This window comes from Sorghum bicolor, chromosome 4 (assembly GCF_000003195.3).
Source record: "Sorghum bicolor cultivar BTx623 chromosome 4, Sorghum_bicolor_NCBIv3, whole genome shotgun sequence".
NCBI lineage: Eukaryota > Viridiplantae > Streptophyta > Magnoliopsida > Poales > Poaceae > Sorghum > Sorghum bicolor.
Window position 1 is genome coordinate 55,358,174 of NC_012873.2, and position 139,737 is coordinate 55,497,910.

The 139,737-nt window shown below is 46.7% G+C and overlaps 15 protein-coding genes and 1 long non-coding RNA gene across 20 annotated transcripts; 5 read left to right on the forward strand and 11 right to left on the reverse strand.

Moving 5' to 3' along the window:
* Positions 23,376-57,134, forward strand: LOC8056473. 2 transcript variants are annotated; one of them, XM_021459732.1, is made up of 6 exons: positions 23,376-24,701; positions 25,316-25,450; positions 54,351-54,474; positions 54,604-54,683; positions 56,428-56,546; positions 56,630-57,134. In XM_021459732.1, exons 1-2 carry the CDS (start codon positions 24,214-24,216, stop codon positions 25,401-25,403), a joined length of 576 nt encoding a protein of 191 aa, XP_021315407.1. In that variant the 5' UTR covers positions 23,376-24,213; the 3' UTR covers positions 25,404-25,450; positions 54,351-54,474; positions 54,604-54,683; positions 56,428-56,546; positions 56,630-57,134. The 2 variants fall into 2 exon arrangements, with proteins under 2 accessions (XP_021315407.1, XP_021315408.1); XM_021459733.1 differs by lacking the exons at positions 54,351-54,474; positions 54,604-54,683.
* Positions 57,582-62,072, reverse strand: LOC8070604. Its single transcript, XM_002454070.2, has 5 exons — positions 61,255-62,072; positions 60,753-60,996; positions 58,412-58,517; positions 58,242-58,313; positions 57,582-58,138 (listed from the first exon to the last, which is right to left on the reverse strand). Exons 1-5 carry the CDS (start codon positions 61,651-61,653, stop codon positions 57,937-57,939), a joined length of 1,023 nt encoding a protein of 340 aa, XP_002454115.2. The 5' UTR covers positions 61,654-62,072; the 3' UTR covers positions 57,582-57,936.
* On the reverse strand, positions 67,038-67,927 carry LOC8056474. Its single transcript, XM_002454071.2, has one exon. The coding sequence runs from the start codon at positions 67,795-67,797 to the stop codon at positions 67,195-67,197; it is 603 nt and encodes a 200-aa protein (XP_002454116.1). The 5' UTR covers positions 67,798-67,927; the 3' UTR covers positions 67,038-67,194.
* On the reverse strand, positions 69,068-73,233 carry LOC8056475 (isocitrate dehydrogenase [NAD] regulatory subunit 1, mitochondrial). The gene is made up of 4 exons (XM_002454072.2): positions 72,530-73,233; positions 70,304-70,543; positions 69,862-69,940; positions 69,068-69,597 (listed from the first exon to the last, which is right to left on the reverse strand). Exons 1-4 carry the CDS (start codon positions 73,061-73,063, stop codon positions 69,323-69,325), a joined length of 1,128 nt encoding a protein of 375 aa, XP_002454117.1. The 5' UTR covers positions 73,064-73,233; the 3' UTR covers positions 69,068-69,322.
* Positions 82,443-84,168, forward strand: LOC8056476 (elongation factor Tu, chloroplastic). Its single transcript, XM_002452345.2, has one exon. The coding sequence runs from the start codon at positions 82,545-82,547 to the stop codon at positions 83,943-83,945; it is 1,401 nt and encodes a 466-aa protein (XP_002452390.1). The 5' UTR covers positions 82,443-82,544; the 3' UTR covers positions 83,946-84,168.
* Positions 89,045-93,633, forward strand: LOC8070605 (eukaryotic translation initiation factor 4B1). Its single transcript, XM_002452346.2, has 3 exons — positions 89,045-90,364; positions 92,532-92,912; positions 93,264-93,633. The coding sequence occupies exons 1-3, from the start codon at positions 89,196-89,198 to the stop codon at positions 93,286-93,288; spliced, it is 1,575 nt and encodes a 524-aa protein (XP_002452391.1). The 5' UTR covers positions 89,045-89,195; the 3' UTR covers positions 93,289-93,633.
* LOC8070606 (high-affinity nitrate transporter-activating protein 2.1) lies at positions 94,434-96,292 on the reverse strand. The gene is made up of 2 exons (XM_002454073.2): positions 95,950-96,292; positions 94,434-95,184 (listed from the first exon to the last, which is right to left on the reverse strand). Exons 1-2 carry the CDS (start codon positions 96,113-96,115, stop codon positions 94,715-94,717), a joined length of 636 nt encoding a protein of 211 aa, XP_002454118.1. The 5' UTR covers positions 96,116-96,292; the 3' UTR covers positions 94,434-94,714.
* LOC110434630 (serine/threonine-protein kinase AFC2) lies at positions 103,392-106,777 on the reverse strand. 3 transcript variants are annotated; one of them, XM_021459088.1, is made up of 12 exons: positions 106,474-106,763; positions 105,729-105,909; positions 105,616-105,642; positions 105,350-105,503; positions 105,217-105,265; positions 105,006-105,120; positions 104,746-104,837; positions 104,465-104,621; positions 104,317-104,381; positions 104,148-104,245; positions 103,963-104,065; positions 103,392-103,890 (listed from the first exon to the last, which is right to left on the reverse strand). In XM_021459088.1, exons 1-12 carry the CDS (start codon positions 106,621-106,623, stop codon positions 103,741-103,743), a joined length of 1,341 nt encoding a protein of 446 aa, XP_021314763.1. In that variant the 5' UTR covers positions 106,624-106,763; the 3' UTR covers positions 103,392-103,740. The 3 variants fall into 3 exon arrangements, with proteins under 3 accessions (XP_021314763.1, XP_021314764.1, XP_021314765.1); XM_021459089.1 differs by lacking the exons at positions 105,006-105,120; positions 105,217-105,265 and having other exon boundaries at positions 103,420-103,890; positions 106,474-106,777; XM_021459090.1 differs by lacking the exons at positions 105,006-105,120; positions 105,217-105,265; positions 105,616-105,642; positions 105,729-105,909; positions 106,474-106,763 and having other exon boundaries at positions 103,420-103,890; positions 105,350-105,510.
* LOC8056477 (rhodanese-like domain-containing protein 11, chloroplastic) lies at positions 107,981-111,269 on the reverse strand. 2 transcript variants are annotated; one of them, XM_002454074.2, is made up of 10 exons: positions 111,091-111,266; positions 110,897-111,016; positions 110,547-110,654; positions 110,321-110,417; positions 110,132-110,171; positions 109,973-110,047; positions 109,157-109,244; positions 108,991-109,058; positions 108,473-108,545; positions 107,981-108,380 (listed from the first exon to the last, which is right to left on the reverse strand). In XM_002454074.2, exons 1-10 carry the CDS (start codon positions 111,205-111,207, stop codon positions 108,297-108,299), a joined length of 870 nt encoding a protein of 289 aa, XP_002454119.1. In that variant the 5' UTR covers positions 111,208-111,266; the 3' UTR covers positions 107,981-108,296. The 2 variants fall into 2 exon arrangements, with proteins under 2 accessions (XP_002454119.1, XP_021315517.1); XM_021459842.1 differs by lacking the exon at positions 107,981-108,380 and having other exon boundaries at positions 108,488-108,628; positions 111,091-111,269.
* LOC8056478 (F-box/LRR-repeat protein 4) lies at positions 111,385-113,309 on the forward strand. Its single transcript, XM_021459840.1, has one exon. It carries the CDS (start codon positions 111,608-111,610, stop codon positions 113,060-113,062), a length of 1,455 nt encoding a protein of 484 aa, XP_021315515.1. The 5' UTR covers positions 111,385-111,607; the 3' UTR covers positions 113,063-113,309.
* LOC110434444 lies at positions 114,027-115,984 on the reverse strand. Its single transcript, XR_002451941.1, has 3 exons — positions 114,827-115,984; positions 114,557-114,722; positions 114,027-114,482 (listed from the first exon to the last, which is right to left on the reverse strand). It is a non-coding gene; the product is annotated as an uncharacterized LOC110434444 (long non-coding RNA).
* On the reverse strand, positions 118,060-121,683 carry LOC110434824. Its single transcript, XM_021459561.1, has 4 exons — positions 121,371-121,683; positions 119,736-120,094; positions 119,310-119,508; positions 118,060-118,680 (listed from the first exon to the last, which is right to left on the reverse strand). The coding sequence occupies exons 1-4, from the start codon at positions 121,681-121,683 to the stop codon at positions 118,595-118,597; spliced, it is 957 nt and encodes a 318-aa protein (XP_021315236.1). The 3' UTR covers positions 118,060-118,594.
* LOC8070607 lies at positions 121,682-123,890 on the forward strand. Its single transcript, XM_002452348.2, has 3 exons — positions 121,682-121,855; positions 121,958-122,205; positions 122,318-123,890. The coding sequence occupies exons 1-3, from the start codon at positions 121,682-121,684 to the stop codon at positions 123,366-123,368; spliced, it is 1,473 nt and encodes a 490-aa protein (XP_002452393.2). The 3' UTR covers positions 123,369-123,890.
* LOC8070608 (probable inactive purple acid phosphatase 2) lies at positions 124,106-127,273 on the reverse strand. Its single transcript, XM_002454075.2, has 2 exons — positions 126,520-127,273; positions 124,106-125,505 (listed from the first exon to the last, which is right to left on the reverse strand). The coding sequence occupies exons 1-2, from the start codon at positions 127,216-127,218 to the stop codon at positions 124,252-124,254; spliced, it is 1,953 nt and encodes a 650-aa protein (XP_002454120.1). The 5' UTR covers positions 127,219-127,273; the 3' UTR covers positions 124,106-124,251.
* LOC8056479 (cytochrome P450 86B1) lies at positions 129,418-131,185 on the reverse strand. The gene has a single exon (XM_021459562.1). The coding sequence runs from the start codon at positions 131,137-131,139 to the stop codon at positions 129,418-129,420; it is 1,722 nt and encodes a 573-aa protein (XP_021315237.1). The 5' UTR covers positions 131,140-131,185.
* Positions 134,007-137,146, reverse strand: LOC8056480 (vacuolar protein sorting-associated protein 20 homolog 2). Its single transcript, XM_002454077.2, has 6 exons — positions 136,881-137,146; positions 135,969-136,121; positions 135,658-135,810; positions 134,989-135,072; positions 134,366-134,522; positions 134,007-134,271 (listed from the first exon to the last, which is right to left on the reverse strand). Exons 1-6 carry the CDS (start codon positions 136,980-136,982, stop codon positions 134,246-134,248), a joined length of 675 nt encoding a protein of 224 aa, XP_002454122.1. The 5' UTR covers positions 136,983-137,146; the 3' UTR covers positions 134,007-134,245.

A 139,737-nucleotide genomic window follows, 5' to 3' on the forward strand; every position in this document is an offset into this window, starting at 1 on the left:
AAATAAACATAAAAAATTACCAAATACGTAGAGTCTTTTGCTAAAAAAACCTATTAAAAAAATTTTGAGCCTAAGAGGGGGGCTGCAGGCACCCCAGCCCCCCTCGTGCGTCCGCCAATGGGCGAACCCCCAGTGATCGACCCAGACTTTGCTCCGTTCGTTTGTCTAAAAAAATATAATTAAAAATGTTATTTATTAATTTATTATGAGAGTACTACTAGTTATCAGAAAACGTCGATTTAAAAGACAAGCGAACAGAGCCGTTGGAAACCGCGAGGCAAGTTCAGTACAGGGTACAGCCATATGGGAGCCACTAAACAAAGCGCGTCTTCCAAATCGCCGGGATTAGCATCAGTCATCAGGTTTGAAAGCGGCGCCTTTTGTCAGCTAAACACGCACGGAGGACGGAGGACACAGGGTGATCGCCGATTCGCCAGCGAAATCATCCTGTTTTCTGCGACAAACAAGAAATCTTTAAAAGACGAAATTTGCACCATTGAATTTGGCCTCTCATCGTGCCACGTCTCCAGCTCCTTAACCTGCCACGCGTCCTTCAAAACTTCGAGTACTCACGATCGTATAGTCCTGTACCATTCCAGAGAGTTCATCCTCATACTGCGAATTAGCTTCTCCTGCTGTCATTAAATATATATATAATGATTATTTATATACGAGACGAATCTTTTAAACCTAATAATAAGATAATAATTATCAATTACAAACGAAGTGCTAAAGTAGTATTTTGCAAAAATTTTCACCAACTAAACAGCCTTGAGGCCTTGTTTAGTTATACTCAAAATCTAAAAACTTTTTCAAGATTTCCCATCACAGCATATGCATAGAGCATTAAATATAGATTAAAAAATAATTAATTATATAATTTATTTGTAATTTATTAGACGAATCTTTTAAGCTTAATTAATCTATGGTTAGATAATAATTACCAAATATAAACAAAAGTGCTACGATACCCACCTCCAAAAAGTTTTTGAATATAAACACTGCCTGAGTTTGCGGCCGCCATCTCCTCATCATTGTGGGCACCAATTGTATGGAAAATGGTGGAGAGGCGGTTGCTCTTCTGAGAATACGCTCTATTTTGTAGTTTAAACTTCCAATAGCCATATGAGTCCTCGAGTACAAACTAGGTAAATGACGGTGAATCGTCTGCCACAGGCTCATTTCGATCTTACAATATGAATCGTGCTTCCGGCTCACTCTAATTAGCAACGGAAAGTGTGCTCACAAGTAGCAAAAATGGTGGCTTCAGATTCACCATAACAAACAAGTCAACAATCTAACCGGTCCAGGGAGGCACGTCTTAGAACGTAGGAGATGTGCATTGGGCACATGCTAGAGCCGTCGAGCCTGACACCCATGTCCCAGTTTTGCTCTCTCAATATTTCCGGATCATAGCTTAGGCCTTGTTTAGTTCACCCTGAAAACCAGAAAGTTTTCAAAATTCTCCGTCACATCGAATCTTGTGGCACATGTATGAAACATTAAATATAGACGAAAACAAAAACTAATTGCACAGTTTAGCTGTAAATCACGAGACGAATCTTTTGATCTTAGTCTATGATTGGATAATATTTATCACAAACAAACGAAAGTGCTACAGTTCTAAAAAGTTTTCACTTTTCGAAACTAAACAAGGCCTTAGTGAATGACATCTATGTCAATTTTGTACGGATGGACCATAGACTCTTCAGTCCTCACCATTGGCTTCTCCGAGCTTCCACGCTACAAGTCGAATCAGTCAATCACATTCACCCTATACAATTATGCTTTATATGGTGATGAACAATGAATTGGTAATGGAGTATCACAATTTAGTAAAAAAAAAAACTGTCTACCTTATCAACGAAAAAAGATTCCATACATCAAACTGGAAAATATACCTATTAGACTGATACAGATAAATGATGAGATCAGGCGAGCTAAGTAATGTACCTATCTTTAACCATTATATATTTTTGTTCTTCCTTGAATTGATTCTCCAGATAGATTGTATATTATATACATTTCAGATAACATTCATGAGCTTTTGAATTTGACATATGTTTCTTATCCATTGGATGCATAAGCTGCCTCTGATCTTTATCTATAATTTTTCTCTAGCAAAACAGAGTATATGATCTCCATTATACCGCCTACTTTTTATTGTTAATAGAACCAATTAATACTACATAGTTGGACCATAAAACTGGCTTGATGACCAGATCCACGTCTTTATCTACAGTTTTTCTCTAGCAAAACAGAGTATATGATCTCCATTATACCGGCTGCTTACTTTTTATTGTTGATAGAACCAATTAATACTACATAGTTGGACCATAAAACTGGCTTGATGACCAGATCCACGGTGAGCGCGGCTTTTGATGACCAGATCCACGGTGAGGGCCGCGCTTAGTTTCTAGTCCTACTCGGTTTCATTTGCTTCCAGCCGAAGGCATGCAGAGGCACGGCAAGCGCGGGGATGGGATCGGATCACTTCTGGGGCTGACTTCTTTGACCACCACAGTCTACTACTAGTCCAGTGATGGCTGTAGAAAACGAAATCAAACAGTACTGCGACCTGGTCTGGCCTGGCCTGCTGTGCCATTCATTGAAGCAGCAGCCTGAATTGTGGCCGATAGATACTGCTAACGAGAACGAGATCTAGGCCTTGTTTAGGCCTAGATCACTCAAAAAACTTAAAGCTTTTCAAGATTTTTCGTCACATCAAATCTTGCGGCATATACATAGAGCATTAAATATAAATAAAAATGAAAACTAATTACACAGTTTGTCTGTAAATCGCGAGACGAATCTTTTAAACCTAGTTACTCCATGATGAGACAATGTTTGTCAAATAAAAACGAAAGTGCTACAGTGTCATTTTCCCAATTTTTTTTGAACTAAACGAGGCCTTAGTTTACCCAAAAAAACAAAAACTTTTTAAGATTCTCTATCACATTGAATCTTACGGCACATGCATGAAACACTAAATATAGACGAAAATAAAAACTAATTACACGGTTTACTTATAAATCACGAGATAAATCTATTGAGTCTAGTTAGTTTATGATTGAACAATAATTGTTAAATAAAAACGAAAGTGCTACATTACCGAGAAAACTAAAAAATTTCGGAACTAAACAAGGCCCTAATATGTTCCTTGTAACTCTGGATAGGCTGCGCAATGGAAAAACCATATCTTGTTTGTTTCACGGGAATAATAATATAAATCAAGCTAACATCAGATCGCTTCAACATTTGTCAAATACAAACGAATCTTTACAAAAAATTTGCCAAAAAATTCAGGCTTGTCAAATACAAACGAATCTTTACGAATAAGGCCTTGTTTAGTTCCCAAAAAATTTTGCAAAATTTTTCAGATTCTCCATCACATCGAATCTTTAGACGCATGAATGAAGTATTAAATATAGATGAAAATAAAAACTAATTGCACAGTTCGGTCGAAATTGACGAGACGAATCTTTTGACCCTAGTTAGTCTATAATTAGACAATATTTGTCAAATACAAACGAAAGTGTCACTATTTATATTTTGTAAAAAAATTTGGAAGTAAACAAGACCTTGACAGTTGGCACCGAAATTTTCAAGTGCCGCAGTGAGCGACATTCGCATCCCCGCATGCCATATGGTAAGCGGGAACGAACTGCTACTACTCCGTCATCAGTCACGACAGTCAGCAAGTGCATTCCTTGTCTTTGGCCTTGTTTAGTTCCAAAAAAATTTGTAAAAAAATTTAAATTCTGTATCACATTAAATCTTGTAGCGTATACATAAAACATTAAATATAGATAAAAATAAATATAGATAAAAATAATAACTAATTGTACAGTTTATCTGTAATTTACGAGACGAATTTTTTAAGCCTAGTTAGTCCATGATTGGATAATATTTATCAAATACAAATGAAATTGCTACAATATCTATTTTGTAAAAATTTTTAAAACTAAACAAGACCTTTGAATAAAATAGAATCATGAGCGGCCTGTTCTGTAACACCACTCAGCAGTACTTTTAGCGAAAGAACATGTTTTCTGTCACAATATTTTATTATTAGTATCAACATAAGTTAAATTTCGGTAGCGTAAGGAAACCGAACTACTATTTATTTCTATAATTTTCTATTTTCATCCTAGCTATTTACTAATCATACGTAGTCAATATGGATTACTCCCTCGGTCCTCACAAGAATGTCATCTCGTTTTTAAGTTTTGCCAAATGTGACAGAATACTAATATTTATAATGAATAACAACTATCATTAGACTAATTGTAAAATGCATTTTTCATATAAATGTTGATACTATTTTTTTTATAAATCTAATCCAACTTTTAAAAAATGACTCGTAAAATAAGATGTGCATTTATTGGGTGACAAAAGGAAGTATTTATTTCGGTACATTTTCTCTGGTTAGTTTGGGATGGGACTACATAAATTTTTCTTTCACTAATTGTGTTTTACGTAGACTCTTTATTTAGGTTTCTGTATTTCCAAACTCATACAGAAATCAAATCGGTATTTCCCCTATTAATTTGTCATTCTGAGTATTTTGTTTAATCTAAGTTACTAGACCAGCAAAAAAGAACGGAACGGCGTGTATGCCCTTTTGTAGACTCTCTTGAGTCTTGAATGCGTTTTTTTTCCCAACACTCGATCTTATAATATAAAGTGGATTAAGATCAAGTTACTTGCGTTTGACACAAAATTTCCAAGCACCGGCGTGACACACGTCGTCAGCGCATCCCCACATGGGGTATGGCGGTTTGGGGAATGTACTGTTACTTTCAAAAAAATTTATAGGAATGATAGCACTTTAGTTTGTATTTGATAAAATATTGTCCAATCATGGACTAACCAGGCTCAAAAGATTCGTTCATAAATTATAGATAAACTATGTAATTAGTTATTTCTTTTATCTATATTTAATGCTCTATGTATGTGCCGTAAGGTTCGATGTGATAGAGAATATGAAAAATTTTACAAAATATTTTGAAAACTAAACAAGACCCAACATGTAAGACGATTTTTTTTTAGTTTTCAGCATTATAGCACTTTCAACCATAAACTAACTACACTTAAAAGTTCCGTCTCGTAAATTATAGATAAACTATATAATTAATTATTTTTTATTTATATTTAGTGATTTATGTATGTGCTATAAGTTTCGATGAGAATTTAAAAAATTTTGATTACCTTTTAGAAACTAACAAGACCTCAGTGAGAATTCCTTCTATTTTTTTTTTTAAAAAAAACTAGAATCATGATTTGAGATTTTGAATGAGATGGGGTCGACCGTCGTCGCCTGCAATCAAGGGCCTCCATCTCCACGGCAGCATCACATGGGTGTGTACCCTGGCCACATGGGCGTGCCGCATGCAGCCTGCGGCTCGGTTCGGTTCTCTGTGGAGTGGAAGTGGAGCACCCAGCCTTGTTTAGTTTCGAAAAAATTTCGCATTTTGCTACGGTAGCACTTTCGTTTGTTTGTGGTAAATATTGTCCAATCATAGACTAACTAGGGTAAAAAGATTCGTCTCATGATTTACAGACAAACTATGTAATTAGTTTTTATTTTCGTCTATATTTAGTGCTTCATGCATGTGCCACAAAATTCGATGTGACGGGGAATCTTGAAAACATTTTGGATTTCGGTGGGAACTAAACAAGGCCTTGGATGTGATACGGGCAGGCAGGAGACATTGATTGAGCGAGTCCGTTACACAACCCAACCCAAGCACATGGCAACCCTCTTGTATGCTTAGGCCTTATTTAGTTTCATTTTTCTTTACAAAATAAACACCGTAGAATTTTCGTTTGTATTTGATATATATTGTCTAATCATTGATTAACTAGACTTAAAAGTTCTATCTCGCAAATTATAAATAAACTGTACAATTAGTTATTTTTTATCTATATTTAATGCTCCATATATATGTCGCAAGATTTGATGTGACGGGAAATCTAAAAAATTTTATAATTTTTTTGGAACTAAGGCCTTGTTTACTTCCACCCAAAAACCCAAAATTTTTCAAGATTCTCCGTCACATCGAATCTTTGGACGTATGCATGGAGTATTAAATATAGACAAAAATAAAAACTAATTACACAGTTTGGTCGAAATTGACAAGACGAATCTTTTAAGCCTAGTTAGTCCATAGTTGGACAATAATTACCACAAACAAACGAAAGTGCTACAGTGTCGCAAAATATTTCTCATCTGGAACTAAACACGGCCTAAATAGGCCTTGTTTAGATGTGAAAACTTTTTGGATTTCGCTACTGTAGCACTTTGGTTTGTTTGTGGCAAATATTATCCAATCATGGACAAACTAGGATCAAAAAATTTGGCTCGTGATTTACAACTAAATTGTGCAATTAATTTTTGTTTTCGTCTATATCTAATGCTTCATGTATACGCGGCAAGATTCGATGTGACGGAAAATCTTGAAAATTTTTTGGTTTTTGGATGAACTAAACAAGGCCTTAGTTAACCAGAGTCTTCATCTCGTCATTGACCAGCCCATTTTGCTTCTGCCGGCCTTGGCAGGACCCATTGCCATTTGCCGGCAGGAAAAGAGACGCAATTCTGAGTTTCTGATGGTATGCGTGATTGTGCAGTTGCCCTTGCCCGTAGATAAACAGGTACAGCTAAAAATAACTGAGCTTAAGGTCTTGTTTAGATACATCCAAAAACCCAAAACTTTACAAGATTCCTTTTCACATCGAATTTTACGGCACATACATGAAGTATTAAATATAGATAAAAAGAATAACTAATTGCATAGTTTACTTGTAAATCACGAGATGGATTTTTTAAGCCTAGTTACTCCATAATTAGACAATGTTTGTCAAATAAAAACGAAAATGCTACAGTGTCAAAATCCCAAAACTTTTTGCACCTAAACAAAGCCTAAATATGACGATCGAGACCAACAACGGATAAATGGCCCTGTAAGCTGACTGCGCCTCGTACTCATCCAAAGACAATGCAAAACACCGGAGGCAGATGCACGGTTCTATAGCTGAAAAGTTGAATCGATTCTGGCTGAGACGAACGGAGTCGGACGTTGGTAGCACAGCTCTTCTCCATGTTTTTTTAGTCAAACGGTTTCAACTCTATGCACTCAGTTCGAAAAAAAAAATGTAAAGTTCTGCTTTTGTTGTCCGCGTTGGGCGCCGAAACTGCTGGAGCTGGAGCAAACCCATCTCCGACGACTCATCCACCCACCAAGACTTGTTACGTTCACGCGCGTGCTACTACTACGCAAACACAAGCCGAGCGGCGACTCGATCAACTGGGCCGGAAGCGTGTCGCCACCACTACTACCAGACAAAAAAAATCGGTCGCAGATCCAACAGCGCCTCAACTGGGCAACTGGCAATCTGAATCTGGCATGGACGAGTGAGGCGAATCATTGTGCTGGTGATAGCGCTATACCTGGACTTGGTCAGTTGTGGCTGGAGTAGCTTAGGCTTTGTTTTGTTTAGTTCATTTAGAAAACCAAAAACTTTTTAACATTCTCTATCACATTAAATCTTGTGACACATGTATGTAGTATTTGTCGAAAGACTTCAAAGCACGGAACGGCCTCGTCGACGACGGTGGTACGATGCCATGCGAGCAACTCGTACGGTGGTGGTTGCCGGGGAACTCGTACTGAAGAACCAGTGATGCAGAGACGCACAAAATTGTGCACGCACTGTTTTGTCTTCACTTTCAAAATTGAAATCGAAAATTACAAAGTACTGTACTCAATTATAGCTGAGATATGCAGCAGTGGATTAGCTGCTGTGCACGCACTGTGTATTCTTGCGCAAGGCCTGATTTTTCCCTTGTGTTCTGGCCCCAGTGGAACTCCAAAAGCCGGACGGATGTGTGGTGGTAGTAGTAGTGCACCGGTCAAGTCGTGCCGTTTTGGAGTCATCTCCTTTGCGAACCGAGTCCAAGCTGTTGGAAAAGTCAGGCGCCTTTGTTTACGGATCACCACCACCACTGACCACCCTATCGAGATCTGTCCCTTGCCACAGACAGCAGCTATTGCTGAACGCTTTCTCGTTCGTTTCCAAAGGGGACGGTTTCCTGTCGAATCACCACCTCCCTTTCAGAACTCATCAATCCGCGCCATTGCAAACATCAAGTCATCAAACGGATAGACATCCAGTGATGCAGAGACGCACAAAATGAAGGAGACCATTTTGGTTTATCACCATACATATAAATTTACAGCTGGAAAAATTTATATCACGATCAAACCAAATTTGTAAACTCTGTAAATTTAATTGTTTTAATAAAAGTCAACTAGGAGGCAACCTCTCCTGTTTCCCTTAAAAAAAAAACAATCGAGAATTGTGGATGCTGCTAGCTTAAGGAATCAAGTTTGTAGTTATCCACAAAAACACACAGAGGAACAACTTGGCGAAATCAAACAAAACAGTTCAAGTTCTTTCCCAAGACGCACAATCATTTTTGCCTTCAGGTTCTTGGGAACTACTACCATTTACGGTCGGCATCAATTTCACAAGGACCATTTTTTCCACACGCAACCACGACATTTTGGCATGCGCGTATGCTGTTTGTGTCAGTGGCAATTGCAGAGTTTGAAACGATCCGGCGTCTTTCGAATAGAGCCTAGCGGAGGCGTCATGTCCATAGAACATAAACTACAGTGCTTACTGCTTGATATTGGGAGGAGGTATCACTATCAAATGGTGCCCTCAAGAGAGGGTTGAGCATAACTGACCTAGTGACCTGTCAGATTCTTTATGGTGGATTCTATTCACACAGGTTTAAATTCTTGATTTGATATGGTTGCTCATATTTTTTAATTTTATTTCAAAATTAAACGGTATTACTTTTCAGTGATATACGACAATGGTCATGGAAATGTTTGTAGCGACGTTTACACTATACAATTTGCAAAAGGAAAACCTCAAAGAATGGTAAAAGTTTTCGCAATGGGGTTTATCCTTGTTTTGGAGATTCGGGTGGTTGTGCCTTCTTGCACTGAACTCATGTGGCAACAAGCTGCCCTAAATGTTTAGTGCAAGAAGGCACAACCACCCTACTATGACATGGTGTAAGTAAATTTGAGTTGAGAAAGAGTAAGAGAGACCAGCTGACCACCCTATATCATTGTGCAAGGAGATGGATCCAGTTTAGTTTGCGCCACTACCGTACAGCCTGTTCGCTTGACTGTCGAATCTACTAACCATTCAGCAGTATTTTTCTAAAAAAAAAACAGCCAGCAGCATCATTCCTATATACCACATGGTTTTGTTTCCTTGTTTTTGACTGATTAGCCGGAGTTCACTATGGCTTATAAAAATCAGAGCCTTATCACATAGTAGGATTCTTATCATATAGGAGTATATATCACCGTCCTATCCATCCAGATTTGGCACTTGTCGCATCCATAGCTGTTGAATAGTATCATGTACTATTATTCATGTCTAAAAAACTCCAGAAATTGCCAAGAGGGGGTCAGGGAGACCCGGAGAGGACGTGTGAAATTACAAATTTGGTTGCAAACATCCCTGTGGACTACCTTCAAAAAAATACATGAGCTTTTGAGGCCGCAACCGTACATGCCTTGTTTAATTAGACCATATCATTGACATCTAAAGATGCAAAACCATCAGCCAATATGTTCAATACAACCTTAAGCTCTTCCAAAACAGGCGTCTGGTTCTCCCAATCCTTAATGTTCAGCAGAACCTTACAGTTGTTTCAAAAATAGGTGGTTGGTTCTCTCAATTCTTAAAGGTCTTGATTCCAGTCGCGATGATTATTATCCATCATCATTCATAAGTCAGTATTACAAATGTGCATAAACTAGCTAGATAGGTGACTGTAAGCCAAAGATTTTTTAAAAAAACTGCAAGCCTCTTGTGCACTCCAAACATGATTTCAAAACTAGCCAATGAGGTTCTCTCATCTACGAAGAAACCATTGCACACCATTCAACAAAAGCACAAGGAACAACTTGGCCGCATCAAACAGAAAAATCAAGTGGCATATCTCAACTGTTCTTTTCAAGACCATTCCAACTTGTTATTATTTGTGATGTACTGTAGCATTTACTACGTCAATTGGGGAAAAGAGCCGTGGACTACACGCAATTGCGACATTTGACATGGGCATGTATGCTGCCCCATCGTCAGTGGCTAAGGAGACCCTGCATGTCAAACTCTCAAGAATTGCAAAACTTCTCTAATGAGCCTTCTTTCGTTACAGGAAAAGATAAGAGGTATATAAATGGGAGAACTGCTCATGCATGCGTGTACATCTCGTGGCCAGCAGAATTTTTTCTACTCCACATGATGCAGAGTAAAATTTAGCATGTTTTGCTGGCAACCACAACCACGTGTTGTTATTCACAGAAACACACCATTTTTTTTTTTCGAACGCCTTATGCCTTCGTGTCCTATCACCTCCCTTTCTGAATTCAATTCACCAACATCAACTGTGGGAAGATTATAGAAGAGACATACTACTTCTATCCATAAAAGCTTTAATTTCTAGAATCTGTGTTAGTCAAACTTTTTGACCAACTTTATAGAAAAGAACATCAATATCTATAACATAAAAATAAGTATCAAAAATATATTCTATAATAAATCTAATGATACCAATTTGGTACTATAAATCTTAGCGTTTTTTAAACCGATCAAAGATTAAAAAGTTTTTTTTTGACAAGTAATCAACTTTATTAACAGCACAAGGCTGATAGAACGTTTACAGAGGTGATGGTTACGGAGTTGATCGCCCTAAGAAGGGGACAATCATTTGCATGACTAGGATTGGAACAGCTGAAGTCATATTGAATCTGATTGGATGTAATTGCTTGAAAAGCCTGTCTTGCCAAAGAATCCGCCATTTGGTTTTGGGTTCTTTTAATTCTTCGCACCTGTGTATTGTAAATTGCCAGCAAATTTGCTGCGCTTTGAGAGTAAGGCTTGATTCTCCAGTCCGGCGGGTTGTAGAGATTGGATTTATTGAGAAAATGCACCAGCTGCTGATTATCAGAAAAAATGGTGTATCTCGTGCACTGGATCTGATTTAACAGATTGGTTGCTAAGGCCAATTGAGACAACTCTAGAAACTGAAGTTTTCAGGGACAAAGGGAGTACTATATCTAAAGATGCACAAACTAACTTCTTGTTTAAAATGCAGGGGAACTTTTCTTGTCTTAATATTAGCATATGGTCTCAAGTTGATTGTTACTGCCTTCGTCCCATAAGCCATAGATTTTAGATTATTTGGTCCAAATCAAACTACCTTAGATTTGTTTAAATTATAAAAGATAATGTTAGCATTTATATTTCTAAATAGATATCATGAAATTGTATTCCATAACAGATCTAATGATACTAATTTAGAACTATAGTACTACATATTTATATAAATTTGGTCAAACATGATATGAATTAAAAGCATTATATTAGAACTGTGTCCCTTTAGGACGGAGTGCGTAACATGTGGACACTTAGAGGAATCAAGTTTGTAGTTATCCACAAATAGGAGTAGAGGACAGAGGTAGCTAGTAGCATTTAGGATGTGTTTAGTTTCTAAAGGGAAAAATCTGGCGACACTGTAGTACTTTCGTTTGTTTGTGATAATTATTGTCCAACCATAGACTAACTAGGCTTAAAAGATTCGTCTCGTAAATTTCGACCAAACTGTGCAATTAGTTTTTATTTTTATCTATATTTAATACTCTATGCATGCTTCTAAAGATTCGATGTGATAGGAAATCTTAAAAAAATTTATGTTTTTGGGTGAAAGTAAACAAGGCCTTACAACAAAAATTTGAGGTGGATCATTTTCCACATGTCCCTTTAGCTGTCGCAGCCATTTTATTAATGATTATCCTTGATTTAAGAGAATTGAGCATTTAGGCTCCATCACTTGTCTTGTAAGTTGTATATTTTCTGTCAATCAATAGTATTTTTCTTTTGTAATAAATCAATGAATAATATTTTTAATTACAAGTTTTCAGATAAATGAACAGATCATGATCATGTACGGTTTAATGATTTTGGATGTAGTCTTTACATCCGTCCACTCAAACGACGAAGGGGTATGACATGTACAGGTGCTGGCGGAGCTAGGTGCAGGCCATGTTTAGTTTCATTTTTTTTGGTTTTAGGTTACTATAGCATTTTCATTTTTATTTGTCAAATCTTATGATTTATACTCAAACTGTGCAATTAGTTTTTGTTTTTGTCTATATTTAATACATCATACATATGCTACAAGATTCGATGTGACATGAAATTTTAAAAGGTTTTTGATTTTTGGAGTGAACTAAACAAGACGTTAGCTCCCTCTTGCTCCATGCAATTTCTAAACACGGTCGATGTGACCTAAAAGTGCTAGTTGACATAAGCACAACAAGAACCACACTCCGCTCAAAGTCTACACTCAGTCCTAATTTGGAAACTTCAATCTCTTCGAGATCTCGGATTTTTCCCTGGTGAGTAATCTATGGAGATATTATTTAATTATTATTATTATTTTTAGTGGAGAGTTTTCTATCCTTTGCTTCCAAAGAAGAGTCTGTTCACTTATATAAAAAGTTATAGAAGTATTGTTCACTGATTTATTATAAAAGAAAACACTATTAAATAGCTGGTAGATTCAACATATAAACTCAAGCGAACAGGACTAGATGTTTTAACCAGTAACAAGTAATAAACGCCTCCTCTCCTGTGTCCCAACTCAGCGCCAGAGTATGTTTCTAGTGCGCCACGCACGCTCTGTTACTTTGTTTATTAATATACTCTTTTCTATAAAATTTAGAAGTTATTTTGGACAAGGTTTAGGTTAAACATTATGAATATAAATCATTAACAACTTTTAAATTGTTGAGTTTGCAAATGTAAAAATTATATAAATAGATTTATCTTGAAAAATATTTTCATAAAAATATACATATATCATTTTTTCTAAATAATTTTATAAAAATAAGAGTTTAAAGTTATGTTTTAGAGATAGTGTTGCTGTCCGAAACGGCTTCTAAAAGGGAGTATGCCGGATCTTTAAAAAAGAACATACATACTCCCTCCGTCTCAAATTAAATATCGTTTTCGGTTTCCATGTCGCAAGTTTAACTCGATTTTTAGAAAAACACGTGCAATATTTATATCTCTAAATAAATTTGTTAAAAACTATATTTAAAGATCTTCTCAATGATATTAATTATCTAATATAAATATTAATATTTTTTAATATATATTTAATCAAAGTTATTTTTGTAAGAACGGCAGTTATTTTAGGACGAAGTGAGTATATTAAGTGGTGGGACAAGCTAGTGGTAGCTATAGAAGAGCACGTGTATACGCCATCAAGTGTGCCAAACCACCAATGGTGACGCGTCTGAGAACTCCAAACTTCGAACTGTTCATGCCCTGCAATGCAAACCCGATGACGATCACACACACGCACAAAGGATCATGCCTGCAACTTGAGCTATTGAATGGCTGTAAATAAGGACTCGTCGTTCATGCCCGTAAAATAGTGCCGTCTACCTTCATCTGTTCTGGTTCGCAAGCATGTAAACCCACATGCCAGCGAGCTAGCATAGGACTATGACCATGCATGATACAAATTAACTTTTAGCCAGATTTGGGAAAGACTCGTCACTTCCGGAGTCCTGTGACATAGTACTATTGTACTTATCTTCTCTGAATTCGGCTATTCACATTTAAACAAGTACAAAATTTTTCTCTTAACCTATGTCAAAACTCTAATGAGAGGTTTGGCTTGAACAATGAGTCAGTACATCATCTTTTTACTCAATTTTTTGTTCCATTTGTGGAGGGTCAATCCAATGTCACCTCATTCTGCACAATGTGATAACTATAGTACTAGTACGATGAATGATCCAACATCTTAATTATCTGATTACTTGAACCAAACATCAAAAAAGAAGAGTTTTATATATATTCACATGGAACTAACGCGGAATATACGCATGAAATCGTCCAGTTTATTAGTGCGCACGTCTGGCAATGTCAGTGGGTATAGTCTCCCACTCCCCATCAGCCATTTTCAGTGCCTTTTTTTTTTCAGATGAACCATTCTCAGTAGTGCTCTGATGTGTTCCCTCCAATAGTTAGCAGAAGCAATGGAGGTCTCCATCCGGCCATGATCATATAGCTATTACTAGCTTGGAACCCTGAACTTTTGAGTGTTTCGTCCAAGTCCGCATATACAATCGATCAAAGTGTTCGTCCTTTTCGGCTAGATGTGGATGCTCACTAATCGAAGAGCCACCTTTTCTTTGCGCCTTATTTGTTCGGTCAAAATCCAAAAAGGGCTACAATGTAGTGTAGCACTTCAGGGAGCATCATTGTTGTTCCTGTCAGTTAGTCTTGCTTGCGAAAGCAAGTTCAGTGGATCATCATCATCACTGAATGGAAACAAATCAATCTTCTTTTCATCAAATTTTAAAGAAACCAGTCTGTTTCCAACTAAATTCTTTTGCTTGAGCAGGCCCAAGCCCAACCAATGGAATGCAACCACTCCGTACGAAATTCTTCTTCGCGTTCTTGACATCCCCTCTCAAAATATAGGTATGTTTGTTCTCTCCTATGATACTCTACTCCTTCCGTTCTAAACAAATGTAATTCTAATTTGAGTTAAATCAGAATTTCCTAAAATTTAACCGAGTTATAGAAAATAGTATCAGCATTATTGTCTCATAACAGTTTTACTATAGAAACACAGCCATTTTTTATGTATTTTTTAGAGCACCTCTCCAAGTTAATCTGTGACAACTCCCTATGTGAAGTCTCAATATTTTCACACTCTAGGAAAATCGACCCAATGATGCGGAAATATACGCTTGGATATGGATCTGCCAAATTTGGATGTGGGAAAGAATAAGAAATAGCATAGGCTTTCATTAAAATATATAAGAGAGAAAGAAAGTACAAAAAAGGTTAGAATGACTTAAAAATAGTTCAAAATTCTTGATGTAAAATTGTTTCCAATATATTTTAGGATAAGATTTTAAAAATTGTTGGAGGAAACCAACAAATGTGCTTCTAAATTCTTTTAGTCACTTAAAAAATTTATTGATTTACTGATTGTTTTTCTGAAACTATTAGAGATGTACGATTAAACTTTGGATTGATTTAGAAATAAATTAGAATTGTATTTCTTTTTTGAGGGGTCGAGCAACTTTGGATTGATTTAGAAATAAATTAGAATTGTATTTCTTTTTTGAGGGGTCGAGCAAATTTTCATGGCCGCACATATGTCAAGCAAAATGATCGCATTAACGTGGGGCCGCCGAAATCAACTATCGATTCGGAGACAAAAGCATATACATATAATGCAATTAGCTTGAAACATCTTCTACGGAAAATTAGTAGCAGTGTTGCCACTTGTATGCGTCTTCTACGCTGAACAGATCAATACTTTAGGGGTTAAAAAATTTCAGCAACCTAGGGGGATGACCGTGTGGGGGTATAAACCCCTATACCCTTACGGTTAGACTTGGGCCAGGAGACTTGGCCCATTACGAGACGAGTTCAAGGCTTGATCCGACAGCTTGGAGTTTCGCGCAAGGGAACAAGACGTGGAGATCAAGCAGGATTCTAGTCGGTTAGAATAGAAATTGATATCGAACTATCTATGGCAATTGTAACCGACTAGAATTAGTTTCCAGATCTGTAACCCTGCCCTCTGAACTATATAAGGAGAGGCAGGGGACCCCCCTAGGACGTCATTATTCTCTCAACACAAATCAATACAACCAGACGCAGGACGTAGGTATTACGCCAACTCGGCGGCCGAATCTGGATAAAAAGCTTGTCCGTGTCTTGCGTCACTATCGAGTTCGTAGTTCGCGCACCGTCTACCGATAAACTACTACCGTGGGTATACCCCAAGGTAGACTGCCGACCAGCTTTCGTCGACAGTGGCGCGCCAGGTAGGGGGTGTGCGTGCAACTTCTCCGGCGAACAAGATGGTCACAATCCCAGCTTTCGCGGCCGTACCTGAAGGCCTCACGTTCACCGTCGGCCAGATCACGTGGACCACGCGCGGCGGTGGTCTCACGACCACGGTTCCGGAAGAAACTCAGATCCAATCTGGGATCACGTCGGCTCCGACCACTCGGGTAACGGCACCGAGCGCCCGATCCTCGCTCCCGCTCTACAAGAGAAAGAAGATCGACTGCTCGGACCTTCTCCAAGCACTTGATCGCGCCGATTCCAAGCTACTTGAAGCTTCCCGACTAGTAGATGGAATCTTGCGCCAACCTGATCAAGCCTCCCCAACGGATTTTTTCAAATCCCACCGGCCAACTCGTGTCGCTACACACGAACGACTGGGAACGTCTCTGACGATAACCTTAACTCCCTCAGGGCGATCCGTCAAGCACAAGGCTAACTCGGAGGAAGATTATCCCTGCGGCCTGTACAACTCGGCCTCTCTCTATTCACGGCACGTCCAATCCCTTTTCAACAAGGAGGGTTGGTTGCCAAAAAGGAACGATCGACCTGCTCGCCACTACGTGAACATGGTGACAATCCGAGAACTACGGGATGGCCAGGCCTCCAGCACAAATTCGAGCACCGGTTCCGTCCCCACCGAAGTTATAAACTCCGAAGACGAGGACTACGACCTGGATTTGCCTTCACATCCTCCGGGTTTCTCCCGTTTCCCGGTGTTCCCCCCTCGGCGAGGAGACATTGTTTTCAACGTCAGCGCCGACGAGCCGGTCGTTGATGGAGAAACGGACGAGCAGAGGCAACTCCGCGAGCAGCGTAACGCCGATCGCGCCCGACGACGCGCAGATGAGGAACGACAAATTCCGCCACATAATCTCAGCGACGCTTTTGACATGGTCGGGGACCAGCCAGTCTACAAAACGCCAAGCGCCAACGTGGCTGTCGCCATGGCTAATCTAGATCGGCTCCCTGACACCCCCGAGTGCCAAGGGGTCCGAACCAGCGTCCGAACGCACCTGATCGCCGCGATGGGACAGACAACCACTCTTCTCAAGAGAGTCCATGCCGTCTCTTATACGGAAGCCACCTCTGACCAGACTCATCGTAGCCGGACCTCACCACAGCCCAGCAGGCATCACCGCAGCCGTTCCCCCGACAACCATCGAAAAGATTCACGGCGTGACGATGGTGGTCGGGACGCTGACGGTCACCGCGAGCAGAATCGCAGACGCGGTCAAGAAGTAAACCAGCACAAGGATCTTCGATATAACATCCCTCCCAAAGATGCCCGGGACCGCATCAACAGGCGCGCCACGGAGAGAGCAGTCCACGAAAACCTGCGCCGTATCGAGTACGATGCAACGCACGGCCCCCGGGCCTGAGACAGTTCTCCTCACACCTCCGCCAGGCCGTGTGGCCCCGCAATTTCAAGCTTTAGAAACTTAAAAAATACGACGGCAAGGAAAATCCAGAGAACTGGATCACTCTCTATAAAATCGCCGTCCGATCAGCAGCGGGAGATGAGCACGTCATGGCCAACTACTTCCCAGTAGTCCTCGACCAGGCTGGTCATCAGTGGCTTTTTGGCTTGCCCGAGGACTCCTTCGACTCTTGGGAAGAGCTACGCCAGACTTTTATCGACAACTTCATCGCCACATGCGAGCAGCCTGGAAACAAGTATGACCTCGAAAGGATAAGGGACAGGAAAAACGAACCTTTGCGCGATTACATCCGACGATTCTCGGATATGCGCCTTAAGATCCCGAAGATTTCCCACGACGAGGCCATCTCTGCCTTCATCAAGGGCCTGCGTTTCCATGAAGCACTGAGGAACAAACTGTTGCGCAAAAGGCCAACAACGATGGCGGAGCTCCTCGCCACGGCTAAAAATTACGCCGATGCCGACGACGCAGAGAAACTAATCCGGGACGATGCGAGAGGTCCCGACCAGCCTCCCCGGCGAGATGACGGTCGCGGTCGTTTCGACAACAGGAACCACCGCCGCCCCGACAACCGTGATCATAGAGAAGGTTGGGATCGGCGGCGCGACAATCGCGACGATTTCAGAGGAAAGCGCCCCCGCGACCACGACCACGAAGTGAATACGGTCAAGCGTCCCAACGGGCGGCGGGACTACCAGGAAGACTACAACAAAACGTTGAAGGGACCGTGCCAACTGCATCCAAAGTCTAATCATACCATGGAAGAGTGCCGCGTCCTCAAAAACATCTATACACGGCGGGCCGCCCAAGACGACTCCGCCAAGAAAAATGGTAAGCGAGACGGGCACGACCACGAAGACGAGGACGAGGACCAAGATAGGGACCCTCGACACCAATACGTCAGCCCCACTGACGTGGTCCACTCCATCTTCGGGGGCAAGGTCTCCATCGAATCTAAGCGAGAAAGAAAGCTATTAAAGAGAGCTTGCCTCAACATAGACAGCACGGACGGACTGATCGCAGACCCGAAATTTCCCTCGTGGTCGCACAGGGAGATTTCCTTCAGCAGGAAGGATCAGTGGGCCGCTATCCCAGAGCCAGGTCGTTTCCCTCTGGTCGAAGCACCGTTTCCGGTACTTCGCTGTTTTCATCGCGCCCTGCAAGAAAGAACACATGTCGAACACAGGAACACTGCACAAAGTTGTCCCAGCAGCACACAGGACCACCTACCTTAACCTTGTCCACGAGGCGCTTAGCCGCGCGCTCCACCCTCGCGGCCTCTTCCGTCTCCGCGAGCTCCTCGTGTCCAATAAAGTGGTCCCCGCGTTGGCGCCACACGTAGACGTGTTGGCGGCCATCACGGGGACGACCCTGGACCTCCTCCACGTCGTCGTCAGAGGCCTCCTGGGGCTCCTCGTTTGCCGCACTGCCTCCAGCTGCGGTCGAGGGCATCACTGGTCCCTGGTCCAGTCCAGGGGAGCCCACGGGCGAAGAAGCCCCTGCTCGGGGCGGTGTCGGCACGCTCCCTTCTTCGGCTGGAGGAGTCGGGACTCTGCTCTCCTCCTCTGCAACAGTAGTCGGGGGAGGGGTCCCTGCTGCCTCCTCACCCCTCGGCTGAGTGTTCGCCGCGGCACTCGCCGGGGCAGATTCATCCTCGGCGCCCGCCGCCGCTGCAGGTTGCTCTGTGACCTGTGGCGCGGCGTCCTCAGCGGCGGCAACAGGAGCGGCCGTCCTCTGCTCTACGGCCTGGTCGGGGTTGACATCCGACGCCGCGCTACATAACAGAGCGATATTTTCAACAACAGCCAAAAAAAATCGCCAAAATACGTAAGTCGAACACTTACAGGTCCGATCGACGGTGGGTCGCGGTGAACCTCCTCCTTGCCCGCCCGGTCGGCACCTGTGCCCCCGTCTCCGCGACGCAAGGCGCAGGGGGGTCGCTGGCCACCCGATCAGTAGTGGTCGGCACGCTGTCTGGACGGCTATGAGGCCTTCGGACCAACGACGGTGCGGCCTCCTCCTCCTCCTCGTCGTCGGTAATCCGAACGAACCGACGGCGCTTTGGCGCTCGGCTGCTCTCTGCCGGCAGCGTCGGCGCCGGCGACGGATCCGCCGCCATTGGCCTTTTCCCCGCCACTCTATCCTCGGTGGTCGGGACGGGGCGGGCCTGGTCCTCCTCACTGCTGGTGTAACGAGTACACCGAGCAGCGTCTTCCTCCGCCGGATCTTCTTCCGCAGGATTCTCCATTCCAGGTGCCAGTGATACGTACACTGTGCACCGGTCAACATCTCCGATCTGCAAAAGTAACAAAGATAAGTCAGCAGCAGACAATATACGGATGCTAAAGCGAAATAATCAGTAACATACCTTAGGTGCTGGTCGCCCTAACTTGAAGGCTTGCACCCGATCACTACCACGGATGAAGCCTCCGTCCGCGAAGTTGAACAGCTCGTTCAACAGCTGCTGTACCTCCACCTTCTCCAAGATCTCAGGTCGCATCCTGGTCGGGTCCACACTTCCGGCATACTCGTACGCCGAGTGCACCCTCTTCTGGCAGGGCATCACCCGACGGCACACAAAGTTGCCGACCACGCCTAGCCCGTCCAGGTGCGACCAGTCGATCAGCTTCATCAGGTCTGCCACTTGACCATCGAACTCCGGGCGATCAGTCCAGCTCACCCTCTTCTCGGGGATGTACCCCACGTCGCAGAACGTGGAGCTGCCCGGTTCCTCCCTGATGTAGAACCACTTCCTGTACCATTCGGTCAAGGAAGTGTTCCATGGACAGTGCAGATAGCGGTTCTTCATCCCGTCGCGAAGGTTGAGGTATACTCCACCTGCAACCTTGGAGCCTCCAACTGCTCCCTTCTTTCTTAAACAAAAAAGATAGCGAAAGAGATCGAAGTGCGGTTCTATGCCAACATAGGTCTCGCACAAATGAATAAAAGTTGAAATAAGAAGGATTGAGTTCGGGTGCAGATTGCAAATCCTGATCTCATAATACAAAAGAAGATCCTGAAGAAAAGGATGAACAGGCACCCCAAAACCCCTCTTAAGGAAATCCTCGAACACGACGATCTCACCGGCGCGGGGGTCGGGTAGCTCTCCCCCTCCGGTGCCCTCCAGCCGCTGAGCTCTGGGCTGTGCAGTAGCCCCATATCGACGAGGTCACTGAGGGGCTTTGCGGTGCTGCGGGATTTCTTCCATTCCTTGGCCATCAGCTCGGCCCTCTTCTTCGAGTCGCTCTTCGCCATTGGAGGTGCGGAAGTGGATTCGAGTTTGGAAGGAGCAGGTGATTGAAGGAGGAAAGAGTGGAAGGCTTGAAGGCAATGGCAGGGTAAGCAGTACAGGGGGAACTGTCGAGCTCTTATAACCCACAACTTCACCCCTCCCACTTCCCGCATTCTCGGGAAGTGGGCGGGCCATACGGCGGATGCGGCGTTTCGGTTTTCAATGATTATCGACAATTAATGCGGCGGAGTTTTCGTACAAATTGATGGTTTCCTTTTCTCAAACCGCGCAAAGGGCGGCCGTACAGTTGCCAAGCGCAACTTTTCATGCATCCATCTGACATCCCGTCAGGAGGTCTCGTCACGTCAACTTTTTTCTGGATTTTTTTTTTCAAAACAAGCAGACAAAAATGGCAGTGAGTCAACAATCCGGGGACTGCACCGACCACCGAGCACTTGATGCTCGGGGACTGGTCGCCCAGTCTGTTAACTCGGAACTTCAACGACTGCACCGACCACCGAGCACTTGATGCTCGGGAACTGGTCGCCCAGTCTGTTAACTCGGAACTTCAACGACTGCACCGACCACCGAGCACTTGATGCTCGGGGACTGGTCGCCCAGTCTGTTAACTCGGAACTTTAAAGACTGCACCGACCACCGAGCACTCGATGCTCGGGGACTGGTCGTCCAGTGTAGCAACTCAGAACTTCAAGGAGCGCACTGACCAACGAGCACTTGGTGCTCGAGGACTGGTCGTCAGATTTGTTGAGACTGCTCCGACCACCGAGCACTTGATGCTCGGGGACTGGTCGCTTAGTTTATTGGTTTGGAAATCAGCAAGCTGAACTGTTCGCCGACCATTGTACACCCGGGGACTGGTTGACCAGCGTGTTGAATTACAAATTCTATGGTAAATGAGCATGAGATGCTCGGGGACTGGATAATTTCGGTTTTTTAAGACCTTGCTACAAGGTTCATACTTCGCCTTCCAGCAAGCTCGGGGACTACATCGGTACGATGCATCTAGCGATGCATCTCACATACAAAGCAGCTTTGGAGATTCTTCTTTGGACCCTGGCACCACGTGACTACGCCACCTGCTACCAGGCTCGGGGACTAAGTGGGCACACTTCACCTTGCAGTGAACTTGCTTGTCTTTTTGATGGACTGTACTTTTCGGGAAAGTAAAGTGGGCACACTTCACCAAAAAAGGAATATTTTTTCTCGAGAGCACCATGCATTCTTCGAACAGTTGGCTTCTTCGATGATGAAGTTAATTGGATGCCTTTAGATTTGTTCAAACTGTTGTCGCGACTATTTGGGCAATTTTCATAATGATTGAAGATATTAAGTTTCATTGGTCGAAGAAGCTCAAGACGGCGTGTTACTTCACAATACATGGTGCTCGGGGACTAGCTGTGGGGGTATAAACCCCTATACCCTTACGGCTAGACTTGGGCCAGGAGGCTTGGCCCATTACGAGACGAGTTCAAGGCTTGATCCGACAGCTCGGAGTTTTGCGCAAGGGAACAAGACGTGGAGATCAAGCAGGATTCTAGTCGGTTAGAATAGAAATTGATATCGAACTATCTATGGCAATTGTAACCGACTAGGATTAGTTTCCAGATCTGTAACCCTGCCCTCTGGACTATATAAGGAGAGGCAGGGGACCCCCCTAGGACGTCATTATTCTCTCAACACAAATCAATACAACCAGACGCAGGACGTAGGTATTACGCCAACTCGACGGCCGAACCTGGATAAAAAGCTTGTCCGTGTCTTGCGTCACCATCGAGTTCGTAGTTCGCGCACCGTCTACCGATAAACTACTACCGTGGGTATACCCCAAGGTAGACTGCCGACCAGCTTTCGTCGACAACCCCCTGGCTCCTAGCTCTGCAATGTTTGTCCCCTGCTTCGCTACTGCTTATTGCTCTCCTTTGCTCGATGTTAGCAGAACAAAGCCACCACAAAATGGTTGTGGTGTACTATCTACTAAGAGATGACCTAGTTTTAGTCACCATCTAGCTTTGAATGTGCAATAACAACCTTATCTTCAAGATTATCCGCCAAAAACTTTAGTGACATATCAACCATTTAGGATCCACCAAGAAGTTTGTCAGATGGATGATGCTTAGGGTACCTAACCAGGGCATGACATGTCAGCCCAAGTACGTCCCGATTTAAAAGGTTGGCCTAGTAAAGCCCATCACTAACGTGAGGGAGGCCTGCAGGCCCCCACTGCCTGCCCCGACAGTTAGAGGCTTGGCCCATTAGCGGCCATATACAGAGCGAGTTGTAGCCCGTGGCAGCCACACCCCACCCCCGCTTGCGCCAAACCCTAACTCCATTCTCCACTTCTCCATCTCCTCTCTCCTCGCTTGTGGGCTCACCATGCCGACATGTCACCATCTTGATCTCTCTCTTCCTTGAAGTGACCATGACACCTTGTTCAATTAGGCAATTTAAATTCTACTTCTAAAATTATAGCCCCTAATATCCACCTAGGCCTCGTTTACTTTCCACAATATTTTGCAAATGTTCAAGATTCTCCATCACATCGAATCTTGCGACACATAGTATGTAATTTATGATATGAATCTTTTGAACCTAGTTAGTTCATAATTGAATAATAATTATCAAATACAAACAAAAGTGCTACAATAGCATTTTTGTAAAAAATTTCAGCAACTAAACAAGGCCCTAGTCAAAACCTATGTAGTAGAGTAAACTATCTAGATGTGCAACTAAGGTTTTCCTAGATGTGTTGCTATCTCTACCAAAAAAAATACAATCTAAGTTTCAATTCTATCAGATAGCCTATCAAACTAAGCTAGAAAAATAAAGCACACAACCTAAATACATAATATAAATGTGGAAACTTAAGGATGGTAGGGCATCGAGATGTATTGATTCGGAGACAAAGGTATACGTACATGCCTGCATGATCTACGGGCAGCATCTCTTTCACTTGTTAGTCCCCAAAACGAATAATGCAATTATTCACCTACGGTTGGAACTTAGAAACATCTTCTACTGAAACTGGTAGCGACGTGGCCACTTGCTACGTGTCTTCTGTTGAACAGATCGATGAGGCTGAGGCTGAGCCACCAGTCCAACCATATCCCAACCCATTTCAGATTGGCATGTTTGCTTCATTTGCAGAGGTCAACAGCAAGATAGGCTGCTCGCAAAAAAAAAAACAGCAAGATAGGCTTTTTATTTTTATTTTTAAGCTGCATCTCGCGCCTGCAGTTGCTGCAGAAGAAGATGTGGAGCTCCAGCATTCTGTGGCCGCTGATCTTGTGGGAAAGATATGCTGTGACCCTCTGACGTGACGGTGAGTCGGTGACGCTAGCTGCTCTTGGCCTCTTGCTCTGCAGGCTGCAGAGACGCGAGGCCGGCCGATCGATACGCGGACAACCCAGAGGCCACCGTCCGTCGTTACCCGCCGAAGCAACGGCTCGAACCTAATCCGCTCTCGCTCACGGCTCACCGCCCGCCGAGCGCCACGCCGGCGCGGTAGTCGGGACGGCGCCACCGCCACGCACGCGACGCGACATGAAGAGCTCGTCGGCGGGGTCGCGCGCGTCCAGGGACGTGGACGTGGACGTGGAGCTGCTCAAGGCGGTGGCGCAGGCGTGGCACGCGCAGTCGGGAAACCCGCGGCCGTCGTCGCGGGCGGCGTCGGGGGCGGGCGCCAACGACCCCGCCGGCGGCGCTGGCGCGCGGGCCCGCGCGGGCGCGGCGCCGCACCGCCCGTCCCGGTTCAAGCTAGAGGCCATGGCGGCGGCCGCGGCACCCGCACCGGCACCGGACGCCCGCCGGGCCCGCCAGAGCTCGTGGGACTTCGCGCAGTCGCTGTGGGACCCGTACGAGCTCGTCGCCGTGTCGCGGAGGCTCGAGTCCGGCCTCGTCATCGCCGACCACGCCGCCGCCGCCGCCGCCGCGCCGCAGGATGGGGGCGACGCGCGGGGAGCGGCGGAGAAGCGGCGCAGGGAGAGCGGCCGCAGCCTGAGGAACCTGTTCCTTCGCTCCACCTCAAAGAGGTTCGGGTTCGACGAACCAAGCAGCTAGCTTTGCTCTCCGTCAGTCTAAATGGCTAAATTTCTAGCCGCAATTGTAATTTTTCATTCACACGCGCAGCAATTTAGATTTAGGCCTTGTTTAGTTCTCAAAAATTTTGCAAAATTTTTTCAGATTCCCCGTCACATCAAATCTTTAGACGTATGCATGGAGTATTAAATATAGATAAAAATAAAAACTAATTGCACAGTTTAGTCGGAATTGACGAGACGAATCTTTTGAGCCTAGTTAGTCCATGATTGGACAATATTTGTTAAATACAAACGAAATTGCTACCGTGGTCATTTTGCCAAAAATTTTAGAACTAAACAAGGCCTTAGGGATTGTGTGCAGGTTAATTTTTTCCTACTCCCACACCTAAATTTCTAGCACTTAGATAAAAAAAATGAGGGGCTTAAATAAACTTGACTCATCTCGCCATGTCCCTATCCTATTCTTCTTATTCACCTTGTTGTTGTACTCCACTTCATTTGGACGCCTCACTCTCTTATCACCAAAGGTAATCTATGAGAGCCCGTATGTCACTACACTAAATCGGCTTTGTCTCCATTATTCTCATGCTATCTCGTTCTAACAGTGCCCATCGCCTCTACCACCCAACCGATTATCCACTGTCACCTGTGGTAGAAAGAACCCCCCTCTACTTCATCACACCGCTATCTTGACCACCTCCACCACCCTAGAGCTCCTTCTAGGTTTGTTGGAGATAAAGGTATGCCTCCTCTCTTATGTACTTAAACCATAAATCTCTAACCTTAAAAGTTCATTCGGGTTGGAGAAAACGAGGCCCTACTAAATCTTCTCGTTCACCAAAAAATCTGGTGTATGTATGAGCGGGTAGGGTGGGGTTTGTGGGAGAGGAGAGTGTTTTTTTATTAGGCGTGATATAGCATTTCTACAAATTTGAGTTCATGTATAATATTGTAGTTGAAGAAAAAACATATAATAGAAACACGTACCATTTATTTCAAAACAACCCCTACTTCTTCTCAACCCCGCGTCCTCTCAAATTTATATTCCTTATAATGTTGTAGCTAAAGAAAAGCTCATATAAGAGAGAAACACGTAACATTTAATTTCTTTCAATAAAAAATGTGATCCAAGGGGGAGTGACCCACCATATTTTATTAAAAAGAAAGCGATTCTTCACGATCGCGAAAAAAAACCCGAACCCTAGCTGCGCCAGCGAGGGAATTTTTTTAATTTATCCCCATCCTGAAATTCGCTCCTACGAAAATTTGAACTCAGACCTAAGAGGTGTCGTTGGAAGGCTCTAACCGATTGAGCTAGAGTCCTTTGGCTAATTTCTTTCAATACAAAACACCTCCAGCCTAGCACCCCTCTTTGAAGCCTAATCTATCGCACAGGGGCTTACTCTTTTGCTCCACATCCAGAAGGTTCTAGGAACCAAGCAGCTAGTGTTCTCTTCTTCTCTCTCAAATCTCAATTAACTATACTACGAGATTATATAATGTGTAATCCTTTGAGTTCAAGATTTGTACTTCATGTATAGTGTTGTAGTTGAATAAATGCACAAACAAGAAATAACAATTTCTTCACTACTATAGAAATATTTAATCGTGGCGGGCAAAACAGGTTAACCGTGGCGGGCGAAGCAACCGCCACGGATGAAAGGCCACGGTTAATTGTTGCCTTAACCGTGGCGGTTGTCCAACCGCCACGGTTAATATGTTAACTGAGGCGGCCGCTGTTAGAAAACCGCTTTGGTTAATTGCTTTAACGGAGGCGGCCGTTATAAGGCAACCGCTTTCGTTAATATTTTAACCGAGACGGTTTCTTTAAAATGCCTGTCTCCTTTAATTAATTAACAGAGGCGGTTTTTGTAACTTGCCCGCCTCCTTTAAGTGTATCCAGAGTAAAAAAAAACCTCATTTCAGTTTATTTTCAAATTTGAATCCAAAATTTGTTAGGTTGAAACATATACAAAGCAAAATACATATGTATAAAGGATGACCACATTGAATCCGAAATTTACTAGTTTGAAACATATACACAGCAAAAGACATAAGGATAAGCACATATATTACATCCATATATGTTATCTTTATCATTCCACGGTCCATGCATGTCACAAACTATGTTCATATTACATCAATGTACATAATGTTCATAAAAAGCACATCTAAAATAATGTTCACTCAAAAATATCCGGCAACCTATAGTCGTTCATATCTAAGCCGCTGGTTCTCCAGTTGCGTAGCTTCTCGAACCTCTCTTCTGTCGCTAGCTCGCTTCGGATATAAAAGAACTGCCCGTCAACATGACAACATTGATCCGTGACAAACTTACAAATGTCAGCTACTGTTTGTGTGATGTTCCTTCGATCAATTGTTTCTTTTTCCCACCAACTTTGGGATTTCTGCAGCTGCCTCCAGCTATTGTTGAATTTCTCGCAAGCCCTGAGGTACTCACAAGCATAGTACCCACACAGAACTGAGCCTTCAGGTTGCTTAGCGCACTGCATGCATGCATGATGAAGGTAACACATGAGAATTATGACCGGTAGTAGTATCTCTACAAGAGAACCATCAATAGTAGTAGAACTAGAGGTGTGTCGTCACTTACTATCGCAGGATACTTTTGAAATGCTTGTATCCTTCTTTGTTCGAGTGTCGCAAGGAGTCGAATACGACAGCCTTTCCATCCTGAGGATAGATCATGAATACAATCCAATGGCCCATGACGCCCAAGCTGTACCATTGAAATAATATTCATCTCAAATTTTTAAATATAATAAGTGACAAACCTAGTAGCTATTGTAAGTATCGTTTTGACTTACCCGAACTGGTGGGCGGCAAGAATGCAGCCATTTCCCCTGATCTTCTTCATGGCTTCTAAGACATATTGTCCCTTTCTAAATTTGATCTCTCTTTGCATCAAGTTCCGAGCTAGCACTCGCTCCATCCCCTTCAGCTTCACCAGCCTAGGATCTGTGTCTGGTATATCAAAGCCAATGATGGCTCTTTGAGAAATATGCATAGGAGATAGGTAGATAATATCTTTATCTAGTTCCTTGCACACATATGATTGCATCCTGCAAACACAAGTTGTCGTACAAGCTTTTTAGCTTGATCGTAATGAATTTGCATACCTACAGCAATGTAGGGTTATAAAACTTACAGGGCAAAAAGAGTGACTTGGGCGACATCTAGATCCTTGCGTCGCAGTAGCCTACACATGTCGTGAAAGACAACAGGGCAATAAGCATCCTCATCCAAGTGGAAGTACTCCTTGGGGACCCTCACAATGAACTCCTTCATGCCTAATTTTGCCGCTTGCATATACCAAAGATGGAACCTCCGAACCGCCCATGGCTCCTCCTGAATGAGCTGGCCCAACGACAACATAAACTTGCCATTCTCAAAGTTATCCGGGCAATTTGGAGAAAGAGGCCAAATTGACGGCGGGGTTCACTCCCTATAATCGAGACAAGAAGTCTGTTAGCATTATCGAACGTCACATAATCTATTGGCTAGATTTAGTTGCCATTAGCGCATATACCTTTGGAATGTTGTTGTGTACTCATATTCTTGTGCTATTCTGAACACCGCCCATTCCATCTCTGTTAGTTCAGCGGGTTTGTCCCCCTCTTCTTCTACAACCTTCTTTGGCGCAGGTGGACATTGTCGTTTGCCTTGGCTTGGAGGCGGTGTGTCGTTGCCCGGTGCACCCCCTGAACCACCTTGTGATGGGTTGCTAGGGATGGGACACGGGGTACGTCCAGGACTACTGTCTGGTCCGCCAACATTGTTGTTACCCTCGCCACCATTGTCATCATTGTCGTCATCACTTGGGCCACCTAGGGGAGACGATGATGGTCGCGAGGGCTGAGATGCTGGTGTTGGCATTTCTAACAAAATGTCTGCCTTGTTCCAAAGCACGCGCGAGCCTATAGTTCCGCCAATCAACCTAACTCCATCTTCAGTCGGAAAGTCAAGTTCATCCTCCTCATAGTCATTGTGTGTCCACGCCACATCCACCAAGGCATAGTCGGGCGGGATAGGCTTACCATTGTACATGGCTTTAGGGTTATGCGGTTGTACCATTCCCTGTGCCACATCCTTCTTCCTCCCCGACCGACCCCAGGGCACCTGAAGCGTACAGAGTGTTTGCATCACGATCTCATCGACTGGGTTCTTTTGGAATTCTGAGGTATGCATCACCATTTGTCCTTGTACGACGGCTTCACCCTGTCGTGGTAGCACACCTGCCTGTCGGAACATCTGCGCCCTCAACTCTACCATCTTCGGGTCAGTGCTGGTGAAAGCATCTTGTATCGTCCCCATGACTATTTCTCTCATGGCCTCTTCTTTGCCTTTCTGGAATATTTCCTCCTTGTATCTCTGCCTAGTGTGGTAAGAGGCAGCGTCGGACTGCCATGATTCTACATTCTTCCAGCTCTGCCTCGAGGATACTCCCCGAACGCGACCACGGTGCTCGGGGTTTCCCAGCGCCTCGGTCAGTTCGTCGTGATCCCTGCGAGGTTGGAACTCCCCTCGTTCCTTGGCCGCCTTGATCGCGAGCAATGCCTTCTCTGCCTCCTCGGTCTGTGGCTCATTGTACTTGTTCCTTCCTTCCTTTAGCTTCTTCGGCCGACGGGCATAGAAGAAGTCACGTGCTCGCTCGTCAACTCCTTCGAACGGATTATCCAGCCTGGCCTCAGCTGCCTCCCTTTCCTCCTGTCACCACTTCGGCCTCTTAGCGGCGTACCCTGTCATGCCCACGTGGTGGTGGAGCGTATTCCACTTTGCAAGGACAGTGAACTTCTCACTCTTGGCCTTTGCTTCTTCGGTACTCATTTTTTCGACGAACTCCTCCCAGACATGATGCTTGATGAAGTTGTAGTCCTCAAAAGGTGTCTTTCCTTTCTGCACATAGTTCTTATTGAGTTTTGACCTCAAGCTGCGAAGTGCTTTGCCCGCAATCACCATAGCATGCCCCTTGCAAAGATCTTCATTAAATTGGTCCCGTGGATATTCGAACCGCTTCTTCACATCGCTCCACACTTTATCCTTGAGGTCCTCCGGGACTTTTCTCCAATCCATACAAGTGATCGGCACATGCTCTCTGACTAGACATGAGCATTGGTTGCTGAAGACACCGATCACAGTTAGTGGCTCCAAGGGCTCTCCATGTGGCCCTATCTTGGTTATGACATGCACCTTCTTGCTCACCTTGTGTCGCCCGTGTTGGCCCCTTTTTAGGCCAGACATCTTTTCACTGGCGGTGTTGGTTGAAGTGGTCGGGGTGGGAACGGAGGCATGCCCCTCCTCTGCTGCCTTTTCTTCCCCAGGGAACTCCAAAGCCATAGGAACCACTGGTAGGTGGATAGGAGAAGAACGCACATTAGTTTCCTTCTTTAAACAAGATCCCCTGACATTGTATTACTTGATTACTTACGCGGCCCTCTTCACTATGTGTTGTGGTACGTGAATTCCGTGATGAAGGCCCCGTCTTTTCTGGCGTATAGGTCGGATCCTGTTCTTCCTCCGTTCTACCTTTCTTCTCTGGCATTGGTGTTAGCACCTCCTCCTCGTACGAGGTCTGTCGTCTGATGACGACGAGCCTTCCTTATAACTCGATCCGGGGCTTGGCTCGCGCCATTCTCCAGCACGCTCGACCGACATTGAAAGCTATGACGAAGATATAGTTATAGGGACATTTCACAATTATATGAAGATGATATTATGTACATTCATCTAGAAACATATATAATGGAATCATGACTTATATATATTCATCTGAAAACAAGATTACAAAAGTATCACATCATTACAAAAGTGTGTAATGGAATCATGCTAGTATGGTACACATTAAGAAAATTACAAAAGTGTTTAAGAAAATTACAAAAGAGTTTAAGAAAATTACAAAAGAGAATAAGAATAATACAGAAATGTAGAATAGAAAAAAATCATTTACATATTTGGCTCAGATTTGTCCCTTGTAATCACATTGCTTCTAAACTGGTTGCTTGTATTTGGTATACAAGCCATCCTAGTTTAGCGGCTCACAAGTAGGGGGCCAATTTCATCATCATAGCCGCTGCCTCAGCATAAAAAGTATCACATCATTGCATATGCCACTGCCTCAGCACATTTTTAAATTTTTGAATAGTTCATCATTGCACATGCCACAAAATAAGCTCAAAATTGATGAAAGTATAGTACATCCAACTAAACCAAGGCGAGCTGCCCCATTGGTAGTAGTAGTAGTAGTAGAGTAGTAAAGTAGTAGCAGAGTAAATCCAGTGTGATAATGGTATGGCTAGGAAACAAATCTTCATAATTTGAAAATGAGTTCATTTCTCAGCACGTACCGTTATCACACCGGATCCACACCGTTTTGAGGGAGTAGTAGTAGGAGGGAGCAGTAAGAGGAGGGAATATTAATAACACTTTAGCTGTTTAGACAATTTCCTTTGAGATGATCCTTTTCTCCATACCAGTGGCACCTATGTTTCTGGATATAGAGAAAAGATCAACAAAGGGCAGGAAAAGTATAAATGTATGGAGCAACCAAAAATACTTAACCAATTTCTGGTTTTTAGTTCAAAGTCTATATTTTGTTTGGTTAAACTAAAGTTGTATTGTTTTGGTGATATACTTAACCAAAAATACTTAACCAATTTCTGGCAATGTTGAAGCTAGAGACAGTAGAGTAGTACATAAGTGTAAATTAACAATTCAATGGCATCATGGGCAGTGGCATCTGCTCAGCGTAAATTAACAAATCAATGGCATCATTGGCAGTGCAAATTATCAAAACAATTGCATCACAGGCAGCATAATAGGTAAACTCAAACAGGGGAATAACTCAAACAGGGGTTCACCGGTGTTGGCTCGAGAGACAAAGAGACGGCACAGGATCTCCTCGGAGCTCGAGAAAGAGGCGGAGACGGAGACGAAGATGGAGCCGCCGGAGACGGAGCCGGGGACGGAGACGGAGACGGAGCCGGGGACGGAGACGGAGACGGAGCCGAACACGTAGACGGCACTGGATCTCCTCAGAGCTCGAGAAAGAGGCGGAGATGGAGCCGCTGGAGATGGAGCTGGTGACGGAGCTGAGGACCGAGACGGAGATGGAGCCGGGGACGGAGAGCGCGCAACCGAATGGGGAAGAAGAGCCGGGGACAGAGAGCGCGCACCCGAATGGGGAAGAAGAGCCGGGGACGGAGAGCGCGCACCCGAAACTTTGGCGGCGCTAGGGTTAGGGCGGAGCGCGTGCAGGAAATTTTGGCAGCCCTTCGGGGTGGGAAAGCGCGCAGCCGAATGGGGAAGAAGAGCAGGCTGACCGCAGCCTTATATAGATGTATATTAACCGAGGCGGGCAGGTTAGGAGAACCGCCACGGTTAATGTTAACTGAGGCGGGCGGTTAAGGGTGCCCGCCACGGTTAATGTATTAACTGTGGCGGGCAGATTAGAGTGCCCGCCACAGTTATGATTTTCCATTTTTTGATGACACTATAAAATACTCCCTCCATCCCTTTCTTGAACTAGGAAAATACCCCACACGTTGCTGCGGGAATTTCAAATAATTTAATAAAAAATTAGACTATTTATATTTATAGTTATATGAATGAAATTATCTTAAATTAATTTTATTGAATGATTTGACACATCAATATGAACAGCTAAATGCATGTTAGTAGATAAAGAGATGACTATCATAATTACATGTGCTAGTTGGCTATAATTACAAGTTTTAGTGGATCGTTGATGTGGATAGCTTGCATGTTGAGAGAAATCTCTAGTGGGGTTTAGCTTTATAAGAGTATAAGATAAGACGAGTGGTAGTAGTAGTACTAACAATTTAGGATGGATTGATTATTTTGGTAGTAGTAGTACTAATAGTAGTAGTACGATTACATTTGGTTCCATTACATAAAAATTAGTAACACAAACAGTTATTGCTAATCGATAAGTTTGTACATTATTACAAATAAAGTAGTACGATTACATTTGGCATACATCTCATTTTGGGAGTGATCCTATGACACACTTCTTTTGACCGTCGGAGCGGAACCAAGGCTTCATGCCACTCTTGGTTAAACGGTTCTCGACTTGCTTGATCTTGCGCGGATGGTCGGTAAAGAGCGAGAACTCTGCGTAGTGGTTGTGTTCTTCGGGACTCTGGACTCCATCTGCTCCCACGATCCTCTGCTTTCCAGACACAACCACATGCCTCTTCGGGTCTTTGGGCTTTGCATAGTAGGCTACCTGCGCGACACGGTGTGCTAGTACCCACTGATCATCTTTATAGCCGACACTTTGGAGCTCCACAGTGGTTAGCCCATACTCATCCACGACAATTGCCTTTGGCTTGACCCATTGGCACCGAAAGATTGGTATCTGTAGTTCACCACCGTAGTCAAGTTCCCATATCTCTTCAATCTGCCCATAGTATGTCTTGGTCTCCCCTGTGGCCTCGTCGATGCCCTCATATCGAACACCGCTATTATGTGCTGCGCTCTTCCCGTCCTTCTGTTTTGTGTGAAACCTGTATCCATTGATATCGTATCCATGCCATGAGGTTATCTGGGAGGATGGACCGGATGCAAGCCTCGCTTCATCAGTTTCACCATAGGGAGGTATGCCCTGTTGTTGGATCCACGTTGTGAAATTCATCTTGTGTTGTCTCTGCACCCATGCCTCTGTGCGTCCGTTACAACCACGGCGAATCTCCTCTAGGTGCATCTCAACCCAAGTGTCCATGACCACTAACTGATTAAGGGTGCTGTGATGAGCCTCTTGCAACTGTTCTTCTTGTACATCTGTGCGTACTTTCCTCCCCGTGCACCCCATACCCATGGTTCTGCCTTCATGCACAGGGACGGGCAGCCCAATTGCATTTCCATCCCGAATGTATTTCATGCAGCAGTTAATGGCCTCCTCTGTTGTGTATGCCTCAATCATAGAGCCCTCCGGGTAAGCACGGTTATGGACATATCTATTCAGGGTCGACATGAACCTCTCATACGTCCACATCTCGTGCAGGTAGATGGGCCCAAGTTCCTGTATCTGATCAACCATGTGCATCATCAAGTGTGGCATAATATCGAAGAAAGATGGCGGGAAGCACATCTCGAGTTGGCAAAGTGTCTCTGCAATGAATTGTTTTAGTGCTGGCAACTCAGCTTCATTGATGACCTTTTGTGTGATAAAGTTGAAGAAGTAACCTAGGCGTGTGATTACCATCTTCACGTACTCTGGTTCGATAGCCTTGATCACAATTGGGAGGAAAACTGTAAGCATGACATGACAGTCATGTGCATTGAAGCTGGTGAGTGTGAGGTCCTTCATTGAGACTAGGCTCTTGATGTTGGAACAGAAACCGGTTGGCACCTTGACACATCTAAGCCACTGGCAAAAGTCCCGCTTCTCATCTGTCGTGAGGTTGTAGCTCGCACCCGGAAGGTCCACTTTCCCGCTTTGTGCGGCCGGTGTTGGATGAATTTTGGTCCTAATGTCCTGGTTCACAAGATCCAGACGTGACTTCAGACCATCCTTCGTCTTAGTCTTGATGTCTAGCAGGACCCCGATCGTGCTCTCAAACACATTCTTCTCTAGGTGCATGCAGTCGATGGCATGAGGCGTATCTAGCTCCTTCCAGTACGAAAGGTACTTGAAGAAACACGACTGCTTTTTAAAAGGAACAGCAGGGGTAGGCTTTCCTTCTTCCTCCATCGTACCCCGCTTCCTCTTCTTCGTTGTTATGGTCTCACCTTGCTCGACTTTCTTCTTCTTCCCAAACTCAAAGTTTATGCCCTTGACAATGTCAAAAACCTTTTGCCCATAACCCGTCTTCTTGGGCTCAACAGTTTCAGGTTCTGCCTGGTTATCAAAGAATTGATTCATTGAAGGGTGTCGGTACCTGTGCTTTTTGTCAAGGAATCGCCTGTGCCTCATGTACACCAACTTTTTTGATGCACTAAGGTAAATATAGCATGTACCGTCAATGCAGACTACACAACCTGACTTACCTTTGATCTGCCCCGATAGTGTAAAGAGGCCAGGGTAATCGGTGATGGTGACAAAGATGATGGCTTAAAGAGTGAAGTACTCCTTTCGTGATGCATCCATCATATTGACCCCTTTTTCCCATAGTATCTTCATGTCCTCCATGAGCGGCTCCAGGAACACATCTATATCATTGCCTGGCTGTCGTGGTCCAGAAATAATCATGGTTAGTAAAAGATACTTGCGCTTCTGACATAGATATGGAGGTAGGTTGTAGATGGTTAGGATGACTGGCCATGTGCTGTGGGAGCTACTGAGGTCACCAAACGGATTCATCCCATCGGTACTTAGTGCGAACCTGACATTCCTCGCCTCATCACCGAACTCTTTCGGAAACTTGGCGTCAAACCGCTTCCACTGCTTGCCATCAGAGGGGTGTCGCAACTTGCCATCATCCTTCATTCGTTCTGCTGATGCATGCCACGACATCAGTTGGGCATCCTCTGGGTTCCTGAATAGCGCACGTAGGCGATCGATCACTGGTAGGTACCACACTGAGAGTGTAGGGCTTTTCCTCTACATGTCACCCCCTTCTTCCTCATCCTCAGGAGATGGGATCTGTTTCTTGGCCATCTGGATCTTCGCTTTCTCGTTCCCTCTCTTTGTTGGTCCCTCAACATCCGTGTCTACACGACAACCGGCATTCCTCTTATATCGGCTCACGCCGTAGTGCGGACAGCTCTACAAGTTCTCATACTTACCCCGATATAGAATACAGTGGTTAGGGCATGCATGAAACTTTTTAAGCGTCATCACCACTGGACGGATCATCTTCTTCGCTCTGTAGGTATTGGCAGGCACCTTGTTACCCTCTGGGTATGAGTCAGCAAGCCTCTCTAACAGGTCGTTAAAGCTTGTGTCGGACCACCCATGGCGAGCCTTCAGCATGAGCATCTGGAGGTTAAAACACAACACCGTCAAATGCTTTGGACAACCCTCATACAGGGGATCAATTGCTGCCTACTTCATCTCTTTGAAATTCTCCAACCACTTCGGATTTCCAAACAGAACGTCATCTTGATCCATACGGTTAGCAACATTTTAAAAAAATCTCCACATCTTCGGGCCCCAAGACAACATCACCTTGCTCATCATCATCACCGCCACCGTCTTCAAACAGATCATGGAGGCCCACCGATGCAGATGGTTGTCGTCCCCCATCATTCACCGTTGACGAGTTACCTCCGCCAGATGCACCTGTCACACTTGGATCTGCTTCTTCACCGTGATACTTCCAGATGGTGTAGTCCTTGACGAAGCCATGCCGGATCAAGTGAGACTGCACCACGTTATCTTCCTGTAGAAGGTTGTTCTTACAACTATTGCACGGACAAATGATGCGCTCTCGACCCAAAGACACACGGTGCTTTTTCGCAGCGGCAACAAACTTTCTCACATGTCCTAGAAAAGCTAAATCGTTACTGACCCTCGGTATCTTATACATCCACTCTTCCCTATCCATAGCTGCGACCACCTAGCACACACAAAGGGAGAAAAACAAATAAAGATATATGAAAACATGTGAGTAGCCCTAAATCTAGTTTTATTTCTCTTCTCCATTTGGGTCTAGATCTAAAACATTTGGATCTAGATCTAGATCTAGCAAACCACCTAAATAATGCAAAGGGAGAAATGAGAGTTAGAGAGTAAGAAATCCACCTCTTGCAATGCCCCCCTTCACCAAATAAAAGGGCAAAAAGTTTTCCCCTCTAAGATATTAAATATTAGGGTTTTGAGGTCAAAACACTAATAAATGAAGGAGCCACGGGGAAGAAGAAGGGGGTCGGGCTGTTGCTTTTATAGGCGCAGACTTAACGGTGGCGGGCAATTTAAAAAAACCGCCACGGTTAATGAATAGTTAACCGTGGCGATCGCTGTAAGGTGGCCGCCACGGTTAAAGCGTTAACCATGACGGTTTGCTTAAGCTGCCCGCCATGGTTAAAATATTAACCGAGACGGTTTTTCTAAAGCAACCGCCACGGTAAATGATTTAACCGAGGCGATTTGCTTACAACAACCGTCACGGTTAACGTAAGATTAACCGTGGCGGTTTGCTTACAGTGACCGCCACAGTTAAAGAGTTATCCGTAACGGTCGCCCGGCTGGCAGCCTAGCCCAGGTTAACCGAGGCGGGCCGCCAGCGGGCCGCCTCGGTGGTCCAAAACCAAATGTCTCGTAAAATTTTTTTTTAGTAGTGCTTTCAAGGCAGACAAGCCCCTCGACCCCACATGATCTTTGAGGCAACATAGTTGTAGGGATAGGGGTGACACTACCTCCCTAGGCTTATTTGGATGTTGTCAGATTCACGCTAATCCATGTAGGCCTTAGTGTTCACTATATCCGCCAATGACATGGTTGGTCAACAATGATAAGAGTGGTGGTGATACCTAGCACTGGCTCCATCGCAATGATCGGTATATCTTGGAATCCTGAATCCCTTGCTCCTCCCTGAGATATTAACTTGTTGTTGCCTTTTTTTACCTCGCCCCCATGCAGTCTCTATATTGATCGGCGATCGCCCACAGCTCGCTTATTTAGGTTGGCTCTACGCTCTTGATTTCCTGAAATGTGTATGGTATATTTTGAATAGGCTCGCTTCAGCTTACTCTTACAATACATTTTGGTTATAGTCTTATAGACAATTAAAAGGAGGGAATGAGAGTTTAGAAGTAGGAGTTTTGGAAATATTTTATTTGATTCGTGGGATTGGAAGGTTTGGTAAGAAGATGAATGAGAGCTTAAAGAGTGAACATCCACTTAGCTCCCCTCCATGGCTCGCCGACGCTGTCCTGTTCTAGCGAGGTCCATTTAATATAACTTCTCTCCTAGGCGAGACACTTGACCTCGCCATGGCTCCCCTCCCTGTGGTGCTGTATGCTCCTTAATTCTCTCTAGCAACCCTCCCCGGTGCTCCTCCCTTTTGTGGTGCTATCAAGTGGGTCCTATATGCCCATGTCTTCTCAAGTGGAATTAAAGAGCCTAATTTGTGGAGTGGAGTAAAAAACGAAGACCATCGAAAGATAGGAAAGCCCTCAAATCAAAAGTAGACGTTCTAATTAAGGCCATTGTTAGAGAAGTTTGTATATACTACCTCCGTCCTAAAAGAAATGCAATTCCAAATTTGTGATGAGTCAATCAAATTCATAAAAAATAGTATCAATATAAATGAAAAATATATTTCATAAAAACTAATCTAATGATATTTATTTGGTATTATAAATGTTAGTAATTTGGTATTATAAATGTTAGTAATTTTTCTAATGATATTTATTTGGTATTATAAATGTTAGTAATTTTTCTTATAGCCAACCTTAAAATTGTTTGGTTTCCCAGGAAGTAATAATTGCATTTTCTTTTTGGACCGAGGGAGTATAAGTATAAGGTCAGTCTCAGTGGGGGTTTCATTAGAGCGCTATGTCAGTAAAATTGTACTTTTTGCATGAAACGAAGAGGAGAGAGAATGAAGTAGTTTCACCATGGTGAAATCCCACGGGCGTTGTTTCCCACGCGGTGAAACAGGATGAAATCTCCACTGAGGACTAAATCGTTTCACCATCTTGCATGTGATCCAATCATTTTGTAGTAATTAAATGCTTTGCTTAGCCTTGGAAACAACAAAGTGAAATGCTTCATTGCTGGGGTTATTTCATAGATGGTTTTATTTGAATCTTGATGACATGTTGGTATATGAAACCGTACAGTGACACTGTCCATTGAGACTGACCTAATATATACATTAAACCAAAAATCAACTAACAGTCAGAGGAGGTCAGAGGAATCATGTTAGTTGTAACAAACATCAGAATAATCACAATGGACAATCTTGTGCGAATGAGGATCCAAGAAGCCGACAGTAGGAGGAGCGCTATGAGGAAAACCGAACGCGGTTTTTTCCCCTTAAGGGCATATGCTCTCACTCTCTCACCCATTGGATTCGCATTGAGAAATGTGCAAACACACATCTCAAAGTAGATTCGCATTGAGATGTGTGTTTGCACACTTTTCAAAGCGAATCCAATGGATAGGAGAGTGAGGTTACATGCTGTTGGGTACCATAAAAAGGGATACCCAAATCAGAGCAATAAAAAACGCAAAGGACAAAGCAAATTAACCGCAATCACCAGGGCACGGGCCCCAGCTCATCTGACTCCAGGGCCTCGGACGCAACTTCCGACTCGCCTGACCCCTCAGGGCCTCGGATGCTGACACCGTCTCGCCCGACCCTTCAGGGCCTCGGACGCAAGTTCCGACTCGCCCGACCCCTCAGGGCCTCGGACGCTGACACCGCCTCGCCCGATCGCCTCGGCCTCGAGCGTAAATTCTGCCTCGCTCGACCCCTTCAGGGCTCGGGCGCCGGACGCCGCTCCACCGGATCAGCAAGACTTCCAACACACGGCGCCCGTACCCACGACGTGACAGGCGCAGTGCCTCCCATAGTGCAGCAGGGCAGGTGGCGACTGTTCCAACCACCCTGGGCACTGCAGCCTTACCTCTTTCACTGTGCGACCTTACCTTTTTCACTGTGGTGTACTGCCTCACAGTAAAAGAGGAATGGAAAGATTAATCAGCATCACTATTTGCTGTCTTCTCCCACTGTTAACAGGACAAGCAGCAGTATCATCGATCCAACCCCCACGACTCCTACAGGGTTCGGTAACCCTCCACAGGAGCAACCATGTTGTCAGCCATGCTACGAGGACGGGGTGGACAAGCTCCTACAGGGTCGGGACTGTAACTCGTCCACTCGGCAGAAGGAAATCTGCTCATGTAAATCTCTGTCTCCCCTTGAGGCTATAAAAGGGGAGCCAGGGTTCACAACTAGGGTCAGGTTCACACACGCACAACCACCCTACTCATTCACAGAGCAGCGACCAGCACTCTGACCACCACGAAGTCGAGACCTGGGACTTAGCCCTCTCTCGCAACCTGCTTGTATCCTCCTACTACAAGCACCTTTGGGTGCAAGGCTATACTGACCCCCGATCTCACTGGACGTAGGGCATTCCAGGCCCGAACCAGTATAAACCCTCTGTGTCTCACTTGCATCACCATCCAGGCTTGGGTAGTCACGCAAACTTATACTCGTTTGTGTCTAGACCACGAGTCTAGACGCCGACAGTTGGCGCGCCAGGTAGGGGCCTTCTGCGTGACATTCACCTGTCCCTACTGGGAAGACTTGGATGGCAGACGGATTTTACCCACTCCGTCGCGGCACCATCATGACGTTCGGGAGTTTGGAGTTCATGTCCCTCGGCTCTGGCTATGACATGATCCTCCTCCCGCCACGTGGTGACGTCGAGCCTCACCCCGAGCCGATCCCACCACAGTCTGTGCGTGGGAGCCGCACGGGACACCGTGCGGGGGGCACCCGGCGGGGGCGTCAGAGATCCAGGATCCCTGACCCCACCACTGAGGCCAGGGTTCGTCCGGCCCTCCCCCCACATATTCCTCACCAGATCGCCCGTTCCTCCGGCCCGACAGGCGCTAGAGGAAGGGCTCGCGGGGCCTCAAGCTCCGCTCCCCGAACCAAGAGAGGTTCATCGCGACCTCCAGTCCCGCCCCGGTCGAAGGGGAAGGCACGGCCCGCGCCTGTCCCCCAGGAGGGGGACAAAGGGGCCTCAACATCCCATCCTCCTCCACCCGTGGATGGGGGAGAGGTAGCGGCACCTCTCGAGTTCCCTTTTAGGCTCAGGAACGCAGCCGCCACCTACGCCTCTTCCATGAGCACTTCGTTAAGTGCATACGCGGACCTTCCAGGGCACCACTTGAGGTCTACCCTGGACCTCATCTCCACACCATCCGTTTCGTCGTACCCAGAGGATCCCACCTCAGGCGATGATGAGTGGGCCGGCGCCGACTTTTCCGGGTGTGGCGACCCGGAGACCTTCATGCGCTTTTTGGAGGCCAGTAACTACTGTCTCGGCTACTCCGACTCCGACGACGGGAGCTATGACCCGTCACGAGAATGCTTCAACCTGGAAGTCGGAGGCACGCCACATAACGCCCAGGGGGGCGCAGGACCCTCTAGGCAGGAAAATGCAACCCCAACTCCCAACCCTACTCCCGGGACCGATCCTGGAGCCCGTGGGGTAGCATCAGCCCCCGTAAGAGGACACCGGCCTGACCTCGAGCAGCTCAATGAGCTAGAGGCCAGGCTCGAAGAGGAACGCGCATGCCTCCGCCAACTCCGCGAGGCCCTGGTCCGAGACCCATCCGGCTACGGAGATGGGGGTGAGGCTAGACGCCGCGCCCGAGACGTCAACCGTCATATCGTCGAGGACGCAGGGGGTGACGCCCCGGTCTTCAGCACGGCCAGCCAGAATGTGATGGCCGCTGCACTCCTCCTTAGGGCGATGCCCGAGCCATCGACTCCTGAAGGAAGGAGAGTGCGTCAGGGACTACGTGGTCTCCTGGAGCAGGCTGTGGTGCGAAACACGGAGAGTTCTGCATCACAATCCCACGGCACGAGACATCGAGAGGACCGACCCCCTCCTATCAAGGCACCGACTGTGCAGGGTCCGCCGCCTCCCGACCCGCAAGGGGGCAATAGGGCCCCATCTGTCCACGAGCGCGTTGGGGCTGACGCGGACGTTCGGGCCACTCTCGAGGCCAGACGGCGTGACAGGGACGAGGCCGAGTCTCGACGCTATCGACCGCGCCGATGCGGAAGATACGACCCGGACCACGACCGTAGCACATCGCCAGAGCCACCAGGCCCGCGCGTCTTCAGCGAGGCCATACGCAGGGCCAAGTTCCCGGCACGATTCCGACAGCCCGCCAACCTCACCAAGTACTCAGGGGAGACAAACCCCGAGCTCTGGCTGGCGGATTACCGCCTAGCATGTCAACTTGGCGGAGCGGACGATGACCTACTCATCATCCGCAACCTTCCATTGCATCTGGCAGATACAGCCAGAGCTTGGCTCGAGCACCTTCCTGACCGCATGATCCACGACTGGGCTGACCTGGTCAAGATCTTCGTCGGGAACTTCCAGGGCACTTACGTGCGCCCTGGGAACTCCTAGGACCTCCGGAGTTGCCGGTAGAAGCCCGATGAGTCCCTCCGAGACTTCATCAGGCGATTCTCCAAGCAATGCACCGAGCTCCCTAACATCACGGACTCCGACGTCATCGGAGCCTTTATTTCTGGCTCCACCTGCAAGGAGCTCGTACACGAGCTCGGACGCAGGACCCCCACGAGCACTAGTCAGCTGCTCGACATCGCCACCAACTTTGCCTCGGGCGAAGAGGCAGTTGGCGCCATTTTCTCCGACGGCGCAGCCAAGGGGAAACAGAAGGCCGAGGCCACCAAAGCCTCGGGCTCACGCGACCCCAAGAAAAAAAGAAGGGTCGCAAGGGGAAGCAGGGTCAGTGGACGACAACTTAGTCGCTGCGGCAGATCACAAGAACCCCAAGCGGGCTCCTGCTGGCCCCGGTCTCTTCGACGAAATGTTGAAGAAGCCGTGCCCTTATCACAGGGGACCAACCAAGCACACCCTTGAGGAGTGCACTGTCCTCCTTCGGTACTATACCGACATCATCACCAAGGAGAGCGCTGAAGAGCCCCCCAAGGACGACGACCCTTAGGGGGAAGGCTTCACCAAGATCGAGAACTGCCTTTTGATCTTTGGGGGACGTGCGGCTCGCCTCACTGTGAGTCAGAGGAAGCGCGAACTCTGAGAAGTTTGCGCAATCAGCATGGCCACGCCCTCGTACCTTAAGTGGTCCGAGAGCGCAATCACGTTTGACCGACAGGATCACCCGGATCGGATCCCCAATCCCGGGAGCTATCCTTTGATCGTCGACCCCAGCATCGCCGAGACCCATCTCACTAAAGTGCTGATGGACGGAGGCAGCGGCCTCAACATCCTTTACGCCGAGACTCTAGCCCTCATGGGGATCAGCAAGTCCCGGCTAAGCAACGACACAGCACCATTTCACGGAGTGGTGCCGGGACATCATGCCCACCCCCTCGGACAGATCGATCTGCCTGTCTGCTTCGGGACTCCCGACAACTTTAGACGGGAGGTCCTCACTTTCGACGTGGTCGGGTTCCCAGGAACCTACCACGCGATTCTAGGACGACCATGCTACGCCAAGTTCATAGCCGTCCCCAACTATACCTACCTCAAGCTCAAGATGCCGGGGCCAAAAGGCATCATCACCGTCAGCACGACCAGTCAGCACGCCTATCAGTGCGACGTCGAGTGCATTGAGCAGGCCGAGGCTCTGGCTAAATCTCTGGCCATCCGTACCGGCCTCGGCGACTGTGACCAGGACGTCCCCGACCCCAAGCGTCATGCCGGGAACTTCGAGCCAGCGGAGGAGACTAAGCTAGTCTTCCTCGACCCCGGGACCTCTGAGGGCAGGGTGTTGAGGATCAGCTCCAGCCTCGATCCCAAATAGGAAGTGGTGCTCGTCGACTTTCTCCGCGCAAATGCCGATATATTTGCGTGGAGTCCCTCGGACATGCCTGGTATAGCGAGGGAAGTCGCCGAGCACTCCTTGGACATCCGAGCCGGCTCCAAACCCGTGAAGCAACGCCTGCGCCGATTCGACGAGGAGAAGTGTCGGGCCATCAGGGAGGAGATCCACAAGTTGCTGGCGGCCGGATTCATCAAGGAGGTATTCCATCCCGAGTGGTTAGCTAACCCTGTGCTAGTCAAAAAGAAAAATGGGAAGTGGAGGATGTGTGTAGACTATACTAGTTTGAATAAAGCATGTCCTAAAAACCCCTTCCCATTACCTCGTATCGATCAGATAGTTGACTCCACCGCGGGATGTGAAATTTTATCTTTTCTTGATGCTTATTCCGGTTACCACCAAATCAAGATGAAAGAGTCCGACCAGCTCGCGACTTCTTTCATCACCTCTTTTGGAATGTATTGCTACGTAACCATGCCTTTTGGCCTCAAGAACGCAGGGGCTACATATCAACGATGTATGCTCCAGGTCTTTGGGAACCTTATAGGAAAAACAGTGGAGGCTTACGTAGACGACATTGTCGTCAAGTCCAGGAAAGCAAGCGGCCTAGTTGCCGACCTGGAAGAAACGTTCCAAAGCCTTAGGGCAAAGGGGATCAGACTCAACCCCGAAAAATGCGTTTTTGGGGTCCCTCGAGGCATGCTCCTCGGGTTTATTGTGTCTGAGCGAGGGATCGAGGCCAATCCGGAAAAGGTCTCGGCCATCGCAAACATGGGCCCGATTCGTAACCTGAAGGGAGTACAGAGGGTCATGGGATGTCTGGCTTCACTAAGTCGTTTCATCTCTCGTCTCGAAGAAAAAGGGCTGCCTCTGTATAGGTTACTTAGGAAATCCGAGCATTTTTCTTGGACCCCCGAGGCCCAGGAAGCCCTCGACAAGCTCAAAGCCTTGCTAACCAATTCTCCCATTCTGGTGCCCCCCGCCGAGGGGGAACCACTTATTCTCTACGTCGCAGCCACCGATCAGGTGGCCAGCGCAGCTATCGTGGTCGAAAGAAAGGAAGAGGGGCACGCCCTGCCGGTCCAAAGACCGGTGTACTTCGTCAGCGAAGTACTATCCGACACAAAGACCTGATACCCCCAAATCCAAAAACTACTCTACGCTGTAGTTTTGGCCCGACACAAGCTCCGCCATTACTTTGAGTCTCATCTAGTCTCAGTGGTGTCATCTTTCCCTCTGGGGGAAGTGATTCAGAACCAAGAGGCCAATGGTAGAATTGCTAAGTGGGCTATAGAGCTCATGGGTGATGGGATCACCTATGAGCCTCGGAAAGCCATAAAATCCCAAGTCCTAGCAGATTTTGTGGCAGAGTGGACTGGGACTCAGCTCCCCCCGCCACAAATCCAGCACGAATGCTGGACCTTGTACTTCGACGGGTCTCTGATGAAAACTGGGGCCGGCGCGGGCCTCGTCTTCATCTCACCCCTCGGGGTAAGGATGCGGTATGCGATCCGACTCCACTTCCCCGCCACAAACAATGCAGCCGAGTACGAAGCCCTCGTCAATGGTCTCCACATCGCGATCGAGCTCGGGATCAAACGGCTCGAAGTCCGAGGTGACTCTAGACTCATCATCGACCAAGTCATGAAAGAGTCAAGTTGCCACGATCCCAAGATGGACGCGTATTGCAAAGCGGTCCGACGACTGGAGGAAAAGTTCAACGGCCTCGAGCTTATCCACGTGCTAAGAAAATACAATGAGGCCGCCGATGCACTCGCCAAGATGGCATCCGTGCGGGCCCCGATCCCCCCGGATGTTTTCGTCAGCGACCTCTACAAACCTCCCATCGACTACAAAGACGACGGGGGGTCGGACGAACCCCCAAGCGAACCGAGCTCCGACCCCAAAGACTTCGCCGCTCAAGAACAGGAGGCCATGGACATCGAGCCAGAGCCACCTACATCTGACGACTCGCCTGACTGGCGCTACCCTTTGCTTCAACGCCTAGTCGACGACACTCTGCCCCTAGACCAGGCTGAGGCGAGGCGCGTAGCTCCTCGCGCTAAGACCTTTGTCCTCCTTGACGGAGAGATGTATAAGCGCAGCCCCTCGGGCGTCCTTATGCGTTGCATCCCACGTCAGGAGGGAATCAAGCTCCTGCAGGACATACACTCGGGTGCTTGTGGCCACCACGCCGCGCCTCGGACGCTGGTAGGAAATGCCTTCCGACAAGGCTTCTACTGGCCCACCGCCGTGGCCGACGCCACGGAGATCGTGCGGACCTGTAAGGGACGCCAGTTTTACGCTCGACAGATTCATCTCCCCGCTCAGGCCCTGCAGACGATCCCCATCACCTGGCATTTTGCTGTCTGGGGCCTCGACCTGGTCGGGCCTTTGCAGAAAGCGCCCGGGGGCTTCACCCACTTGCTTGTCGCAATCGACAAGTTCTCAAAATGGATCGAAGTCCAACCCATTACAAGGATCAAGGCTGAACAAGCAGTGCTGTTCTTCACAGACATCATCCATCGATTTGGAGTGCCAAACTCCATAATCACCGATAACGGCACACAGTTCACTGGACGAAAGTTCCTGCAATTCTGCGACAGACACCACATACGTGTGGACTGGGCAGCAGTGGCTCACCCCAAGACCAACGGTCAAGTGGAACGTGCCAATGGCATGATCCTCCAGGGTCTGAAGCCTAGGATTTTCAACCGGCTGAACAAGTTTGGAAAAAGGTGGCTCAAAGAGCTACCGGCCGTGGTCTGGAGTCTGAGAACCTCCCGAAGCCGAGCCACAGGCTTCACCCCGTTCTTCATGGTCTATGGGTCGGAAGCCGTCCTCCCCACTGATCTGGAGTACGGGTCTCCAAGGGTGCAAGCCTACGATGAAAGTAGCTGCAAAACGTTCCAAGAAGACGCGCTGGACCAGCTGGACGAAGCCAGAGACGTAGCCCTCCTACACTCTGCCAAGTACCAGCAGGCCCTCCGCCAATACCATGCGCGATGAATCCGAGGCCGAGCCTTTCAAGTCGGCGACTTGGTGCTGAGGCTCAGACAGAGCAACAAGGGTCGTCACAAGTTCACACCCCCCTGGGAAGGACCCTTCGTCATCGTCGAAGTCCTCCGACCCGGCACCTACAAGCTCGCCAATGAAGCAGGGGAGGTCTTCAAAAACGCGCGGAACATAGAACAGCTATGTCGCTTTTACCCTTAGAACTTTGTAAAACATTTTCCGTTTGTTCATCACCTTGAAAGAATAAATGAAAGTTTAAGTTATATGGCCTTTTTTCTATCAGAGAGCCTCGGACCTGCCTAGCAGAGTCCGAGCCTCCCTCGGGGGCTACATGGGGGGAACCCCTTGTGGCGACTCCAAATCTTTTTTCCTTTTTTCTCACGAGTTAAAGGAACCCCGACCCAAGGTCTTCCTCCTATTTTTCCAAAAAGGTTTAAGAAACCGAAATTTCATCCCCTGAATCTTAAGGCATGAGCCCGAGGAAAGATCCACGCTCACGAGCAGAGACGACCTCTACTCACCTTAGGGTCAGGGGGCGGATCCGGACTTCTAAAAGCTACTAAGGAAAAAGGAAAAGACTTAGGCTCGGGGACTCTGGCTAGCGCAAACTCTAAGTAGCTCACCAGACCTCGCGTTGCCGAGGTCGGGTCGGCATAAGGAAAAAGAAAACAAGACACTTAGGAAAAAGCTAAAAAGGAACAGTCATATGAATATCCATACTGGGCATTAACATTGTATATACAATACAAGGCCCACTGGCCTTAACATCTACAAAAAGAAAAAAGAAATCTAACTTCAAGGGCCTTGCTGCCCTGCCTGCGCAGGCCCTTGAACCCCGAGGGGGGGAAGCTCCACCTCGTCATCGAAGAAGGCGTCCAAGGCATCCCCGGGGGTAGCCGTGGCGTCCTCGAGCCTCTGCACTTCCTCCTGGGCCTCCGTCTCATCATCGGGGAGGACGTAGCCCTCACAAACTGCCGGCAAGTCAATACCGGTGTAGTGAGAGCTCACCACCGCCAGGGCTTTTTTCACCCCAGCACGGAGCGCCTCCCTCATCCTCTCCCCAGCCCGAGAGTAGAAGGCTTCGACCCGGCTCCACACCGACGATCCCGATGCCGGCACCCCGAGCCCCTCACACGCCGAGGTGACCACGGCTTCAAGAGCCGAGCGGTCCAAAACCTCGGCGTCAAGGGACCTCTGCAGGGCCTCGGCAGTAGAGGTCGCCTCGACCACCTTCCTTTCTAACTCTGTTGAAAAGCAGAACAAAAAATGAGAAGTCAAGAAAATTAATCCAAAGAACAAAGGGGGCCGAGGTAAAAAACGCAAGTCTTACCCTCGGCTTGCTTCTCGTGCTCCGCCGAGCTCCGGTTCCAGCGGGCCACCTGGCTCTGAGCAGCAGCAAGGTCAGCCTGAGTTTGGTTCAGGGCAAGGTCTTTTTCGACGAGCAAAGCCTCAAGCCGAGCGACCTCACCCTTATACCTCTCAGCCGCCGCCTTCTGCCCCTCGGATTCCTGGGTAAGGTCCCCGACCCTCTTCTCAAGGGGGGCGACCTTTTCCCGGGCCTCCTCAGCCTCGGATGCGACGACCGAGCACTTCTGCCGAAGCTCGGCAGAGATCTCGCACTCCTTCGCGAGCTCCCCCTCAGCCGCCTCCCTAGCAGCCCTTTCGTTTTCGCAGGTTGCCCAGGCGTCTCTTTCCCTGCGGAGAAAAACTGACTTCTCCAGGGATGTAGCCTTGAGCGCCTACAGAATCGGAAGTCGCACAGGGAGTCAGTAGTGCAAAACAGAGCAAAAATACCTCACAACACGAGAAGAAGCCTTACCTGGGCTAAGTTATACATGTCTCAACTCACGAGCTGAGAAGCTCGGTTGATGGCCTCGACGCTGGCACGCCCACACGCGTCCAGACCCTACCAGAGGCAATCCTCCGACGGGTCGTCCATAACGAATCTGGCCCCTCCCTCGGCATCGTCAAGGTTGGGCCATAATACGGGGCTCTTGCCCCATCGGGCATCGCCCTCCCCTCCCGCCGTGGGGGCCTCGGGCGTCGCGTTGGACGCCACGATGGCTCGGCCTTCCTCGACCTGCGCGGATCGAACCGCGCCTCCCAAATCAGCGTCCTCCTGAGGAGGCGTAGCTCCGGGGGCAGGGGCCGTCTCCTCCGGCCTTGGGGGCCTCGGCGCCCCCGTCTCCTGCCCCTCTCCTTCCCGACGGTCCCCCTCCTCCACGCGGCTCAGGGGAGGTGACGACACGGGCCTAGCCAACCCAGGAGTCGACTGCGCCCCCCTCTTGACGGCTTTCAGGGGGACCAGCGCCACCGGTGCCGCCTTTTGCTTACGGCTGAAGGAGCAACACCAAATCAGAAGAAAGAGGAAAACAAAAAATCAACGGAAAGGTCAGAGATTCTATACGTACCTCGCCCGAGGGGCAGCCTTCTTCTGGGAGCTTAGAGCTCCTTGGAGGCCTCCCGAAGTGCCAGGGGCCGTCGGCCGGACCCCCGTCTCGCCAGCAGACGGCGCAGGGACCACGACGGTGGTCTCAGCCTGCGTCACCTCCACTGAGGCGCCGGCTCCCGCCCCAGGCGCTGGGCGGGGCTCGGCTACACCCTCTAGCGCTACCAGTTGAGGGGGCGCCTCGGATTCGCCCCTCGACGCCTTCTCCCTCTCCTGGGGACCCACGGGGACTGAACCCTCCCGAGGGGCGCTGTCTTCGTCATCCATAATGATGTGGGGGACGATCTGCCCGCCCCCCGGCTCCTGGGACTCCTCGAGGGCCTCAGACCCCTCTCGGGCCTTCGACCCCTCTGGGATCTCGATCCCCCCGCCGGCAGGAGGGATCACGTCATCCTCCTCCGCCAGCTCGTCAAGCCAGTCGGCGTTATCTCCTCCGCCCTCTATCTCCGAGACTGAAGTCTCGGGAGAGGGGGGCGGGGCGACCCCCGCCTTCTCGGCTTCACGGCGGTTCTTGGCGGAGATCTCCCGCCTTTCCGCCTTCCGCGCCGCCTTGGCCTTCTTGTCCTCCTTGGCCTTCTTCTGCTCCTCATTCTGGGCCCGATTCTTGGCCCGGGTCTCCTTGTCCTCTGGGACTGGGGGCAGGGAATCCCTGACAAGCCCCATCCCATGTGAAGTAAACAGAAAAAAGGGGATTCAGGCAGGAACAGAAGACAGACAGGTACAAGAGATCAAAACAAAAAATGCCTTCTTACCAGAGAGATGTAGCCCTTTTCAGGGCGCATCGGCACCACCCGGGAGTTCCTCAACTCCGAGTGCGTCGTCTTCTCGACCCGGGAGACGATATCCGATGCCGATACCGGCTCGGCCAACATCCTCGTCCCGGCCCAGGGGACGTCCCAAGTCATCTCAAACATGAACACCCGACGCTGCGCCAGCGGAAGCAGGCTCCTCTTGTGGAACGCTATCGCCACCGTGGCCGCAGTGACTCGGGCATCCCACAGCTTCTCAAGCCCCGCAAGAAGCGGGGCGAGCTTCTTCTGCTCCTCGGACGGAGCACCCCACACCCACTTCTGGGGGGCCTCTGTCACCATCTTCCCGGTGTACGGCGGCAGCAGACCGCCGTCATTCCGGAGGTAGAACCACCCGTTCTGCCACCCCCGGTTCGACGAGGGCATCGAACTCCAGATGTACTGCCCAGCCCATTGCTGACGAAGCTGCAGCGTGCAACCGCTGACTCACAGAGGAAACTTCTCTCCTCCTACGTAGCGGGCCGACATCTCCGCCTTGAAAAGGTGAAGCCAGAGGTTCCAATGGGCGGGAACCCTCAAGAACCCCTCATAGACTGTGGCGAAGACGGCGGCCTGCATCACTGAGTTGGGGTTCAGGTTGTGTAGCTCCACCTCGTAGTGGTGGAGGATCACCCTGATCAGTCGACCGGCCGGAATTCCGAACCCCCGGTCTAAGAACGAGAGGAAACAAACCACATAGCCCGGGGGCGGGTTTGGCTCCCTGTCGTTCGCCGAAGGGACGATCCACTCCGGGAACTCGATGTCTTTAAGTGAACAGAGAATCCCGGCCTTCACACGAGCGTCCAGCGCGGACTTGGTCACGTTGCAGGGTGGCCACGCCTCAACGCCGGCCATGGCTGTGGAGGGAGAAGAGCGTCTGCGCGGCGGAAACGGAGAAGATGGGGGCAGGAGAAAAGGCAGGAGGCAAGAGCTTTTTTGCTCAGGAGCGAGAGGAAAGAAACCAAGTCCCCAGCGGCCGCTTTTATATAAGGGACGCACCACGGCCACAACGCCCATGACCGCGCGGAAGGCTGAGCGGGAAGGAGAACAACCGTCGCCCACTTCCCACCATGTGAAAAACTCGAAGCGCCAACTCCCTCCGATCCCCGCGCCCGCCGCACGCGCGCATTTATTTCGCAGGCGAAACGTCCCATCTGGCCAGGGCACAACGGCATGGCCGTTTCGAGTCCCCACGCGCCGCGCCTCAAAAGGTGCACCCTGAAGAGTTATGTCAGGGCTGCTCCTCCTATGGCAAGAGGCGCTCGACCCCCCGCTAACCAGAGTCGCGGGTGGGTCCCCGTCGGGCGCAGATTCCGTCTCGCCTGACCCCCAGCTGACCCCGAGCAAAATTGCAAGGCGGTTTTCGTCGGGCGCAGATTCCGTCTCGCCCGACCCCGTTATTATAATCAAGCTGAGACCTTTCGAGGCAAGAATCCCCAGGCCATGGCCACCTACGTTCCAGAGGTTGCGAGACTGACCCACAAACTAGGTTCGAACAGTCGCCTCAGGATGACCGAGCAAGGGATGACTGAGGATGAGCACAATAGAGGCCATGGTCTGACCCCACCAGGGGATCGACGCATCTTTGCCAGTTTTATCCGAGACCCATGCGGGTGTCGCGTGAGTGGGATCCCATCGAGGGAGGCATCGAGCCCTCGTAACCTAGCGAACGGTTCCGACACCCACCGTGACTACCCTCGGGTATTTTGAGATGTGCCCATAGGGCCACCAGCCGACCCCTATCGAACGGGACTCGGACATCCACTTGGATCTACCCGCTTGCAGCTCCTGGGAAACGTCGCTACTCGCCCATCGAGGGTAGTACGGCACGACCCACCCCTCCTCCGAGCAAAAGGAAGAATGAGGGACGTAATCACAAGATGAGAAAGAACTTGATCGACCCTTGCGGGGAAAGGGCTCGGGGGCTTCCTCGCACCATGGAAACAGGCACTACGTGTAAAGAACACGCAACCTGTCCCTCGAATACTCCAAACTATAGCACTCAGGGGTAAAATCCTTTGAAGGAATAACACCATTCCTCCAAAAGGCTCGGGGGCTACACCCGGCGGGTGCGCTCGCGCGCACCCTCCGGAGAAAAGTAAAAAAGTTCCCGGTCAACAATAGTCCCTTAGGAAAGAACCTCTCAAGGGGTGACCTCACCCCTTCAAAGGCTCGGGGGCTACTGTTGGGTACCATAAAAAGGGATACCCAAATCAGAGCAATAAAAAACGCAAAGGACAAAGCAAATTAACCGCAATCACCAGGGCACGGGCCCCAGCTCATCTGACTCCAGGGCCTCGGACACAACTTCCGACTCGCCCGACCCCTCAGGGCCTCGGATGCTGACACCGTCTCACCCGACCCTTCAGGGCCTCGGACGCAAGTTCCGACTCGCCCGACCCCTCAGGGCCTCGGACGCTGACACCGCCTCGCCCGATCCCCTCGGCCTCGAGCGTAAATTCCGCCTCGCCCTCGGGCGCCGGACGCCGCTCCACCGGATCAGCAAGACTTCCAACGCACGGCGCCCGTACCCACGACGTGACAGGCGCAGTGCCTCCCATACTGCAGCAGGGCAGGTGGCGACTGTTCCAACCACCCTGGGCACTACAGCCTTACCTCTTTCACTGTGCGACCTTACCTTTTTCACTGTGTTGTACTGCCTCACAGTAAAAGAGGAATGGGGAGATTAATCAGCATCACTATTTGCTGTCTTCTCCCACTGTTAGCAGGACAAGCAGCAGTATCATCGATCCGACCCCCACGACTCCTACAGGGTTCGGTAACCCTCCACAGGAGCAGCCATGTTGTCAGCCATGCTACGAGGACGGGGTGGACAAGCTCCTACAAGGTCGGGACTGTAACTCGTCCACTCGGCAGAAGGAAATCTACTCATGTAAATCTCTGTCTCCCCTTGAGGCTATAAAAGGGGAGCCAGGGTTCACAACTAGGGTCAGGTTCACACACGCACAACCACCCTACTCATTCACAGAGCAGCGACCAGCACTCTAACCACCACGAAGTCGAGACCTGGGACTTAGCCCTCTCTCGCAACCTGCTTGTGTCCCCCTACTACAAGCACCTTTGGGTGCAAGGCTATACAGACCCCCGATCTCACTGGACGTAGGGCATTCCAGGCCCGAACCAGTATAAACCCTCTGTGTCTCACTTGCATCACCATCCAGGCTTGGGTAGTCACGCAAACTTATACTCGTTTGTGTCTAGACCACGAGTCTAGACGCCGACACATGCCCTCAAGGGCCAAGAAAACTTTACCGAGGAAAACCTACCTGTTGAAAGGAACACCTAACAGGAGCACAGGCTGGATGAACAGCAGAACGAGCAACAGACTGGGACTCAAAGCCTCAAACTCCCTTGTGGAACTCGGCTTTAGTTTTTGCAGCCGATTCATCCTGGCGCAGAGATTGGGGATGAGAATTGGGATGGAGATTGCCAGATTGGGGCCTTAAACACCGCCGTGGAGGTGGCTGCGGACTTGTCCTTCATCTCCTCGCCCCCGCCGGCGTCCATGGTGCCGGTCACCTTCACCATGTCCTTGGCGGCAGCGCATCCAGCGCGGGAGCACAGCGAAGCGGGAAGGGGATGAGAAACGGGAAGGCCGCGCAGGGCGAGGAGCTCCAGATGTGGGAAGGGAAGGGCACAACGGATCCTGAAGCGAGGGAATGGAAACGATTTCCATCAATCTCATCTTTTAACTCTTCTTTCAGCAAAGCATTAGCAAAACAATAACGTACTATGGAAACTAGGCGTCTACACTAGTCTCAGGGTTAGGACTTGGGAGTGGCCTTATGATTTATGGGTCTACTTACAAATAGTTTGTTGCGTTTTCACAGATCACAAGCACAAGCATCTCCAATAGTTTGGCAAAACCTTTTCCAAACTTTGACTTTTTAGAAAAAAAAATTCTCTCCAATAGTTTGACATGCTCCTTTCCTATCTTTTACAAGTTGATATTTTTCTCTCCTCAATGCGCAAATATACGTGTGATGCCGCACCGTGCATCGGGTTTCTCTCCGCTTCGCCTCCTTCATGCAGTGCTGTCGTCTGCTACTGCAAGTGGTAGCTGAATGGACGTCGTACAGTGATGTGATTGGTGCTGCCTGTCTGCTACTGCTAGTAGAGCTGCTGCCGTCTCCTACTGCAGGTTCTGCCGTTTGCTACTACGGTCGGCAACAAGTATTATGTCAAATTTTTAGAGATATACATAGAGTATTAAATGTATACAAAAACAAAAACGGTTGGAAATGCTCTAAGGCATTGTTTAGTTCTACATTCAAATTTTTTTACCTATCACATTGAATCTTTGAACACATGCATAGATCATTAAATATAGATGAAAATTAAATTTAATTGCACAGTTTACCTATAAATTATGAGATGAATTTTTAATCCTAATTAATCAATGATTAGATACTAATTGTCAAATAAAAGAAAAATGGTAATGTTACCAAATTCAAAAAAATTTCGGAACTAAACAAGACTTAAGTCCAGTTGGAGTAGAGAAATATAGCAGGAAGTAGCTTCCACTTCAGACAGTTCCTATAGGCGCTGCTAGACGCTCGACTAGGTGCGACTAGTTGGTGGGCGAAGCCCGTCGCCTCGACTACAGGGGTAGTCGCCGATCTGGGCGCTGGCGGCGCGGAGGCGGACGCGTGTGTGAGTTCGTGGAAAATTTCCGCAGCGGGCCAGGGCACGAAGGTTTCCTGCGCGGAGGAGGATGTCGTGGGTGAGCGCGCATGCAGATGGCCTCGGTCGCGCGAAAATAGGACGGAAGTATAAGGAGACGACGTAGTTCCCGCCTGCTACCATTCACTTCTTCCCGCCAGGCGCACCTCTACCCGCATAACACTCTTCTCCGTCGGTCTTGCTCCTCCATGAAGGTCCCGTGGGCGCCGTCGTGCTCGTCGCCGTCTCCTCACCTGGACGCTCGTCCCTGCCGGCGCACCCCTCCTGCAATTCTGCCTAGAAGGTCATCCCCGCCGGAGCACCCCTCCCCGCCCCAAGGTTAGTCCCCTTCCTTGCTGGCAGTTGCGCTCCCCTGCTCCTCTCCCCTCCCCTATTCTTCACCCCTCCATTACTGGCAGGCTGCTCCCCTGTCCATGTTCTGTGATTGAATGTATTCTATGATTGCAGGTGGATACGCATGCCCTGCTCCTCCCCGCCAGTCTTCCCATAAGCACATCCCTCCCCTAGGCGCATCTTGTAGCACCAAGGTCAGTCCCCTCCCCTGCTCGCGGCTCCCCTCCCCTGCTCCTCCCCTTTGTTTTCAAGTTGATTACATGAATGATGAATAGGAATGCCTGATCTAAACTCTGTGATTGCCACGGGATCTGATCTCTAAATCCCTATGAATGCCTGATGTTACTCTGAATGTCTGAATGGTAAATGTTTTTGTGATTTGCAATTGCTCTGAATGCCTGAATGTGTGCACTTAAACTCAATGCTAGCTGAACTTATAATGCATGCACTGAGCCTGATCTGTACTTATCTAAATGTAAGATGTCGACAATAGATGTTGCACAAGTTGAGGGAGCAACCACTGAGGCAGTTAATCTCCTGAAAAGGAACTCAGATGATATTGGATGGGAGTATGGTGTTCTTGTTGATGCTAACAACAAGGACAAAGTGAGGTGCAAGTTCTATAACAAGGAGATGAAGAGAGGGATTCATAGGTTGAAGGAGCATGTGGCTCATGACAGAAAGAATGTGAAGAAATGCATGGCTAGAACACTGCATGCTCTGGAGGCTAAAGAGGAGTGCAAGAATAGGAAGAGGAGAAGCATAATGAATCTGTGGGTGTTCCTTTCCGATGCTTGGTCAGATAGGAAGAGGAGAAGCATAATGAATCTGTGCACTAATTGTGCCGATGGAACCACCTTCATTAGCTCAAAAGAGATGTCAGTTGTGTCACACACAAGTAAAGTCATCTTTGAATTAGTGGACAAGGCAATTGAAGACATTGGTCCACAAAATGTGGTTCAAGTAGTGATTGATAATGCCTCTAACAACATGGGAGCAAAGAAGCTATTGGAGGAGAAGAGACCAAATATATTTAGACCTCTTGTGCAGCTCACACAATCAACTTGATGCTGCAAGGAATTGGCAACATGCCTTGGTTCAAGAAAGTGGTTGACCAAGAAAAAGAATTTACCATATTTGTCTATGGCCACACAAGAACATTGGAGTGCTTGAGACACTTCATAGAGGGGAAGGAGGTAGTGAGGCCAGGAGTAACTAGGTTTGCATCAAACTTTCTCACTATGAACAATATGCAAGAGAAGAAGGACCAGTTAAGGAAGATGGTGGTTCATAGTAAGTGGGACTTGTTGAAGGAGGTGAAATCAAAGAAAGGAAAAGAGGCAAGAACAACTATATTGAGTCCAACCTTTTGGAGGGATATAAAGCTAACATTGGTTGTTTTTGAGCCATTGGTCAAAGTTCTTTGTTTGGTTGATGGGGATGTGAAGCCATCCATGGGTTTCGTTTATGAAGAACTACTAAAGGCAAAGAGAGAGATCAAAGAGGCCTTGGGTAATATTGAGTCTCGATTCAAGGATGTAATAGTTGTTATTGAGAAGAAGATGCATGGAAGACTTGATTCTCCATTACATTTGACAACTTATTTGTTGAATCCACACTATAGCTATAGTAACCCATCAATCTTTGATGAGCCTAAAATAACAGAAGGGTTTATAGCTTGTGTTGAGAAATTTTATTACTATGATGAGAACAAGCAATATCAGGCTGCCAACATTGATGTGAAAAAGTTTTAGAATAGAGAAGGATCATTTGACAAGAAGCTTGCAAAGAGTTTTTAGAACTTTTATTACAACCCAGGTAGAGGTACTTGTTATTACATGGTTGTTTGTTGTTTTCATCTATCATAAAACATAGTAACATGCTAACATGGTTGTTTCCTGTTTTCAAAACTAAAGAGGGGTTTTTATTTTGTTTCAGCATCATGGTGGTGGCTTTATGGAACTGAAATACCAACTTTACAGAAGATGACTACAAAGATTTTATCTTTGACGTCAAGCTCCTCTGGTTGTGAAAGAAATTAGAGTGGGTTTGAAGGGGTTAGTACCTATCTATTATGAACATTTCAGCAGCATTATAATTCAATTATAGAACTGAGAATGCTCTTATTTTTAATTTATAGATACGCTGAGAAGAGAAATAGGCTTACTACAACCCGCCTCGAAATGTTGGTCTATATTCAATTCAACTCCAGGCTGCTTAACAAAAGAGAAAAGGTTAAGTCAAAGCTAATGTTCTCTTGGTCTAGTGATACAACTGAAGCTCAAGGTTTTCTCCAAGAGGGTGGAGATGATTGTGCATTAGTTGTCTTTAGAGATGAGAAAGATGAGAATGAGATGGAAGGTATAGGGATACCTTGGTTTGTTCTTGGAGAGGCAGAAAAGAACAGCTTCAGCCGTGTAGAAGTGCAAGAGTGAGGGAGTTCTATGAAGGAGAAGAGTTTGAGTGAAGAAGAGTTTGAAGAAGATGATAATGATATTTATGTGGAACCCTATTGAAGAAGAAATATGATCCGATAGTTAAGCCTTTTGTACCATGTCATGGTCATGCTCTTATCTCTTAAGAACTGCTACTGTGTGACTCTGTCCTTTATTTAGAAGTTGTGTTGTGCACTTGTATTGTTCTCCTATACTCGTACTCCTATCCACTTGTTTGTGCTTTAAATTTTGTGATTACTAGCTGCTCATATGGTTTGCTCATGGTGGCTGAAATCATTCAGAATTTCAGATAAGTGACAACTTGGTGTTTTCTATTTTTTTATGAACAACTTCTTGTCTATTGCATATCTAGTATTTACCAGCTGTCAAAACATGTTGTAGGAGCTAGGAACATGTAAGAATAAGCCACCAAAGAATGAGGTGTGTCCACTAGCCCACTTTTTATATTTACAATAACCTATATATTCAAAGTTATGGCAAAATTGCCAAAAACGCCTAGGCGCGATTACTCCCGCCTAAGCGCTAGACAGAGGGTCAGCGCCTAGAATCCGCCTAGCGCCTAGCTAAACTTTGCTTCAGACACAGAATACATTGTCAGCATGTCCTGTAAAATTCAGAGAACTAACAGGATCAGTATTTCCAAGGAGCAGTCATGCACTTATGTGAACAACTTCACTACCAATACAGCGATACTCAGATTGCACACTAAAAAATACCATCTGCGGCTGGAACTTCTCAAATACACAAGGTGACAGTTAATGGCTAAACTGGTGACCGTTTGGTTCTCTATGGTAGACTTTAACTCCTATTACACTTTAACACCCCCAACCAAACACACCCTAAGCTACTCCCTCAATTCCAAATTATAGGTTGGTTTGGACTGTCCAGGTACATCAGCAGCGCACAACACTAGTGTACAAACACATACTCTTTCCTACTCCCTCCAATCCAAATTATAAGACATTTTGGCTTTTTAAATAAGAGCCTCTGATTATGAACCTGCTGGTGATTCATTTTTTGCTGCTGCCCTTCTCCTGGTTAGTGGCCCCGGGCTACAAACTATGTCTGGAGCTCTTGCTGGAGTCGACTCTACCTTCCTTCTCGTCGCTGATCCTGGAGTCGACTCTGCCTTCCTTCTCGTGGCTGATCCTGGAGTACCTGGGGCGGTAGATTTACTCCTATATGCCTTCTTCCTGCCAAGGAAAAAGTTCTTATTCAAGGCATTCTGGGAAGTGCAACATGTAAGGAGCAAATGAAAAGGTAAAATAAGGATTTGGGAGCCAGCATTGGTCAAACCTCTTTGGTTCAACAGAGCCTTGTGGTGCAACGTTATTGGAGCATGAAAGATTAATTACTCTTTTCTTCTTCCTGCATATTAGTGAGCAATGTAACAAATCAAAAACATGTGAGCAGTATAACCAATTGTTGCAGTAAGGGGCGAAATTCTTTGCAAAGTTTTAGATTACCTGCTCTCAGTGAGAATGGGAGGAAGGTCACGAGCCATTTTCTGTTTTTTGATACTAACTTTTTTCATTTTAGACTCTCTTGAAGCTTCTTGGCGCCCATTCTTACCTACATAAAGAACAAGACGAATTTAATAATAGAAAAAGAAGTAGCAGTAACTATCACAACAAAAGTACTCCCTACGTTCCAAATTATAAGTAAATTCTAGCTTTTTCAGGTAAGTTATTTTTGCTATGCATCTAGGTATAGCTGTCTACACTCTAGATGCATAATAAAAACTACTCCCTCCATTCCAAATTATAAGACATTATAAGAATCTTGGAGAGTCAAAGCATCTCAAGTTTGACCAAAATTATAGAGAGAATTAGGGGATGTTTAGTTCCCCTTTTATTCCAAAAAATTTTGGATTTTGGTCCATTATTTTGCATAATGGAACTAAACACCATGCAAAACTTTTGGCAAAAAGGTGGCTATTCTCCATTTTGGATTTTGGCCTCAAGAGGCCAAAAAAAGCCCAAAAGAGCCTCAAGAGGCCCTCATGAGGGCAATAAATTCTGCATTTTGGATGGAATTAAACATAACCCTGAAAGTTTGGGCATTTTGCATTCCATCATTCCAAAGTAGTTGGTATTTTGCATTTTATGGGGAACTAAACACCCTCTTACAAAGACTTATGACATTAAATAGGTATACTATGAAAATATAATTAATGAAGAATCCAATAATACTTGGTTGGTATAATAAATATTATTATCTTATCATATAAATTCTGGTCAAACTTGAGATGCTTTGACTCTCCAAGATTCTTGAAATGTCTTATAATTTGGGATGGAGGGAGTAAGTATCTAGAAAAGCAAGAGCGACTTATAATTTGGCATGGAGGGAATAGTGAATATTGCATAATGAGCAAAAATAAGGCCTATGTTCACCACGAACGTGCTGCCACCATGTAGTTTCTTCGCATGAATTTTCCAATCGCATTCCTTCTCCACAGACCATGTACCCATTATCTCTATGCAATAATTTGGATGGAAACTCTGTTTTGATGGCCCTTTGCTTGAAACATAGGATCAAATATCAGAAAATGTGGAGCCCTTGTCAATTTCTGAGATGTCTCATTATATATAGTGTGAAGAGCTTATACAGCATCAGCACAAGGGATTAGCAACCATTTCAGATGAAAATCTACAGCCTCATCATTGATCATCCTGTTTTCCCCTTCTTCCTCATTATAATTCATATCTCCTCTAGAGAGACCAAATGTTGTATCTACAAACTCTGGCTCACCTGGCCATATACAAGGCCATCATCTGCTGCAGCCTGTAGCAGTTCTCATTTGCCAATTGAAGTAGCAGCTCGTTCCCCTCACCATAACTCGGAACTTGCATGTTGAGTCATTACTCAGTTGGTCTCAATTTTATTCACATGCTCATGCATACCAGCAGAGGTCACAAACTTCAGATCCTTTGAAGCCCTTAGGAAAGTTAAAAGATTTTGATGAGTGGCAAGTCTAACTGTGATTGTTGTTGTCAACATACCAGAAATATAGCTCACGGTAGCTTGCCCAGCAATAGTATTAGTATGCATATTTCCTGACATTTCACCGTTGGCTCCAATTGCAAAACAGGAGCGAAATAAAGACTAACAGAGGTTTAAAAATGACAAATCCTCATAGACCTTTGGACGGTATTTAAATGAATATAAGCACTTTCAGTGGTAAAATCCCAGCTGGGTGATTTTTCAGAGGTAAAACTGAATTTCTTATTTCTAAACTGCATCAGTTCTCAAAGTCACAGGTTGTTACTCAGGATCCTGGTCTCATGGACACGACAGAGATGGCAAAATCTCAATGCCCAATGGAGTGGTACCAGGAAAAGAAACTGTGCATATGGAAAAGCTAAAACTTTCCTGATCTAAGAGCATCTCCAAGACCTACATTTTCTTCCAAAAACTTGTAGTTTTACAACTCCTAGAAAAGTATTAAGAGAGAAAAAAGAAGACAATCTCCAAGAGTTTCTAATAAATTATTTCTAAAAAATTAAATTTAGGTCCCACGTCTATTTTTTGCGGCTTTACGCGTGAGGGCGTCGGTTTTCCCAAGTTCCAAAAAATTAGGAGCTGATATTAGGAGTTGTTGGAGATGCTTTTTTTTGCAATCTTCCTAAAAATTCTAAATTAGGAGTGTGTTTTAGAAACAATTGGAGATGCTATAACAATTCAGTTGTAATACCACCAGTAAACCTTTTTCAAGACCATGTGCCTACTAGACAGTCACTAGTCATATTCTAAAAGTGCAGCATGGCATGAGCAATTTAAATTAGGTAAGTGCCTAATTTTCAGTACCGTAGGCAGTCTTTTCTCCTGGACTGCACAGCCCCTCTATCAGCTCCTTTGGGTTGCCGCACCACATACTGTAGGCAGTCTTTTCTTCTGGACTGCACAGCCCCTCCATCAGCTCCTTTGGGTTGGCGCCCCACAACGGCGGAACACATGAATCAAAGATGGCTGGCTCAGGATCATCGCAAAGCGCGTTGACCTCATCGCACCATTGCCGAGCCTTCTTCAGGAACTCTGCCTGCGTGTCGACCTGCACAGCCACCCGTAGCCAGGGAAAGTTACTAATCTTAGGCCCTGTTTGGTTCCCTTGTTAAATCTTAGCTAGCTAAACTTTAGTCATTTAGGAGCTAAAGTTCCAAACACATTGACTAAAAAAAGCTAAAATAGTTTACTTACATAGTCACCCAAGAGTAGCTAAAATAATTTTACCTAGCAAGGGGAACCAAACAGGCCCTTAATCTGATGTAGGAAAGGCGGAAGAAGGGGCTGAGCAAGCCAGGCGACCTACCTGTGCGAGGAGGTCGTCGAGGATGGAGGACGAGGAGGCGGCGGCGGCGGCAGCAGCAGCGTCGGGCTGGGACGAGGAGGGAAGGGAAGGAGCCGGTGGCTGGGGAGCGGGGAGCGGGGCGATGAGTTCGGAGGCGAGGGCCTCCCAGCGGGCGAGGTCGCGGAGGCGCTTGTCGCGGAGGCGGAGGAGCGCGCGGCGGCGGCGGCGCAGGCCGACAGCCTTGGGGTCGCGGCCCGCCGCCAGCTGGGTGGAGGAGGAGGGCGCGGAGTCGAGGTGGACCCCCCTGGCGACCTTGTAGACGAAGCCCTCGTCGTTGCGGATCTCGTACTCCTGCTCGACGTCTCCGCCGCCGCCGACGCCGCCGCTGGGCGCGCCCACGGCCTCTGAAGCCGCGGGCATGGGAGGGGCAGAGGGGGCGTGCGTGCAAGGATGAGGAGGAGGAGGAGGGTGCCTCGGCGGCCGTGCGGGATCTGGTGGTACGCGGGAGCACGGGGAGCAGCAGAAGGAGTTGGGGATTTGGGATTTCAAATTTTGGTTCTGGGGTTTGGGAAGGCAGGAGCGCGGCTGGACGAAGATGTCCCCGCTCCGGTCGGCTGATGAGCAGAGTGGGCCCGTTCGTTTACACAGGAATCGGTGGCTGGAGAATCCACCCCAAACGAACGAGGCACATAAAACGTTTGGTTTTGATGCCAAGGTTCCAAAATCTGTAATCCGCTGGACCCCGGCATCTTAAAAGTCCGATGCCATCTGAGGAATGGCTAAAGCCTTGTTTAGATATGAAAAAAAATTGGATTTTGTTACTATAGTACTTTTGTTTGTTTGTGGTAAATATTGTCTAATTATAGACTAACTAGAGTCAAAAGATTCGTCTCGCGATTTACAGTCAAACTGTGTGATTAGTTTTTGATTTCGTCTATATTTAATGCTTCATATATGTACTGCAAGATTCGATGTGATAAGAAATCTTGAAAACTTTTTGGATTTCGAGGTGAACTAAACAAGGCCTAAGAATAGCATTTCTACCGAGATGCAACAAGTTTTGTTTATTTTGCATTAAATATGTGCAGAAAAGTGATATGAATTGAAGAAGTGATCTATTATTGGTGCCATTACTTGCACATTGCAATATCGTACACTGATTTAGGAATCTCCACGCGCTTTTGTCCAATAGATCAGGGTTGGATTGTTTACATCATGTCAAAAGAGAGATAAGATATCTCGTGTGTAAATTATCAAACTGTCAACGCCTAATTTCTCAATTCTCCAACTTTGCATGAAGGCCCAATTTATACAACTACACACTGTATTACCTCATGTGGTGTTTGGCACACTACAAGAATCCTGTGATTTTTTGACTTTCTATTTATGTCATTACATATGAAAATAATGTCATAACATAAGAGTTGTGATAATTAGTTGACAAAAAACTATATGTCAAAAAATCACTGTCATAAATGGATCATATGACGTCTGTATATTTTTTGTCATAAGGTATGACATTGGTTATTTGTCAAGACCTCACCACATGGCAAATTGCCACGTAAGATGAAAAGCTGACATAGCGATGACATGGCACAGAAAAATAAATGTCATAAAATCAATTTTGGCCTATTGAAGCCCATATAGCAACCAGGCACTTCATGGGCCACACAAACTCTTTTTATGGGCTGAAATTGTTAAGTTCATTATTTTTTTCTTTTTTCAAACCCATATCCATTTTGTTAATTGCAGTCCATTCAATTTTTTAGCACTACAATTTCAGCCCATCTATTTTTGCAGCTCACTAAATTCAGGCTTTTAATTTTTTTACATATGTAAGCCCACAAAATTCATCCCGGCTCATACAAATCATAATATAGCTCATACATCATAGAATTTAGCCCATACAACCTATACATCACAGAAATCATCCCATACATCACACAATATTATGTCCAAATCATCGGTCTTACAATTCAAAATTTTCTCAGCAAACAGAGTACTCGGACTCGGATCTGGCCGGGTCGCCACGGTTGCTGAAGAACTAGCCGCGTCTTGGCTCGTACCCGGGTTGGACGGGTCGCCGAGGTCGGGAGCCGCGGGACCGCAGGGCCACGCACTGCTGCCGGCCGAGCGCCGCGGTCAGCGAGCAGCGTGAGAGCCAGCTGCAGAGCCCTCGGGTGCGGGCGTCACCACGCTCGATGCTGCGCCGTGCGCCTCTCGCCCGCGACCGCGCGTGAGGGAGCCGCTCGCTTGAGCTGCGCACCGCGTCCGCAGAAGGGGCCCGTCGTGCCCCACGCAGGCCGCCACGCGTGGGCCGACGCCGTGCCGCCCCGCCGCTGCGTCACACGCGCACGCTGGCCGCAGTGTGCCGAGCTCCGGCGGCTCGCGACAGGCGCCGAGCTCTCTCTCTCTCTGTGTAAACTGACGGCTGAGAAATGGGAGAGAAAAGTGAGACTGAGGATAGAAATTTAGGGTTTCACCCCTATTTTTATGGGAATTTTTTGTCTCAATGAATCGTGACCATCGATTTTGTTTGGACGGATGAGATGAGCCTGTGCTAGGGTTTGCTCCTTGATGGACCGGCTTTTGGGCTCTGAGGGGAGTTGGGCAGGCCTCCCAAGCCAGCAGGCTGCGCGCGCAAATTTATTTTCTTTTGTTATTTCCATCAACATTTTATATGTTAAGTAATTTTATGATTAGTTTAATTTTGTTATAAGTTTATTTTTTACATATATTTGTTCACTGAAAATTATTTATGATCCACCCTGTACTTTTAAGATGGTCTCTAATTAAATGGAATCAACCAGAAATTTAATTGGAGATTTAAGTTCATAATTAATTCTGAGCAACATTGATTTAATTTCATGCTTTTAAGTTACATCTTTTACTAAGACATCTTTTCTGTACAGTATTGACTAACACGTTATTTTTTATGGAATGGCACAGGCGCGTGGCCTAAATTAAAAGCAACAAAAATTAGGCTGAGAAAAAAATAGAGAAAAAAGAAAAAAAACTACCCACGTGAAAATTAGACATGTCAACATGGACAAGAATATTTTAAAATTTTCCAAAAATATTTTTTTGACACCCAACCTATGTCAATATTTTGTACATTTATAAATTAGGCCTCATGACATAGTGACTATTGTCATAGTATGCAATTAGAATAGTTCTATGACATCTATTATGACATCCAGCTTTTTTATGTCACTAGGTCAAAATGCCTATTACAGAATGTCATAATCTGGATGATATAATGACATCACAGTCTATTGTCATACTAAATATGTTAAAAAATCATGCATTTCTTGTAGTGGCAAATGGATGAGGTAAATAATGGGTGGATTAAGGCTTCTTCCGGTCCAACTCACTTCCAAACACCCCTCATAATTTTGGCCCCTAGATGAATGGGTCGGTCAATAATAGATACACAATGAAGGTAGGAGACAACCATCCAAGTAGAAGATCGTTATAATCAAAACTGCTAGGGGAGATGAAGATTGACTATATAGTTTACCATATGTAACACATAAAAGTCATGATTTCATATTTTTCATAACATAAAAGTTGTTGCAGGCAAAAGTATTTTTAACTAACCTTTTCACTTTAGTCATTTTTAAAGGATAGTAAGAGCTTTTGCAACGATTGTTTTTAGATGGGAAAAATAAAAAGAGGTTTTAGTACAAAACAGCTACTCGACAAAGCGCTTTAGCCGGTATAAAAAAACACCAAAAACAAGATAAAAGGCCTGAAACCACCCTCAACGAAATAAAAACCGACTACAACGCAACCCACTAATGCCTAACAACCCCTTAGGCAGCAACAAAAACTGATAACTATGGTGACTAACTCGAGATTGTTGTAGGAACCACTGTCATGTTGTGTTGGTTGATATCATCCTTGCATAAACTAGCTACTTCTCTTGGTCTTCTTGTCTTCTATTGGAAAGTTCTTCTATTACGCTCTTTCTAAATATGCCACCAAAAATAATAATGATTCCATCAAATGTTTTCTTTGTTGCCTTTGTCAAAAGTGGCTTGACACTTTCTCCAGTAATTATAAACAGAGCCAGATTGTTTGATATTCCTAAGATGAGTGATGTTGCACCAACTTTTGAAGAATCGCCAAGCCTCCTTTGTGAAATTGCAATCCTTGCACATGTGTTGAGGCGTTCCAGGCTCCGTTCCACAAAACTTACATAAAAGGTCATATGGCTGTTCCTTTTGATTAAGTTATTCACAGTTAGAATCTTCCGATGTGCCAATGTCCAGACAAAGAACCCACACTTAGGTTCAGTCCGTGCTTTCCAAGTTGATGTTAATCTTAATTTGTTGTAGGGCCCCCTAAACTGCATATTGTAGGCACTACTAGTCGTGTGCTCCCCATTTGTTGTCCACCGCTATCAAATATTACCCTCGACCCCACTATTTCTTGGTATTTGATGTATTGCCTCCCAAAGATCAACATATTCTCTGAGTTGAACAGCTTCGGAACATTTCTTCAGAGCAAGTATAATACAGGTTATAAGCTAGCTAAATGTTAAGGTGGAGGATAGAAGTAAAGAGAGAGAGAGGAGAAATAGGCTCTAAACTCACAACCGACTTTGTACAAGAATCAAGAAACTCTATAAGCAGGGTATCCGTAAACACTTAAATGGGCTCTTAAAGGAAGAGAATAATCCAACAAATGTGTAAGAGCCTTAACCTACAATGGAAAAAGCTAAACTTACATGCTAATATGCTTATCCATCCTTAAAACCATCACTTTTAATAAAACTATGAAATCACCAAGCGCCGGCTGCTTCGAAGTTCGCTGTAAACTATAAAACCGTCACTTTTGAGCGTCGATGCCATTGTGGACTGAGGGCACTCACAATGCAAGACTCTATCATAGAGTCCAAGACACTTAATTACATATTATTTATGGTATTTTTGCTGATGTGGCAGCATATTTATTGAAGAAAGAGGTAGAAAAAATAAGACTTCAAGTCTTATTTAGACTCCAAGTCTACATTGTTCGAGGGATGTAAACTCAGCAGCGAAGTTCGCTATCTCATTCATTTGCTTTGATTTCGGCGAATGGGCTTGTGTACTACCGTCTACCGGCTTTCCCTCCGCTAAAGTAGAGTGAACTGTAAACTGAAACTGAAATTCCGAAGCATTTGGTCCAGAAGAGAACCAAATTGTCGAGAGAGAGAAGAAGATGGGGCAGGTTCGAAGCCAGTGTTCTGGAACACAACTGTGAATTTTGCACCTCCTTGACAAAAAAACTCGATAAGGTTGTTGAGCTTGAACTTCATGCATCAGCTAATGTTTCTATACGGGTACAATTCCAATTAACTCTGATTGCAAAGATATACTCTAGATCACAATTCACAACAGAAGCAAAAGCATGTACATTTTTCATGTAGGAGCAGATGTATACTATATCACAACAAAAGCAAAGCATATACATTTTCATGGAGCAATGTATCCAGTTTCTCGGCTCAGCATGGAACAGCATAGACCAGAGCCTTAAATCTGATTTGATTCAGTCACAAAAAAAAAATCTGATTTGATTCAGACTCTGAAATCTACCAACCTTGGTAGTCAATACAATACTGTTCGGCTGGCTGTTTTTTTTTTTTTTGACTGATGTTAATTTGTTTGTTGAGAAAAACACAAACTCAAGCGAACAGAGTGGTCGGTGATGGCAACTGAATAAATGCACAAGCATTGACAACCATATATCGGAAGTGCTCGCAAAAAAAAAACCATATATCGGAAGAACGTAATCCAAGCAAAATTGGCTATGCGGCAGCAAAATCTCACATCAGAACTTGATAACTTATATTGCATGCCATTGTAATTGGATCATACTTCAACTCATAACCAGAAACAAGTACAAAATCGTCGTCGAACTAACCACTGTGAACTCAACGCCACCACAGATACAGAGAGATCGAGAGGCCTGCCGGATTCAGTTTTCGAGTCCAGGCACCTGCATGCGTCGGTTGGCCTCCGACTTCTTGCCGCCGAGGAACTCGTCGGGGACGACCTTGAGCTGCTTCCGCTTCTTGGACTTGGCGATCTTCTGGATGGTCTTGGGGTTGGTGACACGCTGCAGCTTGGTGCCCGTGCGGAGCACGTTCTCCTGCTTGCGCTTCTCCCGCTCCTCGCGGGCCTTGCGCTTCGCCACCTTGTTCTGCCGGATCTCCTCCTTGAGCTCCGCCTTGCGTTCCTGGTACGCGCGCTTCAGCGACTTCTCGCGGACGCGCTGCTCCAGCGGGGTCGGCTTCCGCGACACCACCAGGGCCGACGCCCGCCGGGTGCGGGGCTCCTTCCACCGGCGGCCCGACACGCGCCCCGCGATGACGCCGTCGTAGGTGGGCTGGCCGAAAGAGGCCGGCTTCGAGGGGTCGGAGAGGGAAGGCATGGCGCGGAGCTTCGACGGCCGGGGCGCGTCGGCGTCGAGGTCCATGGAGTCCGCGGCCGCCGCATCGGCCTCCTCGCGGCGCTTGCGCTTGCCGCGCTCGCCGCCGAGACCCTCATCCAGGTAGCGGAAGTCGAGATGGGAGGCCATGGGAACCGGTCGGGTGCTTTGGTGGTGGCGCGATTTGGGAGGAGAGGGAGGACGAACGAGGAGGCGGCGGCGGGTTTATTAGGGTTTGCGATGAAGAGGAGCAGTGGATGGCGGCTGGCTGGATGGGCCGGGCTGGGACGAATACAAATTTGTCAGCCCGATTTGCCAATGCCGGTGTTTCCTGATGAGACGGGGGCTGGGCACCAGACTATGCCAAATGCCACCCAGAAATATAGTAAACTTGGATTCCCTAAAAAAAAACTTGGAGTGTATAGAATCTCTTGTATCGCTATCTCGAGATGTGCCGTTTTTGAGGTGATGATAAGGATAAGGTCTGCACATGTATTCATAGAGATAAGTATGTGTTGAGCATCTGCGTCTGTATTTGTGAAATTCGCAAAATAGAATTTTGAAGCATACATAAAGTCTTCATCCTAGAAGATTGACCAAAAGTAACTCGAGATGCATAGAATGGTAGTAAACGGGGATTGTATAGTTCATTATATATTGATCAATAGTTCAACGAAGACAAAGGCATGCTTTCCTCTTAAGGCCTTGTTTAGTTCCGAAAATTTTTGGAAAATGGACACTGTAGCATTTTCGTTTGTATTTGACAAATATTATCTAATCATGGACTAAGTAGGCTCAAAAGATTCGTCTCGTCAATTTCGACCAAACTGTGCAATTAGTTTTTTTTTGTCTATATTTAATACTCCATGCATGCGTCTAAAGATTCGATGTGACGGAGAATATGAAAAATTTTGCAAAATTTTCTGGGAAGTAAACAAGGCCTAAGGGTGAAAAAAGATAGTTTCCTCCACGGCTCCACATATACAAACTACACCCACTCCAATTTATAATACATATTTTAACATATCCCAAATTGCACTTGGCCGCATTTGTTTTATACCACATTTTTTATGATTATAAATTTATTGTTACTGAATAGTTCATTTGATTACAAATCCAACCATACAATTTCATATTACAATAGCTAAACATTACTGGACAAATTATTAGTCAAAGACTGTGAAGCTTTAACCTTAATATGCGCATGACACACTGGACTCGGAGGGAATGCTCTTAGTTTCAATGCATACAAAAGGAATACTCTTATTCAGGCTTTCAGTTTAAGAGTTAACAAGATGCAACCAACGCAAACAGCAGTTGGACGGTAAGCACTATGAACCAACCAGACAAACAGGACGACAAAGGTCGCGCTCCTGATCACGAAATACAGAAGGATACATTAGCATGACAGCAACCAGCAAGCCCAAAGGAGAACTGTTCCATATTTTCTCTTATTTCCGGTTAAGAATTAAGGTCACAAAAATTTGCGTAAAAATTAATACTGAGTTTGCTCAGTTCTTCCAAACCCAAGCCAGGTCAGAAACGAGATACCTGAAGATTGTACAACGATTTGCCGAACAAAATGGTGATCTAAACCTACGAGGAACAAATATTTCGTCAGGACTAGTTACCTAGTCCAAGAGAAAAAAAAATGTATTAAACACACGGTTGGTCTTCAACCCAGTTTGGCAATGACTGCATCTGTGACTTCCTGGGTGGTGCTGGTGCCGCCCAAATCTTTTGTTCTGTACTTGCCTTCTGCAATGACACGCTTAACTGCAGTCTCCAGCCGGTCAGCAAATGATGGAAATTGCAAGTGCCTCAACATCATGGCAGAAGATAGCAGCAGCGCAACAGGGTTAGCTCTCTTCTTCTCCACAATATTCTCATTTCCAACATTTCCTGCAGAAGCACCTTGCTCAAAGATAGCATGGTCCTGACCCACATTACCTGAAAAGATGCAGCAAATGAAGATTCACAGGCCTTCTAAATTCGTATACTGCATCTGCTCAAATATGAATACTAAACTTGCACAATCTTGCTACACAAAACTCATGGGAAAGATTAACAGCAGTATGAAAAAAAAACACATAGATGCATGCAGTAAACGAGCCAAAAAAAATTAAATAATGGGTAGATGCAAATACAACTTTACACAAAACCATGCATGCTATTTGCACGTGTAGGATTCGTGAATCATAGTTAAAACTCTACCTCCAGGCATGACACCAGTGCCTCCAGCAATACCTGCAGCTACATTAGCCACCAGATTGCCATAAAGATTTGGGGTGACCTATAAAAGGAACCAAAGAAAAGTATGTTCAAACTCCACAGGTAATCTAACTAAATCATTTGAAATCTTCAGATTATTCTGGAAAAAAACCTATAGAGCAAGAGAAAACAAAGGAAATTGTTAGCTTGGCGATACTAGGAACTAACATGCTTTTGTATCACATTTGCAGAGCATAGTTCATTTGGTATTCAAATAGTCCACAAAAGACAAGTATAAGATTGTAGGTATATAACATGTGGCATATCCAAGATCATAAAGACAACAGGTGTTGTACTTTGCCTTTGTAGAATAAGAAAACAACATCAAACATCACCTATAGGTGAGAAACTGTGTCAATTAAGTTACAAGAGTGAATACACGTACCATAACATCGAATTGTTCAGGCTTTGCAACAAGCTGCATACAACAGTTGTCCACAATGATTTCATTATATTGAATTCCAGGGTACTTCTTTGCAACCTCACGGCAAGACTCCAAGAACAAACCATCAGCAAGCTTCATAATGTTGGCTTTATGCACTGCTGTCACTTTCTTTCGATTGTTAAGGTATGCATACTCAAAAGCATACTTGGCAATTCTTTCAGAGCAAAATTTTGTTATCACCTAGCAAATAAACAAAGTGATAGTAAACAGTAATGACGTGAAATATTCTTTTAAATGAAAAAATAGAAGGAGCAGCAATATTGTATGCACTTTACGATAGATATGGGCATATGGCATAGTGGGGAAATTCGGCATGCCATAAGAACGTATACTAAAAGAACTTGCAATATGTTCCAACAACAGATACAGTTTCGTTGAAAAGGCACTCATGTAAAGAGAGGTTTATTACACTGCAACTTGTAAAATGTAGGTTTCCGAGATATCTGGCTTTTGAGCAACGATAACCCAAAGAGTATTCGCTGCCAAGTCAAAACAGGGTACCATAGTCAACCAGTATTACAAAATTTAAAAAATTAAACCAATACTTGGAGTTTAGGCCCACCATTCATAACATCAAAGAGAAATGTCATGGAAAAAACTAAAAAATCAAGTTAACAAAAATATACTGGGTATTTTTGGTAACTTTCTAAGGTTATTACATCAACTAGGCCATAAATCGGTCTACATACTAGGAACTCCAGTCCCTATCTGTTACTACATCATTGACAATTCAATGGGGTGTATGAACGAAAAACACTTAATACCTCTTTGAAATTTATATTTTATTAATGAAAAATTACATTCTACTCCAAAAATAAACATAGAAAGTTAAAATTGTATCCTTTTATTAGCTTGACACAGAGAACTTAAAGAATAAGTTGATGCAAGTTATCTTTAAACTCTAACATGCATGTTATGTGCTCAGATGTCAAATTTTCATTAACAAAGAGTAATGGCCATTAAATTTGCCGTTACAGTTATATCCAATGTTTCAAAAAACACTAGGAATTAGGCAGGCGGTCAGGCACTACCTAAGGATCCTAGCCGATTGGATTTTTTTCTGATCAATTAGAGTGATGTCATATTAAATAGAGAAGATATGGCATATTAGAAGAAAGATCTTGACATTATCACAGGTCCATGATTTCCATGACCATACTTCATCTTCATCCATCTCCAATAGTCCCATTTTATTTCATAGATCAATACCAAACTTGCTCTAAGCAACCCCCCCCCCCCCAAAAAAAAAAAAAACAAACTAACTAGGCAAAACTCCTACATGCTAAGCTTGGTAGTGCTCACCATTTTGTGAAATAGATATTACAAAGATAGTTATAAATGAACAGAAAGACTCTTGTTATTGTAGTAACGTGGCTACATAATCTTCAATACAAAATTTCTTTATGTACAGATTAATCAAAGATTACTAATAACAATTAATATTCCTTGAGCAAAATATATCACTTTCACTGTTTCCATACTATCAAGAATGACAGGGATAACATACACCCTTCACAAACATCCAATAGCTTTATAGAAAACCTATAAATTATAAGTGCATCTCACTTAACTTGGGGCTACACTTAAGCAAGTCACCATGGAAAAAAATATATGAACTATCCAATGACATCAATATCTCAACCTCAGATTCACAGCAAGTAGATCAGCTTGCTGGACACATAAAAAGAAAGTAAACTGCCAAAAATGCATCAGGTTTTTCCGTACAAAATGCAGAAACACATTGATTTCTCAACAGAATGCCCAAATGCACCGGTTACTATATTTCAAGATTCAACCTCCATTAACCTACCAATGAGAAACACTAAACAAGTATAGCAAGCATGTCAATCTACCATCGTATCTATCATATAAGGGCCACCGAAAAAGATTGCAAATCAATTTTCCTAAATAAAATAAAAAAGACTGCTGATTCAACTTCCTGATGCAATTCTATCATCATGCTTGCGTTCACCAGTGACCAGCCAATCCGGAGACTAGGTGTGTATAAGTATAACTCTACCAACAATTAGACCAGTAGATTCAATAACTGACACAGTATCTATAAGCTTGGCACATTTAGCCGTATGCACATATTAGCTGCCAGCGTGCCACACACTGCATCAACGAAGCTATTACTTGTAGAGCAATACATGGAATTCTCCATACCTTGAGACTCTCAACGACACCAGGAACGACCTCATGCTCGAGCCCCGAGTACTCGCCCTCAGTGTTCTCCCGAATGACCACGATGTCCACGTTGTCGTGCCTGGTAGGCAGGCCAGGGAGGTTGAAGCAGTTGACCAGCGCGGCGTAGAGGTCGAGCTCCTTCCGGAGCTGCACGTTGAGGGAGGAGACACCGCCGCCGACGGGGGTGGCGAGGCCGCCCTTGAGGCAGACCTTGTTGCGGCGGATGGACTCGATGACCTCGGCTGGGACCGTTGGCATGTCGCCGTGGACCTCGTACGTCTCAAAGTAGACCGGCGCGTGCATCGCCTCCATCACCTGCCGCACGGCGCCCGTGACGAGGGGCCCGATGCCGTCGCCCGGGATGAGAGTGACGCCGCGCGGGGCGCCGTCCCCCGGGCGGGGCATGTAGGTGACGGTGCGGCGGGGCGCGGCGCCGGCGAGGGGAGTGGAGGGGGAGGGGGAAGGTGACGGGGCGAGGAGGCGGCGTAGGAGAGGGGTCGACCGCCGCGCCATGGCCGGGGACTAGGCCGCTAGGGTTTCGGGGTGGATGCGATCGGTGGAGGGGGAGCGAGGAGGAAGGCCGCGGCAGCGAGGATGGCAGGGACAGGGAGAGAGGCCAGGGGAAGAACGGGCCGACAGGTTTCCGCGTTTTGCTGGGCTCCAGCTCGTTGGCTCGACTCAGCTCATCATCAAAACTGAGAAAAACGTAAACGCTAATACTCTGGCTCAACTTTTGGACCGCGATTGATATAGAGTAAGAGCTAATTGCTAATTAGCTATTAAAAAATAGCTAAAATTAAGTCACATTTTCTACATCTCAGTTTTGAGTTGAGGATACCCTTTAGAAGAGGTACTTTCCATCTCCACGACCTCACCTCTCTCTCTATCTCTAGCAACCGACGACCACACCGCTCTCTCCTCTCCTGGTGCTCGGCAATCTCCTCCCTGTGAGCTCTTCCCGTGCCCACCGTGGATTCGGCGAGCCAACTCTGATGAGCGGATTTTGGTAACAGCATGGAGGCTTCGAGCGGATCCAGCGAGGTATGTCCTCCCCCTAGATCTAAGAGTTAGTGTTCCGACGAGCTCTTCTTCTCATATTTCACAACTCCGGCGGGTTTAGAAAAAGGAAAATAGCTAAAATCAAGTCACATTTTCTACATCTCAGTTCTGTGAGTTGAGGATACCCTTTAGAAGAGGTACTTTCCATCTCCACGACCTCACCTCTCTCTCTATCTCTAGCAACCGACGACCACACCGCTCTCTCCTCTCCTGGTGCTCGGCAATCTCCTCCCTGTGAGCTCTTCCCGTGCCCACCGTGGATTCAGTGAGCCAACTCTGATGAGCGGATTTTGGCAGCAGCATGGAGGCTTCGAGCGGATCCAGCGAGGTATGTCCTCCCCCTAGATCTAAGAGTGAGTGTTCCGACGAGCTCTTCTTCTCATATTTCACAACTCCGGTGGGTTTAGAAAAAGAAAAGTTTAGGGAAGAGGGAGGTCGGTCTGGCAGTGGCGATGATGGAGGGTGGTTTAGAGGCCTTGACGGCGGTGGAGGTGGCCGGGTGTAAGTGCATTCGCCCCCGGTGTGGGTTTTGATAATTAATGACAATCAAATTAGGAACTAACATGTCTATCAAGTGTAATCTACAGGTGTTAGTTCATTGATGGAATCAAACAAACACATTTGGTGATCACAGCACCCCCAAAATTTCTTCATATAAGCGACGTTTCAACTCAAGAAGCTACCTAGTTTTATTTCTTGTTTGAGTTATAGGAAACGCCGCACTATCAAGAGGGATGCAAATTGAGTCGATGTGGGGGTATAAACCCCTATACCCTCACGGGCCTATATGGGCCGCACCATCAGAGGTGGCTCGGCCCACAAGATGAAGACGTGCGGCGCACGACTGGTCGGCGTGCACCGCAAGGCTACAAGATTTTGTACCAAATAGGATACTTTGCTTGTAACTCTGTCCCTTCAGGATATATAAGGAGGGGCAGGGGTCCCCTAGAGGACAGACCATATCACATCATATTATCTCTCAACACAATCCAATACAACCAGACGCAGGACGTAGGTATTACGCCAACTCGGCGGCCGAACCTGGATAAAAAGTTTGTCCGTGTCTTGCGTCACCATCGAGTTCGTAGTTTGCGCACCGTCTACCGATAAACTACTACCGTGGGTATACCCCAAGGTAGACTGCCGACTAGCTTTCGTCGACAGTGGCGCGCCAGGTAGGGGGTGTGCGTACAGCTCTCCCGACGAACAAGATGGCCATCATCCCCGACTTCGCGGCCATGGCGGGCGACTTCACGTTCAACGTCAGCCTCAACAACTTCACCGCCATGACCACGGAGGAGGTGTAGATCCGATCTGCGCCAACCACTTCTTCATCGACGTCGGCGGCGGCTTCAACCACGCTGGCTATGGTTTCGACCACACCAGCAGCGTCTCCGACCACGCCGACAATGCGTCACCTGCTTCCCTACTACAAAGAGAGGCAGATCGACGACATCGATCTGCTCGGGCTAACGACCAAGTTGTTTGGCCTACTTGCTCTGACCACCAGTCGCAATAATAATCGCCGCGAAGAACGGCGCTACGACAACCGCGACCACCGTCACGATAACAAGTCCAAAAGCTCGAGGGCCAGACAATTTTGTCGTCACCGACCAGACTTTCATCCAAAGATAAGTACACTTCTAATATCTTATTTATTTTTGGCATAATATTTTTTATTATCCTTCAAAACCAACTTTTTGTTTAGCCACACTAGTTTTTTCTCCTACACGAGCTTTCCAGAGCCGGTACTGTCTCCGACTCCTCCCTACACGTGCACGAGATCCGCCCTCTGCGTTCCGGGTGGTCGGCAGTAGCTCTCTGGCGAGGCTGGCAATCCCACGCGTGTCTAGGTTCCGCACCTCATGCTGATTGTTGGCTAGACCAGAGCTGGTACAAGCTCTAGGATGAATTAACTACTCGTGCTAATTTTATAATAAAAAGTCTAAAACTTATCTCAGTGCTGATTTTTTATCTAGAGTTTATTTATACATCATGTACTACCTATTTTCTCTATATTTATTTTTCAGGAGTTTGGCCCAGTCGACAAGCTACGCTCGGAGACTCGTCGACTATTCCCTACGCTGTGCCCGGGGACTGCTCCGACCACCGAGCACGTTTACGTTCCCAACCACGCTCGGGGACTTGTCGACTACTCTCTATGCTATGCTCGAAGACTGTGCCGACCACCGAGCACGTTTACGTTCCCAACCACGCTCGGGGACTTGTCCACCGGTCCCTACGCCGTGCTCGGGGACTGTGCCGACCACCGAGCACTATACGCTCGGGGACTGGTCGACCAGCTCACCAATTTAAGAGCTTGGGGACTGCACCGACCACCGAGCACTATACGCTCGGGGACTGGTCGACCAGCCCACCAATTTGAGAATTCGGGGACTGTACCGACCACCGAGCGTTCTATGCTTGGGGACTGGTCGATTAGTCTATTCAATTGCATACGAGCATGATATGCTCGGGGACTGGTAAATTCAATTTTTTAGACCTTGCTACAAGGCTCATACTTCGCCTTCCAGCAAGCTCGGGGACTACATCGGTACGATGCATCTGGCGATGCATCTCAGTTTCAGAATTTCTTTGAGGACTTTTCTTTTGACCCTGGCACCACGTGCCTACGTCACCTACTACCAGGCTCGGGGACTAAGTGGGCACACTTCACCTTGCGGTGAATTTGCTTGCTTTTTTGATGTTTATACCTTTCAAAAAAGTAAAGTGGGCACACTTCACCAGGAAAGAAATCTTTTTTAATTTAGAGCACCATGCATTCTTCGAACAACCTGCTTCTTCGATGTCAATGTTGATCAACTGTCTTTTGAGTTGGTCAAAATACCGTTGCAACTGTTCGGGCAACTTTCCTGTTTATTGAAGACGTCAAGCCTCACTGATCGGAGAAGCTCAAGACGGCGTGTTACATCATAATACATGGTGCTCGGGGACTAGCTGTGGGGGTATAAACCCCTATACCCTCATGGGCCTATATGGGCCGCACCATCAGAGGTGGCTCGGCCCACAAGATGAAGACGTGCGGCGCACGACTGGTCGGCGTGCACCGCAAGGCTACAAGATTTTGTACCAAATAGGATACTTTGCTTGTAACTCTGTCCCTTCAGGATATATAAGGAGGGGCAGGGGTCCCCTAGAGGACAGACCATATCACATCATATTATCTCTCAACACAATCCAATACAACCAGACGCAGGACGTAGGTATTACGCCAACTCGGCGGCCGAACTTGGATAAAAAGCTTGTCCGTGTCTTGCGTCACCATCGAGTTCGTAGTTTGCGCACCGTCTACCGATAAACTACTACCGTGGGTATACCCCAAGGTAGACTGCCGACTAGCTTTCGTCGACAGTCGATAAGATGAGGATAAAGGTGCTCAGGTCAACTTAGGTCTTGCGCTTGAGAGACACACTTGCACACACGAACTTCTGGAAAGTTCCTTCTCTGCCAGGGTGAGCCGGTAGTACCGGCCCTCAGGGCCGGTGGTACCGGCAGTGCCAGCTCTACTCCTGAGTTTTGCGAGAAAATGAACTAATGGTAGTACCAGGCTTTGACCGGTGGTACCGGCTACCGCCGGTGGTACCGGTGAAACGCCGGTAGTACCGGCAGGCAAAAATCCCGCAGAACTCATGTTTTGCGAGATTTTGCACTGCCGGTGGTACCGGCCTTCCACCGGTAGTACCGGCGCTGGCCGGTAGTACCGGTAGGCCTTTGTCTCGCATCTTTCTCAGCTTTCTCATGTTTAGATCTGGGGACGCCGGTGGTACCGGTGTTTGCACCGGTAGTACCGGCCAGTGTTCTGTACTCTAGTATAAATAGCTCTCTCCTCTTTTCTAACCGTTGGCTTGCTCATTCTAGCTACTCCACATCTGAGAAAACAGTCTCCAAGCTTTGGCTCACCCACTCTCTCTCCCTCTTGCTCCTAGACTTCATTTCTTGAGAGATTCGAGCTAGAGAAGTGAGATTAGAGAGTTGGGAGCATCGATCTGCGACTTGAGCACTCCGTTCCTCGTCTTGCCGGTTTGGTTTGTATTTGTTACTCTTGGGTTATTGGAACCCTAGCCGGCTAGGCGTTCTTGGTGGTTACCCGTGTTGACTCATTTGTGAGGGCACCCTGAAGTGTTTGTATTACCCTTTAATTCTTAGTGAAAACATCAAGCTAACCTTTGTGGTTGCTTGAGGAGGAGACCTAAGTGGTCAGACCTTAGTGGTCACCTCAACAATGGGGACGTAGGTACTCCTAAGTGGAGATTGTCGAACCTCGGGAAAAATACCTTGTCTTGCTGTGGAGGTAGCTTCGACTATCCTTGCTTGTGTTCTTTGTGTTCCTCTCTCTCTTACTTCTTTCAACAGGTAAACAAAGGTCGATCTACGTTGTGGTGAAGGATTAAGCTAAGGGGACTCCAACAACATCCTCTTCTATACTCAGGAAAGTGGGGTAAAACTCAGATCTGAAATCTAAGCACATTATACTCAGATTTCGTAGCTGTCTTAGGGAGTCGGTAGTACCAGCAGTTTGCGTCGGTAGTACTGGCTGTGTGACACCAGTAGTACCGGCCCAAACTGTCGGTGGTACCGACAGGCATTTGACTTCCGCAACTTGAGTTTTTGAGTTTCAGGTTTTTAAGATACGCCTATTCACCCCCCCTCTAGGCCAATTAGATCCTTTCACCGGGGCTGGGGCATCGTGGCCGTTCATCGGAGTTGGAGAAGAAAAGCGACGACGAGAAGAGAGAGGAGGATGAAGGCCGCCACCGATGCGGTAGGATCTCGCCGGAGCTCCACGGCTACGCCCATGGTGGCATAGCTATGACGATACCGTACCGTGCCGCGGTGGGGCAGTAGGCGGCAGTGGGGCCATTGAAAAGTCCAAATGGCTAGAGAGGGTGAATAGCCTATTTAAATTTTCTACAAACTCAACTGGACAAGTTGATTAGTAAAATAAATGGCGAAGCTATTCTAGCACTAGCACAACTAAGCTATGCAAGCCACCTACACAAGTCTAGCAAGAAAACTAAACACTAAGTCACAACACGAAAAGCACGACTAGAGGCTAGCTACACTCTTAAACAAGTATACTATGTTAAACAAGCTAAACAACTAACAAGATATGCAAGTAAGTAAAGGAGTGGAGAGTGATTATTATACCAACGTTGTAGACTAGAAATATAACCAATCAATCACTCACAATCACAATCACAATCACAAGAGAGAATCCTCGGCAAGAGATGACACAATATTTTTTACTGAGGTTCGCTTTTCTCGGCAAGCTAGTCCTTGTTGTGGCGATACACCCACTTGATGAATCATGAGCTAATTGGCAATTCAAAGTCAAACCCTCAGTGGGTGCCGCACATCCACTCTAAGATGGGGATCCTCCAAGCCACGAGCTATCCACTAGAGTAGCCAAATTGCGATCTCCCGCGAGGAAGGCTCAAGAACCCCTCACAAATCACTTGGTGAGGCTCGAAACAATCTTCGATCACGAGCTCAACACATCCGCTGCTCCAAGCCGTCTAGGGTATCGGGAAACATCCTAGAGTAACAAGAAATCCGCAACAAACTCAAGGATCAAGTGCCACTAGATGCAACTCTCAATGTAATAGACTTGAATCTCACTCAATCTCACTAAGATTAACAATCAAGCAAGAAGATAAGTGGAGAGAGTGTTCTCTAGCTCAAAGTATATCTCAAGTATGCCAAAGTGCAAGAGTAAACCTCCCAAGGCCGACCACTTTCTATTTATAAGCCTCCTCAATAAAAAGAGCAGTTGGCTCTTTCACGGACAAAAATTGGGGCCACCGGACTCGCTGCAGGTGAGCCACCGGACGCTGGAATCCTGTGTCTGGTGCACAAATGACAGCCATGTGTCACCTTTTGAATCTCGCGCGTCGATCTCTAACAGTCACTTGCAAACCACCGGACGCGGTCAAGTGGGCACTGGACGCGTCCAGTGCACACCGGACCAGTATGTAGAGAGCATTGCAAAGAGCAAGGACACCGGACGTGGTCAGTGCACTCTCACTAGACACACCGGACCCATACGCAGAGAGGGGTTTTTCGTGCGTGATCACCGGACGTGCTCCTGCGTCCGATGCCACGAGCGATTCTGCAGTGAATCACCGGACGCTCAACACCGACTCGCTCACGTTACTGTGCGTGTGTCCGGTGAGTACACCACAACAAGTACCACTCACCGGACGCACCGAGCGCGTCCGGTGCAGCTTTCGATGCTACAAGGACAACGTTTCACTGCTGCAACTTCTCCAAACTTTTCACCGGCGCAATAGAAAATATGCGTTTCATTTTCTCAAAAGCGTTGAATCCCGTCTCGCAAGCTCGGCGGGAGGGAGAGAGGAACCCAACCCTTCTCTACCCTAGGAACTCCACCTCCTTTACAAATATGCTAACACAACCAAGTGTCCACTACCAATGTGCATGTATGTTAACATTTCACAAATATTTTCATCAAAGAAGTTAGGTTAGCACTTTACTAGATCCTAATGCATATGCTCAAGATATGGACCTAGTAGCACTTGATTCGAGAGATGACCATGATTTTCCCTCTTAATAGTCGGCTATCTATCCTAAATCCGGTCAAACACTTCTCTACCCAACTTAGACCGGTAAAAAATCCTATGTTTATACCTTTGCCTTGATCACTTAACTCTTTGTCTATCATCATGATCTCCACTTCATGTTTCATCTATTTGTAATCATGTGGCCATCTTTCCATGCCACCTTGCACCTTCATCACATGTGTTGCTATGTCTAACTCAAATCACTTAAACACAAGGCATTAGCAACTTGGTGTTATTAATTACCAAAACCCGACTTAGGCTTTCAGCCATAGCAGCATGTTCCCGTCTCTGGAAATAGAAATGTGATGTATTATTTTATAATGTGGGAACAAGGGCATTCATGTTTCCGGAACGTAGATGTTTTCGAAACGTGGAACATCGGAACAGGAACTTGGGCCATGTTCCCATTTTCATGACCGCTAAGAGCAAGCTAGTGAACAGTGCATCGTCAGAAACAGGATTAATACGTTATATTCTAGTATTAACTTAGTCAAATCTAATTGTATTCACTACATATAATACGTTATATTTTAGTATTAATTTTAGAAGTCACAAAGCAGTATATTTAAGCACGAATGAAGTATGCCTTCAATTTGCATGTTTTCCTGCTATGCCTGTGAAGCTGAACCTTTTTTTTAACATCACTGTTAATTGGTTGGACAAGAGATTTTTTTTTGATGAACTTTGAACTAGAGATTTAGTTAAACCTTAGGTTCAAGTCATCCTCAACTCAAACTTGATATCAAGGTCCAAATTCTTGACTTGACGTAGATGAGATGTCCCCATGGTTCATAGAGGTAAAGTAAGCATCTACCTTTATGTGGTTGGTCGTTTGTTTGAAAAGCCATGATTAAAAACACTGTTCACTAGCGGCCTAGTTCCCGACCATGGTTGTGATAGAAAACATTACTTAATGACTGTGCGCTTATGATCACCTCCAAATGGACATTGAACTCATACAATACATAGTACCCGATTTCCAATCACACTCGTAATTGTCAAAAACTTGGCCCATGCTGTGTGCATATAGAGTTCTCATCAAGTCTTTTTTTGACAAGAACCACACAGAGCATATATTAAGAGCAGCACAAGGCTGCAATGATGTTTACAGAAGGCAGGTCTACTCAAAGAGGGCCACGAGTTGGCCTATTACATTGTTGCTTAAGTTGATGGCTACTGAACTCTGCGCCTGTCTAGCTAGAGCATAAGCAGTGGCATTAAGCCTTCTATTTATCTTGTATAAATGGGCCTCCATTGAACGTGAAATGTTGTTGTAGAATTGGGTATAAGGCTTTATGTGCCATTGAGGAGGATTTGCTTGATCCTGTTTGTGCAAAAATTGCACAAGCTGCTGGGAATCTAAAAAGAAATTGCAAGAGTTGATTTGTAAAAGCATTAACCATCTTTGCCCCTAGAGCCAAGGCCACCGCCTCTCCAATGAGCACTGAATGGCAGTTGAGGAGTTTAACCTTAATGTAGATTGCTTGCGCCGGCTGAACCTAAAAATTTAGAATAAACACCCCCAAGCCAGCAGTAAATGGAGAACCTCCTTGGTTATCGGGTACTGCAGAGACATCCACATAGCATCTTGAGTCTGGGAGGAATGAAGGATTGATGCATCATGCATGTGTAGCTCTCCTGATTGTGTTGTAACGTGGTGGCCTGCAAAACAGAAGAGTGCATACCTGATATCTGACTGAAGGCGTGGAAGACTGGTGGATGAGCCTGAATGTGAGCCATGTAACCTGCAACAGTCTTATGGAGCCATCACTGTCTCCTCTATGTATAACTGCACTGTCACGGTATCTTCGTTTCCAATGACCGTCGGAAGGTAGGACACTCGTCTCCGACCTTCGGCTGTGTCAACAATGGCGTTTTCCACCTGTGGGGGCTGGGGGCGAACGTTCTAGAATCTGAAGCCCCCGTTGCGTTTACGTGGCTCCATGTGACACGGTAGACGCCTAGACGGAACAGTTTGGTGCGGAGCAACCGAAAGGCAAGGCTGCCGTTCACCGCGGCGATGTCGCCGACGAGGCGCATCCTGGGCCTCACCCGCATTTTTTCTGGCCCAACAAACGCCCCAATTCCATTGTTTTTTTTTTCACCTCTCCGAAACGGCCCCGAGCGCGCCCACCCATCGAGCGGCTGGCGATTGCGCCCGCCGGCCGCTCGCCTAATCCGTGGCCACCCCTTATCATCCCCCACCCCTCTCGCTGCGCTTCCCTTCTTCTAGATAAGCAGCGCAAACCCCTACCCTCTCTCGCCTCTCCTCTCCCTATCCATCCCCAAAATAATCCCCACCTCCCGCTGCTCCCCCGCCTCCGCCGCCCGCCATGGCCTCCCTCGCCTCGGCCTCAACCTCACTCCTCTTCCCGCAGGCCACCTCATCCAGGAGCCGCGTCCGGCTCTCCACCTCCCTGGGCTTCTCCGCGCAGCCGGCGCGGCTGCGGAGCCGGGCGGCGGCGGCGGGCGGGCAGCGGCGCGGGCGCCTGCTGGTGGTGCGCGCGGCGAGGGGCAAGTTCGAGCGCACCAAGCCGCACGTCAACATCGGCACCATCGGCCACGTCGACCACGGCAAGACCACCCTCACCGCCGCGCTCACCATGGTGCTCGCCTCCGTCGGCGGCAGCGCGCCCAAGAAGTACGACGAGATCGACGCCGCGCCCGAGGAGCGCGCCCGCGGCATCACCATCAACACCGCCACCGTCGAGTACGAGACCGAGACCCGCCACTACGCGCACGTCGACTGCCCAGGCCACGCCGACTACGTCAAGAACATGATCACCGGCGCCGCGCAGATGGACGGCGCCATCCTCGTCGTCTCCGGCGCCGACGGGCCCATGCCGCAGACCAAGGAGCACATCCTCCTCGCCAAGCAGGTCGGCGTCCCCAAGATCGTCGTCTTCCTCAACAAGAAGGACATGGTCGACGACGAGGAGCTGCTCGAGCTCGTCGAGCTCGAGGTCCGCGAGCTGCTCAGCAACTACGAGTACGACGGCGACGACGTGCCCATCATCGCTGGCTCCGCCCTCAAGGCGCTCGAGGCCCTCATGGCCAACCCTGCCCTCAAGCGCGGCGACAATGAGTGGGTGGACTACATCTTCAACCTGGTTGATGAAGTGGATAACTATATTCCAGTCCCACAGCGGCAGACCGACCTCCCGTTCTTGCTCGCTGTTGAGGATGTCTTCTCCATCACCGGTCGTGGTACAGTTGCCACTGGCCGTATCGAGCGTGGCACCGTCAAGGTTGGTGACACAGTCGATATCGTTGGAATCCGGGACACCCGGACCTGCACCGTCACTGGTGTTGAGATGTTCCAGAAGACCATGGATGATGCCATGGCTGGGGACAATGTCGGGCTGCTACTCCGTGGTATGCAGAAGGACGACATTGAGAGAGGCATGGTGCTGGCAAAGCCCGGCTCTATCACACCGCACACCAAGTTTGAGGCTGTTGTGTATGTGCTTAAGAAGGAAGAGGGTGGCCGGCACTCACCTTTCTTCCCTGGTTACCGCCCACAGTTCTACATGCGGACAACCGATGTGACGGGGAGTGTGACTACGATTATGAATGACAAGGATGAGGAGGCGAAGATGTGCATGCCTGGTGACCGTATCAAGATGATTGTTCAGCTCATCCAGCCTGTTGCTTGTGAGCAGGGTATGAGGTTTGCTATCCGTGAGGGTGGTAAGACCGTTGGTGCTGGTGTCATCAACAAAATCATTGAGTAAACTGGATATGGCATATCCACCATGAGAATTTTCATTGTTTACTCAGCGAAATGCTCTGTAGTTGTTATTATGCGTTGAGTTTTAGGGGTTGCTCATGTGAAATTGTAGTATGGCCTTTTTTTGTCAAGTGAATTTGCATGCTTTATGACGTTCACGACAAAGATACACTTTTCTGGTTGCAATTGATTTGGCTAAGAGGTGCCATCTACTATTACATGTTCAATTGTTTGTTGATTGTGTTTGCCGTATAGTCGTATAATGTTGATAAGCTTAAAGATGATTCTTGGTGATGCCATAGGCACATGACTGTCGCTTATTTGCGCCTTTTATTTATTAGAGTATAGGCAGCAGTAAAACAGATAATTCTTGGTGCTTGCTGGACTTCCTTAGCAAACCTATCTTGATTAATTTGTAATGGTTTTGTAATATGAATCAATTTGTTGCAAATTAGTTACTGTGCAAGCAGCGATCATGTCTTTTCTTATTCTTCCATTATTTGTCACTTGATTGTTTTCGTGGTATGTTTGCTTCATTTAGAAGTTTTTGAGATTTTAGGTGGTTATTTCAGTTCTCTCTGTGTATAGCAACCATATTCATTGATTGTGTTCTTGTGTCGAGCAGTAACCGATATGCTGCTCGTGTTTTGTTGGGTGTTCCATGTTTTAGACTCGTCTAATGTAATAATTCTCTATTCTGTTTTTTTTCTTTCAAACTACGCAGGAGGGTTGTGTCATTTTGTTAATATAGAGAAAAAAAAGTACAACGAGCTGAGAGCAAAGGCCCACCCCGAGTACAAAAACCCACTCACACACCCAAAACTCCCTAGATCAGATAACAAACTCACCACAAACAGAAGAGAAAACTTGACCGCCAGAGCCTAAGCTACTGAGATGTGAGGTGAACGATCTGAAGAGGAACTCACTGAGTCCCAATGCCCCTGCCAAACACCATAGGCGACACTCATCCCTAATGGTTTGATGGAGCTCAGGAATGTTGGGCTGACCCCGGTAAAAAATACAGAGTTTCTATGCTTCCAAACCCAGCCACAAGAATGATCAGGGAATTCAGTCCCTTGCTCAACTCTTTGGGACTTGGGAGAACTCCTGATGGTGTGCCCCCACCTGCCACCAGGTAGAGAAGCGCCTAGCCATTGCCGAAGGTACTGCAGGCCTACAGCAGCGAGGTCCAAACTCTACAGGATCTGGGACTAAATTTCCTCTTACTGGTTTGTTATGTTTCATGATGCTACTTCACCTCTTCTGGCATTGTGTTTTATTACATTGTCTGTGGCTCTAAAGCTGGGGTAGCATTATGGAGATGACCACTAGTTCTTTCTTTAGACAGTAGCTGTGTATTTCTTTGAGAATTGGTCCTATTAGCAGCAGAACAGTATTGGACATTCTTTGTTTGACTGTTGATGTTTGTGGAGTCACTTCTAATCTTTCAATATTAAAGGAGAAATTAAGGGGGCTCGAATTTGGTCTATTATATTGCTGTTGTGTCTGAAGTAATGCACCAGAAACGAAAACTAAGTTGTGTCTGGAGTAATGCACCAGGAACTGAAATTTAAGAGTTGAAGTCGATAAAAACCTTTCCCCCATGCACACTTCTTGTTTAATCATACAGACGAGGTCAGATCTCTGCAGGTTTACTTCACTCCAGTCCAGCTGCTAAACTTTCTTGGTGAATCTATTTTGATTCCTCTGTTAATGTTTTGTGATTTAAATGAAATTTCGGCAAATTAACAACTATACATGTGGCCATCTCTTTTATATGGCACTATAATTTTTATGGGACACTCGAATTTTCTTTTAATGGAATGTTTGGTTAGTGGTTACTAAGCTTGCTTCAGTTTATGTTGGAATTTAACATGTTTTAAATAGTTTTATTTACTGTTTATTAAGGTGGTTATCCAACGTAACTATGCATGCCAACCACACTATTGCACAGTTGCATCAATTGTTGTTGGACTAGGGGGTTATCTGGGTTAATTCCCTGTTTTTCTGTAAGCTCAAGCCATTTCCTTGTTACTGGCTTGCTATGTTTGATAATGCTACTTCATCTCTTCGCACCTTCTGTCATTTGCATCATGAGCATGCACTGTTCCATCGTTTATTGCAAAATTTGTGTCTCTTATAAGAAGGTTAAGATTGTGGAGATTAACACCGTTTCAGTAGACAGTAGCTGAGTATTTGTTGCAGAGATGGAATGTCGCAGCAGGCCAGTATGTGCATGGACTGCAATTGACATCCGTTGCATATACTGGACATGTCCATGGATTCGCCTCGTCATCTTTGATGTCAATGACATGACGAGCAGTACAGCAGGTAAGAAATCCAGATAGCTTAAGCTTAATTCATGTGAAACACTACCTTTATAGTTGCAGAGATGTTATGTCTGAGCAGTGAACAATAGTTCTTGTTCCTGTCTGAAGTACTGTGCACGAACAGAAAAAATTAACGCCATCTCGATCGAAACCGCTTCATGCTGGCGTTCAGATTTTATTTTTTTATTTTATTTAAAGATCATTCGGTACTCGTTTGATCGTGTACAGATCAGGCCAGATTATTGGCTACTGTAAATTTCGCAACAAATTTCACGGCTACCTTTTTCATATGTTCCGGTCGAGGTGGCTTGTGGTATTGTACAGGGTTATCTTCCTCTCTTCTACGGTTCTACCTTCTGATCAGAAACGGTGTCTTCGTTTCTTTTTGCGACTTTGCTATTTCATCATCCTAGAAAAATGAAACGAGCAGAAGGGATTTTCCAACTTGAAATGCAACGAAAATTCTCTAATCACTGATGCTTGCATTACATATTGCCTTAAGCCTTGTCTAGATACGAATTTTTTTGAATTTCGTTATTGTAGCACTTTTGTTTGTTTGTGTCAAATATTATCTAATTATGAATTAACTAGGTTTAAAAGATTTGTCTCGTGATTTACAGACAAACTGCGTAATTAGTTTTTTTTGTCTATATTTAATACTTTATGTATGTGCTGCAAAATTTGATGTGATGGAGAATTTTGAATTTTTTTTTGGTTTTTGGGGTGAACTAAACAAGGGCCTTTTTTAGTTCCGAAAAGATTTCGGATTTCGGTACTGTAGCATTTTCGTTTGTTTGTGACAAATATTATCCAATTATGGACTAACTAGGATCAAAAGATTCGTCTCGCGATTTCCAAGCTAAACTGTGTAATTAGTTTTTACTTTTGTCTATATTTAATGCTTCATGCATGTGCCGCAAGATTCTCGTAAGATTCGATGTGACGGAGAATTTTGAAAACTTTTTGCTTTTTGGGGTGAACTAAATAAGGCCAAGGTCTTATTGGGGCTAAAAGGGATTTTCAACTTGAAACGCAACGGAAATTACCTAACCATTGACGCTGACATACTGGGGAGATGTACCACTGCCCGAGGACTTCACGCACTATGACGAAGAAGAAAGTGAGGTCAGATGACTCCTTTTTTATTTTTTATTTTTTATTTTAAAAAAGGACCACTGGAATTCATTGCCAACCGATAATGAGCATGACTCCAACTCCATCCGTCCGTGTTCGTTGATAAGCCACGGAGAAAATACTTTTAGCCGTTGAATGGTTCATATATTCGGCAAATATGTTCAAACGAACAGAACAAGATTTTTTTTATAATTCTAATCAAATTCATAAAAATTAGTATCATCATTTATTTTTTTTAAAAATATGTAAACATACATTTTATAGTTAATCAAAGAACATTTTTAGTATCATAAAATTTATACTTTCATAAAATTTAATTAAATTTAAAACCTTTTGATCATAAAAAATGGGAGTGTTTTCAGGGTTGACCGGTCGAGGGTCCGGTGCAGCTGCAGAAAGTTATTCCGTTTGCGGGATTATATCAAGAAAAAAGGTTAATCCCCTGAGGAAAGATTATTCCGCAAAGATGCCGACTCCCTTTTTATTCCTTTGCAAAATAAAAATAGTAGCATTTTATTTGTTTTTAATAGATATTATCTAATTATATACTAACTAGGTTTAAAAAATTGTCTCGTAAATTATAGATAAACTATACAATTAATTATTATTTTTATTTATATTTAATGTTCCTGCTGCAAGATTTGACGTGACAAGAAATCTAAAACTTTTTACAAACTTTTTTAGCCTTGTTTAGTTCACCCCAAAAAGCAAAAAGTTTTCAAGATTTACCGTCACATCGAATCTTGCGGCACATGCATAAAGCATTAAATATATACGAAAGCAAAAACTAATTACACAGTTTAGCTGGAAATCGAGAGACGAATCTTTTGATCCTAGTTAGTCCATAATTAGATAATATTTGTCACAAACAAACGAAAAGTGCTACAGTACCGAAATCCGAAATCTTTTCAGAACTAAACAAGGCCTAAATAAGGCCCAAATTTCCAAGACACAAGAGAGTAGGAAAAGGTTACCAAAGATTTCTATGGAGAGCAAGATGAAGCCACGTGTCCCGTCGTCAGCCGTGTCCGTCGCCAAAAAGATGTTCGAGAAAAATAAAATTGTCATCACCGCCGCCGTTTCCTCCGACACTGCTGCGGTGCGGCCATGTATTCCAGTCGTTCAGTCACGTGCTGGCCAAGCAAACGCCGCTCAAACGACGACGACTCGGCCTTGTTTTTTCGGATTTCGCTACGGTAGTATTTTTGTTTTTATTTGATAAATATTGTCCAATCATAAATTAACTAGAATCAAAAATTCGTCTCGCGATATACAAATAAACTATGTAATTAATTTTTATTTTTGTCTATATTTAATGTTTTATACATGTGCCTCAAAATTCTATATAATAAGGAATCTTAAAAACTTTTTGCATTTCGGTTCAAACTAAACAAGGCCGAGGTGCGATCCAACGTGCCGGCGCTGACGGGTTTCCCGGACTCACCACGCCCCAATAACCGAAGCGGAGGAGCCGAGGTGACATGACATGACATGACATGATAGGCGAGTCGAGGTCAGGTCACGCCCGCCGCGGCCGGCCCGGCCCGGCCTGGCACGCCTCCAACCAGGACCCACGCACCGCGCGCCCGCCGCTGCGGTGCGGCCCACGCCTTTTAGGTTTTAGCCGTCCACCGCCCCGCGCCGCGCCCGCCTTTTCACCCCGCTCGCTCGATCGGCATCCGCGCGCATCGCGTCGGCATCCTCCCTCCAGCCCTGCTGCGCCTCCCCTCCTTCCCTCCCTCCCTCGCCTCCGCGATCTCGCGGAACCCTGCTAGATCCCTGACCCCGCCATGTCCAACCCCTGGGGCGGCCTCGGCGGCGCCGGCGCGTGGGCGCTGGACGCCGAGCGCGCCGAGGAGGAAGAGCGCGACGCAGCCGCGAACCCCGCCCCCGCACCCGCGGCGGGCTTCCCCAGCCTCCGCGAGGCCGCCGCGGTAAACACCGCCGCCGGCAAGTCCAAGAAGAAGAGCAAAGGCACCACGCTCTCGCTCTCGGAGTTCGCCGGGTTCGGCCCGGGGCGGCGGCAGGCGCCGGCGCCGGCGCCGCCGGAGCCTCGGGGTCTCACCACGGCGGAGATGATGATGCTGCCCACCGGCCCCAGGGAGCGGTCCGCCGACGAGCTCGACCGTCCCCGCGGCCTCGGCGGCGGCTTCCGCTCCTACGGCTCCGGGGACCGCGGCGGCGGCGGCGGAGGAGGCGGGTTCGACGACGACGGCCGCCGCGGGCCGCCCGGCAGGGGCTCGGATCTCGACATGCCCTCCCGCGCCGACGAGGATCGCGACTGGTCCATGAGCAAGAAGTCGTTCGCGCCCTCTCCCGCCGACTCCGCCTCGCGGAGCCGGTACGGTGGCCTCGGGGGTGGCGCGCCCGCGTCCGTCGGCCGCGCCGACGACGATGGCGACTGGTCGCGCGGGAAGAAGCCACCACCGCCGTCAGGCCCGTCGCGCTACCCGAGTCTCGGCTCCGGCGGCGGCGGCGGCTTCCGCGACTCGCCCGTCTCGGCCGACTCCTCTGACCGCTGGTCCCGTGCCGCGCCGAGCAATGGCGAGCGTGAGAGGCCTCGCATCGTGCTCGATCCGCCCAAACGTGACGCCTCGGCCACTCCTACTCCACCTGTTGAGGCGGGGCGCAGCCGCGCGAGCCCATTTGGAGCCGCGAGGCCACGGGAGGACGTGCTGGCCGATAAGGGGCTGGACTGGAAGAAGATGGAAACTGAGATTGATCAGAAGAGGACTAGCCGCCCCACCAGTCCACACTCGAGCAGGCCAGAGAGTGCTCAATCGTCACGACCTGGGAGCCCCGGGTCACAGATTTCAGCCACTGCTACTGAAGCCGCACCCAGGGCACGGCCAAAGGCAAATCCTTTTGGTGACGCAAAGCCAAGGGAAGTGATTCTGCAAGAGAAAGGGAAGGACTGGAGGAAGATTGACCAAGAGCTGGAACATCGTCGTATTGATAGGTATACCGATTCTTAAAACCATGCACCATTAGCATCCGTCCGTGAATTCAATACTAATTAAGACTAGGAACGTTGCACATTAGTATTTGATTTTGGTTTAATTAGAACTCTGCTTCATTTTGCGGTAGTTAGCCTAGAGCATTTTTCTAGCACTGCTAGTAGCCACCTTGTTGTCGCTTCAACAAAAACAAATGACCTAACACAAGTTAGTTTCCTATTTCATTCATTTTTCTTTCAAAAAAATTGTGTCTCTGTTTGTTCTGTCAAAAAAGCTCTGTCATGTGCTAGTAGGGGAGTTGGGAAGTGTTTGGTTTGTTAGCTAAGGCTGGACATCTGCTTATTTCTGTCCATGAAAATATGGACCAATGACAGATGATGGAACAAATTTCCTGAATCAATTGGAAATGGCATAGTGGTGTGGCATCCATAACAGTGCTATGGCTATTATAATAGCTGTACATTCTCCTTTTGAAGATAGTGAGTTAGTGATGCCGGCATTGGTTACATATTTCCCTTGAGCTTCTAATGTTAATTGTGGACACCAAACCAGTATTGGTTGAGAGCTGAGTGTTCATTTCTTCTTTTCAGTCAATAAAAATTTAACAAGCTTGCGAGCATATGTTAAGTATTGCTGCTAGCTGAATTTGATCTGTTAAAGCTTTATTATCTTTTACTGCTGTTTCGGTTTCCATGATTGGTTAATCTGAATGAATGTGCACATATACTAAACACTGTAGCATCAGTGTTTTCGATTTGTTTAACACCATCCTACTCAGAACTCGACTGATACTGATGGGTTTACTGTATTAACTGTTCATTTTGCTTTACCAATCACTTGTCAAGTTGGCAGTACAGATATCATCTTTCTATTCTTAGTTTTAGCAGTCCTAACAATTTGGCTGGTAAGATAATAAATACTTTAAAATTTATTTTCCATTCCTCTGTTGTAAAATAACTTTGTTTTTTATACAATGTTCTGATTTTAATGCTAAGTGCTTATTGAAATGTGTTTTAAAATTTTATCATGTAGTATGTTTCTATAGTGTGGTGTTTATATGTGTAAAATCTAAAATCTGCTTTGGAAACATGATGTTATTTGATTGAGTCACCTTGTATGATTATGATCTACTACTTGCAGTAGTTCACCCTGAGTCATGGAGTAATATGGTACCAATAACAACAATGTGTAATAACTTGTTTGTGTACTCCCTGGTGATCCTGTGGAATAACATCTATGTTACTTCCAGCATGTCCTCAAACCATCATGTAGGATGGGTCAACAATCCTGCCACTTACGTTCCACTAACAAAGCCGTTATTGCTTCAGGCACTGTTTTGTTTGGAGAAAATGTTTGAATATCATGCTTTTTATTTCTTCACGGTTAGCAAGTTCTCTGTCAAAGCCAAAAATTTTCTTTTTTTGGTAAAAAAAGGGTTCTGGTCCTTTATGATGAGGTAGTTGCAGTACTCAGCCATTTGAAAAGTATTTGCCTTTCCATGCACTTGTAAGAATAAGCACTGAATCATGAATGTTTTACTAGGAAAGTTCCCAAGTATACTTTATTGATTCACAAAAATGTCATCAGAATGTATTCATTTAGCTTCTGGTTGACATGTATGTTTTTTATCTTTTGGATGGAGAACACATTGCTCCCCTGCCACTGCCAGTGTCTCCAGAAATAATTGTGCAGACTAAAGTATGCACAAATGGATCGTGAGAGTTTTATTAAACATAATAGTTCCCTTAGTTTAGATACCGAGGTCCATTGCTTTTCTTTTGGAGAGCTATGAATCTTTTCATTTCCCTTGTTTCAATAATCTATCATTTGGTTGCAAAGTCTGTTGCTTTGGTGTTGGGAACAATTAATAAGTCAATCTGTGGCATAGCCTGTCACAAGAGTGAACTGGTTTTGTTATGAGGCACATGGTCTAAAAACATGGAGTTCGATCAACTCAAATTAAGCAATCCTTCAAAGAACTCATCCAGTTAGTTGCCTATTTTTGGCTGATCCACTTAGTTCATTCTTGCTGCATCCTTTGCCAAATTATAAATTTGCTAGTATTTCTGTTTAAATACATATATGCGTATCACGTAAACATTTACTTTTTTTTTGCTATATTCTATGAATAATTTCCAATTGAATTTGGCATGGAAATGGATATTTCAGACCGGAGACAAATGAAGAGAGTGTGTTGAAAGAAGAGATCAACTTACTTAAGGTGGAACTAAATGAAAGTGAAGGCAAGATAAGTGATGAGGATGCAAAAAGCCTCTCTGAGAAAATAACTCAGATGGAAGAGCAGCTGGAACTTCTTAGAATTGCCATGGATGACAAGATCAGATTTTCGCAAAGGCCTGGTTCTGGAGCAGGCAGGGTTATAGCATCACCGCCAACTAATTCTGTAGATGAACCCCAAATAAAAGAGTCCATGGAAAGGCCACGTTCCCGCAGCGGCACAGAGCAATATCCAAAACCAACTGAAGAAAGGTGGGGGTTTCAGGGGAGCAGAGATAGAGGCTCTTTTGGTGGCAACAGAATTTCAGAGAGGTATGCTAATTTCTTGTGCTTGTTTTGTTATGAGTTTTTGATTCGAACCAAAACAAACTAAACTCACTAGGATTCTTGCAAACTTAGACATGAACATAAATTTAATTGGATGTTTTTCATTGTTTGATAATTGTGATTATCATTTAATAATGTAACCTTAGCACATGTCCTTCTTCCACAGGTTATCCCTTAATTAAGTTTTGGTTTCGTTATGTGTCAGCCAACAAAAACCACAACATAACTAAACATACATGAATCAAAGTTCAGAATTCTATTACCACAAACCATTTTTCAAGCGTGGCTATATGAATTTAGTTGTTTGTATATAAAGCATAATATCTGCATTTGCAGGTCGTCGGGAGGACAGAGGTGGTGAGACTCTAGGGGTCAGATTTTTTGAAACTGCGGAAAAATAAGTTATGTTCCTCTTGGTACTTGACTCTCATTTTGTTTGGCTTGGAAGAGCGGAGAGGATCGTGGGCAATACAGATTACGTTGCACCAAGCTGTTAATTACCACCTTTATGGTGTTTCTTCCATTTCCCTTTTTTTTGTGTGTAATTTTTCTTTTGCCCTCCTCTTCCATGTCGAAACAGGTGCTTTGAACCTTTCATAGGCTAACTATTGTCGTTGATTCCTGCATAACTATATGCTTTAACATCATTTTGCCAATGGCTTGTTTGAAAGGTGGTAGATCATCTCTATTCAGATTATAGTAGTGAGATCATTTCGTATTCCTCGCCATTCTAAGGGCGAATTGGCTTCAACCCCCAGATACCCAAGGAAGCCACATGGCCAGGATGCTTGTTATTGTGCTGCCGTATAATCCTCTATTGTTGGCATAGTTTACTCGTTTCATGTATAGTACACTCTACACTGCAACCGAGTTCCTTCCGTCTTGGAACCTCCTTGAAAGGGAAACATAAGATTGACCAAAATATGAATGCAAATGGTACGCTTTCGTGGAAAATATATGCTTGGTGGATTGTGACGCTGTTAGTTCATGTTTCAATCCACACGCATTGTCATTTTTCCTACGGCGTTGACAATTGTTCATTGGCTCTTCGTTTCTTCAAACAATAGATCTAGACAGTTCTAAATTAGTGGATGGTTTGGTCACTGATGTGCCGACTAACTGGCTTTTCATTGCGTTTGAAGGAGTATTCGGCGCTTACGATTTTTTAGATATTGATATGGAACGATCGCTGCTGTCTTTGGGTACAACCTCTCAGTTTATACTTACCTCACTATTCGGAACAGCTAGAGGATAGAGCATTCAATCTTGCAAGTCAATGACACACCTGCCATTTCATTGAAGATGTTGCTTAATGAAGTGGTGACGCTTAGATGGGTGGCAAATCTTATACTATCGCACTATAGGAGTAATTTTTTAGCCAAGCTATTCCATTTTGTTGACGTAAACAGAAGAGAAAATATATGTTGATAGGGAGTACGCCGGGCTGCCTTTTTTCATGAGTCTACTTTCGTTCTGTTTGCAAAATAAACTAGAAAAAGAAATAAATTTGTAATAAGTGGGAAATATAATGAATCATTAATCCAGTTTCGAGTAGACTAGATTTTGAGTCCCATTCGCATTCGAAACAGGATCAGCAGCAGAGAAAACTTATCGGTACAAGTTATTTGATAATTTTCACGCACGACACTGCAGAAAGTAACATACACCAAAACAGTCGCGTGCACCAATCCATGGGAGCAACGACAGACGTCACGACCGGAAAGAACTCATCACGACGATTACATGAACGGCGCGAGCGCGACCGGAAAGAACAGCTTGTGTTTAATTTACTTGTTCTTCTTGCGGTTCTCGATGACGAAGAAGAACGCGAGCGCGACGACGGAGAAGGCGGAGAAGACGCCGGCGGCGACCTTGAGGGAGGCGTGGATGCCGGTGATGCCGGCGACGTCGAAGGCGGCGGCGGGGCTGGTCTGGCCGTAGGCCACCTCGGTGCCCGACGCGTCGGTGGCGTAGGCGCGCAGGTGGTAGGAGCCCGAGGGGACGTCGCGGGCGACGACGTACGTGAAGCTGCCGCCGCCGCCGGCGGCGGCGGCGTACGCCTGCTGGGTGACCTTGAACTGGCACGCCTTGTCCTTGCTGAGGTCGTCCTCGGACTTGCGCCACCCGCGGTCCTTCTGGCTCGCCGGCGCGTAGCACAGCTTCACCTTCACGTCCTTGTACGCCGCGTCGGCGCCGGCGGGCTCCGTGCTCTTCAGGCTCCACGTCACCGTCACCGAGTCCACGCCGGCGTGCAGGACTGCGCATGCGCATGGCCGGCCATGTAAATTTTTAATTAGCTCGTTAGTTAGTTCATTGCGAGGTTTCAAAATACTATACTAGCATGTTGACTTATGTAGAGGAAGTAGAATCCAACAACTAGTAGGTATATCTAAACATTTGGTTAAGAGATAATGCATCATTTTTCACACAAATTAGCACGCACAATAAGTCGAATTAACAAGAGATTATTGTACTTTTTGGCCCTTGAGAGCACTCGGATTAGAGATGAACACAAGTGTGTCCATTCTACTATTGGCCGGCTGGCCGGCGGTAAGATGGATTTTTAAAAAATGTTTCTCTCTCTCTCTGTCGTTTCTTTCGCGGCGGCATTGTAAGCAGCAGAAGAACATAGTTCAGCTGTCGATCTCAGCAAGAAATCAACAGAAAGACGAGCACCTGAAACATATTCTCTGATTTCATATGCACCAATGTCATTTGAGTTTTTTTTCGTAAAAAGAAGTTATCCAACAAAGATTACTAATTAAGAGAGAGCATTCATGATCAATCCTTGTTCATGGGGTCAATTAGCTGCCTACGGTACGTTTCAATATTGTTTTTTTTTTGAAAAGTCTAAATAACACTATTTTGAAAAGCGCTAAACATTGGATGGCAGAAATTATATTCGCGGCACAAGTAGTAATAGAAAAAAATGGGGTTAATTAGCTAGTGCTCTGATACTATATATGAGCCCGCCGCCGGCACGCCGAATAATAATGGAACAAGAGTACGGATGGACGCGCACCTTGGCCGGGCTTGGCGGAGGCGGTGACGGCGAGCGCCTCGGGCAGCGTGGAGAGGTGCACCCCCGCGGCGGCCGGCGCCGGCAGGCAGGCGGCGGCGAAGAGAAGCGCCGCCAGCACAGACGACAAGCAGGCCTGGACGTCGACGCTTTGTTGCCGGGCCATCATATCGCTACGTGCGTAGCAGGCCGCCGCCGATCCCTTCTCTATAACCGAAGGCTACCGGACCCTTGCTCGACGGGCAGCTCGCTGTCTGGCGGATCGGAGACGAGACGATCGACGCGAGCCTGCGAGGGGATCTGAGCTCGGTGTTGGGTTGGAGGACGAGTACGGACAGGGCTGCGAATATATAGGCGCGTGGCGGGGCGGGAGTTGAAGGGCGTGTGGATGAGTAGATAGTTGACCTTGCGGCCTCGTGGCCCCTGTTAAGCTGAAAACACGCTGCCAATCATGTGATCAAAAGTCAGAGCTTTACGAGTACGAGGCCAAGGGCAAAGGGCAGCAGCTCGTATAGAAAATAATCTTTCCGAGCGTGATTTGCTTGTAGAGGGGCCCCAAAGGTTCCCGGCCGTTTGGGATGCGGCAGCTGCGAGCTGCCGGCTGCGGCGGCCGACGCCTCCGTCCTGAGAAATCCGCGAACCGGCACGCGGGGAGGGGGGGGGGCGAAGCCGAACGAGCTACGGCTCCTCTCAGCTGCCGTTCTTCGTGGCGCCGTGCTGCCGATGCGTGTGCGTGTCCTCCTGCGCCGCGGTGACCGGGTGCTCTGCCTCTGCTCACCGCGTGGCCTTGTCGGCCTCGTATCGTACGGCCGCGGATCCTCAAACGCCGACGAAAACGTGCTGTCTCCACGCATCCGAGGTGGTGCGAGTGCGATCCTTAGATAGTTAGATGATCTGCGGGGGGTCACCGGCCACTGCCAGCCCCAAAATGCTTCGGTTACTCCTCTTGGTTCTTGCTATTCAGAGAGCGCTATAATGCAACCACGATCGAAGCCGAAGCTCGATCAGCAGAGCAAAACCGGACAGAGCATCTTCGAGTGGATCGTCGAATTCAGTTGAGCGCTATAATTCATTTGAACTTATTGGACAGTGCTTTTTTTCTTATAGTAAATTAGCGAACAATGCTTATATCTGACCTGACCCCAGTTCATTTGCTTCGAGTCCACCAAACGAGAGCGTATACGTACGCATCGCAAGTATCTTTCAGGATCAGTGGCGGAGCCAGGATTTTACGGCCGGGTATTCCGAGCATATAAAATTTTTTGATGTAAATGTGCAATAGTAACAAGGCTTTGTTAATTTAGTTCCACACAAAAACTAAAAACATTTTTAACATTTTTATCACATTGAATTTTGCAGCACATGTATGAAATATTAAATATAGATAAAAAATAACTAATTACATAATTTATCTATAATTTATGAGATAATAAATCTTTTAAGTCTAGTCAGTCTATAGTTAGACAAAAATTATCAAATACAAACGAAACATCGCCAAAACAAAATTCGTGTAGAGAACTAAACAAGGCTTAAGCAACGTACAAGATCTGAACATAGTGTCATAGTGCCATTTTCTCTAATAATTTCGATGCAAATGTGCTAGTGTATGTGCTCACCTTGCCTCAAGCAGCAAGCCGGAGGCCGGAACCGAAACCGTGGACATCGCCGGCTGCCGGAGCGCCGGGCTCGCCAGTCGTCACTGCCCACCGGTCGCCGAAGCCACGACGCTAGGGTCGCGAGTTGGTGCGATGCGGAGCGGTGCGATGCGATGTGAGTTGGGAGACTAGGGGGCTGTTTGGTTGCTAGCTACAATTTGTCACACTTTAACTTAGGCAAGTTTGACCAAATTGGCAAGTGTTTGGTTGACAACTAAGCTTAGGCATGATTCTTTTGGGCTCCACATGTCGTAGAGTTTAAAAGTGTGTCCAGATTTCTTTAGGCATGACAAAGTGTGGCAACCAATTTGCTAGTCACACTTTTTATGGCTTGCCACACTTACCTAAAGTTAGTTGTGGTAGACTATGGCTAGCAACCAAACATCCCCTAAGAGCGGCAGCCAGGAAACGTTGCCATCTTTTTTTTTCTTTACTTTGTTAATTGAGCTGAAAATCACTGCTTTCTATTGGGCTTTGAGCCAGATTTACATCATGTAGCAACTATATACGTTATACTTATACGTATACATATATGTATTTGTGTTTATTTCCAAAATCTTGGGTATTCCATGGCATACAGGGGAATACCCCTGGCGCCGCCCATGTTCAGGATGGGTCGTTGGTAACGGTCGACAGCATGCCGGCGCAAATGACTTGGCAAAACCCTTTAGACCTTGTTTAGTTCACTCAAAAACTAAAAAAGTGTTCAATATTTTCTATCACATCTAATCTTGTGGTACGTGTATGAAGCATTAAATATAGTTAAAAATAAAAACTAATTAAATCGTAAGATGAATCTTTTGAACATATTTAATTTATAATTAGATAATAATTACTGAATAAAAATGAAAAGACTACCGTATACAAAACCAAAAAATTTAAGAACTAAACAGAACCTTAGCCGATTAGCAGCAATACATGCAGACATACAGGACAGGCGCACCGTGCACAGCAGGGAACAGGGGGGGTCATGTGGCTCTTAGCGCAGATTAAGGGCTACGAGGTGCAGGTTTTGTTTGACTCGCGTGTCGCCTCTACCACCGCCACCGCGTAGAAACTAGAATTTTAGCTAGCGAGAAGGCGCACGGCTTATCAACGGGCAGATGTCATGAGAGTGATAGCTAGGGAGGGGGCTCGGCTGAGCTAGCGTTCTTTTGATTCGACTTGTATTTAGCTAGGCTACTGATGAATGAATGAATAAACTAAAAGGAGAGTACCGAATTATTGAGGGGATGATGCCTTCTCTAAGCATTGTTAAATTCCGAGTACCTTACATTGCTGTTGGACTTAGCTGCAATGTTAGCATTTTCTGTTAGTCGGCACCTCAGCTTTGACGTGGCCTTTTTTTTTCCCACCTCTAAACAACGGACTCACCACTGGCACTCTTCGGCTCGTCTTTTCGTCTGCTCCGTGGTGTTGATTCCATTTCAAGGATATTGGTACAAAAGTTTAGTAATACGTTAACTATCTCTGAAATGCTTTGCTTTACAATTACAAAAGAATCCAGCCAAGCAACCATATACAACTAGGATGTAATCTCATCGTCAGTGACAAATCACAACTCTACCAGAAATCCATCACTAATAAGCGCAATAAAACAATTCCACTACTGGTGCACCACATGCGTCCATTTCCAAACAGAAACAGCTATATATCAATTACGATGATGCGCCACATTCCCTTGAAGCAAACTTCACTGGCCGCAACATTAGGGCGTGCTTATATACCAAGAATGTAAGGAACATCTTCGAGCCTTGCAAAGCATAGCTTATACCAAGAATCTTTCCTATTGTAACTTTATAGGTCTGCTGCTCATCAACATAGCTCGCACCAAGTAATTTCCCCATTATTGTTTTATAAGTCTGCCTACGTCTTTTCACATTAGGACTGCCACCACCGAGCATCGGATCACCAACAGGACAACCAAATCGCTAGTCGGGTTGAACCAGGTTGAAACCTAAGGATAAAAAAAAGGAGGAGAAATGGAGAGTATATGTATACATAGCACTGAAGATGAGAGAGTTTTTCCAGAGTGTGTAGCCTAGCGATTGTGAGCTTAGCAGCTAATAGAATTTCACCAGAGCTAGAGCTGGCGATTTGAGCACCGCTGGCGACCCTGTTGGAGACGTATTAAGGAGTATGTGTTGGCTACTTGGTTGTGTGTTGATGTGGTGATTTGAGCTCCGGTTGAGGATGTTGTTGAAACGCCCGAGTATGCTTTGAGCTGGCGACTTGAGCACCGTTGGAGATGCCTTAAGGAGTATGTTTTGGCTAATTGGTTGTGTGTTAAGGACGCCCTAATGAATGTGTTGAGGATACCTCAACGAGTTTGTGTTGGCAGAAAGTACTACGGCTGACTGATTTATTGGGAGAGAAAAACACTGTTGAATGGTTGACAAATTTAGCTGATAAGCTCAGTTAAGGAGTAGCATTTGAATGTTTTTTCTCATCGTTTGACATGTATCTAGACCTCACTTTATCCACATTCACGCAATCACCGATATACCTGCTGACAAGCTCGAATGTCCACATTTCTAGGATAGAGGGAGTATGATGTAAGGTTATGTATGTTTTCTTAGAATTACACAGTACAACACTCACAAAACATACATACTCACCTCTACGAACACATCTACGTAAATCCTATCTCTATGAGTACCTCCGAAGAGCTGAGCCGGCAGATTACGAGATTCACAAAGTCACCATAGGTGCCTCACTATTGACGATGACGTCGCCTATCACTGTATAGCGCCGATAAATCCTAAAATAAATCTAGGAAAATACGAACACCCATGCCACGTGCCAAGTCGAAGCTCCAACTAAATTATAAACCCAAATAGCAATCGAATCTACTAAACTACAGACCTAAATAGCAATCAAAACTATATGTGGGCATGCAGCCCAGGCTCGTGAGCCTGGCACGAGGCCGATATTTTGGCCTAGCCCAAGCACGGCCCAATGGTCAGTGGGCTTGAGTTGGCACGGTCTGGGACAGCAGGCCGTGCCTGGGCTGCACTCTAGACACGTGGGTCGGCATGGCATGGCTCGCTAAATGGTTGCCGGCCCGGGCCTGTCAAATTGAGAACCCTTCGAATATTTGACCCAGTCCATCACCACAATCACATATATACATATACAATGTTCCATCGCATAATCCTAAATTTTCTACCTCTCCCTGGCCAAGCTCCCAAGGTGATGGTGGCCGCCACATCCTCCTCTACTCTGAATCCAGCACCTGCTCCCCACGCGCCACGCTCGGCTCTTTCTGACGCGTAAGGTTGAGGCTCCTCACGACTACACGCTTGCGCCCTACCTAGCCCTTCTTCGCGTCGCGGCCGTCTCCCCGCTAACATTCTCTTCCATCCTCGCGGTGGCCGCCTCCTCCCCGTTGCCTACTCGCCAGGTCAAAGAGGCAGCCGCCTCCCTCAGATCCTTGGCGGCCTCCTCTGATCTCCAACTCATGCCAACGCCCTAGCTTGCAACGTCGCTTCCTCGGCCCCCCGCTCTACCGACGCCCACTCCCGACACCAACATCCTCATTGAGCTTGTGGGCTGGCTCGGCCTGCTAGAATGACTATGCCTAATGGGCCAGTCCGACACGAAAACAGCCCATAGTGTCATGCCTGGCATTAAGAGGCACGGCCCGTAGGGCACAACGTGTTGTGCCAGCTCGATGGCATCGGGCTGTGCCAGGCCAGGCCGACCCGTCGCCCATTTAAAATCGAATCGAAACTAGAGACTTAAATACTCCCTCCATACTCAAAATTGTTGACGTTTAGAACATAATTGTGCTTACTAAGGAGCGATTAATTAGGAGATATCCTGACATGTCTACTCCTATTAAATAGAGTTACGGCTTCTCCTTAGACAAGGAAGTTGTCTAGCTCAAGTGGATAGAGCTGTAGGTTACAAGACTTGTTGTGCAGTGTAGAGTTCGAAACCCAATGGCTCATTATTTCTGTCGGTGTAGGCAGCAATGTGGCGTCAATGCGAGCTTTTAATGCGGCAGGCAACCATCAGCGAGAGCACGCACGAGCATTGAATGCGGCAGTTGAAGAGACGCGCAACACGAAGGGCAAACGCATCAACTTCGCACCTCTTGTGGCTACAACGTCACTCTTTGCGGAAACGCATTTAATGCTGCAGCCGAAGAGACACAGCACCAGGGCAAACGCGTCAATTTCACACCTCTTGCGGCTACGTCACTCTTTGCGGAAATAGGCTCAGAAGATCTAGACGAGCACACACGAGCATTTAATACGGCAGCCGAAGAGACACGCAGCGCCAAAGGCAAACGCGTCAACTTCGAACCTCTTGCGGCCACAACGTTACTCTTTGCGGATGTTACAACTAAACGGAGTAGATCTCATCGAAGACGGAACTGCTCTCGCTCCTTGACGGGAATCGTTCCCACTCCCGCTACGCTCCCACGTTCGAAAGGAACCGTCGGCGCCATGGGCGGTTGCCTGCGAGCACTTACCCATGGCGTCCGTACGGGTGTATAAATATTACATCACAGATCAATGAGAAACATTGTTCATTCGTCCATTTACATTCTCATTTACATTCCAATGCAAACACGTTATCAGCACTTGCTCGAGTCTCTGTGCTCTCGAGAGGGAGTTCGGGAAGAAGCCGGCGAGAAGGCCGGCGAGTTCGCGAAGAAACCCTCATAAGAAGGTACCATGCCGATGTTTCGCTACATACCTTCGGCGATGCTCTTTGTCGATCTTGTTTACATGATTCTCCACCGCGCCTTCGACATGCGGATCCCGCACGACCACCACTACATCCGCGAGGAACTCCTCGATACTTTCCGCTACCTTCTCGGCGAACGTCGGGCTGGTGAACGCCGGGGAAGGAGTCGGGGGCTCCGGATGCAGGTGGGTGGACGTGGTGGACGTCGTCGTCGCGCCGGCGATGCTGTCGTGGCCCCTGCGCCACCTCCGACGAACGAGTGCCCCGAGCACGGAGCGGGGTCGTGTCCGCCATGGTTGCTGCTTTACTACGACGAACATGGCCACGGTCCCTGCCCGCGTCGCGCCTTCTAATTGGGTCAGCCCCATGGCGATGGATGTAGAGCCGGCGCCCGGGTGCCGACACCGTCCTTCACCGCAGCCGAACTGAGGAGATGCCGGAGCCGATCTCCTTCGACCATCGCGGCACATCGATCGGTTCCGGCGCGCCGCATCATCGCCGATCCGGAGCTTGCTGCAGAGCTTGCCGCACCGCCTCCTCCTCCACAGCCTACTGGACGCCCCATCGCCGCGTGCACACCGGAGAAGCTGCCAACCACCGCTAGGGGCTCCGCCGGACCTGGCTCCACGTTCCCCACGGCGAATCGGCGCGCAGCCTCCCGAACGGCCATGCCGAGCCAAGCGGAAATGGTGGTGCACGGTCCTCCTCCGATGAGGATGGGGGGCCATGCTTCCCCGCCGGCTTGAGCACGCCATGGGGGAGGGGCCTCGCTTGTGCCCCCGAATCCGCTGGTGACCGCGGAAATCGGCAATGGCGCCTGCGAGCACTTACCCATGGCGTCCGTACAGGTATATAAACATTACAGATCAATGAGAAACTCTATTCATTCACCTATTTACATTTCATTTACATTCCAACGCAAACTGCAGAAACAGGCCCAGGATGTCACGTTTCCGGTACAGAGGGAGTGCCAATCGCGCACACACCCAACTATAACACCTTGAAGAAATACAGCCATAAAACTGACGTCGATTTAGCCGAACACTTCTGGGAGACACTAACAACTTAAAATAGATATATGATGCCAGCACATTTTGCTCAAACCAAACTTTCATTGACATGCCAAAATCAAATGTCAAGATTTATAGAGTCAAATCATTTGGCTTCCCTTTATTATACACAACTTTAGTTACACGATGTTTCAAATAAGATTGAAACAACTTCATTACAGCTTTACATACAGATTGGTCTATCTACCGCCTACATATACCCCACTGGGCAGTTAAAACGCCAAGTACGGACTGTCAGATACAAAGAGATCAAGTCAGACAAATACGGTAGGCTCTGCAAGGAATATATCTTCTTCGCCCAAACCCTTCGGTGAAGAAGGCTGCCAAATAGTAAGACCAAACCCTTCGGTGAAGATGGGCTACAAGGAATATCATCTTCTTTGCCCAAACCCTTCGGTGAAGAAGGGATGCCTCAACGCCTCTTCTGCTGTTAAACGGTCTGCTGAATCATACTTGAGCAGCCCTTGCAAAAGGTCAATGAAATCTCCTGCAGCCTGATCCACATTTTGCATCACCAGATTCTGCCGTAAACATAGACGTAAGTTTCACATGCTGACTAGAATGGATACTTGTCAAGCATTGCTAAGACATACCTGAAGCCTGGACAATTTCATCACAGCTTTCATACTCTCCCGTGAAGTGCAACCCTCAGGCCAATTCAAGCGTCCTTTTCTGATGTATTTGTCAGAGTGCCGACTACAAACAAGGATTAATAAGCACAAGACAACGACCAGACCTCACAGGACTGATGTTCAGACTACATTGGTATGAAACATACTCTGCCCTCTTAAGCATATGGTATGGCAAAGGTCCGAGAACCCTCTCCATCATAGCCAGATGTTCCAAGTTTTCATGAGTCTGGAATAACGCCTCGCCCTGCAGAACCTTGGTAACTCAGATCCCCTGTACTTGTACATGCCAAATCAAACCTAGGCCCAATAACATACCGTGCAAAGCTCAACAAGAATACAACCAACACTCCAGATATCACAAGGGTAACTCCATCCAAGTCCTGAACACAAGATCCACGCGGTCATAAAATGTCACCAAATCAGGCTGAACTAGGAAAAGCTTTTCACTGGACACGATGGATACCCAAAATAACTTCTGGAGCACGATAGTGCCTTGTCGATACGACATAACTCTGATCCTGTTGATCATAGGTAGTGCTACCAAAATCAATCACCTTGATAGCACTGGACTTGGGCAACCGCTTGTAATAGGATCCCTCCTTTGGGGATCGAGATGAAACCTAGCAAATGAAGAGAGGATCAGTACCATATTTTCAATCTTCACTAAGCAATACAACAGAAATAAACAAGCACAGCACAAGGTAAATCTTAGGCAGGTGAATTAAATAAAAGAACAAAATATACTTTGTAATCGGGCACTTTAATGTACTCCGGAGAAACAAGGAGAATGTTCTCAGGCTTTAAATCAGTGTGTATGAGGCGCAATTCATGCATAACTGCAACACATTACAGAGAGGGTAAATACATAAACATCCCAAGATGTTAGATATTCCTTAGTATAAGCAGGAGTAATGGATTATGACAGGCTGCACACAGATAGTGCACAAAACTAATGTATATGCATTATAGTGCAGGAGGGGTAATAGAAAGAACTGTGCACACACATGCTATACATTCCAACAGTTGTTTGGCAATCTCCCGAACTAGGGCAATTGGGAATGAGCGGTAATTGTTTTTCTTCAGAAAATCATATAAGCTTGGTCCAAGCCTCTCAAAGACCTGCTCACCATTAATCCAAATTCACCAACGTTTAAGCACCACATGGTTATCTTTTTGGGTCAGTTCATAATTGCCATAATCTAACAATGTACTTACAATACAGATATGGTTACGATAGTCAAACCAGTTCCGAATTTGAACACAACTGCAAAATAGACCAGCTTATATATACAAGCAATCTTATGAATGTAAAGCACACAGCGAGTGCTAACTGAACCAGCAGACTCACCTGGATCTACTTTCATCATATTTACCAAGCTGCTCAAGCATGCCAATTTCAATCATTGCAGCATCTCTGTACTTCTTAATGCCCCTGATGATCTTGATAGCCACCATTTCTTTCCTTTCCTTATCCCAACACTCCAACACCTGACCAAAGGTACCTGATGTATTCCAGACACATTCAGTTATGAACATAACTTGCTGCGTGTATTGCACAGCATGCCCAATGCGAGTTAATCAATTATTTCAGAAGACATGGCCATCCAAACTGACCTTCTCCCATTTTTGCAATGATCTTATCTGCAAAAATGGAAAGGAATTGATAAGAACCAACCATGGAAACACATTTGTACGGACAGCAAGAGACGACAAGGGTAGGTAATTACAGCGAGATGTGAGGTTATCTCCAACAGCAAAAACATAATGCCCATCCTTGTCATCTTCCCTCAGAGGAGGGGAACCATCACGAGGCTGCTCTTGGTTAACTTGAGAAGAAACACATCCTGAAGAGAGGCCCAATGCCGCAGCACTGATGGCATTCACAACTTCTTGTCCACAAAGTCCTAGCTGAACATGGAAAGAAGAACCAATAAATTCTCTAACTGAGAAATTATAAAGCAACAAAATCACCACAACATCCTGCTAATACCAATTTAGAAAGTTCCCAAGTTCTTCAATGGTACAGTTAATTCACCTTCAGTGACTACACAAATTGAACTATAATCTACTTTGTAAAATAAAGTCTACCTATAAACACAAAATAGGACTAGCAGATTACTAACTACAAAAAGTATAACAAATAACGAATAAACAGTACGATTAAGTATTGGCCCGAAAAAGCACAACCACACCTACCACCCATCATACGCTGAACAAATCAGCCCCTTAAACCTAACCCATCATACGCTGAACAAATCAGCCCCTTAAACCTATCAATAGTAATAGCGTCTGGGAGGAATATGACAGATCGACACCAAAACGATTCAATCTACGGCGACGAGTACTGCTATTCTACAGATCCACCACTTAACCCTAGAACAACAGCACCAATAGACGAGCTGCGCATGGAAAATCGACATCCCCAACGATAGATCCACATGAGAAAAACAGAAACGGCAAAAGACGTTATACCTGATACATCTCGGCGGGGCCGACGTCCCAGCCGAGCCGCGGCCGCGTAACCTGGTACATCTCGGCGGGACCGACGTCCCACCCGAGCCGCTGCCGCTTGCGCGGGCGGCTGTCCAGCGGCGCGCGGGGCATCTCGGCGATGCACTCCATCGGATCCCTCGAATCGGAGGGGAGGCCGGAGAGCGGAGGCTAAGGCGAAGCGGCGGAGGCGGCGGCGGCGGCTGGATTGGGGGATTGGTCTCTGCGTGCGGATGAGGAACACGATTGATTCCGATGCGCTAACCCTAGCGGCTCCCCGCGCTTTATGGCGAGGCGAGAGGAAGGGGTGGTGGGCGGTGGGATCGGACACGGGCACACGGAGCTCGTGTATACGCAAAAACGAGCTGGGTCGCTGACGCTGTTCGGTGGCAGTAGGTCCGGGGGCCCAGAGAAACGCATCGGCCCACATGTCAGTTTAAGCGTTGGTAGGGGTATCGGTGAGAGAGGTTGCCGCGTCTCTCGCGGGGGCGTGGCGTGGACCGCTGTCCGCTCGTTGTGTATGCTTTGGCCAAAGCCGGCCAGCGCACCCGGTTTGCTTGGGTACTTCCGTACTTGGGCAGAGCCCGGTCCGGGCGGTTCTCTTCCGTGGAGTAATTAACATTTTTCTTTTAATTTTTATAAAATAATAAAATAAAATAAGAGCCTATTTTCACACTGACACCACAGATTCATGTATTTGGGCTTTGTTTAGTTCCGAAAAAATTTTGGATTTCGGAACTGTAGCATTTTTGTTTTTATTTGACAAATATTATCCAATCATGGACTAACTAGGCTCAAAAGATTTATCTCGTGATTTCCATTTAAACTGTGTAATTAGTTTTTGTTTTTGCCTATATTTAATGTTTCATGCATGTGCCGCAAGATTCGATGTAACAGGGAATCTTGAAAACTTTTTAGATTTCAGGGTGAACTAAACAAGGCCTTGATCAAAGAGTTAGAGACAGATGAAGCCGTGCCAGATAATAGTTTCCAATTTCTCTTCCATTCTCGGTGTTGTCTCTGTATTTCGTCTGGTAGACCTAATCCCCAAAGGCAAAAAAAAACATGCTTGGGCCTTTTCCAAAAAATTTTGCAAATTTTTTTAAATTATCCGTCACATCGAATTTTGCAGCATATGTATAAAGTATTAAATATAAATATAAATAATAACTAATTATACAATTTGTCTGTAATATACGAGATAAATCTTTTTAATTTAATTAGTATATGATTAAATAATATTTATAAAATAAAAAATAAAAATGCTACCATGCTCTTTTCGTCAAAAAAAATTAAAACTAAACAAGGCCGGTTTAGGTGCAGCCATGACCTGCTCTACACCGATGTACGATCGAGACTGGTGTGCTGGCCGTTGGCGGCCCACTGGTCAGTAACACATGTACGAAACGGGGGTTGTTGGGCGGCCGCGCGACCCCTGGTTTGGGTGTAAACCATGGTTAGGTTGGCTGGCATCTCATTCTCCATTATCTCAAAAGGAATATTCCGAATTGATTCCTAGCAGCTGCAGGATGGAAGACATGGCCTCTCAAAAAAGGAATTTCTTCTGTTTTTGCCGTGCTAAACAGCTACAAAGTGCCAAGCGCTCCTCTTGGCACATACACTCATAAAAAAATTACGTTCATTCATGCTACAGGCCTACAACAAAGGCAACTCGAAGACCCTGCTGCGAACTTTTACATGTACACTTGTACAGAGGACAACATGCTTGGTGTCTCTGATGACACAATAAACCCAAGCGGACGCGTTTGCAGAGCTACCTTGGCTACAGCAGCGTTCTGCGGAGATCAATGAGGTTGCATTTCTTGAAGCAGAGGACCGATCCTTTGAGCGCCTAGAAACAAAGCGTCAAGTAGCACCAGTGCTCCGACCTGAAGTTCCAGGGCAAAGAAAACATCAATCCCTCTCCCTTGCAATTTGCAAGGAATTTAGTTTGACAGGCCATCTCCTTGAGATGAATTACCAAGCGACCAGTGAAGACAAGCCGGTATCCGAGTCCTTCCTTGGCGGCCTGCCTGCGTTGCTGGTCCGTCCATCTGCAGGGAAGAGATTCCAAACGATTTGCTGACTGCTCTACTACGATACTTGATACTTCGCAAAAATCGGTACGCCTCTGATACTGTATCGGAGAAGTATCAGATAATATCACCAATAAAAATAAATAAATTAAGTCTCAATACTTGTATGATACTTATCCGATACTTAGCACTTGCTCTATTTAGTAGCTAATGGAATAGCTGTTCTAAAGTCGCTATCACGCTCAAGAACATGTGTAATATGGTATAATCAGACCTCCTGTCAGCCTGTCAGGTTTAAAGTCAGTAGCAACTAGCAAACTTATAACTGCTGTTTCGGTTTTCGAACATGTGTAACACATTTTGGTCAAGAACATGTGTAACGCGGGTTCAGTTTTCAGAACAGCTTGGATACGCATTTTGGTCAAGGTACAACAGTTGGCATAGCTCAGGTCATGGAACTTACCCAAAGAATTCAGAAACCCCTCCAATAGCGGCGAGCTTGAAAGGCTGGGAACCTTCCCTCTCAAAATCCTGAAAGAAAAGGAATATAGATTCAGTATATGCTCTAAAAAAATAAGCAAGAAACAAATCAAGGGATCAATAGGTGACTTCTTTTTGCAAGGTACGACCTCCTCTTCGGCAGCTTCGAGGCCTCCTTGTACCCAGAACAAATTTTCAAAACCAGCATTGTACAGCTGTTCACAGGCGGCAAGTGATCTGTCCACATTTTGGAGGGAATGGAAAATCAAAACTATCATTAAAAAATAATGCACGTAGGCTCTCATTTATTCTGCAATATTTCACAGATTGTACATCTTCAGGCAAGATAATAGAATATACGAAGTACCAATTGGACAGATAACATGAAATCTTCCCAGCAAGAGTGATAGGATGAACTTGTCAGCACAAATAGAAAACTGCCAGCATAAACAGTTCAAGTTGAAGATATACAAATAATACATAAGGAAAACAATAGATGACTTTCCACATTGATCCTGAAACACCTAGACAATACTCTCAAAAAGGCCCATTACTCAATGTGCTACCCAAACGAAAGCAAGCTTAGAGCATCTCCAACAGTTTGGTAAAACTCACTTGCCAAATCTTGTGATTTGGCAAGTTGCTAAAACATATGGCAAGTGAAATTTTTTTCTATCTCCAACAGTTTGCCAATTGGGCTTGGTAAACTTAAAAAGAAGGCCCACAACCAACATGCACGGGAGAAAAAGCAGTCACTGCATGTACTGAACAGCTACATGCGCGCGCGATGGCAAGTCATTCGGCTGCGCGCAAATATGCGCGCGTGGTGCTGCTCGATGGCAAGTTGCCAAAAGATGGCAACCCATTTGCCAAACTGTTGGAGTGCCTATTTTTCTAGTTTTGCCAAATAAACAAGGAATAGCAAGTTCATTTAGGAAAGCTTCAGTAAGAGATTAAGAAATCACCTAAGTCCTTTCTGGCACACTAGTATTATATCTGTATCTTTTGAAAACTTCTCCTCAACCTGCTGTACAAAGTTCCTGCCAATTTCATCTATAATCAGTCTCAATCACCCTGCTAGCATCGGAACAAGATAGTTCAACTTCAGTTGATATGAATCATACTTATTAAATGACAATGTTGAGCTGCCACTCCACCAGCCACCTATGCAACAATCATTCGAGAGTTTAATCGACTGAACAGTCTTCAATTAGTAATGTTTTTTTTATATATTTGTATTAAAGAGCAATTAGTAATCTAGACTAGAAAAAAAAAGGCATCTGGAAACAGATGGTAACAGTGGCATGGCATACCCATTACAAAGTTGCTGACTTTTTTGCTAAGTCCGCCCAGATCAACTGAAGTATCCACATCAAATATAGGAATCCAGGTAGAGCCTTTCACCCAAGCCTGCAATACGCCAGTTTTGGAATAAACAAGGACAAGCACAAAACAGTATACACCCGAAACAAGTTTTTTTGTATATCTTTTTATGGAAAACAATGTATATGTTCAAAAATGATTGGTAGAAATAGAGACCTTTTGACGCTCGTTTGAGGGTCTAACATCCAGAAGAGCCTTGTCCGTCAGTTTGAACGTATAGCCAGCTTCCCTTGGTGTAAGGGTTTTAATCTTCTGCTCCCTAATCTTCAGGCAGAGCATTCCACAGGCATACAAATAAACATCAGTTCAGCATTTCGAATTTGACAAATCAGAGATCATATAATGTGATGGTGCTAAATTCAGGCACACATTGCATTTACACGAAAATAAAGAAAAGAAAACAAAGACAATCCAGCAGTACTGCAGTTTCAAGCTGTGAGTAACTGCACCGGAAACAAAATGAGCAGGGTAGATATCCACAAACGAACGAGGTGAAGGAACCTCACCAGGGTCTCCCACCGCCTCCTGGCGGCAGCCTGCTCCTTGGTCTGCCTCAGCTCCTCGTCCTCCTCACCCTCCTGCCCTCCTCCGACCACCGCCCCCATCCTCACCACCCCGCTCCATCTCTGCACACACACAGGGCCATGATTGGACAGAGCACAGCAAACAAAGGGGGAGATGCTCAAGTAAAAGCCCGGACCTTTGAAGGGAGGAGACCAGGGCCGAGACGTCGGGGGCGGAAACCGGAATGCGCCACCGCCGGTGTGGTGAAGGCCCCGGCGACCCTGCAGGCGAGGCCGAGAGGTGGCGCTGCCATTTTTCCTGATGTGCTCGCTTCCAGTTTCAGACAGGAAAGGTCCCCCGGCTTGTAGCCGTGGAGCGTTATCTATCCCCCGTTGCGTTTGCAATTGGTGCAACGGGAGGCCGGTGGGGCCCGCACTGAAGACTCTAGCTAGAGACGTGAAACTTCAGCACGGCACGACAAAAGCACAAGAACTACCCCCCACCTTCCCCCATCCGCAGCACTTCGATTCCCCACCCCACCACCGCTTCCCCACCTCTCCCTCCCCCACCCGCGCGGCAGGCCGGGTGCACCAATCCGATGGCTTGACTGGCCCCCCAACGCACCGACGGCGCCAGCAAGCTCCCGCCACGCCGCCGCTGCCGCTGGCGGCGGCGGCGGCGGCGCCCGTCGCGCCGGCTGCTACGGCGGCAGCATGGACACCGCGCTCTGCGACGACCTGCTGCTGGAGGTGTTCGGCCTTCTCCCGCCCTCCGCCGCGCCGGCCGTGTCCCTCGTCTCCCGCCGCTGGCTCGCGCTCCTCAGGGCCGCGACGTCGTCCCTCGCCCTCCGCCTGCCCGCCTCCTCGGCGGAGACCCTCGCCGTCCTGCTGTCGCACTACCCCTTCCTCTCCGCCCTGACCGTGGCCTCCGCTGGGACGCCGGTCCGCGACGCCGACGCCGTGCTGCTCGCTGTCGCGTCCGCGCCGGCCGCTTCCCGGCTCTCCACGCTGCGACTCTTGCCCGATTGGGCGGTCTCTCCCGCCGCGCTCCTCGCGGCCTGCCCTGCCCTCTCCGGTCTGACGTCGCTCCACCTCACCGCTGTCCGCCCGTTGTCCTTCCACTGGCTCAAGCTGCTCCCGCGCCTCAAGTCGTTCGCCCTCGTTAACTCCGCCGCCAGCGTTGACTCCCCGGGCTCGAGCTCGGATGACGCCAGCGGCGAGGCCGAGGCCGGAGGGGCATTGCCGCTGGAGAGGCTGTCGCTTTGCGGCATCCGCTCCGGCGACCGCGGGCTTGGATGGCTGTGGCGGCGGTGCGGGAGCCTCAAGTGGCTGCAGCTGCGCGCCTGCGACGGCACCGGGGACGGGCCCGCGTCGCTGGCCTTCGCGGGTTGCCTCGCTGGCTTGCTCGCGCTGGAGCTTCGTGCTTGCCGTGCTGTCGCCGACCGTGTACTCCTCCTTGCAGCCGACCATTGCCGCACGCTGACGTCCCTCCTGGTTTATGACGGCGGCAGCAGCGAGGCCCTCCACCGGTTCATCCAGCAGCGTGCTGCTGGTCTGCATACCTTGGACCTTCGCCTCCCGCTCGACCTGCACAATGATCATCTCCTTGCCATTGGAGCTGGCTCAGTTCAACACGGGCAGGATGCCACACATGGCCTAGCTGCACTTCGCCTCCAGAGCTGCGTCCTCATCACAGGGGATGGTCTTCGGTCCCTGGCACGAACAGCCACTGGAGCCGGCATAGAAGAGCTTGCCTTGGTGAGTTGCGACGTGGTGGAGCGGGAGCCTGGGTTGCTGACATTCCTCAGTCAAAGCATGCCGCGACTCCGTCGACTTAACTTGTCTTACAATGAGACGCTGAATGACAAGGTGATTGGTGCCATGCTGTCATCCTGCCGGAATCTCATTGAGATCAGACTCAGAGGGTGCCGGGGCTTGACGGGCGGCTCGCTGATCTCATTGCTCAGGCACTGTGGGCAGTCACTGGAGATCCTTGACATCTCCCGTTGTCCTGGCATTGCTGTAGGTAATGTTGAACTCTTTGCCCAGCGCGCCACTCGGTTGAATCATATGATCATCGAGGAGAGCGCGATGTCGGAGGAATTGAAGGCAATCGCTCAGAGGAAAGGCATGAAGGTTGGCTCATTGCCCTGCGAAGGTCCATTCTGAAGTAAGGTTATCTCGTTCAGAATGCAACTCATGTTCTCTATACACGATTTGAATGTAATCTTACTGGAATGTTAATAAAGTATTGCTGCTTAGTACTTTGTGTATGCAGCTTTATATTTGCCTTGTAAGTTTATTATTATGACAAGCCTCTTGGTGCTTGCCTGACATGTAAATTGAGCGCCAAGGATGTGCTGTTGTATTTGTTCAACAATTGCCACGGAATAATAATACAGTAAATTCAAACTAAGAGAAAAATGAGCTATCCGGCCATTTGATTATGTTAAACATATGTTTAAGTATCATTGTGTCAGTTGTTGGAATCATCGCCACCTCTCAAGTGCCCACATAAATTCCCAGTGACCAGCCGAATTGTTTTAAAACAGAAGGCGAAATTGTTCTCAATACAAGTATTCTTTTTAAACAGAAAGCGAAATTGTCAGGTTGGCAGAATTGGCCACGATTCAGAGAACACAAACTGTTAAACCTCAACCTATCGTATGTGCTTTAACTTAAAAAAAAGAATATCCTATTTGTTCTAGGACGGATACATCACAAATACACCGTGGGGCTCAACAGGGTACGCATGGGGAAAAAAAAAGGAGAAATCTAAGAGCACCAAAAACACATATGTTAGAACAACTCTTTCGATCAGTTGTTGTACAAGGCACTGCCCCTCTGGTTCCTCGAGGTAGATTTTTTTCATAAGATGGTTCTGTAGATTCTTTAAAAACAGAAAGCGAAATTGTCAGGTTGGCAGAATTGGCCACGATACAGCGAACACAAACAACAAACTGTTAAACCTCAACCTATCGTATGTGCTTTAACTTCAAGAAAAGAATATCCTATTTGTTCTAGGCCGGATACATCACAAATAACCAGGGACGAAGCTAGGAAAAAAAATAGGAGGGGCTTAACAAAAATACTATATTGACTTAGCTCTACTATAACCTTTCACAATAGAAAATATATAATAATTTGAATTAGTTTTATATTGAAAATATCAATGAAGGATGAGATTCACAAAATATATTATAAAAATAAAGATCTCAGCCCACCTTATCTTATACATTTATGTTTAAAATTGGAAGAAAATCACTAGAAACTCCATTGACGCAGCAGCGATAGGGGGGGGCTAGAGCGTCCATGCAAATACCCGTGGGGCTCAACAAGGTACGTGTAGAAGCACCCAAAAAAACATATGTTAGAACAACTCTTTCGATATCAGTTGTTGTACAAGGCACTGCCCCTCTGGTTCCTCGAGGTAGATTTTTTTAATAAGATAGTTCTGTAGATTATTGACAGCCTCAGAGTGTGTTTTGTTGCCTTGTTCTTTCAAAGCTGGTAAAGAGCAGCGCGATATTACATCCAGGATTTTCTTGAACTGTGATCCATATTTCTTGTGAAGCGCAAAACCAGCCATCTGAGAGCACAAGAATCCCAGTAAACTGCATGCATGCACAAAAACAGGAGGCAAGTCTTGAAGTGAGTTTCTACCTTGAGAAATGCTTGAAGGGCACAAGCAGTAGCAGTGGTAGCTGGTAGAGCACTGAGGAACATGGCAAGCCATTTCCATCTCTCAGCTAAGCCATGACCATGAAGTAGACCTTTGGGGTGTCCTGGTAACCTATCAATCTGAGTAATCTCCACTTCGTGCTTGTGCCTAAGAAATTACAGATATCATTTGAAAATCTAAAGTTCTTTCAAAGTTGGTAGAAAGCAATAATATCTGTATTATAATAGTACATGACACAGCCTGGTACATACATCTACATTAGAACTAGCAGTCCCTTAAACGTTTTGGGTGTTTTTCTCATCACATTTGCTATGACAGCCAGAAAATAGCATGCAGATGCTTTAGAACTGTGTATATGCAAACTCTGTTGAAAGCTAGAAGATAATCCATGGCATCTGGTACCTGAGAAAAGAGACATATCAGATCAAGTCATGAAATGTAAGAATATCAATAATAATCTTAGTGATTGTTCCTAAAATATTCCCAAGATCTCAAGAGTACAGCAGCAAATATTGTCATAATAAGAGACATCTTCATATTGGTGGGCTTATCTTAATTAAGTTAAACTAATGTCTAATGTAAGATCACAAGTGCCCCAACTCCCAAGTGGCCAGGTCATAGGAAATATGAGAAATCCTGTTACCGTGATGGGTTAAAATTACAGCCAGGTAAACGACAGATTAATTTTAAGACTCAGTTGCCTTGTGTCACTGGCATCACCCTGTTCTCTTGAGCTTATCTACCAAATATGTCAGTCATTCAGCGGTGTTTTTCTCTCACAACAAATCAGCGAGCAATACTTTCAGCCATGACTTTTCAGACAAAGGAAGCAGAGCATGACCTTCGTAAGTTTCAACTGTTCACTGTATCCAAGAAAAGATCACACACATTTCATCCAGCTGTCATGTTCCACCTTATTATAACATGATTGCAAATAAGATTCCTGACCTGACTATTCTATTTTTTTTGGTGACATAGCAGTATGATTCCCAAGCTTCAAACTTACAAAAATAGAAGTTCCTCATAATTCTATTCCTCGCAGTTACGTAAGAAACAATACTTTTTTGAAATAAAAGGAAACAGTGCTTCCCAAGTAGAACTAGAAGCAACTAGTTTCAAGTATCAATAAAACCAGTAACCAAGACTGCAATATGTGCTCTTGCGCCTTTTGAAATATGTAGGAGCTCTCAGAAAATTTCAGGCTGCCAGAATCTTGGTCAATGATTGATACTAAATTAACACCAGAAAATTAGCAGCAATAAGAATTCTTTGGAGACAAGAAGAAATCTGGTTTGTGACTAATAGCATGACATATCCACAGATCAGTACTAAACTAACAGCACCTAAGTAGCAATGATAAGAATTCAATGGTAAGTAAAGATTAATGGCAAATAATATTTTAAAATGACGAGAGACCTGGTTTATGACTAATAGCATGGCATATCCACACGCAAAGGCCAAACTTCCAAAGGTTTTGTCTGTTGTATTTCTGCTCTTGACATTTGAAATAAACTGCATAGCATACCAGGTCAGTTATGTGAGTAAATGAATATTAATAAGAACCATTATATTATGTAAGAAAAAGCACAACTCATAGGATTACAAAGCCTACTTGATAAGAAGGCCAAGAAATCCTAAGGAATAGATGAAGGTGTTAATCCTTTAGGTCTTAATAGCAACAAATGCGAGGGTACACCCAATAGCATACTACCCTTTGAAATAACTGAAGTTATGTTGCTAGTTACTACTCCCTCTAATCCAAAATACAAATCGCTTAGATTTAAGCAAAAGAAAAAAAAAGGTGTGTGTGTGTGAATTATTGATCCTTCAGTAAGTAATTAGAGTGGGTGGGAGTCGTGGGAAATGAAGACACTTGTATTCATTTACTAGTGCAATTAATTAAGGACAAACAGAGAGGTAAAAGATGGAAAAGTACCTCGAAAGTATAGGGCAGCCTATGTTTGATGAGAAGTGAGGTCTTGGCAGTGCAACTTATATTCTGGAATAGATGGGAGGAGTACAAATTATTATCCCCTGTTACAGCCTATGTTATTCAAAATGTTCAATCAATACGACAGGCCAGAGGTTGTAAGTATGTAACTGTGTGATGGACACAAGTCACTACAAAAATTTAATACTTGAAAATTTGACTTACAGAGTTTTAATCATGCATTTGTTTGGCTTCCCACAACATAAAACCTTGACTATGCTACTAATTAATTGAAAACTATTACAACAAACAGAGGGTGGCTTAAAGAGAACAAGCAATCAGGCGGGGACAATCTTGTCCATCTAAAGCTTTAATAAGCTCACTAGCCCTCGCCCAGCAACAAAGCATTGGGAAAGTAAATTATGCACAGACAAAATATCCACCTCAACAGTAAGGAACAACATGCGATAACTTTTTTTCTGACCATGCATAATGAATGGTGATAAAAGGATGATAAGTTAAGGATAAAGCAGAAATAGAAACCATGGAAGGATGCTCATGCGATTGACAACATTAGATCCAAGCAGTATGCATCCACAATTTTCAGGTGCTTACAGGGAATTGGGATAGATGCTATGGCCTGTGTCAGATAAACAGTAAAATGTATTGGAAACATGATGATACAAAATGAAACATAATTAAATCATTGTGGTGGCAACATGAATACAATATCACATGATAGTATGTCTCTTCTAGCCATAATGCAAGGAATGATATTATAAAGCTTCCCTAGAATTATTGAAATCACAAGAGTGTTCAGTTATGTGCATGCCAAGCATAAAGCATATATTGCATTATCCTTTTAAGAATTATAACGCAGATATATACATCATTCCGTTGCAGGAACATCCATTTCTCGCAAGCAATAACACCAATAAAAGACAAGCCTATTGCTGTCAACTGTTACTAATCTATGGGATCTGAGAAGATAATCACTCCTGTAGATGGAGATGACTATATACTTATATAGAGAGCCTCATGGGCCATTGACTCTATGTGACTATGTCTATGTGGAAAAGGCAATTATGGAGGAAGCATATGGAGATGCTAGAATGTCTAACATTGCTCGTGATGAAGATGGGCTGCTTGAATGGGCATTAAGAGAATCAATGAGGGATACAAGGAGGTCAGGTGTTAGCTATTCACCATTGTGTGGAGCAAGCGGCAATAGCCTGCCAACAACCCACCTTTAGGGAGAGCAAGTGGCTCGGGTAGTCAGACTACAATTAGTAGGTTCTACCGGAGTCCTAGTGTTTCACAATCTCCATTTCATTTAGATTTGGCACGTGGTAAGGCACAGCCGTAGCCTAGGGTGGATATTATCAGGGAATTTCAAAGTGAGACTTGGAAAAACTTGCTAGCTATAGAGGACCATCTATCTCTCTTCCTTGATGGAATAATCACTCTTCTCCAAGCTGTTGGGTTAATTTAACGGCCAATACAAAATATGGGCAGTTAGCTTTCCTCTTAGGAATACCATTGGCATGGCATGGATTCACTTCAACCAATTTTTTCAAGTCTCACTTTGGAATCCACCTGCAGCATAATGTTCACCGAGGCTACGACTGTGCCTTACTACGTGCCAAATCTAAATGAAATGGAGCTTGTGAAACACTAGGATTCTAGTAGAACCTACTAATTACAGTCTGACTACCTGAGCCACTTGCTCTCCCTAGAGGTGGGGTGTTGGCGAGCTATTGTCGCTTGCCCCACACAATGGTCAATAGCTAACATCTGACCTCCTTATATCCCTCATTGTTTCTATTATTGCCTATTCAAGCTGCCCATCTTCATCATGAGGAATGTTAGACCTTCTAGCATCTCCATATGCTTCCTCCATAATTGCCTTTTCCACATAGAGACGATGCTCCTTAGCATCCATCCTATTCTTTTTCCATCTTGTATTCTCTCCCGACATTATGTTCCTCACAAACTTTGGCGCATTTTGGCATGACACCACATCCCCCACCACTCCTGCCAGATGATTCCGCAGATGGATCACACCTCCACTTTTCCTTCTAATCAAGCATTAAGCACAAATGAATCCATTGTTTTTCCACTTATCTCCATGGCTCGAAGGCTCCCTAGTTGGTCGTCGTAGATGCACCTCAGTTCCTACAGTTCAAAAGAAAGAAAATGAAGTAACTTGGTATTAAAATGTGATTTAACTTATATCGAACTGAAACCTTAGCAAAATGAGTACTCCGGGCTGTGCACAAAATAAATTAGAATATGGTGTAAAACATGTGCAGCAAGGATGGCAATATTAAGTATACACAAATGCATTATTTCATTATCAAAACAATTAACCAAATCATGAGTAAACTAAACATAGCATTGATCAAAATGTGAGCTAACACTAATCACAGCAGCCCTACAAATTCTGTAGGTGGCACTCAAGATGTACATCAATGATGCTAACATGCATTTATATATACAGTACTTATACAACATACTAGATGATGATTTAGATAATTTACCAAATATTCACACTATCCTTTTTGGATAGAGGAAAACTACTACTGCAGTATGACGCTACTGTAAAAATTGTAGAACAACTATTAATAAGCTAGTATTACATTGACACAAAGAAAAAAGCTCATATTTGTTACACTAAGGCATAGACAAAGCTCATACTACAATATAAATATGTGCTGGATAAAAGTAAAACCACTGGAAAATAGCCAAATGCCGTGCAAAACCATTGCAGTGCGCCACCACTGCAAAATCATATGCAAGCTCACCTGTTTTACTCCTCATAACATCGGTGGCGCCACCGGAGTAGCTGCCACCGTCATCACCAAGTACCTTTCCCTTCCCCTTGCTGCAATGTTGACGCTCCATCACAGCCGTTCTGCCTTGCCCACCAATGGCATTGGGGTCTCGTTCTTCTATCCTAACCATGGCGCGGTGACACTGTGACAGCCCGGCGATGGAGGGTGCCTGGTGGGCAATGGTGGTAGCGCGAGTGAGAGGCGTGTGGGCTGCTACCCCAGGCTACGACGGCGGCGTGGTCAAGGGCAATGCAACCTAGACCTCAACTGCAGAATTGTACAGTGAGTGCTAGTCCAGTGGAGTAAATAAATTAGTACTAGTACTAGTGAGTACTACTCCTGATAGTGAAGGGCAAGGAATCGAAGTGGCTTGCGGGGAGAGCGTGAGGTACTGACCATGTCATGCCTGCAGCATCGTATGCGGACGGAGAGGCAAGGCGCAGAGAGGTCAGAGCCCGCAGCGACGGAGCTGGAGGCTGCCTCGTCCCCGACGTCCACCGGGCGGGCGCAGAAGCTTCTTCCACCAGCCGGACCGCTCGAGCCGTCGCTGGACGGCGAGGGGCTGGCAGCAGCTGAGCAGCGGGTGGCGCGGACGCGCGGTGTCGCTGGCGGCGCTGCCGCTGGCCGAGGCCGACCGGGCCTGCGGCGCGGTGCTGGCCAATTTGTTTGGGTGGGGTTATTTGTTGGGCTGGGCGGCGGGAACTGGGCTTGTTCGGCCTTTTTGGCGCGAGAGTTGGGCGGGATGCCAAATTCGGCTGAAACATTGGCCGATACAGATTTTTCCGGCACCCATCGAAAACAGCGAGACGGCGAGAGTTTGGAATTTTAGGCCTTATTTAGTTGAAAAAATACAAAATGGACACTGTAACATTTTATTTGTATTTAATAAATATTATTTAGTTATAGACTAACTAAGCTCAAAGAAAATTAAAGGCAAATTGTGTAATATTTAATATTTTATATATGTGCCGCAAAACTCGATATGATAAAAAAAACCTTAAAAAATGTAAAATTTTTAGAAATTAAACAAGGCCTTAGGCGATATCGAGGCCTTGTTTAGTTCCAAAAAATTTACAAATTTTTTTATTCCTTGTCACACCGAATCTTGCGGCACATACATGAAGTATTATAATATAGATTAAAAAAATAACTAATTGCATATTTATTTATAATTTATGAGATAAATCTTTTAAAACTAATTAGTTTATGATTAGATAATATTTATCAAATACTACCGTGTTTATTTTGCAAAAAAAAAGAACTAAAGAAGACCTGAAAACCCTGCCTGCTATTCCCGCGAGCAAATTCCTGGCAGACACACCCGCCTGCAGTAGGCAGGGGCCAGCTATCCCGCGTGAGAGTGCACACACACGCTGGCAGCAGTCCCGCCTGAAGCGGAGGCCAGATACTCAGATAGCAGGTGGATCCAAATGTAGTTAACCACTAGGGCCTTGTTTAGTTCCGAAAAGATTTCGGATTTCGGTACTGTAGCAATTTCGTTTATTTGTGACAAATATTATTCAATTATGGACTAATTAGGATCAAAAGATTCGTCTCGCGATTTCCAGCTAAACTGTGTAATTAGTTTTTGCTTTCGTCTATATTTAATGCTTCATGTATGTGCCGCAAGATTTGATGTTTTTTTTTGATGAATTGTAAGATTCGATGTGACGGAGAATCTTGAAAACTTTTTGCTTTTTGGGATGAACTAAACAAGGCCTAGCACTAGTGAATCCAGACCATAATTCTCTGGCATCTTAGCACCTCGTGCTCTAATGAACATGCGCAGTTAGCCAACATGAGCAATGTTCTTCGGTCCCCCCTAGTTAACACGCTAACAACTGTCGCTAGTAATAAGTCCGGCGAGGTCGTCGTGATCCGACATTTCTATGTTGGCCACTCCAACTCATCACCAACCTTCTCCAGATAGTTTGATTTGTTTTTACCACGCGCAGATACGAATTAGGAGCACGACACTACACCGATCCATCTCATTAAAAAGCATTACAAACACGCGCTCATCACACACACTCCTGGACGCCGTAGCAAACAGAGATTCCCCCGCCGCGCCGCGCCGCGCCGCCCCGCACCGCACGCACGCCATGTGGCTGGTGTCGTCCACCCTCCGCGCCGGTCTGTGCCTTTTGCTCGCCGTCGTCCTCGCCGGGCACGGCGAGCCCGCGGCGGCCGTGACGCTGTCGACGTCGTCGCGGTGGATCGTGGACCCGGCCGGGCACCGGGTGAAGCTGGCCTGCGTGAACTGGCCGTCGCACCTGGACCCCGTGGTGACCGAGGGTCTCGGCAGGCAGCCCGTGGGCGCCATCACCGGGATGATCGTCTCCATGGGGTTCAACTGCGTCCGCCTCACGTACCCGATCGCGCTGGCCACCAACGCCTCGCTGTCGGCGCTCACCGTGCGGCAGTCCCTCCTCGCCCACGGCCTCTCCGAGACGGTCGGCGGCGTCGAGGTCAACAACCCCAGCTTCCTCGACCTCACGCTCATCGACTCGCTCAAGGCAATGCCCAAAACCTACTGATCAGATCGAGGATCGGATGAGCTAGTGTTGTTCGTTTTAGTAACCTTCAAGCTTTCTCTTTTGGCTGGCTATGCAATGCAGGCTGTGGTGAACGCCCTGGGGGAGAAGAACGTGATGGTGATCCTGGACAACCATATCAGCACGCCGGGGTGGTGCTGCAGCAACGACGACGGCAATGGGTTCTTCGGCGACAGGGACTTCGACCCAAACGTGTGGGTGGACGGGCTGGGCAGCATGGCCACCACCTTCGCCGACGTGCCCAACGTCGTCGGCATGAGCCTGCGGAACGAGCTCCGTGGCCCCAGGCAGAACTCCGAAGATTGGTACACGTAAGTTCATCGTTCACCATTTGCAGTCGGTCGATGTCCAACTGCAGTTTCTGCACGTACATTTTGCTTCAACAAAAAAAAAAAATCTGAAACTGCACCCACCGGCATGCAGGTACATGCAGAGGGGCGCGGAGGCGGTTCACGCGGCGAACCCTCGGGCGCTGGTGATCATGGGCGGCCTGAGCTACGACTACGACCTCTCGTTCCTGGCCGCGCGGCAGGTTGGGGTCAGCTTCGCGGCGGAGAACAAGCTGGTGTTCGAGGTGCACTGGTACAGCTTCTCGGACGCGCGCGCGTGGGAGGCGGAGGGCGCCAACGAGGTGTGCGGCCGCGCGGCGCGCGACTTCGCGCGCCGCGGCGCGTTCCTGCTCGCCGGGGGATTCCCGCTCTTCCTCAGCGAGTTCGGCGCCGACTCCCGCGGCGGCGACCGCAAGGACAACCGCTACTTCCCGTGCGCCGCCGCCGTCGCCGCGGAGCACGACGTGGACTGGGCCTACTGGGCGCTGCAGGGCAGCTACGCGCTGCGGCAGGGCGTCGTCGGGATGGACGAGGTGTACGGCGTCCTCGACTGGTCATGGAGCAAGCCCCGCAACCAGACCGTGCTCCCGAGGATCCAGGCGCTGCAGCGGCCGCTCCAGGGGCCTGGCTACGGCGAGGCGCTGCCGTACACCGTGCTGTTCCACCCGCTCACGGGTCTCTGCGCGGTGCGGCGCGCGTCGGCGGCGGCGGCGACGACGCTGGAGCTAGGCCCGTGCAACGAGACGGACGCGTGGGCGTACGCGCCGCCGTCGTCGACGCTTGTTCTGAGGGACGCCGCGGCCGCGGCGGGGGGACTCCCCACGTGCCTGCGGGCCGAGGGGCGTGGCCAGCCCGCGCGGCTCGGCACCAACGCCTGCGGCGACCCCCTGTCGACATGGCGCCTGGCGACGGACTCCGCGATGCACGTCGCCGTCGACGCCGCTGCTCTTGGGCTGGGCGGCGGCGAGGACGGCGGCGGCGGAAGTGGGATGCTGTGCCTGGACGTGGGCACAGACGGCAGGAGCATCGTGACGAACCCGTGCGCGTGCCAGCGCGGGGACGGGGCGTGCGACCCGGAGGGGCAGTGGTTCAAACTGGTCACCAGCACGAGGCGCGTCGCGCGCAGGCCGGCCATGCTCGCCTAGATCCAACTGCAACTCTGGAACACTTGCTAGCTGGGTATGTGGGTTCATTAGGATCATAGGCGCGCTATTGGTTGGTGCGCTACGAAGTGTGTAGGATGAACACCGGAGTCAGCAGACGGGATGACGTATGCCGATCTTCTGACAGTTAAGGGGGGGAAAAGAGATGAAAGAATCTAGTACTACTAAATTGATCTAAGGAATTGATTAAACAGGAGCTATGGAACAAACTCGTTCTGCTGCGCTTCCATAATCTTTCCTGATTCATTCCTTGCGCTCAGTCCTCTCTTGACAAATTTGGTATTTAGCTTAAACCTCCAATTTCGAAAACTTTAAACTCATCGAATGCGCCTTTACGAAATCATCTCCATGGGAAAATCAGAATGTTCTCTTCTTGTCACCCCACAAAAAAGTCTGCCAGGCCAAGTTTGCCTGCCACTTAAAAAAAAGGTCTCTGAAAATATTCTGTGAGGTAGTGTTCATGGGCCTCTAGTTATTTTAAGAAGAGAGATAAAAAGAGCTCCATGCTATCGTACATGGACAAGCTAGAGCCGCGCTCCTCCTAACATGCATCAGTATTTCATAGCCAAAATGTGGTTCAAGGCAATCTCTAAATAGTTTTCATATACCTTTTCTAAATATTTAGTTTGAAAGAAGGAAGTTTATTGATTATATCATTAAATCGAGTTGACACAACAATTTTGAAAGCACCCCAACCTCTGCACCAAAGGATACACACAACAACTTCAATCAAAGTTACATACTTAACAAAAATAATCAGCCTAAAGGTCAAATATTTAGTTGGTATATATATATATATATATATATAAGTTACAGCGGAAAAGAAAGAGTAATTACCAACAGAAACGAGTAAAGGGTGAAGTAACTAGGATTCCTCATCTTGTACAGGACTCCAGCGTGCAGAGTCCGTCTTCTTTCTAACAGTGAAGCCAGCCATGAAACCGAGCAGCATCGCAACCATCACGCAGCCAGCAATTACCATATATGTCAATTTTTTGGGCATTGCACCGACCAGCTTATGTTCATCAGGTGTGCTATCAGTATCGACTTGCCGCGAGAATATTTCGACCATATCATGGACTTGCCCATCATGGTTCCCAATGTACGCTAGTGTCAACTTCTCCCTTGTGGCCACAAGTTTAGTGTACCCGAACTCACCGCTGCGGTACATGGACCTCTGTGGCTGAGGGAATATGGGATCTTTGGGGTGGTCAGGTCTCGGTTCCCAGCTTGGCTGGTGGTCTTGCCCAGCCATCCCAATCACAACATGTGCAGGAGCACCAGGGTACACAAAGCTTGACGACGTGTTAAGGCACTGATAGTTCTTCATGGGGCAGAATCTCTCATACCTGTGGATATGCCCCCACAGAGCAAGTGTCACGCCGTGTTTCACAAAGAGAGGTTCCAGATGCTGAATCATCTGCTCCCTGTGAGCTGTGTCCTTGACCTCATTGCTTGAGGTGTACATTGGTCGGTGACCCTGGAACACGATGAACGGTGTTCGACTCCGGTTGACACTCTCAAGGTCAGCTTTTATATAGTTGTACTGATCACTGCCTTGGGTGAAATCGGTTTCAGTGGACATGTAAACAAAATGGACAACACCTGCATCAAAGGAGTAGTAGAGATTCCGAGTGTCAGGAGCAATGGTGCCAGTAGGGAAAGAGGAGTTTCGAGGCATTCTGAACTTGATGCTGTATGGTACTCCACATTCACCGCCGCTATCCTTCCCGTTATATATGTTTGCAGCCCAGGAGGGTTTCCAAGGTTGGGAAGGCCAGTCATACTCATGATTTCCAATGCAGACATGGTATGGTGTATTCGCGGCAATAGGTTCAATCTGCTCGAAGAAATGATCCCATAACCATGCATAACCTTTAGCATAGCTGATGTCACCGATATGTGAAATGACTGCAGGTTTGTCTTTAAGGGCTTGGAGATCACGGAGGATCCATTTCACAGTTGACAAACTTTCTTGAGGTGTTCGAAAGTAGGTGTTGTAAGGAACATAAGTGCCCAGATCACCAAAGAGGAATGCAATGGTCTCATTGGCCTCAATGTCACGTGAGATGAAGCTGTATGTCTCACTCCAACCTCCTGAATCATTGCCATTGCCAACCTACCAATAACAGTTCAAACTTCAGTTTAATAGTAAGCACTCCAGAGAATGTGCCTATTTATGCAATTTTAGTAAATCAGAGTGCACTCTTAGACATAAAATCTAGAATCTTAATAAAAAAGACTCCATAGTAATTATGATCCTACAATTTGGGATCTTACCATTAGAGTTTCAATACAATTCAGGATCATGATTTTAACAAACTTGCTTATGTAGTCACGGCTCTCAATAGATAGGATACAACAATAGTTGACATAGCTCAAAGTAAGGTTTCAACTAAGCACATGTCAAGCGCATGTGGAGATGCGATGAAAAAGGGAAAACTTGGAATGAGATAGGAAGTCACTTAAATCGGTATCATAGTCTTACATACAATAAAATAAAGAGTGCGAAGTAAATGTATGGACAATTTCAATTTTGTAGGTCTTAGATTTATCCGAAAACTTCTAATACTTACGTTGTAAAATTGAGCCTTGTGCAGGATACACAAGTTTATGGACTAGTTGCTGTAAGCCTGTAATGCAAGTAGTGAGTGATTCTGGTAGGCTTTGGTTCCCTAATCGAAGCACACAAAAGTAAGAATTCCTGCACGAATACAGGAAGCAAGCATAAAAAACTTGACTATCAAACTGAAGCTAGTGTTGTAAAATTAAATTTCGCACAACTTTGAGATGATCCAAGGCCCCAAACTAGGATGTTCGGATGGGCAGATCCACAGATGGGGAACCAAATTAAATCCCAAGGGTTTATCATTTCAAATCTGAAGTGACTAGTAGCAATTAATCGTTCCAATCAAGTTAGAGCCAAACAAGTATCCAACAAAAGTATTTTTCGCACCCAGATTGACAATCATTACCAGCACCACGTGCTACAATGAGCACTGTTTATCACAAAATCAAACTCTCAGATCACAATGAAAGTACTACTGGTAGCCAAAAGTCAAAACCTCACACCTAATAATCTTATCACTTGAAGTGGAAACTATCAAAATTCATGCAAGTTCTATGTACCTACCTTGTAGAAGTACCTTGTCCCAGGCTGCAATCCCTTCATCACGGCGTCGAAGACGAACCCAGGGTGCCGCCACCCGACGCTGTCGTTCGCCGGGTAGTCGCACATGTGCCGCTGCTCGTACGTCCTCGCCTCCGCCGGCACCTCTTCCCACTCCTCCTCGCGCCGACCAGCAAGCCCGTACCTCACGAACCTCCCCCCGTCGTCGCCGCACACGAACAGCACCCGCATCTCGTCCACCTCGTCGGTGAACGCCAGGTGCAGCTGAGCGGGCCGGGCGCCAGATCCCTTGTAGGTCACATTGCCGGAGACGGCGGCGCGGTGGCTGGCGTCGGGGACGGGGAGCGTGTCGCCGTCCTGCTCTTGGTCAACGCGCCGTCGTCCTCGGAACAGGCGGAACTGGTAGGGCGCGCGCAGGTCGGGCAGGCGCGGGAGCGTGAGGCTGCCGGCACCCGTGGCCCAGGAGGCGGAGGAGTTGAGGAAGAGGAAGCCGAGGTAGTTGAGGTCGCCGGAGGACGGCGGGGAGTAGATGGCGACGTAGTCGAGCGGGCTCGGGTCGGGGAGGTCCGACCATCGGAGGGTGATTGCGTGGTCTGATTTGGTCAGCGTCGACGGGGTGGCAGCGAGGGTCGTGGTGGAAGAAGTGGGCTCGCCGGCGGCGAGGTGGGCGACGAGCAGAAAGAGAAGGGCCGACGACGGCATCGGAATACATTTGTTTTTCTAATCTTAAGTTCGTAACTTAAGCTTGAATTAACGACTGTGCGTAGGAAGCTCAGATCAGGTTAAACAAATCCTTCACGATCGCGGTTCATGTGAGTTCAGTTGACTCCGCGGGGAGCAGCGGGCAGTGGCAGTTGGCACGCGACTTCCAAGGCCTTGTTTAGTTTCAAAATATTTTGCAAAATAGACACGGTAGTTTTTTCGTTTGTATTTGACAAATATTGTTTAATCATGGACTAACTAGATTTAAAAGATTTGTCTCGTCAATTCCGACCAAACTGTGCAATTAGTTTTTATTTTTGTCTATATTTAGTACTTTATGCATGTGTCTAAAGATTCGATGTGACGGAGAATCTGAAAAATTTTGTAAAATTTTTTGAAACTAAACAAGACCCAAATCCATGGTTCAACGTTGCCGCCCCGAACGAGCACCACACAGCTAGTTAACTTTTACTTCTAGCTGCAAGATGTTTGCATCTCACCAGTTAAGATGTGGTCGGAGTGTTGTTTTTATTAAAAAAATATATATGTTTTTTACTATTGCCTGGCTTATAGTTAGTTGATAAGAATAGTTATCAGTCGTTCGCAGATCATTTGGATCAATTGAATATCCATTAGCTGTCATTAACTGAATTTTCAGATAACAGTTAGTTGATCCATCTGTTGAGGTTGTTTATATCTCTAATTTTTAGCAGCTAAGTTAGCGTTTGGTTGAAAGACTGATTCTGAGACAACAAAGTGGAATCAGTCATCTGCTAATTGGGACTCATCTTTTTTTTCTTTCTTCCTCTCCCTTCCTCCTTTCATATGCAGCAGGGCCCTAAGATTTACTATGCATTCTAAGTAATAATAAATTAGACTTTGTTTTGATAAGAAAATCAACCTAAGCTGGGCCCAAAACGTGGCCTGCATGCTGGAGGTGTCATGATCGTGACTTCCTTGCGGAGACAAAGCCACCACGGCGATTAAATTTCTGTAACCCTTCTGCCTTCGTCGCCTAGATAGATTTCCAGAGTCTAGTTCTCGACTTCGCCCTCACCGTTATTCGGTGTTATGTTGGACAAGATTGAGGCCTTGTTTATTTCCATCTAAAAATCCAAAATTTTTCAAAACTCTCTGTCACATCGGTTCTTTAGACACATGCATGAAATATTAAATATAGACGAAAATAAAAACTAATTATACAATTTGATCGAAACTTACGAGACGAATCTTTTGAATCTATTTAGTTCATGGTTGGACAATAATTACCACAAGCAAACGAAAGTGCTACAGTGTCGTAAAATTTTTCAGTTCCTGATTACGAGTATATCATTGAAGGTTTCGTTTCAAAGAATGCTAAAAGAATATCACTTTTCAAGTAATGATTATATAACAATTATAATTCTTGGTCTATGCTGCTATACTTTGTAAGTAATACATTGATATTTGTTATTATTTTCTTATTTTGGCACTATACCGGGATGCCGCTGTCGCACGGCGGCGTCGTACCGTCCTCTGAGATTGACATCATGGACTGGTGAAGTTGAACACTGGCTGGGGACCTCATGGGCATGATGTTACCCAACCCCAATCCTCGCAGGACTGGGATCATGGGGTTCTTAATTAGCACCACTGATTCGGACGTTATTCCACTGCGATTACATATAAATCGCCACGTCCGCAACCAACCCTGCTTGATGCATCATCCATGAGCACTTGCAGGTCGTTGTTGCATCGCGTGACAGATACAGGGACTGGGAGCACAGTGTTGTCACTATCCACACGTACGCCGACGCTGGCGACGCCTACGTACACACAGGGAAATAATGGCATTAAATATATATTAACAGAGTATAATTGTTGTGAATTGTATGAAACAATGTTTGTAATTTCAAACAGACAGAGCAAATGAACATCCGTTTCATCGTTTGTTGGAGCGCACACGGTAAAAGTGAATTGTCATCGGGACGGCATTTCCCACGATACAAACACGTACTTACATATACACACAGAGAAAAACGATCGAAGTACATATAGCACAATTATGCCACAGTATATATATCCATGGGCTCATTCACCCATTTTTCATTCATATATTAATTTGTGCATTGGACGTCTTCCGCCCTTAGTAACTTTTACTCTTTCCCGGGTGGTGTTGTGCTTCATCCCCCAGAAAAAAAAGGGACCTCGAACTGATCTTCAATCTTCCCCTGTTCGACGAGAAACCGATGATGAATCCATGAGTATAAATTTAAATGAAACAGGTCGTGTTAATTTTTGAGGGAAAACAGTCGTGTTAATGGATTGGAGCGAGCACCCACCTGCAAGATGAGCTGCAGCAGGCACAGGGTGGCGGAGCTCGTGCCGCTGCTCCCTGGCGACGAAGCGCACCATGAGCCCGTTCTTCACGTAGAGCGTGGTGTTGAGCTTGGGCTTCACCTCCTGCCCCGGCACCACCTCGACGCGGAACCGCGCCAGCACCGCCGCCGCCACCGTCTTCATCTGCGTGTAGGCGAAGCGCTTGCCGACGCACAGCCGGGGCCCCGCGTTGAACACCACGTACTTGTAGGGGCTCTCGGCGCCGCCCGCGAAGGCGCCGCTCTTGTCGTTGAGCCACCGCTCCGGGCGGAACTCCAGGCAGTCGGGGCCCCAGGTGGCCTTGTCCCGCCCCATGGCGTACGTGAAGTAGATCACCCGCTGCCGCGCGCGCACCGGCGTGCCGTCCGGGAGCACGTCGTCCTCCAGGGCCTCCTTGAAGTCCACGGGCACCGGCGGGTACAGGCGCATGGACTCGGTCAGCGCCGCGTGGAGGTAGTCCATGGCCCCGACGTCGCCGCCGGCGCGGGCGATGTCGTCCAGGACGCGGGCCTCCACGTCCGGGCGGGAGGCGAGGAGCCAGAAGAACCAGGTGAGCGCGACGGAGCTGGTGTCGCGGCCCGCGAGGATGAAGCTGATGCAGAAGTCGCGCAGGAACTCGTCGGAGTAGCCCGCCGCGGCGTCGGCGGGAGGGTGCGGCGGCGGCGACGACGACATGAGCCGCGAGAGGAGGTCGCAGCGGCCGGCCAGGTCCCCGACCTTGCGCAGCTCGGCGCGGCGGTCGGCGACGGTCCGGTCGGCGAACTCCCGCACGGCGCGGGTGGCGTCCACGAGCGCGCGCTCGGTGCCGACGCCGAGGAGCCGCTTGGGCTTCCAGACTAAAGGCGGCGTGTAGAACCTGGTGAGGGAGAGCTCCGTGGCGCGCTCGAACGCGCGCGCGAACGGCACGTCGGGGAGCCCGTCGGCGAGGCACCCGGCCTCCACCCCGAACGCGGCGGCGCAGATGTTGTCGAACGCGAAGCGGAGCAGCACGTCCTGCAGGTCCACCGCATGCCTCTCCTGCTCGCTCAGCGTCTCCAGCAGCGGGACCAGGCGGCCGCGCACCAGGCGCTGGATGGTCGCCGACGAGAACTGGAGGAACCGCGCCGAGTGCATCTCGGCGCTGGCCGCCTTCCGCTGCGCGCGCCACGAGTCGCCGTCGGCGTTGAAGATGCCGCCGCCGAGCAGCTCCGCGAACCGCTCACGGTAGTAGGGCCCCTTGGGGTAGTTGTCGAAGTTGGCCTTGAGGACGTGCTCCACGTTGGCCGGCACGGAGGTGATGACGCCCGAGGAGCCCCCGCCCCAGGTGCCGCGGTACGGGAACGTGCCGCGGCACCGGGACAGCGTCGCCGCGCCCCAGTCGTAGACGTCGCCGAGCGCGATGTGCGCGGACAGCGTCGGGATGATGCCCACCACCGGCCACAGCATGGGCTCGCCAGGACGGGACGACAGCCGGCTCCTCACCGCGCTGCAGACGAAGAGCACCGCGGCGGCCACGGCCAGGTCCGACGCCCGCACGTACTCGTGGAGGAAGCGCAGCGCCATGGCCACGAGCTCGCGCGCCATTATCGGCCGGTCACTCGCTCTGCCAGCAGGTGATGAGCAAGCTGGCTGTGTGTTTGGATGCAGGGCTTGGAGCTCTGTCTCCGATGCTATATATAGACGACGCACTCGGGAAAGTGTGCTCGCGCGCTCGCTCTGTGTGCTGTGGTACACGTACATGCACTGCTGCCGGTGGGTGCAGTGGCGGTTGGTGTATCTCGTGTATACGTGCGCCGGGGGTGGAGCTGGCCGTGCGCGTGGAGAGAGAGAGCGACGGATATCCGTTTGCATGGAGATGGGACCCGCGGCCGGAGTTGAGTGGCGGTGCGTAGCACTAGCACCTATGCCTATGCGGCGGCGGGCTTGACGCTTGACCGGTCGATCGTCGGCCCGGCGGCGGCGGCGGCGGCGGCGCTAGCTGCAGACAGACGCGCGCGGTCTATTCGAGCGGTTAGGGAACTGTGCTGCAGCCGGTAGAGATGAAGGAAGGAACCGCCGCATTGATGTCTTTTGGATGTTGGAACGCGAAATTCCAAAGTGCCCATGCGCGATGGCCTTATCCCTGACGTATTGCTCCGATCCCTCACGACGAGTTCGCCCGCGCGGGTGCAATCTGCTCTCGCCGGTGCTCCGAGCTAGCTAGCAGATCCATGATGGTTACTCCCTAGTCCCTACTAGAGAGTAGTATGATGTGCTTGTGCAGTAGTGAGGCTGACCAGGCAGGTGGATGGCACGATGAAACAGCTACCGACCACGCTTTGCCTTCGTTTGTTTCTCCATGCCATGCATATATGAAGTACGTACGCTAGACGCTAGTAACTGATGCGCAGAAGCTTACGAGTGTCAGTGTCGCACGATTTTTGTTGTCTACCGACGTTGCCAGCAAGCCACCACTACGTCTACAAATTTGTGCTTGTAGTGCATACAACACATAGACAAAACCGACGTGAGCTTTTGGTCTGCTCTTACGATCGACGACGGATACAAAATGAGGAGAACAAAATAAATAAATAAATAAATAAATAAACAAAAGGAACCGGGACATCGTCGTCGTCCAAAAACAGACGTGTGGCCCCCACGCGAATTGAACCACATAATCCCCGACGCTGATCCGGGCGCGACGGCATGTTCAGCGCAGGTTTCCCTGAATCGCCCGGGAAGCCAAACGATCGCTTCGAAAGGGCCCGTGTCAGCGTCACTGTTTGGAGAAAAGAACGAGATCAGCGAAGGTGTGGCTAGCTAGCGGTGCACTCACGCGCTGCTCGCCCAGCAGGCACGCCGGGTGTGGCACATTCTGCGTGTTGCGGCTCCAGAGGATCCTCTCTTGCACACCGGCATTCAAATCGAAATATGTATACTCTTTTTTTCAAAATAAACAAAATACATATTAGTTCATTTATTAAAAATAACACGAGAAAGAAAACGGCAGGCAACCATCTACCGATTATCATACAAGTTTCCGAATAAATAAAAGATTTTTTTGTGTTAAAGTTTAATTGAAAATAAAACAACACATATGCACACTACCGATACCGTAGGCATACGCACACTGTTTTGAAGGCATTGGAACTCCGGAAAAGTGCATACCAAGTACTATAGTTGCATCGGTTGGTGGAAGAAACCGAGTGTCAACAAGTGGTAATTGGTAGCAACCAAGCATTGATCAGCGGTCACAGGCCTTGGTTGCACAATAAATTTGAAGTTTCCCCGTCAGCTGCCCGTTTCGGCAAAGCCTCCCGATCGAGTTCTCCCCAGCTGAACATTTTGAGAAGCCTTGTGTGTGCAAATAGGAAGGGCAATTAAACCGAACGGTTTTTCCATTCCATCCACACCCAAACACCAGCCTTCCGTGCAGCATGCGCCATGCTCCTCGAGTGGTCTCTCTGGACATCGAGAAAAGCTGTGTAGAGCTATGGCACCGGCCGGCCGTTTCAAACACTGAAACAAACATACGTGGTGATCCATGAGCCACATTTGTATGTATATGAGCATCGATCCAATCAAACGAAGAAGCACGGTATTGTATTTGCCAATGAAAATTCAGTTAGATCAAGCATCCAATCGAACCGACAAAGCGACCCTCCATGGAAATCCAACTACTACTCGCATAACATAACGCGATGGCAAATCACAGGTCGTATGTAGCAATCATCATATAAGTACATGATGATGTACAACAGCATTGGGATACGATACGATTGCAGTTTTGCACTGTCTAGCCGTTGCGTTGATCTTCACGATGGATTTGGAAACGAACTGTCGCGTCAGGTTCAGGCGCTATCTAGTGAGCTGCCGCAACATATACCCCAGCTATATCCAATCGGCAATTAACACGGACGACAGATGGAACAGTACTTGGTGACGTGGTTGTGGTCTCTGCGGTTTTCTTCTGAATTTTTTGTGCCTTTTCAACACCCGAACTTGAGTTCCAATCTGTACACTGGTATAATTGCTCCGCTACAGGGCAACACGTTCACAGTTGAACCATTACGTCCAGAAGAGAACACACTAGATCATTGGAAACTAGTAAAAGTTTGTTAAAATATTCCTGAACACAAGTACTCTGTAATCCATAGGAAAAATACTTTTTGGTGTTTATGACCTGCTTTTTCTGGTGCAAACCACAGTTTCTTTTTTCTTTTTTATAATTAAATGAAAGAGACAGCAAAAAACTAGCACCTTAAATAGGCAATTCAATGTACTCGATACGGCGATTCAATGTACTCTGATTGAGTGCCAGAACCACAAGCATGTTTGAATATTTTATTTTACATGTTCCACCAATTAAATTCAAGAAACAAGTGACACCTACAAATGGCATATATTTTACAGCTTTGGCAAAAACATACGTATATTCATACGGTGTAGGTATATGCTTGCAAACTTCAGCATTTCTGCCTTCAAAGAAACACAATGAAAATATATTATGTTTACCCCGTAGGATTTGACTGTAATAAATGGGCACTGAGAAATCCAAACTGGTGATAATTGGTAGTCAAGAACAACAAATTTTCTTGCTGTCTGTACACAATAAAATTCTGATATGGCTGAAAATGAGATGGTACAATGAAATGGGGTATGTTACAATTCCTGCAAACTAAGTGTGCCCTATTCATCTCAGTTCCATCCACTATGCAGGTAGTGGCTCCTCCAAAACTGTCGGCAAAAAGTATATCATCAATGCACCATATAAACAAAAAAAAGGCACCTAACAAAAATATAGAATGAGATAATAACACGAGATCAAAACCTTTGGTCTTTTCTGGAGCTTCAGGCCTCTCTGGCACTTTAGTAGGCACATCAGGAAGCTCAATGACCTCATCGATGTCCTCAGATGCAGCTTCTGTGTTAGCCGGAACAGGTCGTACTTCAGTAACAGGAGCGTCTGGCAAAGACTCAGCGGCAAGCTGCAAATAAAGGCAATGTTAGAACTTAGAACTAAGATAGACTTTAAACTAGCAAGACAGAAACAGAACCGTCTACATCTCACTTTAGACTTTGAAGGTTAAATGTGATTGCTCAAAATCATAGACTGTACCATGCCACTAAAAAGAGGCCAGAAAAAAAAATTGGAGCCTTTCAAGTGCTTACGTGAATATCCGGTCAAAAAAAGTGCTTATGTGAATAGATAAAATGAATCAGAATAGCTAAGGATCATGGGAGAGAGACTAATCAGATGTTAAGCCCTGTCATGGGCCTTCTTTCTGGTTCGGCCCGAGCAAGGACAATATTTATATATGAGAGGAGGATTTATGACCAAGAATGAAACTTAAATCTGGTCCAAAGTGGAATTTTCAGTCTCGTTTGTATAAATGGCATAATTTTGGGTTGCTTCTCAACAGATAAGAACTCTAGATGCTTTGTTGGCCAAACCTGAGCTTCCAAATTTTCAAACTCGGCCATAACAGCTTCTTCATCCTCAGCTGAAAGCTGCTCGCCCAGAACAGCATTTATTTCCTGAAATTGACAAGTGATTGGAAAAGTCACTAAAAAGACAATAGGCCCATTCTTTTGCAGTTGGGACAACATCACAACAATTCAACAGAAAGTATGCTTTTTATGAGGCCCTAAAAGGGAAGCAGAATATAGAACTACTTGTATATAGGTCACAATTTCACAAGGGTGATAAATAGTAGTCCCAATCATATTTAGTCATTTACTACCTACATCCAACATCATAACCATGCTCAAAACTAGTTATGATGAAAATCTGAAAATAGGCACACAATCATAGCTGCCACAAACAACTGGATGGAAACAGACAATACTTATATATATTCAGACAGGATATGGCTACACTCCATAATTTCACTCTGACGTGTTGCTATCACAATGCCTATACAGTATAACAAGTTGCTGGTAAAAAAATCAAAGGGGGTATTCACCAAATCTGATTTGAGGTGCAATTGTATGTATCTTAATAAGGATGCTGCAAATGAAGTTACTTAGAAGAGACAATCCCAAAGAGATTGGCAGCGGATGAACTCCAAGTGCATAGTGCCCCTATAGAAATGATCAAATGAATAAGTTAATTGAACTTACATCTTGATAAGCCTTAGCCTCGGCTGTGTCATCCATCAGCTTTTGGACATCATCAATGTTTATCTCATTCTGTATAGACTTAAGGGCAGCGTTTCCAGCCTTCAGGCTTTCAAATACAGCCTTTTGTTTACTTGCTAGTTCAATATCTGCCAGCTAAAACAAGTGAACCCAAAATACTCTGTCAGGTTATCACACATCAAATTAAGAAACTCAGTGCTCCTTAACTTCAATAAGAAATGTAGAACTCCAGCCCTACACGACAATATTTAATAATTGGTATTAAAGAACAATTATTTGAATGAACTACAAACCTGTTGTTCAACATTCATTTGCCATGTGTCAACTTGTTTCAACAACTCTTCCTGAGCTTTCTTCTTCTTCAGAGCAATCAAAGCTCTGTCTCTCTTCTTCTGTTGAACCAGCTGTCGTGCAGCTTCCTTTTCTGCTTCGATTACCTTCTCAAGCTGGAAGGGAAGAGAAGCATACATAAATACACTCTTTCTATACTTTTAGCAGAAGTGATATTGAAATGATTAAATGTGAGGAACTGAGGATCATGACCATCTAATCAGAATAGTTAGCACCTGATGACAACACCACCAGTTGTATTAAGCTAGAATCAAAAGACAAGTATAACATCCAAGTACATTAAGTTAAACTGTCTGTACTAGCTAGCAAATTCCACAACTCCAACACACCGATTATTATAAAACACTGTAACGTGTAGCAAAAGCAAATACGAATTTTGGAATGCGCTGCAGAAACTGATGTATTGATGTTCGGACGAACAAAATTAGCAGTTTTAACGTTCACTGGGAATCCTGGACTATAGCATGGAATTACAAGGAGACGGTTTCTCTTCACTCCCGGTCACCAGGCAGATATGTCAACCTGGATCGGTGCTGTGACACGACTGTGACGACTCCAATCAAGGCACCCTATGCGAAACTAACCAATTGAGACGCGATAATTGAGCCCTGGAAAACTAGAAACTCGCAAGTTACTCCGATGCATCAATCGACGCCACTCTATCCAACTCCAGATCCCAATTGCCACATACACCCGCTCCCGCGCGACGGCCGGAATCTGATACGATCCCACGGCGCGACAGAGAGGACGGCCGAAATTCGACACGAGCGAAGGGCGACGGACCATCCGTAGCTCGACATAGGGTAGGGTGCCGCGGAATGGAAGGCGAGGGGAGGGGGAGGGGGGAGACAGACCTGCTGCTGGAACTGGGCGAGCTTGCGGCGCTGCGTCTTGAGGGTGAGGATGGCCCTGTCGACGTCAGTGATCTTGGGCTTCTTCACGAAGATGTTCCCCATCCCTCGCGCTCGGGTTCTCCGCCGGCCGGCGAGGTGGCGTGACGGCGGCGGAGTCGGAGACGAGGAGGGAAAGGTGGACTGGACGGGGACGAGACGGTCACGGCATCATTACAGTTGAGCCGTTCGGTGCCGGCGGGGCAGGGTCTGTCTGTGGGTCCTGTCCTGCTCTGGCGGGACCCATTACCGTCGACTCGTAACTTCTCTTGAGCTTTTTTTTTTCTTGTTGTTTTATAGATAAACTAGTAAATATGCTCGTGCGATTGCAACGAGATATATAAGTTTTAGTATTGGAGAGAACAAATGACCATAAAAATTTTTCATTATTTAAATAGTATAGTAGGCTACCATAGTTTAAATTTTTGGCACTAAATCCACAATACTAACATAAGTTGTTTGGGCGCCCTTCCTAAAAAATTATGATGTTGCTAGTTTCAAATTTTATTACCTTGAATGAAGGATCAGTTTTCTAATTTGTTTTTAGTAGCATCTCTATTTGCTTTCATGCCAATATTGTGATCTTGTGGGTCTCCATATCAAGTTTTTTCTTTGGGAAAAACTGCCAGCTCAAGATTCTCGCTGCACGTGGCACATGCGACCTGTCCATCAAGACCCCCACAAGCCACACGTCCGCAAAGCAGCACACCTGCAACCGCACGAACCCTGCTGTGCAATTCACCAACTCGCAAAAACAGTCCACTGTCTCTTCTCGTCTCTCTCAAATCTCTTATCCTTTCCTCTCTCGGGTCTACAATTTGCCCAGGATCTAAGGATGCTGCTTGGTATGGCATGGGATAGCTCGCTTGAGCTCGCTGTGCGCAAGCTGCGTGAAGCGGTTTGAAGCTCAGGTGGATTTGATTTTTGGAACGTGGTGCTTCTTCGATTCAGGGCTCCAAGCCTCGGCTCCGGTTAAATAGCAGAAGTATGCTCGTTAACTCTGTCTCGTCTCGCCATTATCATCTTTTTCTGTGCGCTCTTTCATTCCATATACTATCCTGTTCCGCACCTAAAGTGACGTCGCCCTCGTCCTCTGTCCGTCCGTGTGCCGAGAACCTCGGAACCCGTGGTCATGTGATGTGGGCATGAAGAACCCAACCGATAGCTTGGCCAACTTGGGCAACCACGCACAGCGCAAAGTCGTCCATTCGTCCGTGTCAGCCCGGCTCAGCCCAACTCAGCCCACTATCCCACCAGTATATAATGCTTCATCCAAAATAACCCTAGGTCTAATATTTACTCACCAGCCGCCGCCACACCTGGGCACGCACCTGCTCCTCTTCTCCTCCACCCATGGGCGTCCTCTCCATCCCTCCTCCAGACAGGCTGCGCGGAGGCGCACCTTGCCGCCGTGCACCGACGGCGTGGGCACACCTGGTGGAGGCGGCACTGGCGCGGTCCCCCTCACCAGACGCGCGTGGCCAAGGCTGTAGGCTGTTCTGTCGACCAGCTCCAGACCGGTGCCCAGCGCACGAACGGGAACTTCATGCGAAACTCAAGCTTGCGCCGCCCGTCACCTCCGCTCGAGGTGGCAGCCCCCTTCCTTCCGCACAACTCTCTCTCTCTCTCTCTCTCTCTCTCTCTCTCTCTCTCCGTGTGAGCCTTCCATATCCGACATCTAGATCCAATGAGGCTGTGGTGGAGATTGCCCCCAAACTTTGCTGGCTTGGATCTCTATGTCTCTCCACCCTTGCCTTGCTCTCTGACTTGTAGCTCCACTCATGGACGATTGGGGCTTATCGAGCTATTGGGCAACACTCCCATCACCGTGCTCTTGTGCCACGCCGGCGGATTCCCCACGCCGACAGCCAGCGACGTCCTTGGATCGTCCCTAGCGCCACCTAGAAGATCTCCCACGCCATCATCCTCATCGAGGGCATCGACAACTTGCTACTATTTGTTTCAATTTTTTGCGCTGTTAGATTTTATTTCTACTCGATTCGAGGGCTGATTCCAGGAGTGCTAAGCAGAGAGGATTTGTTATTATATAGGAAACAGAGGTAAATCCAAACGAAAATCTTGGCCTTCTTTTTCGATTTGGGTTCGATTTGTAATTCTTTTTGTTATTTGACTTGTTGGATTCTCCTTCCTTCACTTGTTTGCCCTATTACTTTGTACATGTATTGGTTGTACATGAACTTTGTTTCCAAACTCTACTGAAAACGTATAAGATTAGGTAAAAGTTTCTGTGGGCTTTCTTAAAAGCAGAGGTTTCCCCTCTTTTAAAAAAAGATTAGGTAAAAGGAGGCTAGGCCGCGAGTCGAAGCCGGTACAGGCAAGATGCCAGACGAAGGCATACAACGCGAGCGGACAGAAAAAAGGCAGACTGCAATTTTCTCTCTTTATAGATAGGTATAGATATAAATAAATAAGATTAACGAGAGATTTGCGAGGAGAAGAGTGTTTTCATCCCGTCATTGTCATATGTGAATGGCAGAAGTGGGTGGTGTTTGGCTCAGAGCCCGTCTGTTTGATTTTTTGCTAAATTTTAGTTAGATAAATTTTAGTTATTTTAATTGCACTAATTAAAAAAGAACTAAAATAGCTTAGTTTCACTATGTAAGAATAGTTAAAATAGTTTTAGTAGTTCAATTATAGTGATAGGAATTAAACATGCCCTTAACATGGCTGGATCACTATAAACTGAATTGTTGCATGTTCATGCGATTTCCCATCCCAAAGTTCATCCTCCTCGAAAGATCAAAGCAAAAGCACCCAATGAATCCAAAACTTGTAGGTCCCCCCGCTCTTCATGCTGCCC

Bases quoted from the DNA above. Each gene is read 5' to 3' on its own strand.
- LOC8070606 (XM_002454073.2), bottom strand. From the start codon at position 96,115: ATGATGGCCCGGCAACAAAGCGTCGACGTCCAGGCCTGCTTGTCGTCT. The intron at 95,185-95,949 runs GTGCGCGTCCAT...GCGCATGCGCAG, and splicing joins CTCCGCCAAGCCCGGCCAAG to TCCTGCACGCCGGCGTGGAC.
- LOC8070605 (XM_002452346.2), top strand. From the start codon at position 89,196: ATGTCCAACCCCTGGGGCGGCCTCGGCGGCGCCGGCGCGTGGGCGCTG. The intron at 90,365-92,531 runs GTATACCGATTC...TGGATATTTCAG, and splicing joins GAACATCGTCGTATTGATAG to ACCGGAGACAAATGAAGAGA. The intron at 92,913-93,263 runs GTATGCTAATTT...CTGCATTTGCAG, and splicing joins GGCAACAGAATTTCAGAGAG to GTCGTCGGGAGGACAGAGGT.
- LOC8056476 (XM_002452345.2), top strand. From the start codon at position 82,545: ATGGCCTCCCTCGCCTCGGCCTCAACCTCACTCCTCTTCCCGCAGGCC.
- LOC8056475 (XM_002454072.2), bottom strand. From the start codon at position 73,063: ATGGCGCGGCGGTCGACCCCTCTCCTACGCCGCCTCCTCGCCCCGTCA. The intron at 69,941-70,303 runs GTACGTGTATTC...TTCCTTTTATAG, and splicing joins CTGAACAATTCGATGTTATG to GTCACCCCAAATCTTTATGG. The intron at 69,598-69,861 runs GTAGAGTTTTAA...GCATCTTTTCAG, and splicing joins CACTGGTGTCATGCCTGGAG to GTAATGTGGGTCAGGACCAT.
- LOC8056477 (XM_002454074.2), bottom strand. From the start codon at position 111,207: ATGGCAGCGCCACCTCTCGGCCTCGCCTGCAGGGTCGCCGGGGCCTTC. The intron at 110,048-110,131 runs GTATGATTCATA...TGAAATTGGCAG, and splicing joins TCAACATTGTCATTTAATAA to GAACTTTGTACAGCAGGTTG. The intron at 108,546-108,990 runs GTAAGTTCCATG...TCTTCCCTGCAG, and splicing joins GGGGTTTCTGAATTCTTTGG to ATGGACGGACCAGCAACGCA.
- LOC110434824 (XM_021459561.1), bottom strand. From the start codon at position 121,683: ATGGAGACGATCATCCCGGTGATGGCGCCCACGGGCTGCCTGCCGAGA. The intron at 119,509-119,735 runs GTCAGTACCTCA...ATTGCCCACCAG, and splicing joins GATGCTGCAGGCATGACATG to GCACCCTCCATCGCCGGGCT. The intron at 118,681-119,309 runs GTGAGCTTGCAT...TTTGAACTGTAG, and splicing joins TGTTATGAGGAGTAAAACAG to GAACTGAGGTGCATCTACGA.
- LOC8070607 (XM_002452348.2), top strand. From the start codon at position 121,682: ATGGGGTTCAACTGCGTCCGCCTCACGTACCCGATCGCGCTGGCCACC. The intron at 121,856-121,957 runs GCAATGCCCAAA...TATGCAATGCAG, and splicing joins CGCTCATCGACTCGCTCAAG to GCTGTGGTGAACGCCCTGGG. The intron at 122,206-122,317 runs GTAAGTTCATCG...ACCGGCATGCAG, and splicing joins AACTCCGAAGATTGGTACAC to GTACATGCAGAGGGGCGCGG.
- LOC8056478 (XM_021459840.1), top strand. From the start codon at position 111,608: ATGGACACCGCGCTCTGCGACGACCTGCTGCTGGAGGTGTTCGGCCTT.
- LOC8070604 (XM_002454070.2), bottom strand. From the start codon at position 61,653: ATGCCCGCGGCTTCAGAGGCCGTGGGCGCGCCCAGCGGCGGCGTCGGC. The intron at 58,518-60,752 runs GTACTGAAAATT...TTCTTTATGTAG, and splicing joins AGGAGAAAAGACTGCCTACG to GTAAGAATGGGCGCCAAGAA. The intron at 58,139-58,241 runs GTTTGACCAATG...TTTCCTTGGCAG, and splicing joins GGCTCTGTTGAACCAAAGAG to GAAGAAGGCATATAGGAGTA.
- LOC8056473 (XM_021459732.1), top strand. From the start codon at position 24,214: ATGAAGAGCTCGTCGGCGGGGTCGCGCGCGTCCAGGGACGTGGACGTG. The intron at 24,702-25,315 runs GTTCGGGTTCGA...TCGTTCTAACAG, and splicing joins CTTCGCTCCACCTCAAAGAG to TGCCCATCGCCTCTACCACC.
- LOC8056480 (XM_002454077.2), bottom strand. From the start codon at position 136,982: ATGGGGAACATCTTCGTGAAGAAGCCCAAGATCACTGACGTCGACAGG. The intron at 136,122-136,880 runs GTCTGTCTCCCC...CTTCCCTTCCAG, and splicing joins TCGCCCAGTTCCAGCAGCAG to CTTGAGAAGGTAATCGAAGC. The intron at 134,272-134,365 runs GTTTTGATCTCG...TTTTGCCGACAG, and splicing joins AGCTCCAGAAAAGACCAAAG to TTTTGGAGGAGCCACTACCT.
- LOC110434630 (XM_021459088.1), bottom strand. From the start codon at position 106,623: ATGGAGTGCATCGCCGAGATGCCCCGCGCGCCGCTGGACAGCCGCCCG. The intron at 105,643-105,728 runs GTAATTACCTAC...CCATTTTTGCAG, and splicing joins AGATAACCTCACATCTCGCT to ATAAGATCATTGCAAAAATG. The intron at 105,121-105,216 runs GTAAGTACATTG...AATGGTGAGCAG, and splicing joins ATCGTAACCATATCTGTATT to GTCTTTGAGAGGCTTGGACC.
- LOC8056474 (XM_002454071.2), bottom strand. From the start codon at position 67,797: ATGGCCTCCCATCTCGACTTCCGCTACCTGGATGAGGGTCTCGGCGGC.
- LOC8056479 (XM_021459562.1), bottom strand. From the start codon at position 131,139: ATGGCGCGCGAGCTCGTGGCCATGGCGCTGCGCTTCCTCCACGAGTAC.
- LOC8070608 (XM_002454075.2), bottom strand. From the start codon at position 127,218: ATGCCGTCGTCGGCCCTTCTCTTTCTGCTCGTCGCCCACCTCGCCGCC. The intron at 125,506-126,519 runs GTAGGTACATAG...TGTTATTGGTAG, and splicing joins GGACAAGGTACTTCTACAAG to GTTGGCAATGGCAATGATTC.